Here is a 144,179-nt window from a genome sequence, read left to right as displayed (position 1 = left end):
AAAACTGCAGCCCTCCCGTTATCGGGTGAAACAGCGGTGTTTACTACCGCGCTGGACACAGTCTCTTATTAAATGCCCTTCTGCAACACATGAAAACTATATAAGCACCATTGATGACAAGAGTGATTCAATTACTCAAAACCTTTAATTTGGAAGCTGTATGTCGAGAGGTTCGGGGTTAAGTGCGCACCTGTGCTTAAAGGTTCAACAGATTAGCAAACAATATGGCAATGATAAGACGTACTTCAAAGCAACCAACCTCTTAATTTCAATCGGCAACCAAGGTGCGACTGGATCCCAACCCGTCCCTTCTGACAATTTTATTTTGACTAAAGCCTTGGTGACAGCTGGCTGTTAATATTTTCAAAGTTAAACTGTCAGTTATTAAGACCGCTCTGAAGGAATGTCTTAAAACAGTACGTGTGAACACTGGCAATATGGCAATGATAAGACGTACTTCTAAGCAACCAACCTCTTAATTTCAATCGGCAACCAAGATGCGACTGGATCCCAACCCGTCCCTTCTGACAATGTTATTTTGACTAAAGCCCTGGTGACAGCTGGCTGTTAATATTTTCAAAGTTAAACTGTCAGTTATTAAGACCGCTCTGAAGGAATGTCTTAAAACAGTACGTGTGAACACTTATTACAAGAGAACTCACTCAGCGGAATCACAAGATATAGCTAAAATACGCCAATAATGACTCAGTCTTTCAAACACAGAAACGAACAGCTTAGTACAACTGGTTATTGAAATGGTAACTAATAACCGAGAAATGCAATTACAATCAAAGAATTGAATCGGTTAACAGATAAATCTAACCACAAGGCTCCTGTTTTGTTTAACGGCAACCTGTGCCTTAGTACAATTGTTTCTGCCGTATTTACGACCAAGAACATTAATGATCGGCCACAAACCAGATAGGAAAGGCAATATAATAGCGGGACAGATTTTCAAACGATATCTAGTGTCTTAGTATAATACTACTTCCTCTATTCACGACCAAAGAGCCGACCGAGTAAAACTGTGAGGGTCGGGTATAAACCAGAAAATAATAAGGAGAGCAGGCAGACAATGAAACAAATCACCACGAGGATTCCGGAATGTTACTCCCCTTAATCAGCAAGCAGTTCCATCGATCCACGATGCGTCGCTGCCGTTACTGAGTGGATCCCGTGAAATACAGGTAGAGGAGGGCAGCCATGCCACGAGCGGTCGTCCGACACGAATGTTGTCAACCAACCGACGGGATGTCCGCCTGCTGCTTGTAGTCGACGCTGACCCCGGTGAAGTCCTACGGTACCTTCGCTCTGCGCAGGCCCTCCTTGCGCAGCTCGTGGCTTCGGCCGCTCGGACCTCGTGACCACCTCTTGTCGCGACGTTACCGTTGTACTGACCCACGTTGCTCAGAATCTGTTAAATTTGGTACAGGATGTGCATCGGTAATAGTTCTTGTGTTCAGGTATCTGTAGTCGCAAGAAAAGTTACAATTTTTTGTACAATCCAATGACTTTTTCGGAATGCCTTCAGCCAACTACTAATCGATAAATTCTACCATTATTGGTTGTAGGTACTTAGGGATTCTGTACAGCTTCTTGTATACCAGAGCGTTATTACCCATTGTATACTATGTTGCGCTACTGGTGTTGCTTGTAATGGTCCACCAGAACTGAAGATCTGTGAATTGTAGTAACAAAGCTTCCATCGGTATATTATCTCTTCACGTAATCCAGATGCACTGACAGTTTGCTTGTCGCAAAGGTCTCCACTCGATCTATCCAAATCATGTTAATCAAGGATGTCTGAGCTGGTAATCAGTAAGCCTTTTGTCGCACTCACCTCGTCTGCAACAGATTTATCTACACTTTCCAGAACTACATGATTCCCATCCATTTCTCTTGCGCACATTATACTTTTACGCACAAAACAATGTGACGTATCTAATTAATCCCTGCATTCCATTGGCTCTACAATACATAAGGTCTCACTTGGTATGTCAGTACCAACACTCACACGGGTAACTTTCTTGCAACTCTTCAACTTGTGAAGGCATTGGTAATTACGCATATAACATTTTTTTTCGTGATTTTCTTTAAATTTCTATTATTGTTCTTTTGTTCATATTGGCATTTCTAATTGTGATTGGCTGTTGATATACTTTCCGGGATGTGAGGTCGTGCTCCAAGAACTTTTCTGCTTCTTACGTTTCGTCCAGGACTGCGCTGGACTTCCTCAGAGGCGCTGCTCCGCTGAGTCTTGCCGACTGACTGGTCGGGTGTCTGAGAGCGACTTATATATTATGAGAAAGGGGGGCGTGGTTCACGTGACACGTGATGAGCAGTGATAATCCATAGCAAAGATAAGGTTGACTATCGATTACCACCTAATCAAAGATAAAAATTGTTAGCAATTTTGTAGAGCCACTGTCCATATATCGCTAAGTTTCATAGCCTCCTCTTTCCTATTAAAATTATCGTGATGTTTATAAATTTCAATAGCTTCTCTATATAGCCGTGGATAGTAACTTAACGTTGTAGATAAAACTTCGGTATCCGAAAACTTCACTTGGTGGTTGCCTGGTTGAAGAGCATGTTCCGCTACAGCTGATTTTTCTATTTTTCCAATTCTATAAAGACTTTTATGCTCTTTCAGTCGCGTGTTTACGCTTCTTTTGGTAGTACCAATATAAACTTTACCACAGGTACATGGAATTTTATACACACCACATGTCGACAGGGGAGTGCGTTTACCCTTCACAGATCGTAGTACTTGACTTATTTTCTTTGTTGGTTTAAAGACCGGTTTTATATCATGTTTTCCTAAAATCTTACCGATCCGATATGTTACTTTTTTAATAAAAGGGAGAACTACTGTATTTTTCGGTCGTTGTGGTTCATTCGCATCTTTTGGTCTTCTGTTCCTTGGACGCAAAATTCTATTTATCTCTTTTCTTGAATATTATGATTATGATTATGATTATGTAACATTCTACTGTGGTTTTTTAAATGTAAAGATGTAATTGCGATTATTTCATTTGCCAATGGATAAATATGTTTCTTGCTTTGTACCTGTGGTAAAGTTTGCAAAGTTCTCTTTTGGAATATTATTAATTGTGAAAAATGCAGTCGATAGGCCGGCCGAAGTGGCCGAGCGGTTCTAGGCGCTACAGTCTAGAACCGCGCGACCGCTACGGTCGCAGGTTCGAATCCTGCCTCGGGCATGGATGTGTGTGATGTTCTTAGGTTAGTTAGGTTGAAGTAGTTCTAAGTTCGAGAGGACTGATGAGCTCACATGTTAAGTCCCATAGTGCTCAGAGCCATTTGCAGTCGATAACATTTATAAAGATTTATGTAATTTACGATAACGATATAACATTTATAGACAGGGGACAGTGATAGTGATATCGATAGTCGAAAGGTTGTTGTGTAGTAGAGGGGATGTTGGATGGTGTGTCTGTGAATCGTGCGAGGAAAAATTTATGAAAAACGTACGTAATTGTATGGAAAGTGATACCGAACTATCATATTGTTAATTCTCTTTACCGCTGCGGTATGTAATGCCATCGCCAGCGAACTTTAAGACCAAATAAACCGGATTGTGAAAGTGCAGCTTTGTTGTGGCCGACATGAACAGTGCCTTTGTAAGTAGGCTGTTTAGGTTTTTTTATTGGTAAAGCCACCTCTGTATGAAAATCACTGGCTGTGCTGTGTGCAGTCTGTGGCTGCTTTGCATTGTTGTAATACTCGCCATTGTAGTGTTAGGCAGCTGGTTGTGAACAGTGCGTAGCGTTGCGCAGTTGGAGGTGAGCCGCCAGCAGTGGTGGATGTGGGGAGAGAGATGGCGGAGTTTTGAAATTTGTCATGAACTGCTATATATATTATGACTATTGAGGTAAAAACATTGTTTGTTCTCTATCAAAATCTTTCATTTGCTAACTATGCCTATCAGTAGTTAGTGCCTTCAGTACTTTGAATCTTTTATTTAGCTGGCAGTAGTGGCGCTCGCTGTATTGCAGTAGCTTGAGTAGCGAAGATTTTTGTGAGGTAAGTGATTTGTGAAACGTATAGTTTAATGTTAGTCAGGGCCATTCTTTTGTATGGATTTTTGAAAGTCAGATTGCGTTGCGCTAACAAAATATTGTGTGTCAGGATAAGGACAGTCGTGTATAAATTTTTCTAAGGGGACGTTTCATATGGCGACCCTGCCAGGATACATCACTGGAATCTTCTGATTTTTTCTTGTAGTTTGTGTAATTAGTGTAGCTATTGTTTATTGCTAGCGCGTAATCATAGAGAGAATTTCCTTTGTAGTTGTAGTTTTTCATTGTTGTACAGTAAAACAGTTGTGGCATGCATGTAGATTTGCACCAAGTATTTCGCAGCTGCAATTAACTAGATATTATTTTCAGTGCTATGTTAATGTGTTCTCTTGTTTTTGCTCTTCAAATTGTGTTTTTCTGTGTTATCGTGTGAAATATTGTGACAATAATGGCGTGTGAAAAACGTAACACTAGGCTACAAAGTAAACTGAGAAATAATAGTGATGACGAGCGTAGCTTATCAGCACCACTGTGTAATGAATTAACAGACATTCAAAGTAGTAATTTGGTAACTGTGCATAGGGAAATGGAGCAGGCGTCAAATAATGGTGTAGACAGTGAAACAGGTAGTGAACAGGGAAGCATTATCGATCGATCGCTCGGCAACAGCTCGCCTCAGGAATCGGGAATGACAGAACACAATATTGCAACTACTGTAGACTCAGGTTTTGGGTTCTCACAGTTTTCTCAAATAAGTCAAGACACATTTTCTGCTTGTCAAAATGTAAATGTTGCCGGTGAAACTTCACTGCCGAAAAGCACTGAGGAACATGTTTCAGACACCAGTGCATTGTTATTACAGTTAATGCAACAAATGGGACAAAGGCTACAAAAGTTAGACACAACGCTTGAACAAAATCAGAAACAAATGGGACAAAATCTTCAAAAGTTAGACACAATGGAATAAAATCAGATACAAACACAGCAAAAGCTTCAAAAGTTAGACACAATGGAACAAAATCTTCAAAAGTCAGACACAGTGGAACAAAATCTTGAAAAGTTAGACACAATGGAACAAAATCTTCAAAAGTTAGACACGACGCTTGAACAAACACGTGAAGATTTAACTACTGAGTTACATAACATCGAATCGAAATGTCAAAAAGTCTGTAATGACGTAAAAACACAAATTTGTGAGCATTTCCAACCTATTTTTTCGCGTCATGAAAATGCATTACAGACTCACGAAGCAGCCATAAAAGAACTGCAAACTATTGTTCATGAAAATCACGACACCTTGCAAGCTAAAATTGACTCAGTTGAATCTACCGATTCGGTTACGCAACTTGCAAAAACTCAAGAAAACTTAAAGGACACAGTAGATACGATTTCAACACAAATGGACACTCTGAAACTTGGTTCAGAAAAACACACTGAGGAAATAAATACACTATCGGAGAAAGTAGCCGAACTTTCGGATCAGTTCACTAACTTAACTACGAAGGTAGATGATAATCTGAATGACACAAAACCGGTAGTCTTTAATGACACAGAAGAGTGCGAACAAATTAGGAAATTCAAACAAAATCAGAATCAAATTAATACGCAGCACCAAAGAGAAATCCGCGAAGTACAAGATCAGCTGACACAGGTAATACAAGAATTACGTATTTCAGAGGACACTCGCGCTCCAATACGGGAAGAGGAACTTAGAAATACGGAAAAGCCACAAAATAATAACACAGGGCATTTCGGAAATTATGAAAGAAATTGGCAAGGTGCACCGAATTTTGAGATGGAACCGCCGACACGACGTAACAATGACCGATATGCTACTCGCCGACACGATGATTTTGACTACAAGCTGTTCATTACTACACGTAAATTCAAAACATTTAAGAATTCTGCCAACGACATTCATCCACAAGCGTGGCTCCATCAATTCTCTCATTGTTTTCCTCCCAACTGGTCATTGCAGCACAGGTTAGAATTTATGTGTGGCTACTTGGAGAATGAACCAGCTGTAAGAATGCGATTGGTCATTCACGATTGTCACAGTGAAGGAGATTTTTATCATGCCTTCCTCTCAGCATATTGGTCTCAAGCTACACAAGACCCAGTAAAACATAGCATCATAATGATGAAACATTTCGAACAATCTGAATTTTCCAGTCTTGTGAAATATTTTGAAGACATGTTGCACAAGAATCAGTACCTGTCAAACCCATACAGCCCCTCAGAACTCATTCGTATTTGCTTAATCAAACTGCCTGAACATTTACGACATATTATTTTAGCAGAACGTTGCAAAGACGACATTGAAGCTTTTCAGGGACTGTTACAAGAACTGGAAATTGACACTGACAATCGCGGAACGCGAAAACTTGAGCACAACAATTACAGATCACATCCGTCACAATTCCGCGATGACAGAAATAATACACGACAAGGCTATTCTTTCAACGTAGATCGTGACCAAAACAGACACCACCCGAATGACAAACGTTGGCAGAGTAGTAATAATTACAGGGAAAGATCACCTCTCCGCGGTAATGACTATCACAGAGACAATCAGAGAAACAGACAATATGGGAACCAAAACAATTATTATTATGGGAGACAGAATAACTTTAGACGCAACGGTCCAGCGCGCAGTTACGATTCAGGGAGAAATTCTCCACCACTTAACCGACAAGAAAGAAACTACCGGAACTACCGAAATGACGACAGACGATATGATCGTAACGACAGACCTGAATTGCATCAGAACTGGCGGGATTCAAACAGAGCAGGGCCCTCTCGACAAGGTGAATTTGTAGAAGTTAGGTCTCCAAACCCCAATAACGACGCGCGCCAACAAAGAGACAGACAATGACTCGCACAGCAGGCAGTCGCGTGCGCCGGCTGGCTCAGAGAAAAATAACATAGACGCTAACCTTAAGAAAAATTCCAGTATTCTTTATCGACGTATACTGCATGATAATTGCGTTCAGGTTGAAACTCTGCGTACTAGGAAGAGTAAAGGTTCACACCGCATTTCACATGTAAAAGCGTTTATTGGATGATAATCTGCTGTTTAACTTAGTATTTGCCATAAAACTTTTCACTTCACATTTCTAGTATGCTTTGTCAGACTTAGAAACTGTTAACATGCAACATTTTGGTTTACTTGAAAATACATTCTGGATTTAAAGTACTTTCTGTGAGATACCAGTCGACACAGTGGTTAGTTTATGTGACAACTACACGGTTTTATCACGACGCTACTAATGAGTGACAATTTGAAATGTTGCTTTTGCGGTGTTTCTGTTTTATATCTGTACAGTTTTTCTGAATTCTTCTGGAAAGTAAAACATGTTTTAGTAGCAACTTTTGTGGTATAGGTACAATGAGACAGCCTTTTCCGTAGCACAACAATACGTTATAGCACAGTAGTTTCTTCTTCACGGCAATAAGCGTAATAACTAAAGATATCTATACACAAAGCATTTCAATTTTGTTTATCATGAGGTAAGTACATTGACTTCTGCAGAACTTAGCTTTCGGAGGACGACAACTACGACACTTCCACAGAGATAATCTTACAACAAGATGCACAGTTTAGCGCTACAGTACATGTATTTGAGTGATTAATTTGATACTTAAAACATTTATTTTTAAAGGTTTTTGAATTGCAAAGAAAGTTTTCTGTGATACATTTTATTCCATTGCAATAATCTGTAACACCTGAGGGTATAATTACATTAATCCTCAGGGGGGTAGACGCCTACTTTGTGTATCATGTGTTTGGCAAGCACAAGGAGCCCTAGCTAATATGGTATTTGCTTATACAACTTTACACATCGGTACCATATTTCTCTAACACAGAATTACACAGCTATATGATTACTTGACAGAGAAACAAACATTCTTTTTACTACATCAGTGACAGATGTTTACGTAATTACACAGTTGGATAACTTCACACTTATGAAATTGTATTTTGTCTGTACTTTGTGAACTGTTCATATTTTTTCGGAACCATTGTGATGCTATGAGAGCTTTGAATGATGTATTTGGTATGGGATCGTGATTTTAAAGTACGTTTGAGGTAGATGACACTCTTGAAATGAGCAGAGAATTTTTTTTAGGTTTTGACATTATTGCAAAAAGCTACGACGTTTTTGAGATTTGACTGAGGTGTTATGATGTTATTATTATGACGATGATGTGTATTATGCTGTTGAGGTATGTTTATGATCAGTAAGCTGATGCTATATGAGTTATTTGATTATGCTACGTATGATATGATGAAATATTGGAGAAGTGTCGACGAATAAGGTAAGGAATAATGAGTAGTGGTTAGGGACTCTGGTTTGTGAAAAAGGTTGTTGGAAACCAAGAATCGTACTTTAAGAGTTATGAAATGTATGTAAATGCGTGAATGTATCACAATGCCGACGAAAATTTTTTTGGACACTGTTATATCAATAAGATTTTGTTTCTACAGATTTGTAACGCAAATTCTTGACCTGTGAAATTTTTTATATGAGACTGTCACTGTAGCGGAAACTGCTGTCATAAATTTTTCAGGAAGAAAGGTAGGTCTCTGTAAGCACCCAGCTGCGCGACAGACGCCTGAAAAAAAAAAAAAAGCCTTTAGTGTGTGCCAGAGGCGCAGGTGGAGAAGAAAAAAAAAGGGAGGCCATTATCCTCGCTATTGACATTCCTTTGTAGAAAGCATCGTAAATACGACACGCGCAAACTTGAAAACATGATTACACTGTAGAGTTCTTAATTTATGATATTTACTAAAATGCCTAATGAAACGATGAGAAACATTTCACAGCTATTGTCTTGCTAGTTGAGAGAAATGCCATATGGCTTGCTTTATGTATTTATTTACTCATTTTGTTTAATATCTAGTTTCTAGCTGCACTGCTAGTTAAAATAAAATTTAATAGATGTACTAATATAAATATTTTATGCCTACAGATCCAGTAAATAATTTTATAATCTATTCAAAAAAAACGAAGGAGCATAAAAAGACATTTCCCTTCACAGGAATTGCATACGAAATTTTCTTTTCAACTACTTGGTAATTTTTTGGTAGAATAACTTCTTGTGGTGCACCACTTTAATTACATAGACATTAAGATGTGAATAGACATTTCCCTTGTCTGCATTGTTGTCTTTAGTGTAATATTTTTTCTGCTTGAGCTATGTCATGTTTAGGTATAAGTTATTTCATTTTCTGCTGCTGCTTGCCAGGCATAGTGCTACTGAATTTTAATTTGTGTAACTCTGCTAAGCCAGTTTACTACTGATTTATTTTTCTTGTTTGCTGCACATTGCCTTATATTAGTTGTAATATTGCAATTGCTTTGCTAATTTCTATAATGCTGCTTGCTTGGCAAATTTGTATTTTTTGTCATTGCTGTTTGCGTTAATTGTTTTGTGCTGCTGCATTGCCTCGTCCTTTAGTTTAGCATCTGAGCTCAGTAGATTTAAGTTCGCTTAAGAGGGGTAGACTATATAAGAGAATGAGCTGCGATGAATTGGAAGAAATGCATTGAGAAGTTTTACAAAAAAAGTACAGCAAGCAGGTATAGATAGCACTTTTTGAAATAATGAAGAACGAAGGGAGGCCTCTAAGAAGTAAAGGAAGTTTTGTTTGCAAGATACTGCAGTAAAACAAACCCTGTCCTTTCCCTTTCTGTTATTCCGCTATGTGTTTGTGTACTCTTGTATATTTGTGTTTTTCCTGTATTTATATGTTTATCTGATAAGACTTACGTTGTAGAATTTTTCTAATACTAAGCTACATTCACTATGATGAGGAATACTGTTATCCTCAAATGTAATTGGCATTAATAATATGTTATTTACTTTGTAAATATGCTTGGACATTATTTATTCTGTTTTGCTTTAATGCACATGTGTGAAGTTGATGTTTCAAAATTTATTCTGATCTTTTATGTATCTACTTATCTCATAATTCCTGTAACATTGATGTATATGTTTATTTCTATTCTGTTGTAAAGCCTGTACTACAAATGTTATCTGTATTGTTATGTTCTTTAATGATGTATTTTGTACCTTTGTAATTGTATTCTTATGTTATAAAATTGTAATTGACACCAGTTCATCATATTATTAACTTGTAAGTCATTTCACTGCACACGTTTCTGTTGGTCATAGTATATGGACAATATGTGAGAAGTAGGGACTGTTAGTGTTTGCACGTGTGTTAATAATTCAGCAAGGGACTGGATAACAGCATTGCTGGTTCTAAGGACAATTCCAAAAACTTTGTGAGTGCACAAGTGGTGGTTATGGACTTGCTATATTATCCGCAAGACTCTTCAACGGTGATTGTGCACCTGCACAGTCACACCAGATGGCTGCTGGCCATCTCTATAAGGACTACAGTGGGTCTGCATCTTTGATGACCCACCAGTACCATTATCTCTACAAAGACTACAGTGGGTCTACATCTTTGATGATCCATCAATACCATTATTTCTACAAGGACTGCAGTGGGTCTGCACCTCTGGTGGCCCACCAATACCATAATCTCTACCAGGACTACAGTGGGTCTACTCTGTGATGACCTACCTACCAATATTCTTCAAAACTTCGACTGACTCTGCAGTGGGTTTGCTCTGTTGTGGACCAATACCTGTCTGCATATCGAGAGTCAGCACTGTCTTTCCGTTGGAAGGACAACGCTACTTCTTCAAGACTGCATGGAAATTCACTACTTCCGTGTGCATTTTCTTTTACTGCTCAGACTTTTAGAAAAACACTGATATTTTACTGTGATGAACGATCAGGACTGTCTTTATGGACTGTGAGAAAATTTTAGCTTTTGACCAACATTGTATCAAGAAGTGTGTGCATTTGATATCTTTCTTACTGTCATTATGAAAAATTTTTTCAAATCAGTATTGGCCAGTGCCCAAAACAATTTGTAACATTTTTTTGTGGGGAGCATGGGGGCTATGTAAGTGGGCTGTTTAGGTTTTTTTATTGGTAACGCCACCTCTGTATGAAAATCACTCGCTGTGCTGTATGCAGTCTGTGGCTGCTTTGCATTGTTGTAATACTCGCCATTGTAGTGTTAGGCAGCTGGCTGTGAACAGCGCGTAGCGTTGCGCAGTTGGAGGTGAGCCGCCAGCAGTGGTGGATGTGGGGAGAGAGATGGCGGAGTTTTGAAATTTGTCATGAACTGCTATATATATTGTGACTATTGAGGTAAATACATTGTTTGTTCTCTATCAAAATCTTTCATTTGCTAACTATGCCTATCAGTAGTTAGTGCCTTCAGTACTTTGAATCTTTTATTTAGCTGGCAGTAGTGGCGCTCGCTGTATTGCAGTAGCTTGAGTAGCGAAGATTTTTGTGAGGTAAGTGATTTGTGAAACGTATAGTTTAATGTTAGTCAGGGCCATTCTTTTGTATGGATTTTTGAAAGTCAGATTGCGTTGCACTAACAAAATATTGTGTGTCAGGATAAGGACAGTCGTGTATAAATTTTTCTAAGGGGACGTTTCACTTTTATGCGCATGAACTTTGCTGGTATTGATTTTGGGTGGTGGAACTATTGTCTATCACATTCTATCAAGCCGTGAAAGTGAAGACTTTAATTAACTGTGCAATATGAATAACTATCAGTGACGTTGTCGAAGATTGACATGCGAGAACAGAGTGGACATTGTTTACGGTGTGCTTCACACACAAGAACAATTCTATGAACTGGTTATTTGTGGCTAAGACTATATGAATGTGACAAACTGTGTAATTATAGACGATAGTGTCACGGACAGTGCATAAAGTGTAAAAACGAGCGATGTCTACGTAATGTACTTTGAAAGAGAGGGCATGTCAACAACGGTCGTATACTGGCGTCTTGTGGTTTGTTAATCACCACGGGGTTAATGATACAGCTGTGCCGGAACTTTATTTGCGTTTCGCCGGAGAAGATTAACCAGCGGAACTGCCTGTATCCTGCTCTCATCATCGTAACCCGCCGACATCGTGCTGCCCAACGCAACGCTTCGTATGCAACAAAAAGTTAAGAGATTTCGCCGAACGCTCATCCCCACCTAGAAACTTTCTTTCTCTATTAAAAGTATAAGAATTACAGACTCTACTCAAATAAATTCTTTGTTTAGTTTATGTTTGCTTTCTGCTAACGAAAATAAAATTACAATCAGTTGCCTGGTAGCCATTGTTGAAACACCAGTAAATATAAACTTCTTCCTCTCATTAGAACTAAATCTCCTTGCATGTCAAAATTATTATAGTTATTTTATGTAGTTTTATGTATTGTTATGAGACTAGATATATGACAGTGACTAATAAGAGTATTTTGTCGCGAAATATGGCGTCGCGCGAAAATTACGGTGACCGCCATAATTGCTTGCGTTCTGACCAATAACGTAAAAGCTGCTATTCCCGTATTGGTGCATTTCCTGACGTGAGCGTGAATTATAAATGTCTGCTGTCAAATCACGTAGGGACTGTTTATCCAGTAATAAAAGTTTTTGATATTGTATTGCTACGAGTCGTGGTATTAAGAGACACTGGTTATACTCAAAAGTGGGTAGATGTATGGTGAACCCCTCACTGTTCATGCAATTATTAACAGTATTGTGTGTGATTCACGAAATTTTGTCACTTTTTCTAATTCCTTTCAGATATTGTCTTAGATGTCTTTGAAGTTTCAGAGAATATATACACAATTTTGTCGGTTCAGGTTAATTTCAGAGCAGTTTCTCGTGAATATTAGAGTTTTCAGTTCATAAACAAAGTGGGATCGTGACCAATTGAGAAGTATAACAAAGAGCGTGGTTTTCCAACTAGAATTTTGGATGACTTCACAGTTCAGATTTTAATAATTATTTTTCCTGTGGGTTGAGGTCATCGCAAACTTCACCATATTAATTGAGCTTTATTGCACGTGATTGCAGGTTTACTTGGTACCACCTTCATTACAGGTAAACCTTGTGGCGGTGTAACACCTGCAGTGGTCGTTCCCAATTGAAATACACTCCCACTTAGTTCGATAGTATGCTGTGAAAGGTCAATGTTTGCTTGATGCTTATTCAGAAAGTCAAGTTTAATGATCGCGCAATATCCTGCATCAACATGCGGCAATACTTCCATGTGTTCCTGTAAACTTATTGCCCCAACACGGGAACTGACCCACGATGACCCCAACGACAAGCGCTTATCCCGATACTGTCCATTCCCCTTCTTATTCCAACAGTCACGATTCCAGTACCCCAGGTCTCCACTTTCATAACATTGAGATTGACTTCATTATTTTCTAATGTGACCTGTATGCCCATACCTATATAATTTCGACTCAGAGGAAAGCTCAGTTCAATTATATTTCCCCCTGGTCGCAATGTCGTCTTGTTTCAGTTGCGTAGCAACGATAATAGCGGCGGCTATGTCCCTCACTTTTCCCATTCTTACCCTTCGACATATTCACTTGAGGTCCCCTTAAAAATATACTTTATGTGATCAAAAGTATTCTGACACCACCAAAAATACACGTTCTTCGTATTAGGTGCCTTGTGCTGCCACCTACTGCCAAGTATTCCATATCAGCGACCTCAGTAGTCACTAGACATCGTGAGAGAGCAGAATGGAGAGCTCCGCGGAACTCACGGACTTCGAATGTGGTCAGGTGATTGGGTATCACTTGTGTCATACGTCTGTACACGAGATTTCCGCACTCCTAAACATCCCTAGGTCCACTGTTTCCGATGTGAGAGTGAAGTGGAAACGTGAAGGGACGCGTACAGCACAAAAGCGTAGAGGCCGACGTTGTTTGTTGACTGGCAGAGACCGTCGACAGTTGAAGAGGGTCGCAATTTGTAATAAGCAAACAACTATCCAAACCATCACACAGGAATTCCAAACTGCATCAGGACACACTGCAACTACTATGACAGTTTGGCGGGAGGTGAGAAAACTTGGATTTCATGGTCGAGCGGCTCCTCATAAGCCACAAATCACGCCGGTAAATGCCAAACGACAACTCGCTTGGTGTAAGGAGCGTAAACATTGGACGATTGAACAGTGAGAAACGTTGTGTGGAGTGACGAATCGCGGTACACAATGTGGCGATCCGATGGCAGGGTGTGGGTATGGCGAAAGCCTGGTGACGGTCATCTTCCAGCATGTGTACTGTCGACAGTAAAATTCGGAGGTGATACGGTGTGGTCGTGTTTTTTGATGGAGGGGGCTTGCACCCCTTGTTGTTTTGCGTGGCGCTATCACAGCACAGGCCTACATTGGCGTTTTAAGCACCTTCTTGCTTCCCACTGTTGAAGAGCAATTCGGGGATGGCGACTGCATCTTTCAACACCTGTTCATAATGCACGGCCTGTGGCGTAATGGTTACACGACAATAACATCCCTGTAATGGAGTGGCCTACACAGGGTCCTGACCTGAATCCTATAGAACACCTTTGGGATGTTTTGTGAACGCCGACTTCGTGCCAGGCCTCACCGACCGACATCAGTACCTCTCCTCAGTGCAGCACTCCGTGAAGCACCTGAATGAACGTATGCCTGCGAGAGTGGAAGCTGTCATCAAGGCTAAGGGTGGGCCAGCACCATATTGAATTCCAACATTACTGATGGAGGGCGCCACGATCTGTTAAGTCATTTTCAGCCAGGTGTCCGGATACTTTTGATCACATAGTGTATGTAGCGTCATGTTCTCTGCCTCCTGCAGAAGAGTTCAGTCTGCTTCTGCGTTTTGCGTTGTCTCATAAGTTTGCACATTGATTTTCTTAGTTCTGTCTAGAAATACTTCTACTGACTTATTCCATATCTTCAACAAACCATTAAGCTATTATCTAAAAAGAACCTAGCGCTATTCTTCTTGCGGTAACCCTTTTGTGAGCTCTCCAAATGTTTGCGTTTATTTAATCCGCCATAACACATGAAGTACATTTTCGCGTCTCGAACCATTCGTAACTTGGCCGAATGCAAGCACGAGCGACAGCTTTCAGATCACTAACCAACAATGACAAATACTCCTTCGATTTATTCTCAAAACGCATTACCGGAGTTGTTGTAATGTATCTATAGAAGGGATAGGGACATTAACCAAAGGTTTTGCCTTCACCTATTGTGCACGTCCATCAATAGCTTGCAGAGTGCCTATTCTTCCTTGCGACGGTCCATTGCCTTCCTGCAACCTGGCTTCTTGCCCCCTCAAAGCTTTAATCGCTTCCGGCGTCGTTGTTTCCGGAAATTTTACGATCTCCATCTAACAATAAAAAAATATGATGGGCAACCACTCTAATAAAAAAAATGGTTCAAATGGCTCTGAGCACTATGGGCCTTAACTTCTGACGTCATCGGTCCCCTAGAACTTAGAACTACTTAAACCTAACTAACCTAAGGACATCAGCCACATCCATGCTCGAGGCAGGATTCGAACCTGCGACCGTAGTGCTCGCGCGGTTCCAGACTGAAGCACCTAGAACCGCTCGGTCACACTGGCCGGCCCACTCTAATCATACAGGCAGAAAAACGATTAGACTTGTCTCGACGACGTGTCATGGTACAACGTGATTCAGAGCACTGATGTACTTTATGGCCGAACCTACACGTAAGTGGGACTGCCTTCACACATGGCAGCTCATTCCTAGCCAAGTTACAGTAATAGTACATCACTGGTCGCTAACACCACACTATACAGTTTTACCGATCGAGGTGGCGCAGTGGTTAGCACACTGGACTCGCATTCGGGAGGACGACGGTTCAATCCCGCGTCCGGCCATCCTGATTTAGGTTTTCCGTGATTTCCCTAGATCACACCAGGCAAATGCCGGGATGGTTCCTTTGAAAGGGCACGGCCGACTTCCTTTCCCATCCTTCCCTAATCCGAACTTGTGCTCCGTGTCTAATGACCTTGTTGTCGACTGGACGTTAAACACCAATATCCTCCTCCTCCTCCTCCTCCTATACTGTTACTCCTGAACTGCGAGAGAACCACAGGTTCTTTCGGCCTTGTGACACTTTTAAATTCCTTTGAACGTTTTGTTTTCTAATCACGGCCGTAACACAGAAAAAGAAACGCCGATCCTTATGGACCCGTAGTGCCGGTTTGCAAACTGTGGCTGAAGTTGCGATGCTGAACCAGGACCAGGCTTCATTTCTGATTTCAGATGTAACACCCAGAAATCGGTCGTTACGTTGGGTGCTGAGGGCAGGTCGAGGTTAGGATGCTGAGGACCACCATACTGGGACGTGGGTGAATAGCGGCTCGGTGAATGGATGCCTGTCTAATGGCCGGCGGGCATTAGTAAAACAGTATTTACTGTTCAACAATACAAAAATGTTACTATGACGTTCCAGGCTGCCCGCGGCAGCAGGGCAGAAACAGCGTGCGCCCCGCCAGGAATGCACCGACACCAGTGCGCCGTTGCAGTGATGAGAGGGACGGCACAAGGGGACTCTGGACGTCAGCTGTGCTGTCAGCAGCAGCCAGTCGGCGGCTCTGTGTGAAGTAAGAAGAGTCGTGCTGCTTCCGCAATGAAGAGCGACCAGCAGCAGCGGAGTCTGCCCACAGGAGCAGGAAGTGGGCAGCGGAAGAGCTGCTGCGCCTCTGGACCCGTGAGGTAGGCCACAAGATGGCCCGCTGGTCGAAGGTGCCTAAGTGCTTCCCTTCAGATTCGGTATGGATGGCAGTGCTGAAGCTAACAGCGATTAAGTCGCCTGGGATGGTCTTGCTGTTCCATGGATGCTCATAGACTACTAGATGACCAGATGGCCTACCAAGCTGGTGGGCTGTAGGCTGTGATATCTTCAGTGAGAAAATAAGCAATATCTATACGGGACTGGTCCGTGCTTGTTGTGGTACTATATTGGTTTCTTCGCCCCAACTCATAACGTCGCTGCCTCCTGGACATGGGGAAGTCGAGCAATGCGAGGTGCGTATGCGCTGTCTTTTTCTGCGTCCATAATTTGGCTCTCAGACTATCCCGCCTGGCAAAACTGTAAGGTAACCAGCTCGTGGTGCGCCCGCAATACTTGCAATACAATGTTCAAATTCTGCCAGGCTCTTATAGCTACATCTGCTTTTATCTGCTTCTTGCGTTGCCAGGGAATATGTCTAAATTTATACTTGGCTGCACCAAGTCTGATACTGTCTTCACGATTTCTACGTAGCAGGCTGAAATATATTTCTAGTGTCTTCCTGTAATGAGGTTTCTTGAAAGTTTCATAGGGTAATTAGTGTCTATTTTCAAAATGACTAGCAATTTAGGTTTCTCAATATTTTCGTGATGTTATCTCATAAGTAAAACAATCCTGTGTTCACGCGTATTACCCTTCTATAAAAATGTTTAATATCATATGTTAGTGCTATTTTGTACGGGTCCCGTACACGTGAGGAGTATCCTAAGATGGAGCCTCAAAGTGTCTCACAACCAGTCTAATTTATAGACTGACTGCATTTTCCCTGTATACTGCCAACGAATCGAAGTTTTCCGCCTTCTTCACCTATGACTGAGTCTATGTGATTATTTCATTTCTTATTTCCACAAAGTATTCACCCAGGTAGATGTATAACTTGCCTGGTTCCAATTAGAGTGCTAATGAAAACTACCACAGCTGTATTCGAGGTCCGTTTATCGCGCCACAAGCGATTTAGTTCAAAATGAACGTCTTCTTATGACTGGAAGTTCACTATGACACAGATTAGGCAAAAAACTACTAAAACATGTACATAATACTTGCATATGTCATGTAACTCACGTCGAAAATTCGCTAACAGTCTTCGTAATTAATTCTCACAAAGTGGCAGATATGTGTTGGGCTCATGACTCAAAATGTCTAATCGCCATGTCTAACGATAAAAGCTACATTTTGGAACACGACGAGCCGAATGAGACACTTCGCCGACAGCTTGGCGCTAGCGCAGCCAACACACTATGTCCAGGGAACGTGCCAGAGTAACGTACTATATCGGAGTGGCCAGGCAGGGCTGGTCAACAACAGAAGGAAACATGTAAACGCCGTGCTTTGCATCTTCTGACACGATATGTCGATTGCACGGTACCATAATAGTTTCAAACAAAGATAATGACATTTAGCGCAAGAGTGTATGCTAATAAATAGACATTTATTCAAGTTCAGCCCAAAAGTCTCCGCAGCTCGTGGTCGTACGGTAGCGTTCTCGCTTCCCGCGCCCGGGTTCCCGGGTTCGATTCCCGGCGGGGTCAGGCATTTTCTCTGCCTCTTGATGACTGGGTGTTGTGTGATGTCCTTAGGTTAGTTAGGTTCAAGTAGTTCTAAGTTCTAGGGGACTGATGACCATAGCTGTTAAGTCCCAGAGTGCTCAGAGCCATTTGAACCATCAGCTCAAAAGTAAACAGATATCTGGAAGACAATAAGCAAAAACCGGTCATCGTGAGTTACACAGTTACCGAATGCGATCAATACGGACGTTTATGAATAAGCTGCCAAACATGATCGCGGACTCGTTAACAGACGCAATGTCTTCAATTGATAAATATAAAATTACTTAATACGCTATTTACGCCATGAATGCGTTAACAGTGGAGTTCAAAATGGTTCAGATGGCTCTAAGCACAATGTGGCTTAACATCTGAGGTCATCAGTCCCCTAGACTTAGAACTACTTAAACCTAAGGACATCACACACATCCATGCCCGAGGCAGGATTCGAACCTACGACAGTAGCGGTCGCGCGGCTCCAGACTGTAGCGCCTAGAACCGCTCGGCCAAAACGAGAGTGGAGTGTGAAAGACACCACACAGGTATCCAAAAAATCCGGAGAAACAAATCTTTGAATTCTGTCATCTCATACTACGAGTATTACAAGCAAGAAGGATAGTTCGTTGTAGACATACCCGTTAGACGAAATGAAACAGCTATTTCAGTTCTCACTTGGTAGGCCCATCTCATTTTGGATATTTTCTGACATACTATTTCTCTCAGCTAACGGCCTTGATCATAATACTTTTGGGGAGAGTGCGGTATCAACATTTAAAGTAAAGCTTTTGCAGGACGAACTAGAATATCTGTTCTGAGGAAACCGAAGGAAAGTTGAAGGTAGATTAGATACGTTTACCTCAAATCCTGTAAATCTGCATTTTTCGGATGTCAGTTTACTTTCACAGATATGCTATGGAAAGAGCTCGATAGGCGCATTGAGATGAAAACGAAAACGTTTCAAATATTTGTTGCGCTTCCAGTTAGCCTGTATATTGCGCAAAACTTCGCCGTCTACCGTTCAAGCATGAGTAATAGTTGTTTTGTCACGAGCTGTGTATATTTATACCTTCAGAAACGATGTAGAATGTTATTAATATAGGAAACTCTCTACAGTCATAAAGACAAAGACAGGATCGAATTTATCCGGCATCGAACAGTACCGACAACACAGAAAAATATAAAATTTGGTCTGTTAGTGCGTGGAATCAATGATCTGTATGCAGTGTGATTAGTGTTGAATTATACAAGATGGTCAGAAACAGTCTGAAAATTCTTTTACAGAAAAAAATTCGATACGCTGCACCATTTGTCAGTTATTTAGCATTAAAGTTGGCCAATCAGGTCGTTGCGCTCGCAATTCTAAGCTACTGCACGCTCTAAAATGCACAGACATCTGTGCATTCGGGAGTTACCAGTCGTTCAAATGCTTATTGCCAGTTAAAACGTGCATATTCTCGGCAGTGATGAATTTAAGCTAGGTGAGCAAAAGATACATTTGCTCGGTTTGAGGAAACCAAACTAAGAAGTTTCGAGCCACTGCCTCTTGAATTTGCGCGTGCGTGACCTAACTGGCTAACTTCAATGCTGTGATTTGGAAACGACGCAAAGCTTCGAATTTTTTTTGGAACATTTATGTCTGAGCAGAGCCTCACCTGAAACACCTTTACAAGCTTTTCAGACTGCTTCTGACCATCTTGTATGTGAAAGAAACACACAATAATTAGCTAGCAGTGAGAACATGTAATTACTCAATGAAACATTCATTTCTACTGACTTGCCAGTGCATACTTCTGTTTCCTCAGTCCACATCTATTTCATATCATTTCAGATGTCAGACATAAATTCACAGTTAACATGAAATGTCACACGTTTTACACATACCTGAACGTGAAAATGGCGGCAAAATAGAAGTGCAGATCTACCTTAAATCAGTATTTATGCAGATAATTTTTTTAGAATCTGAACGTTCAGCTTCTTCAGTACATGGCTTGGAAAATAAAACTCGTCTGCTATAACAAATTGTCTAAAGGTCTCTTATTGAATCTCCCACCACATCTTCCATCTGCGAATTTACACGCTTGTCTTACTATGTGGGGCCTTGTTTTGTCTAGTAGCTGTATGTATTCGTACAATATATTGCGGTAGTTAATTGTATTACCTTCATTTGATTCTACTTTCAACTCTTAGTGTGTCGTTTTTCTTTCTTGTGTGGCCAGCTCTTGTGTAACTTCTGGTTCTTATGATAAACTTAATTTCTAAACTTTTATCTTTGTGTGAAGTCATGACGAATCATAAGAAAAAACTAAGATTTGTAGGATTTGACTCTTGTATCCCGTTTGGCCTTATTTTTTCGTATGTTAAACTATACATTTCCTACCGTACCCAGGCTTATATCTAGATTTTCATTTCCTTGTAAACCACATTGACAGCCGAGGTCTGCCTAGAAAGTAATACACCGCATTTTTTTCTGAGCTGAAAACAATGCTTACAATGCGAAACTTACGTATGAATTATTTGAAGTATCCTGAGTGCGTGCACGAAGTTTCAGTCACTTCCAACACATAGCATAGCTGCAGGACAGTTTCAAAATGGCATCTATAGGTAATGTACGTTACAAGCAACGTGGCGCCATTGAATTTCTCACTGCAGAGAAAGAAACTGTGGGGAATATTCACAAACGCTTGTGCAAAGTCTGTGGAGCATCTGCTGTCGACAGAATTAGAGTTAGTCGCTGGGCACGGAGGGTGAGGTCATCAGAAGGCGGTTCGGCGGAGCTCCACGATTTGCAGCGGTCGGGAGACCATCCACGGCTGTCACACCTGACACACCAGGCCTCACCCCCTCGGACATCCGCTTGTTGGGGCCATTTATGAAAACATTTTGAGGACGACGAGGAGGTGATTCACGCAGTGAAGCTCTAGCTCCGCCCCCAGGACAAGGATTGGTACCGACAGGGCATACACGCCCTTGTTTCGCGCTAGAGGAAGGCCATAGATCGGGATAGAACACCATTGTTTCGTGTGTGTAGTTCTCATTATGTTCAATAAAGAATTGTTGAAGAAAAACAATGCGGTGCATTACTTTCTGGGCAACCCTTGTAGTTGTTGGAGATATTTTTTCCAAAATCATTCTGTTTATTCTAATTTTAGATCGAACTGGGTCCCTGCAACAAAACAGGATTTCTTTACCCTTAAACTGGAGAGTCGTTAATAGTTAATTAATCTTTTCGTACAAATAAATTTACGCACTCTGAATAGAGTACACACTAGCTTCAACATTTATTTGTGCAATTACACAAAGATTTAATACTCGGAAAGGGAGGCATCTACAAGAGAAGTACACTCTTTTGTTTACAAAACAACAGTCGTGATGATGTAAGGAATGCTTCGTTATGCCTTTAACTACGCAGCTAGAGATTATCAGTTTCTTCAGACCGCCTGACCTGCAAAGAGGAAAATTCCGCAGCAGATAGACAGCCCGTCACGTATCCTCCTCCCAAATGAGAGCTCAGAGAGAGCTTAAATGGAATGGAGAAATATGTTTACAAAACACAGAAAAGACAGTATTGTATTGCGTTATTTATTTATGCACTAATTATCATACCTCATGACTGAACTAAAGATACGCGGCAATGAAAGAGAAAGTGAATTATACTTACGCCCGGGCTATCTCAGATGAAAAATTGTGTATGTGTCGGTTAACTTACCGGCTCTTTCTACTTGGGAGACGTAATCAGAAATTGCGAGAAATTAGGTCCCATATTGTGATACCAGTGGCAACTTTATGAATAGTCATGTATTTCGTCATTTCTTCGGTCTATGAGGTAATTCTTTTTCTGATCGTTTGCCACTGTCTTCCCGTTATCCACTGTCTTAAGCCTTATTGTTTACTATGCAAACACTTCTGAGTAATTGTAGAGCCATTTTGAAACGTTACACAAGAAATGTTTCTTGCATTTTTAAACCAGATCATCGTTTTATTCATTTCCTTATAGACAGTAGTTCCCCATTGCTTACTGTGTGGGACCCAATTAACTACACGTTGTGCCTCAGGAGGGATGTATAAAAATACGCAGACAAGTTTAAAAAAAATTATGCAGTGCGACAATCAAATGGCTGACTAAAAATATCGTTGCTTCAAGAAATTACAATAAATTAGCTTACAAAATTAATTATATCGTTTTAATGCAAGATTTATTAAGTTTGCTGTAACAGAACACTGGAATCAAAATCCTACTTGTGCAGATGTTTGGTGACATTTTCCATAGGACGCTAGGAGACATCACGCCATGTTTGGCAGAAGACAACAAGCAAGTTTCATTGATCGTCAGCTTAAGTATGCTTTTTTTTAGCTCCTCTGTCTTCGTGAAATGAAACTTAATTATCACAATTTAATTATAAATGGAGGAACATGAAGTAAGTATTGCCTTCGGCAGAACAATGGTTAATGTTCTTTTATCGCACAGGGCAAAACTAGCAGAGTTGTTGATTCCATCTTGATTCGATCGACCAGTATTTCATTTTCCTTTGAACTGGTACCTTACCACGAGAAGTGATCTTCGTTTATCCTTTGTAGACAAGCGAACCTATCTTTTGATAGATCTGTATTTCCTCCAACTGGCTGTCCATATTGTAATTTTACCTATCAGGTCACGCCAACAGTACGTCGAAAACAATTCGTGCTTGATGTTCGTCCTTCTGTTACATTGGTGTCTTAATTTCCATGTCTCCTCAGGTTTCGTTTCGAAATCACGCATTCTATATTTATGTTTCTGTTTCTCATGTTTTCCAAAGTTCCTGCAGGAGGATCTGCAACGAATTGACACATGGTGCAAAAACGGATCTGAATCTCAATGTACACAAGTGTAATGTGCTGCGAATACATAGAAAGAAAGATCCTTTATCATTTAGCTACGATATAGCAGGTCAGCAACTGGAAGCAGTTAATTCCATAAATTATCTGTGAGTAGACGTTAGGAGTGATTTAAAATGGAATGACCATATGAAATTAATCGTCGGTAAAGCAGACGCTAGAATGAGATTCATTGGAAGAATCGTAAGGAAATGCAGTCCGAAAACAAAGGAAGTAGGTTACAGTACCCTTGTTCGCCCACTGCTTGAATACTGCTCACCGGTGTGGGATCCGTACCAGATAGGGTTGATAGAAGAGCTAGAGAAGATCCAACGGAGAGCAGCGCACTTCGTTACAGGATCATTTAGTAATCGCGAAAGCGTTACGGAAATGATAAACTCCAGTGGAAGACTCTGCAAGAGAGACGCTCAATAGCTCGGTACGGGCTTTTATTGAAGATTGGAGAACATACCTTTACCGAGGAGTCAAGCAATATATTGCTCCCTCCTACGTATATCTCGCGAAGAGACCATGAGGATAAAATCAGAGAGATTAGAGCCCACACAGAGGCATACCGACAATCTTTCTTTCCACGAACAATACGAGAGTGGTATAGAAGAGAGAACCGGTAGAGGTACGCAAGGTACCCTCCGCCACACACCGTCAGGTGGCTTGCGGAGTATGGATGTGGATGTAGATCTCCGTTCAATGCGACGTCCTTAAGTCACCTTACCACCTTACCGGGAGGGCCTGTGTGCCAGCATGGTAGCACTCAACTGCACGACGCCGGAGCGAACGTCTTGCTGCATCAGTAACGTCCACATCATCCACATACTGCTTCCCGCGGGATGTATCCATCAATGGGCGAAATAGATGCAAGTCGGAACCTACGAGATTCGGGCTGTAGAGTGGGTGAGGAAGACCAGTCCAGTGAAGTTTTGTGAGCTCCTCTCGGGTGTTTGATTGTGATCCGTCGATCACCTCGAATGAGAGACGTTCCAGCATTGCAGGAGTCACAGCTGCGAGCGGCCGGCCGGCTCGCGGGAGGTCGGACAGGCTTGCGCGACCTTCTTGCGAGCACAACAGGCGTCTCACCCAACGACTCACCGTGCTGTTGGTCACTGCCAGGTCTCGGCAGACATTTTGCAAGTACCTATGAACATCTGTGATGCTCTGGTTTTCCGCCAAAAGAAAGTCAATTACAGCTCTCTTCCTAGAACGCACCTCCATTCAGACGCCAATTTAAAGGCTACATATAGCGCGCCACATATTGGAACTCCATGAAACAGTAGGGCCTGAAGCGGGTATATTCCACGACGTCTCACAACAAATTCCACGTGTTTTGTTCAAATGAAATCTGTTGAGAAAATATATATGTTGCAGTACCTACTGAACGTCCTTCATAGTTCGTTGGTTAGTTAAATGTTCCATAGATTATTTGAACGATATTTTTATCGCAATGATGTGGAACGAATCAGGCTGTGTAAATGCGATTAGTTTCAGTGGACGATTACATGCTGGCCATTTACAAGTTTCTAAATGACACACTTCGTTAAATTTAACATTAATAAACATATTTCAGTTATATTGAGGCAACTACAGTTAAGACCATTTTTTTCAGGCTACGAATTTTCAAACGCAAATTAGTCTATGGAATAGAAGAAACTGTGCAGAGGAACCACACATCTTTTACTTGGCGAACGGTTCAAGAAAACTAAACAACGTTTTCGGCAATGTTCGTAGCCAGAGGGGCAAGTTATTTTGTTTTACTCTGGACTCAACTGAATCCAATACGTTTCTTTTTTTAAATGGAAAGATACACTTTTTATTGGCATTAAAAACTATTTTAAACACGATTACAGTGATATAAAGGTCGCTGACGTTCGTGTCGAAACATTAAGCAAATATGAAACGTCCTGACAGATTAAAACTGTGTGCCGGACCAAGACTCGAACTCTGGACTTTTGCTTTCCTGGGACAAGTGCTCTACCAACTGAGATACCCAAGCACGACTCACGACCCGTCCTCACAGCTTCAATTCTGCCAGTAGCTCGTCTCCTACCTTCCAAAATTCACAGAATTTCTTCTGCGAACCTTGCAGAACTAACACCCCTGGAAATAAGGATATTGCGGAGACATGGCTTAGCCATAGCCTGAGCGATGTTTCCAGAATGAGATTTTCACTCTGCAGTGGAGAAACACGACCACACCATAACACCACCGTCTCTGAATTTTACTGTTGGCACTACACGCGCTGGCAGATAACGTTCACTGGGAATTCGCCATACCCACACACTGCCATCGGATCGCCACATTGTGTACCGTGATTCGTCACTCCACACAACGTTTTTCCACTGTTCAGTCGTCCAATGTTTACGCTCCTTACACCAAGCGAGGCGTCATTTGGCATTTACCAGCGCGATGTCTGGATTATGAGCAGCCGCTCGACAATTTTCGGCGGTCTGTCACAAAAAAAAAAAGGCTCTGAGCACTATGGGTCACAATATCTGAGGTCATCAGTCCCCTAGAACGTAGAACTACTTAAACCTAACTAACCTAAGGACATCACACACATCCATGCCCGAGGCAGGATTCGAACCTGCGACGGTAGCGGTCACGCGGTTCCAGACTGTCACATCGGGAACAGTGGGCCTAGGGATGTTTAGGAGTGTGGAAATGTCACGTTGAGGCGTATGATGCAAGTGACACCCAGTCACCTGAACTCGTTGGAAGTCCGTGAGTTCCGCGTAGCGCCCCATTCTGCTCGCTCACGATGCCTAAAGACTACTGAGGTCGCTGATACGGAGCACCTGGCACTAGGTGGCAGCACAATGCACCTAACATGAAAAACGTATGTTTTTGGGGATGTCCGGATACTTTCGATCTCATAGTGTATATGCTGTAGAATGATATAATTTTGCAGCTACGTCCTGTGGTACAAGACCCTACTGCCTGTAAAAAGTGTTGTGAATATACGTAGTAGTAGATAAGTAATAAATTAAAACGTTATGGATGATGCGGTAGTTGCGGACGCACTTTGTGTTTATGATGCCGCGCGGAGTCGCAGTGAGGTTTGAGGCGCCATGTCACGGATTGTTCGGCCCCTCCCGCCTCAGTTTCGAATTCTCCCTCTGGCGTGGGTGTGTATGTTGTTCTCAACGTAAGGTAATTTCAGTTAGTTTAAGAAGTGTTTAAGTATAGTGACCGATGACCTCAGCAATTTGGTCCCTTAGGAACTCACACACATTTGAACATTTGTGTTTATGACGTCCGTTATATCTCCTGACCTATGCGTCGTAAAATGATATGTTCTTGTAGGTACATTTAACGATAGATATGGATACTGTCTGCGAAAAGTGTTGCGAATAGAGTTAGGAGCAACGAAGTAATAAATTTAAACGTCTTGTATTAAGCGGCAGTTTTTACCGATCATAGTGTTTATGAGGTCATATGTCCTGAAATAATTAATTATTTGGTACATTCAGTGGTGTGTGAGTACTGTCTGCAAAATTGTCACGAATGTAATTAATAATAAGGAAATAATATATTAAGAATCATGCTTCATGTGGCAGTTTTACTCCATGAGGAGCGAAAAGATAATTTTGTGGGGATTGTCAGCGAGAAATCTATTGTGAAAGTTAGAAATTAATTGTAAAGTTTGTTGCGAGTCTCTAAGTACCCTCATACTCAAATACTGGATGATTAAAGTACGGATAGTCTCGAGTCGTGGGCAACAATGTTTCTGCACACCCACTCCAGCCCCTTCCATAAGTGGACGATTCTTACCCCCACAGCGATCCTTTACAGACAGTAACAATATTTGTATCAACTTTGGTTGAAGACGGTGCAGTGGCTTAGGAGAGGTGCAACATACATACATACAAATATACATAATTACATCCATTTTTATAATTCTATGAATTTAGTGTTGTTTAAATTAGTCATTGACTGTTTTTCGAAGAACTAAAGAAAACAACAATAAATGTAATACAAACGTGAACAGCGACCTGAAGATTAACCTGTCGATTCGAAACCAGTAACAGCACTATTTGTGTAAATAAATATTATTATTAACAGTGGCTGGTTGCTGTTTCCTTCTTCGCAAGTATCAGCTTGCTTTTTTTACACAGCCATAGTCTCTAAAATGTCAGTTTTCGACTCAGCGCCAGGAAGAAAGGGCCGGTAATACTGAGGCATTACATTAAGTGTGTGATATACAGCCGGCAGTTGTGACCGAGCGGTTCTAGGGGCTCAAGTCCGGAACCGCACTGCTGTTACCGTCGCAGGTTCGAATCCTGCCTCGGGCAAGGATGTGTGTGATATCCTTAGGTTAATTAGGTTTAAGTAATTGTAAGTCTAGGAGACTGATGACCTTAGATTTTTAAGTTCCATAGTGCTCAGGGCCATTTGAACCATTTGTGATAATACAGTACAAAATACGGCGTTAAGGTTTTACTTGCTCTTGATCTCCCGTCGCCGTTATCGGAAACAGGCAGTAACGCTACAGCAAACAGATACGGTGGTGAATAAAGAAAAAACGTCGACTGTCAACGTGTCATAGTCGGTTGTGCGTGTACAACTATGTGGTTCAACGTGTCCTCGTGAAATATCGTCAGCAGTGCAGTACCTTGTTATCCGTAATCATAAACACCCCTGGAAGTGGAAAACAGAGGAAGATGTAGAGAAAGTGGACAAATTGGGGTGAAAAAGAGCGCATAGTCAAAGTTATCCGAAAGAACAGGCACCACACAGAATCCGCAGCTGTGAAATTTTATACGTAAAGTGAAGAGGATCACTGCTGTAAGTTGCAGCAACACATTACGCGGCATCAGCGGCGACGAGCGAAAGAGTGTACTGGACCTGTCTTCCGGGATAGCTTGCTCAGCATGCAGGTGCGTTAACCACTACGCCATCTTGGACACAGAGCTACCGCAACTGCGCGGACTATCTCTGCACGCCTCACGGCCGATCCACATTCCTACCGAGAACCATTTTACTCACTGTTCGCTACTCTGAGATTCCCACAGGATATCGGACGTATTTGTGCATCCGCACTGAAGAAAGTGGGTCCGTTTCCCAGCTAGGCATGTCAATTACACGTGAATATGTGGTGTCTGCTCTTTAGGACATGCCCACTTTCGAATACACTTTCTTCAGTACGGATGTACAAATACGTCCGACCAGCTGTGGGAATCTCAGAGTAGCGAACAGTGAGTAAAACGGACAGGGACTGCGGGTCTGCGGGTAGGTGGCGCTCAGTGGGAATGTGGATCGGTCGTGAGGCGTGCTGAGATAGTCCGCGCAGTTGTGATAACCCTCTGTTCCGCATGTCGCAGTGGTTAACGCACCTGCCTAGTGAGCAGGACATCCCCTGTTCGAATCCCATTCCGATACACAGTTTTGCTCGTCGCCGCTGATTCCGCGTAATGCCCCGCTGTAACTGACACCAGTGATCGCCTTCAATTTACATATATTGTACATTTTGACAGGAAAAAAAGCAGAATTAGGTAACTTTACCTTCACAGAAAGCAATATTTCTGGCGGAAATAGTAGTATCATAATCAGTAAGAAGAGTAAAATACGTTTTGGAAGAATCTAAGAAAGCTGAAGAAACCGGGGACAAAATTAAAACTCCTAGAATACAAAAGCGTTCTAGGCAAGTACTTTCTTAAAGTGACTTCGACAAAACTCTTATTGGAACATAATTTTTGCAATACTATGAGCAGAAAAAGAATATCTCACCGTTGAGAAAGCTGCTTATATTTAAAAAAAACTGAGATGAATGTTCAGGGGAGAAGGGAAACATTTCATAAAATTTTGAAAGAGATGAGATTTCGTTTAAAACATGTAAAAATAAGACAGCTATCCTAACAGAACGTTCTTACATTGTTCTAAAGCGTGCCGAACACTTAAAAGCAATTACAAATAATGAAAAGGGGCCAAATAAACTAGTGGCGTTCACGGGCAAAGCGTTGGTGCATGCGCGTTATATTGGCAGCATGAAGAAGTTCCTGAAGTAATGCTGGTACTAATGCAGACGAAAGAGCTCTCATAAAGGGAACTGAGTTAGTTTGTGATTATCACGACGACACGAATGGGGATAATTATCACAAATGGTTAGAAGGGAAAGTGATTCCTAACATCCCAACTGGTAGTATTGTTTTTCTTAGTAAAACGGTTCAGACAAATAAATTTCCCATTACTGCAACTCGCAAAAAGGACATAGCTGAATGACTGATTCAGAACGAAAACAGTTTTAAACCGAACTTAACAAGAAATGAGCTGTTAAAAATTGTGCGTTGTAATAAGCCAAAACCTGTTTTCAAAGCATATACAGTTTCAAAGCGTAAGGGATAAACTGTTCAGAGGCACCCACCATACCACTGTGTCTGAAAGCAATAGAGCTAACTTGGAATACAAAAAAACAAAAAACTGCAGAAAAATATTTATTCCATTAATTTAACTTTCGTAAAACAAATAACCATGGAGTCTTTATCTAAGATTACCGAACATGAGTGGTTGGAATCTTTCGAACATGTAAAAGCAATTTGCTAATGGATATTGGCGCAGTATGCGTTAGTGGAAGAAGTAATTGGGTATGTTGATGTGGAGAGTGATGATGAATATGTAGAACATGACGATGGCATTGAAATGAAAACCGACACAGTAGATGAAACTGGAACAGATGCCTCTGCAACAAATACAGCAAACGAAGTACATGGCATCTACCCCTTGCGAGATGGGCCATGTATTTCATAACTCTTATCACCAATTGTAACGCAGTTTTCATTGCATAATTGTAGTTCTACCACCCTTCCACACCCTGAATGACACGCGGATTCCCGATAAACCGACCGAGGCACAGCCACTCACTTGCAATAAAGGTGGAGTCGACTAACAGTTAATAGAACTGTAGTCAATAAAAAACATTTCTCCCACATTTTAAATTTTGGAACTACAGAGCGAAGCTCAGCTTGACACAAAGACTATACACTTGCCTTCAACTAACACATGTTTGAAAGACTTTCTCCATGGTATGGATCAAGTCTAAGGCCATGCAACAGAGTACTTGGAACATATTAACACTAAAAAAGCATTGTATGGAAAAATAACGCCTAGAATGTTTTTCATTTTGACTCTTCATATGTTGACGTCCTGCTGACGAAATGATCATCATTGTCAGAAACATTAGATGGAACTGGGCAGTACAGCATCAAAGTCTAGGGCCGAAGAGAACGCGGGAGTACCAAAGTTGACTGCAGACAACGGGTGCCATGAATCAACATTACAGTCATGAGCTTTTTTAATAAAATGAAACTATATGGGTCCAGAGACATGTTCAAGTCTTAAAGAACTATAATGTATATATGCAGACTGAAGTGACGAATGAAAATTCGGATGCAGGCCTTGGTACAAATTTTCAATCGTCTGCATATATACATCATGACTGTTTACTTGAAATCGAAACAGGCACTATGAATTGAGAAGTCGCAGGTTTGTTGATCCTGCGTATGGAATACCCTGCTCGACAAGTTTCTACAGACAAATGGAGTCGCATTTGCGCAACTCGCCAGAATGTTATGCAGTTGTTTCATATAAGATGAATGACAGGGAAGATATTTTTTGTGTACATTTCCTAATAGAAATACGGAGTTTCATAGCACTTGGCAAAGTAGTTTTCTATATTATCAGTTTAGCGATATTTTACAGGCGCTCAGTGGTTTATCTATAATACAAATGTGGAATTTTGTATTCAATTATCATTTCAGGAGAGAAGTCTGCCCTGAAAATCTAATTTGATTGCTATTCACATTTAAGATGTTATTGAAGTTGTTGTAGTTTTTCATGTTTCGTCTAGTAAACATTAAGTATACTAAAAATACTAACATCACAGTAGACATCTTTCAGTCTGGAAAAAGTAACGTGCTGTGGCAAGCTGGAGCTTTTTAAATGCTTAAGATATTTTACAAGGTATTTCTCAGAGTAACCCGATGGTTTTTCATATTTTTCTAGCTAAAGTTCTGTAGCTAACTCCGACTTTACTGGGAAGATTATCTATTCAGAAAGGGTAATACAGAACATTAGATTTATATATATGCTCCACGCGCCACCGTACCGTGCCTTTCACATTTCTGAGTCTTCAGTCTTTTGACGGATTTGATGCATCCCCCAATAATTCCTCTTTTGTGCTAAACTTATCATCTCGGAGTTGCACTTGCGACATGTGTTCCCCTGTGTTCTCAATTATTTGCTGGATGTATTCCAATCTCTGTCTTGCTCTACAGTTTTTCCCCTTTGCATCTTCCTCAAGTAACACGGAAGTTATTACGTGATATCTTAACAGATGTCCTATCACCCTGTCCCTTCTTCTTGTCAATGTTTTCCATATATTTCTTTCCTAGCCGATTCTGTGGAGAACCTCCTTATTTTTTACGTTATCATTCCACCTAATTTTCAACATTCTTCTTTAGCATCACACCTCAATTGCTTCGATTCTCTTCTGTTCTTGTTTCTCCACAGTACAAGTTTTACTACCATGCAATGCTGAGCTCCACATGTACATCCTCAGAAATTTCTTCCCCAAATGAAGGCCTATGTTTTTTACTAGCAGACTTTTCATGGCCAGGAATGCCATTTTGCCAGCGCTAATACGCTTTTTCTGTCCTCCTTGCTCCGTCCATCATGGATCATTTTACTATCTAGGTAGCAGAATTTCTTAACTTCGTCTGCTTCTTGATCCCAAATTCTGAGGTTAAATTTCTCGCTCTTCTCATTTCTGCTACTTTTCGTTACTTTCGTCTTTCTTCGATTTACTCTCAGTTCATACTCTGCACTCGTTAGACTGTTCATTCCATTCAACACATCCAGTAATTCTTATTCACTTTCACCGTGGATAGCAATGTTATCAGCGAATCTTATCATTGATACCCCTTGAACTTGAACTTTGAAACCTCTCTTGAAGCTATATCTTTGAATTCCCACGTTTGTGTTCAGTTCTAGGCAACGCACACAATGAACGACAGTCGTTAAATCTCTATATGAGCGTCAAATTTTTCCGACTTACTTATCGTGGTCATTTTGCTAAACACATATGTAAGGAAGTAATAAGTTGTGTGACTCTACTTGGAACGTACGCTCTCTGAGTTTTAAAAATAAACCTGTTTGTGATGTACAACGCCTCTCTTGTAGCGTCTGCCACTGGAGTTTGATGTCAACACACGTGCTTATTAAGAAAACCCGTCACGAAACGCGCCTCTCTTCTCTTGCATCTTCTCTGTTTTTTCTGTTAAACCTAATTGCTAAGAATCCGAGACGACGAGGAGTGCTAAAACGAATATGGATTCTGCAAGTTACTGCCTTCGTGCATAAATTACGATTATTTTTTTTAAAAAAATTCGTCAGATGAAACTCAGTTTGACATTTATCTTTGCTACAGGTTTTAACTGACGACCAGATCATTTACATATACTCAAACAGTATAGGGAGCCCAGCAAGCAGTCTATCATTGTCTGGTGACGGAGTCTGTGTCGATAGGGTATCGGAGCTGGATTATAATCATAGCAGCACTAGACTTTCTCTACGATATCTGTGTTGAACTTTGTTTATTACGCAAGTGCTCTTGAAGTGCCGCCTCTAATTTCACATGAGATTAAGCCGCAAAAGGACTCAAAATTTCCACTAGTGACAAGGTGCTGAGCATATATGCTTTCCTTGTTTCACAATACGTATCAGAGAATTAAGAATTCTTGCCTTTGTTACGTTCCACCTGTCATGCTCCGTGTGGCAAGCGAAACATTTTTCTTGAATGACGACGCTGAATAAGTAATATTTCATTAAAATCTTTTCTTTTAATGCAAGCAGAGAACTAGCTTTTTACAATGAATACTCTCAGAAGTGTTGTATCAAATAATTTTCGGGTAAAATTTGTGAACTGTTACTAATACTTAGTTGCGAAAGACTTCTTCTTGTAAACAGCGTAATTTATTTCGTGTTTCACTCCATTTTTCAGCGTGTTATAGTAGGCCCTGTATTTCGATTTTTCTTCGATATTTCTATAGCTTTTCTGTGTATTTACCAACCAGACTTCATTTTCGAGAGAGAGACACAATGAATCAGGTGTCGGTAGAGTGCAAGCTGAATCTCGCTGCACTCTATGGATGGTAATACGTAAATGTACCGACCTCTTTAGTATGTCTTCTGCTCCGGCGTTTGATGACAAATGAAACTAAGGTTCCACCAGAGAGATAACTGTTCAAGTGAAGTTTTAATCGATCGTAAAACACGCCAAGGCAAAAAACACCAACTCTACAGTAAATCTCTAAACCAAACAGATTGATTTACGTAGCTGGCGTAGGAGGTGTAATATGTCATAGGGAATCACAAACAGTTAAAAGCAAAGTTAGTAGTAAGAGCTTCCTTACATTCTAGAGAGAAATCATGCAACAAAAGTCACTCATGGAACAAAGCCTACCTTTGATAGAACAAACTGGCACATATCGAGCAGATTTCAGAAACAACAACACTCCAGATATCGACACCGTCTCTAATGACCTCGTTGTCGACGGGACGTTAAACACTAGTTTCCTGCTCCTCCAGATATCGACAGAATTTTCAGACTCCCGGTACCTCAGTGTATACTGTCCTCCGAAACTACGCTTCAAGTGTTCTGTAGAAAACGGCTTACAGCAACAAGAACAGGACGTCCGCTCCCGGCGAAATACTTTTAATTTCTTCTAAATTGTGAAGCTACGCAGTCGAAATTTAATTTCGATGAGACTTCACAAGCCGACCCCGACTACGTCTCCACCCACAAAATAGCGAAAAAGGGGGCTCTTCCAGTTTCTATAGAACTTACCCAGTTTCATGGCCTGTGAAAAGTTCTGCATTAGTCAAAGTGGTACACTTCTCGTATTTAAGAGGTTCTGCACATACGTCGCGAGTCAGTTGTGGAGGGCGCGGTTGCTGTGCGTTACGTATGTAAGCGAGATGGTGGGGAGCTATCTCGCGCGCGACTGCTCTCAATAAGAGCACATCGCCGCTACAAGGTGGAGAGTCAAAATGGTACTCTTCGCCTTGGTGTTGGCAGCGCTGGCGCTGGGACTTTTCCTGAGCCTCTTGTGGGCCGAGTACTCCAAGCCTGCCAACTTTCCGCCAGGTGAGTGAGTGCAAGAGGAGAACGCGCCCAAGTGCAATGTGTCTCTGCAATCTCAAGGAATCTGTTGAAAAGATAACCTTTTACAATTCTCTCGCGAATTGGCTCATGTTGTCACTCGTTCAACTGTTCGCCATGCGTGAAGACCTGAAAATCGAAATAACCCGAGTATGACTGGTTCCCAAATACGTAATTGCCGACATCCTATCTCTGTTGTTCTTCATATACTATACATAAACGATTTGTCGCATAGGGTAAGAATCAATCTGCAGCTTTTTGCTAATTTCTCTTTGGTGTGATTAACGTCAGCTTCCTCTAACTCTGGAAAAATGTAGCTTAATGTAGATGAATAGGCAAAGTATTCCTGTAATGTTCGAGAGCAATGTTCGTGGTGTGCTGCTTGACACACTATCATAGATTAAATATCTAGGCGTAACGCTGAAAAGCGACATGGAATGGGATGAGCATGTAAGGGTGATAATAGGAAATGCGAAATGTCGACTTCGGTTTACTGGGAGAATTTTATGTAAGTGTAGCTGATCTAAAAGGAGACCGCCTACGGAATACTAGTGTGGTCCATTCTTCAATACCGCTAGAGTGACTGAAATCCCCACCAGGTCGGGTTAAAGAAAAACCTTGAACAAATTCAGAAGCATGTGGGCTAAATTTATTACCGATAGGTTCAATAAAGTCGTGAATATTACTGGAATACTACGGAAACTCAGATGAGAATTCCTGGAGGGAAGACGACGTTTTTTCCTCGAAATACTGCAGAGAGAGTCTACAGAACCGGTATATGCGACAGACTGGAGAACGATTCCACTGCCACGAACGTACTTTTCGATTAAGGACCGCGAAGTGAAGAGCAGGCAGGACTCGTACGGAAGCATATAGTCGTCCTTCTTCGTTCTGTTTGAGAGTGGAACAGGAATGTAAATACCTATGATTTGTACAAGGTACTCTCCGAGATGCACGGTATGGTGGCTTGTGAAGTGTGGTACAGATGCAGAAGAACATGATTCAAGAAATTTCATATAGCGAGTTTTCTACCGTTTGTGTCAGATAATTAATTAATTACAGATTCTATTGAACATGTTCGACATATATTGTTGTAGAGTGGAATTTTCGGAGAAACGACACATTTCCTTAGTGACGGTACGTTTATATGTTGACAATTATGCAAGGCGTTTGGAAATTCCCGTTACAACCAGAAATGGTTCAAATGGTTCTGAGCACTATGGGACTTAACATCTGAGGTCATCAGTCCCCTACAACATAGAACTACTTAAACCTAACTAACCTAAGGACATTACACACATCCATGCCCGAGGCAGGATTCAAACCTGCGACCGTAGCAGGAGCGCGGTTCCGGACTGAAGCGACTAGAACCGCTCGTCCCCAGTGGCCGGCCCGTTACAGTTTTTCGGGGCTCGTAGAGGGGAGTGAGAGCATGGTATTTTGAATAGGAACCCTTGTCCAGAAACGTGCCGTTTCCATTGTAACATTGTTTCAGTTCAGATGTTTAACGCGTCCACGTCTGCTGAGGGAAAGAGAAAAGTTTGAGTTGTTTATCCTGGTATGCAATAGGGTAGATAGGATGACGTTTAATACGTCCTAAGGACTACTTATTGTCGGGTTGTAGACGAAGTTTAATTTAGAGACTCCTGTGGAGACAGTGGGAGATCTGCTGGAAGTGTTCTGGCCACTGCACTAGGAACTGAAGAGGCACCAGGTGGGATGGAGAGTGCATACCAGAACATGTTTTGTAGATACAATGTAACAAGGTAGGCCGGCCGCGGTGGCCGTGCGGTTCTAGGAGCTTCAGTCCGGAACCGCGGGACTGCTACGGTCGCAGGTTCGAATCCTGCCTCGGGTATGGATGTGTGTGATGTCTTTAGGTTAGTTAGGTTTAAGTAGTTCTAAGTTCTAGGGGACTGATGCTCAGATGTTAAGTCCCAAGGTGATCGGAGCCATTTGAACCATTTGAACCTAATACAAATCTTTAGCCGCGTGGGATTAGCCGAGCGGTCTGAGGCGCTGCAGTCATGGACTGTACTTCTGGTCCCGGCGGAGGTTCGAGTCCTCCCTCGGGCATGGGTGTGTGTGTTTGTCCTTAGGATAATTTAGGTTATGTAGTGTATAAGCTTAGGGACTGATGACCATAGCAGTTAAGTCCCATAAGATTTCACACACATCTGAACAACATCTGAACAAATCTTTAAGCAGAAGCGGATGAGTTACAGATCTGAATTGAAACCGTTGTAAAACGGGAACTGTACGTTTCCGCACACGGGTTCCCATTTAAGATATTACGTCCTAGAAGTGTGCAACGGGAATTTCAAAACATCCTATACTGTTATCTTACATATACCAAGTGTCCCTGCTACGAGCAATCAGCTGCATATTATCTGATGCTTTGGCCGATATTTGCAATTTCGTTCTTGAACGAGTAGCTGGAGTCTGACCAGAGAAATACTGCTCGTCGCATAATCATGCGACTGTGCAGCGCTGCTGCAAGGCGGTAGCAGTAAGCGCGGGCCAGGGCGGTGCTGGAGTACTGGCTATGCTTCGTGTTTTACTGTCCCCGTTGACACATAACGAGAAAACGAATGGCGCACTAGACTAATTTGGAACCACTTAATGGAATGGACACGTAAAGTTCCGCTTTAAAACTGAATTTGTTTGTAACGGGATGCAGACCCACACTTTTCGTCGCCGTTAGGCGTCACATTAGCAATATTTCTACATCTACATTTACATGGATAGTCTGCAAATCACATTTAAGTGTCTGGCAGAGGGTGAATCGAACCACCTTCACAATTCTCTATTATTCCAATCTCGTATAGCGCGCAGAAAGAATGAACACCTATATCTTTCCGTACGATCCCTGATTTCCCTTATTTTATCGTGGTGACCGTTTCTCCCTATGTGCGTCGGTGTCAACAAAATATTTTCGCATTCGGAGGAGAAAGTTGGTGATTGGAATTTCGTGAGAAGATTCCGTCGCGACGATAAACGCCTTTCTTTTAATGATTTCCAGCCTAAATCCCGTATCATTTCTGTGACACTCTCTCCCATATTTCGCGATAATACAAAACGTGCTGCCTTTCTTTCAACTTTTTCGATATACGCCGTCAGTCCTATCTGGTAAGGATCCCACACCGCGCAGCAGTATTCCAAAAGAGGACGGACAAGCGTAGTGTAGGCAGTCTCCTTAGTAGGTCTGTTACATTTTCTAAGTGTCTTGCCAATAAAACGCAGTCTTTGGTTAGCCTTCCCCACAATATTTGCTTTGTGTTCCTTACAATTTAAGTTGTTCGTATTTGTAATACCTAAGCATTTACTTGAATTTACGGCTTTTAGATTAGATTGATCTATCGTGTAACCGAAGTTTAACGAGTTCCTTTTAGCAATCATGTGGATGACCTCACACTTTTCGTTGTTTAGGGTCAACTGCCACTTTTGGCATCATTCCGATATTTCTTCTAAATCGTTTTGTAGTTTGTTTTGATCTTCTGATGACTTTATTAGTCGATAAACGACAGCGTCATCTGCAAACAACTGAAGACGGCTACTCAGATTGTCTCCCAAATCGTTTATATAGATAAGGAACAGCAAAGGGCCTATAACACTACCTTGGGGAACGCCAAAAATCACTTCTGTGACAATCGATGACTTTCCGTCAATTACTACGAACTGTGACATCTCTGACAGGAAATCACAAATCCAGTCACATAACTGAGACGATATTCCATAAGCACGCAATTTCACTACGAGTCGCTTGTGTGGTACAGTGTCAAAAGCCTTCCGGAAATCCAGAAATACGGAATCGATCTGAAATCCCTTGTCAATAACACTGACTCCAGTTAAGCGTTGCAAAAATGAAATTGTAAAAAGCTGCTGAAACTGCAGAGAAAATGCGCCTAACGACTCTTAGAAGGGATGTCCTGTATATGTAACTTATATTCAGATTGAAACAATATGAACACATACATTTTGGAATTTTCCATTTTGTATGAAACCAATGAAACAGTCACTAGTGACACATACTTTGCATGTTTTCAATATTCCTGTATTGTTTGGTTCAAATGGCTCTGAGTACTATGGGACTTAACATCTATGGTCATCAGTCCCCATAGAACTTAGAACTACTTAAACCTAACTAACCTAAGGACAGCACACAACACCCAGTCATCACGAGGCAGAGAAAATCCCTCACCCCGCCGGGAATCGAACCCGGGAACCCGGGCGTGGGAAGCGAGAACGCTACCGCACGACCACGAGCTGCGGACTCCTTTATTGTTTAATAGCTTCTTTAGATTCACGGATAGGCGGAACAGATTTTTATAAAATGCGTACCTCTCTATGACACAGCAAGCTTACATTGTGGACGGTGGACAGTTTCAACCCTTGCGCTCTATTTCTGAATACTACAGCTGCTTACGTGCTGTGACTTAACAGTGATAATCTTTTTGAAAGAATAAATGCACTCTGAGCGTTAGGTACATCTCACAGCCGTTTCCTGGCTCTTTTAACCATTCTCTACACCTATCCTCCACAGTTCTAATGCTACTAACCGTTCAGGTTAGCCTGTTCTTATAACTAGTCCCCAATACTACATAGATACATTCTAAAACTGATTCAGGTTCAATGACTGTTCTTTTAATAAGCCCACATTAAAGTTAAATAAGATATTACTCACAAAGTTCTTGACACCTTATGACGTTATCCTAGACTGGGTCTCAAACTCAGAGCCGTGTCTCTCGCGGGACAGATCTGTTACCGACTGAGTCTGACTCATTGCCGGCCTACTAAGCTTCTGGTTTGCTAGAAAGTCTTCCGTAGTTTCAAAATTCCTCACAGCTTTCATGCTTACACTAACAACACTTTGAGAAAAGAAAACCGCAGTCTTTGCTATAGCCTAGGGGTTTCGGTGGTATCCTTTCTCCCATGAGCGCTTGTGCAGCAAGGCATGCAGGAGACCTGCGGTGTGGTTGGAAGGCAGTAGTAAAGTTGTGACAATGTCGTCTGGGTAGCTCAGATGATACGTGAATTTCTTACAAAAGACATGGTTCCGAAGTCTAATCACAGTCCGACTGGTACGAGGGGACTTCAGAAAGTGAATTACGGATGTCCTCCCAAACTAAGACTATCACACATCAAAAGTGGCGCGTAGTAACAAGAGAGAGTGTGTTTTGGGTTTCCTGCGGACACGGTTCTGTTAGGTTTCAGTTATAAGATGCATCACAGCGTGGGACTGAAGTCGCGTGGCAACTCTAATCATATTCCATAGTTTAAGTACGCGGTACAGTACTATTCTTGTGGGAAAAACGTCTAAATTGCATACTGAAATGCGGGGAGAAACTGGCGAGAAATAGACTAAATGCAATATCGCATTTAGTCGTAGTAAAAAGGTGTCAACAATTTGAGCGAGACGGCACACATGTGTTTGGAGCTAGGTCACAGACGACATTGACCACAGGCGACGAGGCCCAGGCAATCGAGGAACTCATTCGCAGCAGTCGCAGATTTTCCGAAGATGAGGATGTTCACAAAGTGGTTCTCGAATGGCTCCGTGATCGGGGAGTGGATTTCTGTTGTCGAGGAACTGAGTAATTGGCAGAACCTTCCGACCGTTGTCTTCAGCGACTTGGTGACTATGTTGAGTAATAGTCTCATGTACGTGTTTCACTTAGAAGTGTAGTGTAGCATTCAATAAAAGTTACGTGGCCTGACATAATAATGTTTAACTTACTGTTTGATGTTATTTCGCATCATTTGCTGACCACGCCTGAGCTAGTATTCGCGCTATTGTGCTCTCCACGGCCAGTTTCTGGTTGCAGAGGGAAGGAGGTTTTTTCCGAACTGGAGATAACGGCCTAGTCTTCGCTAATCCTCCTAACTGGGTAGTGGCCCGGGCAGCTGGGGTGATTTCAAGGGCAAGTAAGCTACTCATGGTGGCCGGTGTTTTCCAATCTCTCTGTAGAGAAAGTTCTGAAAGGCCTGGCAGGAAGCAGCACCTTACAGAAGAACTATAAGCGGCAGCAGGAAATGGTCAACAAAAAAAGCATAGATTTTTCTCCTCACTATGACTGGCTAGAAGGCCTAAATGTTAAACCATTTATTGGTGCGGTTGAGACTTCTTGCAGTCAAGGAGTCGGCTGACGTGCCTCGTGGGTGTAGCTGGTGCCGTGTGCTCTCTGGGATGAAGGAAGTGTTCTAATGTACGTTTCTGCTATCAGTAGTTGGTGGTCAAGGAACTTGATTTTTCCGGTACGGATATTCTACATTAATGAAAGTGTGTTCACATGTATCAGCATGGAATTCTGTTTAGGTATACTCCGGTTTTCTTGGTGGGTGTTGTCTTCAAGTCAGCGTGCATGTGCCAGGTAGGCAGAGCCAGCAAGCTAGCTGAATTATAGTGTTTCAGTGAATGAGCCAGACTTTGCAAGGCTTAATAAGAGTCAATCTCTATATTTAAAAATTCAGCCTGCGTATGTTTGTGGTCGCGAAACCCGAAAATCAGTCGGTCGATTGACGTGAAATTTTGATAAAACGCTGCTTTCAGATACGTGCGTGTTTTTATACACCTATTTTATAAATATATATAATACGTAAACAAACATATAGTATATAGTACGAAATCTCGAAACGTTCTTGACAGATATACATAAATTTTACACGATACCCTAACGAACTTTAAGACAGACAATAGGCTATGTATTTTATAATATATAAATATGCATGTAGTATATAAAGGGGATGATTTGTTGCCAAAAATCTCGAAAACTGCTTGACCGATTTATTAAAAATTTTCACTCGGTACTCTGATAAACGTTTTACAAAAATCATCGAAAAGTTCTTGACCGGTTTACTTCAAATTTTAAACAATACTGTATTACGCATTCGGACTCAGAAACTGAATTTGCTATAACAAAATAAACAAGGCTCAAGGTCAGAGAGAGGGGGAAGAGGGGATGGAGAGAGGGGTGGGAAGAAACTGACACAGAAAGCGGGAAGGAGGAGGTAACTGGAGGAGATGGACAGAGAGAGGGGGAAGAGAAGATGGACAGAGAGAGGGGGGAGGGAGGGGAGGAGGAGGTGAAGTACCAAAAGTACCAAGAGAGGTGAGATGGACAAAGAGAGAGGGAAGCGGAGATGAACAGAGGCTGTGGAGAGGAGATAAATTTAACCAGACTGAGCCACAGTGATTCATGGATGGCTAGGTACATCAGACGAAGCTGCAGGTAATTTCCCCATACTGGAAGTCGCCACGCTGGACCTGAAGAAGAAGATGTCAGTGAGTGTTGTTAGCCTTAATTGTCATTTCCTAACACAGGACTGAGGGAAGACAGGTGGTTGTAGGTCAGTCTGCAATTTCCGAGCGGTTAAGAGAAAATGCAGAAACACGACCTTCCAGTGAAGGTGGATTGATTGCTTGTACCAGCACCAACCTCCGTCGCAGAGCAGCTACGAGAGGCTCGGATTTTGGGATTCGTTAGGATGCTCGCAGCAGGATACTCAAGGATGTCAGAGGTCTGATTAACGCTATTAATTGCTATCAGACTAACTACTGCACTGATAGCTAATTTAAACATTAGAAAAAGCAAAAGATATAACTGATTGCACAACGAAAGTCTGTCTTTGTGGTGAGAGCTAACAGAAATAGCAGTCACTAACTGTTCTGCAAAGTACGAACTATGAGAGTGGCTATCCAAGTGAGAAAAACAGACTTATCGGGGCTTGATCGAAACTGTCGATGAGCGACACGAGTTGGCTCACCAATCCACGGGCACTTTACAGGCTTCATCCAATCTAACGACTGGCCTCTGGCCAACCATATTCAGATTCCTCCCCTTCTCCTGAACGGTAGGTAGGGATGTTTCCGCTGTTTACATTAACAAACTGCAAGTTTGGCACGTGTGACACAATGAAGCTAAACCACTGGGGAGGGGACGTCACAACAGCGTCAGCAGCGGCGCAAATGTTAAGAGGGCAGCTCGGACGTCGGAAGGGTTGGGCGTGATTGTAAAGGGAGCGAATGATATAAGAGCGCTGCAGAAATATTGAGACACGTAACACTTTTAGACAGAATAGGCTACTGAAAGCATGAAGTAGGAGTTGCTGTTAAATAAGGAAATTCTCGAACAAGTTTTGTGGTATAAAAGTGGTGCACAGAGCGAAATAATGTGGTGCATATAGTGGTACGGAGGTATGATAGCAGTTGGTGCGATAAACAACAAATTGGAGACTATAAGTGATAACCCAAAATAAATAATTATAGGCCTATTATTTCTTTTAATCACCTGCACTCGAAATAACTTCGATGAAAGGTAGATGTACTCAAACTGACCTCGCTATCATCGTAAAGGTAACACAGAGCATATTATGTGCATTTGTTGAGGAGTATACCTTTAAAATACTCGGAATCTCAGTGACGAGAATTGTGTACACGTAGCAGATTCTTTCAATAGCACTGTATAGCAAACAGGGTACGTCACATGAGCAAAACATACAAAAATCTTTTCTCAAATAAACGGTTACAATTAACATTTAAAAAGTCATAGTCAGATTAATAAAGTAACCTCACGTTGTAACTGGCACCCGATGACAGGACAAATAAATCCCAGGACATTATAAATCTTGCAGAACAAAATTTTCACTTTGCGGTGGAGTGTGCACTGTTTTGAAACTTTCCGGCAGATTGTGAAATGTTCCTTTCGTCTGCCTTCGAAGCTTCCGTGGCACCCAGGAAATCACTCTTAGGTTTGCACTCTTGGCTACGCGTGGCACGTGAGTTAAATTAGGCTATTTACTACACCACTGATTTAGTCTTAAACTTCATTGCAGACCCAGATTAGTTACGTGCTCTGGTAGACTACGAAATCAATCAAAAGAAGAGTCGCTAGCATCCATTTGACCTACGAAACAAGGTCACTCTTCTCATTACTCCAATATCCATGATCAAAGTCCTCTAGCAATGCAACTACATTGAAAGACTCCATGGTTCTACTACTGTATTGGATTATGTTCACCGATTAAAGTACCTGTATTGGCTCCAAACAACCTCCACCAATAACCTCTACATGAAAAGGCAAGAATATACTTAACGGCCAATAATGGGAAAAAACACAGATACCCTTCACTCTCAAATTTCCAGGGAAACGCTGCCCTCTACACTGCGTATAAATCAAAGTGATTCACAGAGAATACGAAACGATTACATTTATAAATTAATTTCTGCAAGACATTGACCCTAAATTAATTGTTACATCAAATCACGTGTCGGAACTTATTGGTTGCACTTGTACATCGCCACGCAGGATTAGCCGAGCGGTCTAAGGCGCTGCAGTCATGGACTGTGCGGCTGGTCCCGGCGGAGGTTCGTGTCCTCCCTCGGGCATGGGTGTGTGTGTTTGTCCTTAGGATAATTTAGCTTAAGTAGCGTGTAAGCTTAGGGACTGATGACCTTAGCAGTTAAGTCCCATAAGATTTCACACACATTTGAACATTTTTTGAACTTTTACATTTTAATTTGTACACTGATGTCAAAAAATTATAACCACGTGCTTAACAGCATTTTAGTCCATCAGCTGGCTCACCTTTGGATCAAAATACATTAGCGATTCTACGTGGCACGCATTCGACAACCCCTTGGTAGGTTCCCGAAGGTTTCGAGTGGTTGTAATTAAAGTGCAGCTACTCGGAGGGATCCAATGTGGGGTGTAATTATCGGATGGCAGACAAACTTGGTAGATATTCTAATGCATTAATGTAGAATCTATTTACTCTAATAAATAATTCCTATGTTGGCCACCAGGTGCAAATCTGGTGCTGTGAATGCAAGAAAGATGTATACCAATGTTTTCATATATAATGGATTAGGAGTAGCACATGGACAGAAAAGGTCAAACAAATGAGAAAGTCATAATGCTGATTTTCTTATTAATCGCCGCGTACACAATTTGTTCAGTAGGAGCACCAGAGAAGTAGAAGAGATGCTGTACAGCGCCAGATTGCATCTGGTGGCAAAAATTGGAACTAGTGTTTTCCACCATAGATCCGTTTTTTATTAATTTTTTCGCATTCGAAAATCTATCAATTTTCTCTACCGTACCATAATTACAGCCAAGCGTGTCAGATGTGTTATATCGGGTTCAGATCAGACAATTTTGGTGGCCAAACCTCTACGTGAGTTCCTTATCATGCTTCTGAAGTCACTGTTGCTGGGTTACGGCTTGTTATCCTGCAATAGAGTGCCACCATCGCTGAGGAAGACAAGCAGAAAGGCATAAAGGTGATCCGCAATAATTTTCTCGTAGTCCACACCTTTCATGGTGCCTTCGATTACTAGCGCAGGCGAACGTCCAGCAAAGAATACGCGTAATACTGCCCCATCTGGCCACGCCCATGAATAGGTTTATGTTTAGAACAGCCGTTCGCCTGAATGATGGCGAATCCGAACACCACTTTCGACCTGGCATGACAAGAAACGTGCCTCGTCCGGCCAGGCAGAACGTTTCCATTGATCCACTGTCCAATTTCGACGATCCCGTGTCCAATGGAACTGCAATCGACGATGTCGTTGTGTCGTTTTGGGAACACATATGAATCGTCTGATGTGGAGCTCCATGTTCAACAGTGTGCAATGAACGGTGTGAGCTGAAACTCTGGGGCGTGCGCTAGTACTGTAGTCTGCCGTCAGATTTTCCTCAGATAGCTGCCTGTCCAGCTTTACAGAGCGAGGAAGCCTCCATGCTCCACGATCTCTGATGATGTGTGGACACCCAAAATCTTGTCACTTACTCGCGGTTAGCTTCCTCGGCTGTACATCGGTAGAACAGCACGAGTCCTTCATCCACTTTCCACAGACACTCACGACAGTAGCTTGTGAACAGCCTACTATCTTTGCTGTTCCCTAGGTGCTCTTTCTCAGGGGCCGGATCATAACATACTCCCGTTTGTCAAAGTCCCTCATGTCAGTGGATTTCCCCTCCTGAGGTCCATATGGTTACTAGAATGATCCCCATTCGCCTCTGCTCCGTTAAATATATTTTCCTTGCCGCGTCACGTACCCGCGACGCCACCATGACACAGATAATGTAAAGGGCGGCCACAGTCACACAAGAGATGATCCCTGTGGTTAATGGAACCAGGAAGACAGGCTTTTAGGTTAAAACCAAAGTCCAGACAGACAACAATCAAGAAAAATGGAATAAAAGAAGCTTCATATGTACTAAACAGGGATAAAGCTAAGGGTAGTATCAATTTACTTCATCAAAATATCAGAGAGAATAAAAAAGAAAGAAGATGTGTTTCGATTACCTCAAAAATAAGAATTGAATTGACATAATTTGTCTGTCTGAACACTATGTAACTGTGGGGATGGAAAGTGACAGTATAAATGGGTATAATTTAGCATCTTACACTTGCAGATCTAGCATGGATAAAGGACGAGTTGCCATTTACACAAAACAATGGTATAAATACAAAACTGTAGAAGTAAGTAAATTTTGTGTCGATCAGCATTTTTAAGTTTGTGCATGTGGACTACAGCTGGATAATGCAGTGTTGATATTAGCAACAGTGTACAGATCCCCATTAGGAGATTTGGTGCTATCTATAAAATAGTTTGATTCCCTATTATGCTGTCTGTCAGACAAAAAGAAGAAGTTATTAATCTGTGGTGATTTCAATGTAAACTTTCTAAGCAATTCTGACAGTAAAAGTGAACTAGATGTGTTATTAATGACATGTAACTTAGAATCAGTGATCAACTTCCCTGCATGTATAGGTCAAGACAGTAGTACTCTGATAGATAATGCATTTGTACAGCAAGAGGATGTAAAGCTAACACATGCCTTCCCTGTGATAAATGGACTATCAGACCATGATGTACAATTGATTAACCTACAAAACCTAGTAGGGTGTGCAGTTCAGAAACCTTTAAGTAAACGTGTAAGGCTGATCAACCCTGTATCTACAAAGCACTTCAGAGAAAGTTCAAGGAATGTTAATTGGGGAGATGTATATAATGAGCCAAATGCTAATGATAAATGCAACACATTTCTTGATAAATTTATATCCCTTTTTGAACATTGTTACCCCAAAAAAGTTATTAAATGTAACACCAAACAGTTTTCAAAGAAACCTAGAATTACTAGAGATATTAAAACGTCTTCAGAAAGAGGAAGAAAATTGAATGAGATAGCAAGTATTAGTAAAGATCCAGAAGTAATTTTAGTTGATAAAAATTATTGTAACACACTGAGAAAAGTCAGAAAATAAAAAAAAGTATATTAGAGGTGAAATTAACAATTCAGGCAATAAAATCACATCAATATGGAATGTTGTGAGAAAAGAGATAGGAAAGGTAACAACTGGGGTAGGTAGTATTACTATTAAAGAGAATGAGACGATAATAACCAGCAGTGCACAAGTAGCTAAAGTATTTAACAACCATTTCTTAGGTGTAGGTGAAAAAAGTAGTGTAGTTCGAAAGAAAAAGCCAAGCAGTACATCGGAGCGTCAGTTTTAAGAAATCCTTGTCAGATTAATTTTCATCTAACAACCTCTCGTGAAGTGAGGAAACTCATTAAATCTTTGAAAAATAAATGTTCTGTTGAAGTAGATGACATCTCTAACAGGATATTAAAACAAGGTGGAGGAGTTATAGCTGAATTTCTGAGTCACATCTGTAATGCGTCACTAACTCAAGGTATTTTCTCAGACATGTTAAAATATGCCATTGTTAAGCCTCTCTACAAAAAAGGAGACACCATGGATGTCAATAATTACTGACAGTATCCTTGCCTACAGCATTTTCAAAAATCCTTGGGAAAGTAATGAACTCAAGAGTGGTTAGCCATCTCAACAGTAATGGGATACTTAGTAAATCACAGTTTGTATTTCAAAGTGCTGTTCTACTGAAATAGCAACATGCAATTTCACTGCCCACATAACAGAGTCCTTAAACAGTAAAATGTCACCAATACGAATTTTCTTTGACTTATCCAAAGCTTTTGACTGTGTGAACCCTGACATTATGTTACAGAAATTACAATTCTATGGTATAAATGGAACAGCATATGAGTGGTTTAAGTCATATCTACAGAACAGGAAGGGAAAAGTTCCCTTATACGGATTAAGTGATTTAAGGAAGTTTCCCACTTCATATAACTGGGGTGACATTACATTAGGTGTTCCACAGGATTCAGTCATGGGTCTCCTTCTATTCTTGATATATGTGAATGACCTCCCTTCTTATCCGAAACAAGGAGCTAAAGTGACGCTGTTTGCTCATGATACAAGCATCATTATTAATCCAGTAAAAGAAACTCCAATAGAAAATGATACTAATAATGTCTTTGGAAAAACTATTGATTGTTTTTCTGCGAATCGACTTGCTCCAAACTTTGAAGAAACACCGTACATACAATTTTCAACTGCAGGGAGTATTGTTCCTTCAATAAATCTAACACTTCAGCAGAAGTCAGTAGCCAGGATAGAGCACACTAAGTTTTTGGGTGTACATATAGATGAGAATCTTAATCGGAAAATTCATATTTTGGATATCCTAAAGCGACTAGGTTCAGTAACTTTTGCAATCAGAATAATTTCTAATTTTGAGGATATAGAAATTAGCAAGGTAACATACTTCGCATAGTTTCACTCTCTGATGTCATGCAGAATAATGTTTTGGTTTAACTCAACGCTTAGGCACAAAGTATTCACTGCTCAAAAGACAGTGATCTGAATAATGTGTGGGCCTCATAGTCACACATCTTGTAGGCATCTGCTGTATTGGTTAGGATTTCTTACAACAACCTCACAGTACATTTCCTCAGCAATGTAATTTATTCTCAACGACAGTTTAAAAACAACAGTGACATTCATGGTTATAATGCCAGAAGAAAGAAAGACGTACACTATCCTCTACTTAACCTATCTTTATGCTGCTGCTGTAAAACTTTTCGATAAATTACCAGATGAAATAAAATGTCTGATAGACAGCAATAATAGTTTCAAAAATAAATTGAAATCATATCTCCTTGACAACTCCTTCTATACCATAGATGAAATCTTGAATAAGAATAAATAAATCTGTAGGTATAATATAGACATTTTGTGCCATTTAAGGGAATGGGGTAGGTAAAAAAAATGCACCTGATACGTCCCGCATCATAACGGTTTCCGTGAGACTGATGAATGAAACACGTAACTAGCTAACTAACAGACATTCAGTTTCGCGGTGGACTGTGGTCATAATGTTTTGGTTGTTAACGTAGTTACAAAAAAGTGTGAAAATAGTCTCGTCTGTACTTTTACAGGAGTGTTCTTCGTAGATGGAGAACTGTGGAAGGAACAACGCCGCTTTAGCCTTCGGCATCTGCGCGATTTCGGCTTTGGACGTCGTTCTAAACAACTGGAAGCTGAAATAGAAGCTGAAGTGAAGGATTTGCTTGAAATGATCCGCGGTGAACGAGAGGGGGAGGTAAGATTTCGAGGACAAATAAATTCTGTAAACAGACTTAATGTCTCCGATTTATAATTTGTTGAATGACAGTTAATGAGAGATTTGTGTGATAACCGGGAGATAAATTGCTAATCCTTATTACTTAGGTAATCAGGAAGAGGAAACACAGTTGGCTTTGGCACTGCGCGGGATTAGCCGAGCGGTCTCAGGCGCTGCAGTCATGGACTGTGCGGCTGGTCCCGGCGGAGGTTCGAGTCCTCCCTCGGGCATGGGTGTGTGTGTTTGTCCTTAGGATAATTTAGGTGAAGTAGTGTGTAAGCTTAGGGACTGATGACTTTAGCAGTTAAGTCCCATAAGATTTCACACACATTGGAACATTTGGCTTCGACACTGGATGTGAAGAGACTGTTTACTGATGGACGCTATGGAAGGAAGGGTGAATGGAGGAAGAAGAAGAGATTGCAGAAGATACCAATTGATGGACAGCATAATGATGGAAACAAAATTATGACAAAACGAAGAGGGTAGCAAATGATGGGTCTGCATTGACAGCTGCAAGTGAAGACCTACTTTAGGGCAGAGCTATGATAATAACGATGAAGATGATAACGATGAGTACTAAGGAGCGCAGCAGTTCGGTCGTTTCACTGTTGTAACGTATGTGTGAGCACTGACTGCTGGCCGTGGTACGCGTCGTTGTGTCCGCATGTACAGACAGATTCCTTGAGGTCGGTGGTCAGCATCCTCATATTTTGACTGAGTGATGTATCTGCCGCTCTCCACCCATCCCGTCGCTCCGTCTTATTCTCTGCCCTCCAGGGCTTGGCGGATAATGCAACAACTGTTATGGATCAGAAGTCGGCCAAGTAACAGTTTGCGAGATTTAATTACAAAAAAGGAGAAGAGCCTGTAATGAAGATTTTTATTGTTAAGTCCCACGTTTTGATGAGCTTATGCAAATGGTGATGGACCTGACGGGATACCAATTCGATTCTACACAGAGTACGCGAAAGAACTTGTCCCCCTTCTAACAGCCGTGTACCGCAAGTCTCTAGAGGAACGGAAGGTTGCAAATGATTGGAAAAGACCACAGGTAGTACCAGTCTTCAAGAAGGGTCGTCGAGCAGATGCGCAAAACTGTAGACCTATATCTCCGACGTCGATATGTTGTAGAATTTTAGAACATGTTTTTGCTCGCGTATCATGTCGTTTCTGGAAACCCAGAATCTACTCTGTAAGAATCAACATGGATTCCGGAAACAGCGATTGTGTGAAACCCAACTCGCTTTATTTGTTCATGAGACCCAGAAAATATTAGATACAGGCTCCCAGGTAGATGCCATTTTCCTTGACTTCCGGAAGGCGTTCGATACAGTTCCGCACTGTCGCCTGATAAACAAAGTAAGAGCCTACGGAATATGAGACCAGCTGTGTGGCTGGATTGAAGAGTTTTTAGCAAACAGAACACAGCATGTTGTTCTCAATGGAGAGACGTCTACAAACGTTAAAGTAACCTCTGGCGTGCCACAGGGGAGTGTTATGGGACCATTGCTTTTCACAATATATATAAATGACCTAGTAGATAGTGTCGGAAGTTCCATGCGGCTTTTCTCGGATGAAGCTGTAGTATACAGAGAAGTAGCAGCATTAGAAAATTGTAGCGAAATGCAGGAAGGTCTGCAGCGGATAGGCACTTGGTGCAGGGAGTGGCAACTGACCCTTAACATAGACAAATGTAATGTATTGCGAATACTTAGAAAGAAGGATCCTTTATTGTATGATTATGTGATAGCGGAAGAAACACTGGTAGCAGTTACTTCTGTAAAATATCTGGGAGTGTGCGTGCGGAACTATTTGAAGTGGAATGATCATATAAAATTAATTGTTGGTAAGGCGGGTACCAGGTTAAGATTCATTGGGAGAGTCCTTAGAAAATGTAGTCCTTAGAAAATGTAGTCCATCAACAAAGGAGGTTGCTTAAAAAACACTCGTTTGACCTATACTTGAGTATTGCTCATCAGTGTGGGATCCGTACTGGGTTGGGTTGATGGAGGAGACAGAGAAGATCCAAAGAAGAGCAGCGCGTTTCGTCACAGGGTTATTTGGTAAGCGTAATAGCGTTACGGAGATGTTTAGCAAACTCAAGTGGCAGACTCTGCAAGAGAGGCGCTCTGCATCGCGGTGTAGCTTGCTGTCCAGGTTTCGAGAGGGTGCGATTCTGGATGAGGTATCGAATATATTGCTTCCCCCTACTTATACCTCCCGAGGAGATCACGAATGTAAAATTAGAGAGATTCGAGAGCGCACGGAGGCTTTCCGGCAGTCGTTCTTCCCGCGAACCATATGGGACTGGAACAGGAAAGGGAGGTAATGACAATGGCACGTAAAGTGCCCTCCGCCACACACCGTTGGGTGGCTTGCGGAGTATAGATGTAGATTTAGATGTAGACTCCAACTGAAAAAATATTAATTACATGTGTTAACTATGTGTTATGACCTTCTCGTATAGCGTAACACGCAGCGTGTTAGCTTGCAAGACAGAGAGATGCGCCAGATCCGAATCGAATGCGTGCAGCGGATTAACGACCATGGGCTGGTACACCGGCCAGCATGAGTGTGGTTTTTAGATGGTTTCCTGCGCGCGTTTAGGCAAATTTTGGGCTAGTTCCAAGATTCCACCTCAGTTAAAATGCACACGACTAGATAAAAAACCATGCACTATCTGATGTCAGAAAATATTATTAGACAATTGTTATTAAATAGTGATGATTGATTGCAATTTGGTGTTGTAATGCAGATTGTTTAAAAGTCAGATGTGGTTGGCTCACGACGTGCGCTCTTGCACACATAAAAATTATTAAGCATCAGATTGGTAAGGGGAACCAACATTTACTTGCGTGGCTCCCTTTCCCGTTTAGAAAGTGCCGCGTACCATTGCGGAACAACGAAGCTATGTGCGAGCGATGTATGATTCGAGAGGTGAAGTTTGCTAAGAAATTTCCGGACGTCAATCGCACTGAAAATGTACCAATGGCTAGTTTAAAACTGAGTTTGAATATTACAAGGGGGGAATATAGCTAATTTGTTAACGTAGGCCTCGACTGTTCTGTCCACACAATGACACATCGGAGACTGAGGTGGTCCAACTACCAAAGCAAACACAAATTTAGAGTAATTGGCACTATAATTACGAGCCTGGATTTAAAACGCATATAACACGTTAACACTTGCGTCAGTAACAATGACAGAGCCTGAGTGGTTTGTTATATCCACGTTGTTGTTGTGGTCTTCAGCCCTGAGACTGGTTTGATGCAGCACTCCATGCTACTCTATCCTGTGCAAGCTTCTTCATCTCCCAGTAACTACTGCAACCTACATCCTTCTGAATCTGCTTAGTGTATTCATCTCTTGGTATCTCTCTACGATTTTTACCCTCCACGCTGCCCTCCAATACTAAATTGGTGATCCCTTGATGCCTCAGAACATGTCCTACCAAAAGATCCCTTCTTCTTGACAAGTTGTGCCACAAACATCTCTTCTCCCCAATTCTATTCAATACCTCCTCATTAGTTATGTGATCTACCCATCTAATCTTCAGCATTCTTCTGTAGCACCACATTTCGAAAGCTTCTATTCTCTTCTTGTCCAAACTATTTATCGTCCATGTTTCACTTCCATACATGGCTACACTCCATACAAATACTTTCAGAAACGACTTCCTGACATTTAAATCTATACTCGATGTTAACAAATTTCTCTTCTTCAGAAACGTTTTCCTTGCCATTGCCAGTACACATTTTACATCCTCTCTACTTCGACCATCATCAGTTATTTTGCTCCCCAAATAGCAAAACTCCTTTACTACTTTAAGTGTCTCATTTCCTAATCTAATTCCCTCAGCATCACCCGACTTAATTCGACTACATTCCATTATCCTCGTTTTGATTTCGTTGATGTTCATCTTATATCCTACTTTCAAGAATCCATCCATTCCGTTCAACTGCTCTTCCAAGTCCTTTGCTGTCTCTGACAGAATTACAATGTCATCGGCGAACCTCAAAGTTTTTATTTCTTCTCCATGCATTTTAATAGCTACTCCGAATTTTTCTTTTGTTTTCTTCACTGCTTGCTCAGTATACAGATTGAATAACATCGGGGAGAGGCTACAGCCCTGTGTCACTCCCTTCCCAACCACTGTTTCCCTCTCGCGTCCCTCGACTCTTATAACTGCCATCTGGTTTCTGTACAAATTGTAAATAGCCTTTCGCTCCCTGTATTTTACCCCTGCCGCCTCCAGAATTTGAAAGAGAGTATTCCAGTCAACGTTTTCAAAAGCCTTCTCTAAGTCTACAACTGCTACAAACGTAGGTTTGCCTTTCCTTAATCTAGATTCTAAGATAAGTCGTAGGCTCTGAGCACCATGGGACTGAACATCTATGGTCATCAGTCCCCTAGAACTTAGAACTACTTAAACCTAACTAACCTAAGGACAGCACACAACACCCAGTCATCACGAGGCAGAGAAAATCCCTGACCCTAAGTCGTAGGGTCAGTATTACCTCACGTGTTCCAATATTTCTACGGAATCCAAACTGATCTTCCCCGAGGTTGGTTTCTACTAGTTTTTCCATTCGTCTGTAACGAATTCGCGTTAGTATTTTGCAGCCGTGACTTATTAAACTGATAGTTCGGTAATTTTCGCATCTGTCAACACCTGCTTTCTTTGGGATTGGAATTATTATATTCTTCTTGAAGTCTGAGGGTATTCCGCCTCTCTTATATACCTTGCTCACCAGATAGTAGAGTTTTGTCAGGACTGATTTTCCAAGGCTGTCAGTAGTTCTTATGGAATGTTGTCTACTCCCGGGGCCTTGTTTCGACTCAGGTCTTTCAGTGCTCTTCTAAACTCTTCACGCAGTATCATATCTTGCATTTCCTCTTCATCTACATCCTCTACCATTTCCATAATATTGTCCTCAAGTACATCGCCCTTGTATAGACCCTCTATACACTCCTTCCACCTTTCTGCTTTCCCTTCTTTGCTTAGAACTGGGTTTCCATCTGGACTCTAGATATTCATACAAGTGGTTCTCTTTTCTCCAAAGGTCTCTTTAATTTTCCTGTAGGCAGTATCTATCTTACCCGTAGTGAGATAAGCCTCTAGATCCTTACATTTGTCATCTAGCCATCCCTGCTTAGCCATTTTGCACTTCCTGTCGATCTCATTTCGAGACGTTTGTATTCCTTTTTGCCTGCTTCATTTACTGCATTTTTATATTTTCTCCTTTCATCAATTAAGTTCAATATTTCCTCTGTTACCCAAGGATTTCTAGTAGCCCTCTTCTTTTTACCTACTTTCTCCTCTACTGCCTTCACTACTTCATCCCTCAAAGCTACCCTTTCTTCTTCTACTGTATTTCTCTGCACCATTCCTGTCAATTGTTCCCTTATGCTCTCCCTGAAACTCTGTACAACCTCTGGTTTAGTGAGTTTATCCAGGTCCTATCTCCTTAAATTCCCACCTTTTTGCAGTTTCTTCAGTTTTAATCTACAGTTCATAACTAATAGATTATGGTCAGAGTCCACATCTGCCCCTGGAAATGTCTTACAATTTAAAATCTGGTTCCTAAATCTCTGACTTACCATTGTATAATCTCTCTGAAACCTGTCATTATGCATAAAAGTTTATAATTCACGCGGAAATGTCCATTCTTTAACCACTCCGTGTTTTTCACACATACGAGTCTCACATACAACAAAATGACAGTATTTCACAATAGATTCAAACAAATTACAAATCTTATAATGACGCCTATGTAATGGTGCGTCTATATTACACAGAAGATACCGTCCGGCAGTGGACGATGGGTTGCGCGCTTGTTTTTTGTAATATTCAAATGTCTTCAGAGTCTGTCTTTAATATCGATGTATTTACATGCGCGCTGAATTAGTCTATAGTTTCTTTGGCGCGTCAGTAGCGCTGGATTCATTTCTCCCTGTAAATCGACAAACTACTTCATTACAATGCGTGGTTAAATGTTATAAATTGGCAAATAAATGGTTCTTGGCCTCTTTCATTACTCAAATCAGTGTTTTATGTGACGAGACGTGGCGATGTGAAAATACAACATCTCAACTACGAAGAAGTTATGCAAATTGGTCATAAAATGATGCCCAAACAGGTATCGACGGAAAATGCGAAATCGTTAACTTTGGCGGCCGTTGGATGAGTGTTTGATGCTGCAGCGCAATTTCACAGCGCAGCTAACAGGGACAGTAAACAGAGGGCATGTCGATACCAGAACATGAAGTTTTTACGAGATTCATTCCGTGTCCTGAGTAGGAGAGTAACTAAGCCTCGCAGACAGCCGCGTGAACAATATATGCAGATGTCAGCACTTGAGAGAAAACGTGCAGTTGGGCTGAAAGAAGCCGGTTGAAGTAATTGGCGAATCGCTCGACGGTTGAATGGGAACAATGCCATTACAGACGATGGGAATGGGTTCAAATGGTTCAAATGGCTCTGAGCACTATGGGACTTAACATCTGAGGTCATCAGTCCGCTAGACTTAGAACTACTTAAACCTAACTAACCTAAGGACATCACACACATCCATGCCCGAGGCAGGATTCGAACCTGCGACCGTAGCAGCAGCGCGGTTCCGGACTGAAACGCCTAGAACCGCTCGTTCACAGCGGCCGGCTTGCTGGATCTCTACCAAACTGAGAATATTTGGAACATTATATGCAGGAACCTCGGGAATTTGACGATCTAACGCTCTGATTGGACAGAATTTGGGACGATGTCCCTCAGAGGGACATCCAACAACTCTATCAATCAATGCAAAGCCGAGTAACTGCAGGCATAACGGCCAGAGGGAGACCAACGCATGATTTACTTGTACATTTTGTGAAGCTTTTTCATATGGTGAAATCGTCCAAATTTCTGAAATTGTACTTATTTGTTTTTCGGTAAAAGTACATCAAAATTATCGATTTCCATTCCATTCGGATAATTTCTTTGTGGCGCGTGGTTTTTTTGTTGTCTTAGAGAGTACTTCCATCATATATTACAACTAAAAAGCATTACTATATGAATTAAATTAATAAAAATCTCATAGTCGCGTTCCTAAGTTCTGCCGATGGCGTTGACACAAACGAATCACTGGTAGGCAGAATTTCATCGAACTGCTTCAGTATAAGTCATTAGCAGAAAGTACTTTGCCTTTAACTGGCAGTGTACAGGTGCCGAGTGGTTGTGCCTGAGTAGTAGGTAGGCACACCTAGAGTAGTAGTTAATGTATCAAGGAAGGTAGCCCGAGCTAGACGTGGGCCGACATGTACTGAAGCTACCAGCCGAAAGTTGTGTTCTGGGCCGGAGTGTTGATCTGCCTGTGGGCAGTACTTCACCTTAATTCTCATCACTAGAGGCATTACCTTCCACTAGCGTTACACAATATTTACTACGAGTGTATACATATGTCGGATAATTCACTCTTTATCTTGACAGTTGGGTTGTTTGTTGGCAGTTTTCGTTTCCTTTGCATAATATGCTCTTTTCTACTACACTGAAAGAAACACACTCTTCTCAAGAATGTTCCTTTCCAAAAGCATTCCCGTGTAATCTTAAGTAACGTTTAGTTTCGCTTAGAACTGCACATTTCTTCTCTGTTGAGTCATAAATTTTCTTGTTATCAAGCTGATCTATTAAAAATTGCTGACCATGTACTGCACATATCGTATAATGTGGGGTATAGAGCAATAACAAGCCTTGAGTCGGCTTCCTCAGCCCTGAATTTGCAATGGATTTCCGGAAGGTGCCTGTCCGAATCAGCACCACTCTCCACTTTTCCTGGCTGAGATTCAATGTGGCTTGTGGACCCCTCCGACAGAAACATCACACGCTTTTAGTAACATTTCCAGATTACTGAGTTTCAAAAATGTTCAAAATGTTCAAAGAGACCAAACTGCTGAGGTCATCGGTCCCTAGACTTAAACGTACTTAAACTAACATATGCTAAGAACAACACACACACACCCATGTCCGAGGGAGGACTCGAACCTCCGACGGGAGCGGCCCCGCAGTTCATGACATGGCGCCTCAAAACCGCGCGGCCACTACTCGCGGCTCAAAAATACAACAATAATCATCTTGATTTCACTTAGCTACTATGTGCTGCTGCAGCCGTCACGTCCCACCCTGAGCGCCTTACAAACACTGTCAAAAAAACATGATTGATCTTATAATCGCGCGGGTGATGGTGTATTTGAAAATAAAATTGAAACGGGTCATTTGTGGGATATGAGAAGTTTTTACAATGAAAACATCGTTGGAAGAACAAATATTTCATTTAATAGTCTCATAATGACTGAGAACTTATGCACAAAGAACGATATTAAAACATTAGCTGTACAATTCAAATTATACGTAACAATACATCCGGAAGTTAATATGAAAATATTACAACAAACCATATCATTATCTTAAGTGAGATATCAACAGATTCCCGAATTTCTTTTTCCATATATCTATAGTGAACTGAAATTGCTGAATTTAAATTGTTCCTATGCACTATTAACCTGGGTTCGTAGTACATGGAAAGTCATCACAGATATAAGTAGAGGTAAACCTGTGAGGGATTATAAGTCGTGCTCAGATATCTCAGTAGGCAGCACACTTGCTCACGAAAGGTGTAGGTCGCTGGTTCGAGTCCCGATCCGGCACAAAGTTTTAATCTGGGCAGGAAGTTTCACTTTCAAACTAACCGAAGAAACTCAAAGCTAAGCTATTCGGTGTTCAGTATTTTATCCATCTGTAACAACTTTACTTGAATATATCAAAATCAGCAACCAGCTGTATAAAAGAAATTCACTATCCTTAACCTGTTTCTGGCACTTCAGCTGTCAACTGTCAACAATAAGATGCATGCAGCATATTGCTATGCTCATGTGGTTCATAGAGGCTCTACAAAAATGGTAAAATGCATACCTTAACAGTTATGAGCACTTCCTCATTTTCGCCGGCCGGAGTGGCCGTGCGGTTCTAGGCGCTACACTTTTGGAACCGAGCGATCGATACGGTCGCAGGTTCGAATCCTGCCTCGGGCATGGATGTGTGTGATGTCCTTAGGTTAGTTAGGTTTAATTTGTTCTAAGTTCTAGGCGACTGATGACCTCAGAAGTTAAGTCGTATAGTGCTCAGAGCCATTTGAACTTCCTCATTTTTCACACTTCTACATAAATACCTACTGCTGCATCCTCTTTGCTTTCCTTACTATGGGAGGAGACAGCAATGACCAAGACAAGAAAAAATGTATAACAAAAATGGACTCTAAAATGATACCTTAGGAGCCACGGGCATTTGTTCAGCAGAAGAGATGTGTTTACCGTAGCGAAGATGAGCAAGTGCTCACAGCTCTTAAAATATGCGCATTACAACCCATGTTTAGTGAACTTTTTTCCTTGTTTTGGCCAATACTACCACCTCTTAAAATATTGAAAGCAAAGATTTTGCACTGGAAGAAATTTACTTCACAGTATTGAAGATGAAGTAGTGATGATAGCTCTTCAGATATGTATTTCAGAGTACGTGTTTACTAAACTTCTTTGCTTCAGGCAATCGTTACTGTCGTATCCGTGCATACTGAGCGTTCCTCGTGCGACACCACGTACAACACAAAATTCACACAGCCAAATTAGCCGATGACGTCCCTCATGACAGCGTCCTTGCGCGGGATGCTCACGTAGGGAAGTGGCGGCAAGAAGCGTGATAGCTATTTACATCTACATCTATGCCTCGCAAATCATTATATGGTGTGCGGTGGAGGTTACTTAGTGTACCGCTGATACTTCTCCTCTTTCTTCCTGTTCCAGCAGCGAATCAGGTGCGGGGAGAATGAGTGTTGACAAGCCTCCGTACGAGTTCGAATCTTACTTTTACATTCACAGTCTTTTCACGAGTTGTGTGTAGAAGGATGTGGCATGTTGATTTTTCTACGAATGTTACAGGAATGCTGAATGTTCCTCTTGTAGCGTTTGCCACTGGAGTTACATTAGCACTTCCGTGGCGCTTTCCTTCAAAAAGGCACCAATGAAGAAACGCAGATCTGTTCTTTCAATCTTTCAGTTTCCTTCGTCAACACTACATGGTAAGGAAAGTAACGAGTAGTAATAGTCAAATATGTGTCAAACAGTGGTTCTGTAAGGTACGTCCTTCGCTGGTGAAATGTGGTTTGTGCGATTTTCTAACAATGAATTTAAGTTTGGCATAATCCTTTCCTAGGGTTAGGTTCACTTAAAGTCGTTGCGTTTGCTCTCTCCCAGATATTTAACGGATACGACTATTTCCAGTAATTTTTCTCCAATCGCGTAATGAAACAATAATCGTTCTCTCTGTCTATTTGTATGTAATAAGTTACATTTGTTTATGTTAAGAGTCAAATATTAAGCCGTTCACCAAGCGTAGAACCTCTGTAAGTCTTTCTGGAGAAGATTTTTTCGTTAGAGTCATCTAGCGTTGCGACTTCTCTTTACATAACAACTTGATCCGTGGACAGCCTCAAGAAGCTTGCGACGTTATTCACCAGATCAGTTCTACATACTGGGAACAGTAATGAGCCTATATCACTCCCATGGATTGCGCTCAATAATATTTTGAAGTTCTCTGTTAGGACATGCCCCGTGCTGTTTGCCAGGAGTACCTCAATCCAATCACATATTCGGTCATATTCTGTTCATTTCTTGACAATTTTTAGGTATGTCGAACGCTTTCCAGCAGTCAGAGAATGAGACGTCAATCTGAGCGCCGGTAAATACTTTCTTCTTGGTCTCATCTGCATCTATTTCCGCACGTCCCTTACGTTGTATGGTGGAAGGTACTTCGGGTAACAGTTTCCCTTACCTGTGCCATTCACGAATGATGGTTGGGAAGAAGGACAGTCGATAAACCTTCGTATGAACTCTAATTTATCTGATTATGTCGTCTTGGCCATTTCACAAGACATAAACGGGAGAAAGTCATTAGACGCCCAACTCCTCTTCGATGTGCGCTCTAGGAATTTTTCCCGTTATGTTTCCCGTGATGCAATACGCCACTTTTGCATCGTATGACACTAGAGTTAATCGACTATATCTTCGTTTACTAAACAAACCTGCAGTCAAGCTTACCACTCTTCGTTGAATTTTCTGTATCTCTTACGCTAATAGAACCTGGTAAGATCCCATACAGATTAGCCATGCTCCACAATCGGCCTCACGAGTGTTTTGTAAGCCAGTCCTGAATCTTAGGCTGGGATCTGCCTTTCCTACATTTAATTTGATGTGGACATGTCATGTTATACCATGTACTCTCATGGAGCGTACTATTGTATCATGTTTATGGAATCCATGTTGATTCCTATTGAGAAATGACCACGAGAAATTGTCGGTACGCACGACCCGCCACGCCTCGTCTTTCCATTCCTGATCCTATAATCGATGGCCGGCCTGGGTGGCCGAGCGGTCGCAGTTTCGAATCCTGCCTCGGGCATGGGTGTGTGTGATGTCCTTAAGTGAGTTAGGTTTAAGTAGTTCTGTCCTAGGGGAATAATGACCTCAGAAGTTAAGTCCCATAGTGCTCAGAGCCATTTGAACTTAAAATCGTTGACCCCATGCCGGGAGAAGTATCAGCAACTACTTTGTATGTCATTTGGTGCCGACTGTACAGCCTGAACTATCGCTATTTGACATTTTATTAATTTACTGACGTAGTGCTACTTATCGTCTGACACTCTGACTGCCAACATTTGCCGCTAAGACTTGGATACTCATATTTCGTATGCACACATGGCAGTTTCCCTATGTTCCTCGCACTTGACAGAAGACAACTCATGGAACAGTCTGTAGTCGCGACAATCTTACTCATTATTGTTATACACATGGACAGCAACAAGCCAAGACGCAAGCAAGATACACTATGTGATCAAAAGTATCCGGATACCTGGCTAAAAATGACTTACAAGTTCGTGGCGCCTTCCATCAGTAATGCTGGACTTCGGTATAATGTTGGCCCACCCTTAGCTTTGATGACAGCTTCCACTCTCGCAGACATACCTTCAATCCCGTGCTGGAAGGTTTCTTGGGGAATGGCAGCCCATTCTTTTACGGAGGCTGCACTGAGGGGAGGAATCGATGTCGGTCGACGAGGTCTGGCACGAAGTCGGCGTTCCAAATCATCCCAAAGGTGTTCTGTAGGATTCAGGTCAGGACTCTGTGCAGCCCAGTCTATTACAGGGATGTTATTGTCGTATAATCACTTCTACACAGGCGGTGTATTATGAACAGGTGCTCGATCGTATTGAAAGATACAATCGCCATCCCCGAATTGCTCTTCAACAGTGGGAAGCAAGACGGTGCTTAAAACATCAATGTAGGTCTGTGCTGTGATAGTGTCACGCAAAACAACAAGGGGTGCAAGCCCTCCCCATGAAAAGCACGATCACACCACAACTCCACCGCCTCAGAATTTTACTGGGCACTACACACGCTGGTAGATGATGTTCACTGTGAATTCGCCATACCCACACCCTGCTATCGTATCGCCACATTGTGTACCGTGATTCGTCACTCCATATAACGTTTTCCCACTGTTAAATCATCCAATGTTTACGCTGATTACACAAAGCGAGGCGTCGTTTGGCATTTACAGGCGTGGTGCGTGGCTTATGAGCAGCCGCTCGATCACGAAATCCAATTTTTCTGACCTCCCAGCTGTCATAGTACTTGCAGTGGAGACTGATGCGGTTTGGAATTCCTTGTGATGGTCTTGGTAGTTGTCTGCCTATTACACATTACGACCCTCTTCAACTGTTGGCGTTATCTGTCAGTCAACAGACGAGGTCGGCCTGTACGCTTTTGTGCTGTACGTGTCCCTTCACATTTCCGTTTGACTATTACGTTGGAAACAGTGGACCTAGTGATGTTTAGGAGTGTGGAAATATCGCTTACAGATGCGTGACACAAGTGACATCCCCGGCACTTGACCACGTTCGAAGTCCATGAGTTCCGCGGAGCGCCCCATTCTGCTCACTCACGATGTCTAAATAATGACTACTGAGGTCGTTGATATGGAATACCTGGAAGTAGATGGCAGCACAATGAACGTAATATGAAGAACGTATGTTTTTACGGGTGTCGGGATACTTTTGGTCACATAGTGTACACTGTTGAATACGGTGCCCGATTAATGCGATTAGCTGAAACGTTTTTTTTTCGTCCGTACATCGGAGCTTCCATTGTGCTTTTCGAACTCGCAGCAGCGGCCAGAAGGTACGCACTCTTGGCGGTGCGCGGCGCGCTCGACAGATGGCGCGACTTAATGCTCCCAGGATTTTATTGGAAGGGGTCGTTGATAGACGAGAATAATTTTCTGCTCCGTTACTTTATCAAACCATTTCGAAGTTAATTCGCCAGCTTTGAATTCCATGACCTCAGCTGTGTTAGGTATAGATAGATCTACTACTCAATAGTGACATACGGATGTTTTTGCCGCACCGGGACTCGAAAGCGAATTTCCCGCTTGTTGCGAGCGGTCAACTTAACCACTTCGGCTATCCGTGCACTCTCTCCGGATCGACCCAAACCTCCATATGTCATACTCTTTAATAAAGTATGATATAAGGATGAGCTGGCCGGAGTGGCCGTGCGGTTCTAGGCGCTGCAGTCTGGAACCGAGCGCCCGCTACGGTCGCAGGTTCGAATCCTGCCTCGGGCATGGATGTGTGTGATGTCCTTAGGTTAGTTAGGTTTAATTAGTTCTAAGTTCTAGGCGACTGATGACCTCAGAAGTTATGTCGCATAGTGCTCAGTGCCGAGCCGATATAAGGATGAAGGCTGATTTGTTCAATAAATAGTTCTATACTCAAACTGGCCGCATACACGGCAAGCCGGCGTCAGCTATTTCTAGGGTTGCAAACAAATGTGCACTATCCAATTCTTGCCGAACAACAGTTGCTTCACGGTGATGGACGAAATTACTGTGAAGCAGTAGTGGTTGGTGAGCATATAATACTGTCTCGTCATGAGTTGCCAGCTTAACTGCCACAGTGTGTGTCGCTCTAATGTTTCACGTTTACTGGTAAAACGTGTAAGGAAATGACGCTGGGAACTCAAGATAATAAGCTGCTCGTATGCATCGATGGCCCGCCGATGGTGAAACAAGCCCACTCAGTCTTAGCGCAACACGCTCGCTGCGATTCTCCCCACACGTGGAATTCAACTGATTCGTGTTAGGAGAAGTGACCATCGCCGTCGACCCTGAAACTTGTGCCATGATTGGCTGCTTCTGGGCAACTCTAGCTGGCCCATTGCTTAGAGGGCTGTTCTTTGTTGCGCAATTTCTCGTACACCGTAGATCTTCTGCTACATTTCCATCTTCTTCCATGTTCTGCAAACTATTGTGAATAGCAATGCATTCCATTTTACTACAGATTACGTTTTCATCCTGTTCCATTGGCATAATGAGAGTGGGAAAGTGACTTCTTAAAACCTCTGTGCAAACTTTAATTACACTGCTGGCCATTACAATTGCTACACCACGGAGATGACGCGCTACTGACGCGAAATTTATCCGACACGAAGAAGTTGCTGTGATATGCAAATGATTAGCTTTTCAGAGCATTCACACAAGGTTGGCCCCGGTGGAGACACCTACAACGTGCTGACATGAGGAAAGTTTCCAACGGATTTATCATACACAAACAGCAGTTGACCGGCATTGCCTGGTGAAACGTTGTTGTGATGCCTCGTGTGAGGAGTAGAAATGCGTACCATCATGTTTCCGACTTTGATAAAGGTCGGATTGTAGCCTATCGCGATTGCAGTTTATCGTATCGCGACATTGATGCTCGCGTTGGTCGAGATCCAATAACTGTTAGCAGAATATGGAATCGGTGGGTTCAGGAGGGCAATACGGAACGCCGTGCTGGGTCCCAACGGCCTCGTATCACTAGCAGTCGAAATGACAGGCGTCTTATCTGCATTACTATAGCGGATCGTGCAGCCAGGTCTCGATCCCTGAGTCAACAGATGGGGACGTTTGCAATACAACAACCATCTGAACGAACAGTTTGACGACGTTTGCAGCAGCATGGACTATCAACACGGAGACCATGACTGGGGTTACCCTTGACGCTGCATCACAGACTGGAGCACCTGCGATGGTGTACCCAACGACGAACCTGGGTGCACGAATGGCAAAACGTCATTTTTTCGGATGAATCCAGGTCCTGTTTATAGCATCATGACGGTCGCATCCGTGTTTGGCGGCATCGTGGTGAATGCACATTGGATGCGTGTATTTTTCATCGCCATACTGGCTTATCACCCGGCGTGATGGTATGGGTTGCCATTGGATACACGTCTCGGTCACCTCTTGTTCGCATTGACGTCACTTTGAACAGTGGACGCTACATTTCAGATGCGTTACGACCCGTGGCTCTACCCTTCATTCGATCCCTACGAATCCCTACATTTCAGCACGATAACTCACGACCACATGTTGCAGGTCCTGTATGGCCTTTCTGGATAAATTGACTGCTGCCCTCGCCGGCATATTCTCCAGATCTCTCACAAAACGAAAACGTCTGATCAATGGTGGCCGAGCAGCTGGCTCGTCAGAATACGCCAGTCACTACTCTTCATGAACTGTGGTATCGTGTTGAAGCTACATGGGCAGCTGTACCTGTACACGCCACCCACGCTCTGTTTGACTCAATGCCCAGGCGTATCAAGGCCGTTATTACGGCGAGAGGTGGTTGTTCTGGGTACTGATTTCTCAGGATCTATGGACCCAAATTGCGTGAAAATGTAATCACATGTCATTTCTAGTATAATATATTTGTCCAATGAATACCCGTTTATCATCTGCATTTCTTCTTGGTGTAGCAATTTTAATGGCTTGTAGTGTAGACTGATCTTATCTTCCCAATCTCTACAAGAACGATACGTATGGAGCAGCAGTATGTTCCTACGTTACACAGTACTGATACTTGAAGATTTCTAAGAAGTCTTTCGACAGATAGATCACGTCTAACTTCAAGAACCTGCCATGTCAGATTTCTCTGCATTTCCGTCACGCTCTAACATGGACCGAACAAACATGTGACCACTGACAATGCCCATGTTTGTTTACTTTCATTGTCTGCTGATAGTTGTATTTTATATGGCTGCCACAGAGTTGAGCAATGTACTAGGATTTATGCACAAGTTGTTTTTAAGCAATTTCCTTTGTAGATTGATTACGTTTTCTCAGTATGCCACCACTGAAAACCACAATAAGCGGACTGTGTTGACAAAACTGCAAGTCACAGGTTTAAAAAGTTTCTTATTTCAGCCGTTTTTGGGTGCAAAGCTATCTGGCACCAGAGGCATACAGATCATCACAATAGGTTCATGGAGGATATGATATTAGATGAATAATTTTGGAAATTAGTTACTCTGTTTCACCTAATTAATTGTTTTCTTCTTTATCACTACAATATCAGCATGAAAATCTGTAAGTGGCAAAATTAGTATATGAAGTAAATGTAGATAACAACTGACGAGATATTGCCTCAGAGTGAGTAGGCTTATGGAGTGATCTACAAAATAAATTACGTTAATAATTGTGGATCGAACATATTTTGAACTATTGTGGTTCGATAATATTTAGAATCAACTGGGAAGTATGTTGCGTCAGTTGTAAGTGTCTGAAAAAATGGTCTCGATATTTTCTAGCAGCCTCAAGAACTGGTGACACAACGTGCAGCAAGGAAAGTGTAGATTCAAAGTATGTACACTATGTGATAAAAGTAACCGGACACCTGGCCGAAAATGACTTACACGTTCGTGGCGCCCACCATCTGTAATGCTGGAATTCAGTATAGTGTTGGCCCACCCTTAGCCTTATTGACAGCTTCCACTCTCGCAGGTATACCTTCAATCAGATGCTGGAAGGTTTCTTGGGGAGTGGCGGCCCATTCTTCGCGGAGTGCTGTACTGAGGAGAGGCCTGGCACGAAGTCGGCGTTCCAAAACATCCCAAAGGCGTTCTGTAGGATTCAGGTCAGGGATCTGTGCAGGACAGTCCATTACAGGGACGTTATTGTCGTGTAACCACTCTGCCACAGGTCTTGCATTATGAACATGTGCTCGATCGTGTTGAAAGATTGAATGGCTATCCCCGAATTGCTGTTCAACAGTGGGAAGCAAGAATGTACTTTAAACATCAGTGTAGGCCTGTGCTGTGATAGTGCCACGCAAAACAACAAGGGGTGCAAGCCCCGTCTACGAGAAAGACGACCACATCATAACACCACGGCCTCCGAATTTTACTGTTGGCACTACACACGCTGGCAGATGACGTTCACCGGGCATTCGCATACCCACACCCGCCCATCGGATGGCTACAGTGTGTACCGTGATTTGTCGCACCACACAACGTCTTTCCCCTGTTCAATCGTCCAATGTTAACGCTCCTTACACCAAGCGAGGCGTCGTTTGGCATTTATCGGCGTGGTGTGTGGCTTATGAACAGCCGCTCGACCACGAAATCCAAGTTGTCTCATCTACCGCCTAACTGTCATAGTACTTGCAGTGGATCCCGATGCAGTTTGGAATTTCTTGTGATGGTCTGGATAGAAGTCTACCTATTACACATTACAACTCTCTCTAACGGCCGGCGGTCTTTGTCAGTCAACAGACGAGGTCGGCCTGTACGCTTTAGTGCTGTACGTGACCCTTCGCGTTTCCACTTGACTATCACGTTGGAAACAGTGGACCTAGGGATGTTTAGGAGTTTGGAAGTCTTGCGTACAGACGTATGGCCAATATTATTACCGTTATACGAAGCATACAACATGGTTTTTGTTTGACACGCCACTAGTAATCGTTTCAGTTAGTAATATGAACAGATGCGGGGTAAAGGTTCCCGGGGAGAAGCAAGATGCCTGAGAGACCAGTGAGCAGTGGTGTGCTACCATTGAGGCTGCAGCGTTAGTGTAACAAGGCTCCCAGCAAGCAGCGAGATGCGATGTGCCAATGAAGGTACGTCCTCTAGGGCATTTACGCTGCCACCTCACCACTCGCTGTTCAACAGCATGGCCCAGGGATGATATGTCAAATGCAGTGAGTCTCACTGGGCTATTTGACATGCTCCACCAGTGTGCGCCCCGCTGCTCGCTTCAGTCCTGCGATGACATCACTTTGGTTTGTGTTTCGTGCCGTGACTGTCGCCGCATGTCCTGAAACATCAGCCTTGATTGGCTGATTCGTGGTCATTCCAGCTGTTCTGAGTTTGACTGTGCGAGCCCCTGCTTGGTACATGAACAGTTGAGTGAGCACATTAATGTAACGAGGCTCCCGGCGAGCAGCGAGATGCGATTTGCCAGCAGCGACCTGTGAAGTGCCAGCAGTGAGGCTACAGCTTAAACGTACGCTTCGACCATGGCTTCCCACACTGTGTTCTCCAGAACACTGGTATTCTGTGGGAAATGAGTAAGTGCTCTGCGAAAAATTGTAAACAACGTGGGGGCTGTTTTCCAAACTTTTTCTTGTTTTTTATTATTTGTTCTGATTTCTGTATTATTACTTATAATTTAAAATTGAAGTAATCACAGTATAAAACAAGTTTTTCTCATTAAAAAAAATATTATTAATTTTATTAACCTTCAGAAATACAAGGTGCTTAAGAAGTCTTTCCAAGAACACAAACACACATGAGGCAGAAAATGAGACATACACACATATCGTTTATCTTCAAGTGTGGCTAACAATATTTTTGTACACACACACGCACACATAAACACATCACACACGCACACACACGCACACACACACACACACACACACACACACACACACACAATTAATAGAGGTCAACCCATACTTCTTTCATTGTCTGAAGGATTGTTGTTGTTGTGGTCTTCAGTCCTGAGACTGGTTTGATGCAGCTCTCCATGCTACTCTATCCTGTGCAAGCTTCTTCATCTCCCAGTACCTACTGCAACCTACATCCTTCTGAATCTGCTTAGTGTATTGATCTCTTGGTCTCCCTCTACGATTTTTACCCTCCACGCTGCCCTCCAATGCTAAATTTGTGATCCCTTGATGCCTCAAAACATGTCCTACCAACCGATCCCTTCTTCTAGTCAAGTTGTGCCACAAACTTCTCTTCTCTCCAATCCTATTCAATACCTCCTCATTAGTTACCTTATCTTCAGCATTCTTCTGTATTACCACATTTCGAAAGCTTCTATTCTCTTCTTGTCCAAACTAGTTATCGTCCATGTCTCACTTCCATACATGGCTACACTCCATACAAATACTTTCAGAAACGACTTCCTGACACCTAAATCTATACTCGATGTTAACAAATTTCTCTTCTTGAGAAACGCTTTCCTTGCCATTGCCAGTCTACATTTTATATCCTCTCTACTTCGACCAACATCGGTTATTTTACTCCCTAAATAGCAAAACTCCTTTACTACTTTAAGTGTCTCATTTCCTAATCTAATTCCCTCAGCATCACCCGACTTAATTTGACTACATTCCATTATCCTCGTTTTGCTTTTGTTGATGTTCATCTTATATCCTCCTTTCAAGACACTGTCCATTCCGTTCAACTGCTCTTCCAAGTCCTTTGCTGTCTCTGACAGAATTACAATGTCATCGGCGAACCTCAAAGTTTTTACTTCTTCTCCATGAATTTTAATACCTACTCCGAATTTTTCTTTTGTTTCCTTTACTGCTTGCTCAATATACAGATTGAATAACATCGGGGAGAGGCTACAACCCTGTCTCACTCCCTTCCCGACCACTGCTTCCCTTTCGTGGCCCTAGACTCTTATAACTGCCATCTGGTTTCTGTACAAATTGTAAATAGCCTTTCGCTCCCTGTATTTTACCCCTGCCACCTTCAGCATTTGAAAGAGAGTATTCCAGTCAACATTGTCAAAAGCTTTCTCTAAGTCTACAAATGCTAGAAACGTAGGTTTGCCTTTTCTTAATCTTTCTTCCAAGATAAGTCGTAAGGTCAGTATTGCCTCACGTGTTCCAACATTCCTACGGAATCCAAACTGATCTTCCCCGAGGTCAGCTTCTACCAGTTTTTCCATTCGTCTGTAAAGAATTCGCGTTAGTATTTTGCAGCTGTGACTTATTAAACTGATAGTTCGGTAATTTTCACATCTGTCAACACCTGCTTTCTTTGGGATTGGAATTATTATATTCTTCTTGAAGTCTGAGGGTATTTCGCCTGTCTCATACATCGTGCTCACCAGATGGTAGAGTTTTGTCATGACTGGCTCTCCCGAGGCCATCAGTAGTTCTAGTGGAATGTTGTCTACTCCCGGGGCCTTGTTTCGACTCAGGTCTTTCAGTGCTCTGTCAAACTCTTCACGCAGTATCTTATCTCCCATTTCGTCTTCATCTACATCCTCTTCCATTTCCATAATATTGTCCTCAAGTACATCTCCCTTGTATAAACCCTCTATATACTCCTTCCACCTTTCTACCTTCCCTTCTTTGCTTAGAACTGGGTTTCCATCTGAGCTCTTGATATTCATACAAGTGGTTCTCTTCTCTCCAAAGGTCTCTTTAATTTTCCTGTATGCAGTATCTATCTTACCCCTAGTGAGACAAGCCTCTACATCCTTACATTTGTCCTCTAGCCATCCCTGCTTAGCCATTTTGCACTTCCTGTCGATCTCATTTTTGAGACGTTTGTATTCCTTTTTGCCTGCTTCATTTACTGCATTTTTATATTTTCTCCTTTCATCAATTAAATTCAATATTTCTTCTGTTACCCAAGGATTTCTATTAGCCCTCGTCTTTTTACCTACTTGATCGTCTGCTGCCTTCACCACTTCATCCCTCAGAGCTACCCATTCTTCTTCTACTGTATTTCTTTCCCCCATTCCTGTCAATTGTTCCCTTATGCTCTCCCTGAAACTCTCTACAACCTCTGGTTCTTTCAGTTTATCCAGGTCCCATCTCCTTAAATTCCCACCTTTTTGCAGTTTCTTCAGTTTCAATCTGCAGTTTATAACCAATAGATTGTGGTCAGAATCCACATCTGCCCCAGGAAATGTCTTACAATTTAAAACCTGGTTCCTAAATCTCTGTCTTACCATTATATAATCTATCTGAAACCTGTCAGTATCTCCTGGCTTCTTCCATGTATACAGCCTCCTTTCATGATTCTTGAACCAAGTGTTAGCTATGATTAAGTTATGCTCTGTGCAAAATTCTACAAGGCGGCTTCCTCTTTCATTCCTTCCCCCCAATCCATATTCACCTACTATGTTTCCTTCTCTCCCTTTTCCTACTGACGAATTCCAGTCACCCATGACTATTAAATTTTCGTCTCCCTTCACTACCTGAATAGTTTCTTTTATCTCGTCATACATTTCATCTATTTCTTCATCATCTGCAGAGCTAGTTGGCATATAAACTTGTACTACTGTAGTAGGCATGGGCTTTGTGTCTATCTTGGCCACAATAATGCGTTCACTATGCTGTTTGTAGTAACTAACCCGCACTCCTATTTTTTTATTCATTATTAAACCTACTCCTGCATTACCCCTATTTGATTTTGTATTTATAACCCTGTAATCACCTGACCAAAAGTCTTGTTCCTCCTGCCACCGAACTTCACTAATTCCCACTATATCTAACTTTAACCTATCCATTTCCCTTTTTAAATTTTCTAACCTACCTGCCCGATTAAGTGATCTGACATTCCACGCTCCGATCCGTAGAACGCCAGTTTTCTTTCTCCTGATAACGACGTCCTCTTGAGTAGTCCCCGCCCGGAGATCCGAATGGGGGACTATTTTACCTCCGGAATATTTTACCCAAGAGGACGCCATCATCATTTAATCATACAGTAGAGCTGCATGTCCTCGGGAAAAATTACGGCTGTAGTTTCCCCTTGCTTTCAGCCGTTCGCAGTACCAGCACAGCAAGGCCGTTTTGGTTAATGTTACAAGGCCAGATCAGTCAATCATCCAGACTGTTGCCCCTGCAACTACTGAAAAGGCTGCTGCCCCTCTTCAGGAACCACATGTTTGTCTGGCCTCTCAACAGATACCCCTCCGTTGTGGTTGCACCTACGGTACGGCCATCTGTATCGCTGAGGCACGCAAGCCTCCCCACCAACGGCAAGGTCCATGGTTCATGGGGAAGGATATCCGGACGATATTCCAATTCCACCTATATCATGGTCAACATTTTTCGAGCGATGGGTGTTATGACATCAGCAATTCTACACTGTAATGCTGCGATGTCGTTCACTGGTGTTTCGTAAAGCTGGTCCTTGACATAACCCCAAACGAAGAAATCGAGGGGCGTTAAGTCCAGTGATCGTGGAGGCCAGTTGATGGGGCCACTTCACCTGATCCGTCTTCCTAGAAATGTTCTGTCCAAGCAGGCATGAACATCTAACCCGCAATGAGATGCACAACATCTAGTTGGAAAATTAAGACTGACATATCCTGAATATGCAGCACAACAAATAACTGCAGCATACCAAAACAGGCATTGGCTATGATTGTCGTTTCCAGGCCTGCCTGTTGTAGGGAAATTACAGACGCTCTCTGATTCCTTAAACTTCGCATACTACATGTATATGCTTTTAAAATCAGGTGGCTCTCTATAGTATGTCGTCTGGAATTTTCTCTGGACTGTGTCTAGTGACTGTGTCTCGTGATACCAGAAGACACAACGAGCTTCCTCCTAGTTTGAATACCTTTATGCTGATCCATTAGCTCCATACTTAACAATCACGTACAACCGTCCGCTCGACGAAAGATCCGCACCCAAAGAGTGAAAAGTTGCACAGGTCACACCAATATTCAAGAAAGGTAGTAGGGGTAATCCACTTAATTACAGGCCCATATCATTAACGTCGATATGCAGCACGATTTTGTAACACATGTTGTGTTCGAATATTATGAATTACCTCGAAGAAAACGGCCTATTGGCACACAGTCAACATGGGATTAGAAAACATCTTTCTCGTGAAACACAACTAGCTCTTTACTCGAATGAATTGTTGAGTGTTATTGACAAGGGATTTCAGATCGATTCCGTATTTCTGGATTTCCGGCAGTCTTCTGACACTGTACCACACAAGCGGCTTGTAGTGAAATTGCGTGCTTATGGAATATCGTCTCAGTTACATGACTGGATTTGTGATTTCGTGTCAGTGAGGTCACAGTTCGTAGTAACTGATTGAAATTCATCGAGTAAAACAAAAGTGATTTCTGGCGTTCCGCAAGGTAGTGTTATAGGCCCTTTGCTGTTCCTTATCTATATAAATGATTTTGGAGACAGTCTGAGCAGCCGTCCTCGGTTCTTTGCAGATGACGCTGTCGTTTATCGACTAATAAAGTCATCAGAAGATCAAAACAAACTGCAAAACGATTTACAAAAGATATCTGAATGGTGCAAAAAGCGGCAGTTGACCCTAAATAACGAAAAGTGTGAGGTCATCCACATGAGTGCTAAAAGGAACTTGTTAAACTTCGGTTACATGATAAATCAATCTAATCTAAAAACCGTAAATTCACCTAAATACCTTGGTATTACAATTACGAACAACTTAAATTGGAAGGAACACACAGAAAATGTTGTGGGTAAGGCTAACCAAAGACTGCGTTTTATTGGCAGGACACTTAGAAAATGTAACAGATCCACTAAGGAGACTGCCTACAGTGTGCTTATCCGTCCTCTTTTAGAATACTGCTGCGCGGTGAGGGATCCATACCAGATAGGACTGACGGAGTACATCGAAAAAGTTCAACGAAGGGCAGCACGTTTTGTATTACCGCGAAATATGGGGGAGAGTCTCACTGAAATGATACAGGATTTCGGCTGGACATCATTAAAATAAACGCGTTTTTCGTTGCTAATCTTCCACGAAATTCAAATCATAAACTTTCTCCTCCGAACGCGAAAATATTTTGATGACACCGACCTACATAGGGAGAAGCGATAACCACCATAAAATAAGGGAAATTAGAGCTAGTACGGAGAGATATAGGTGTTCGTTCTTTCAGCGCGCCATACGAGACTGGAATAATAAAGAATTGTGAAGGTGGTTCGATGAACCCTCTGCCAGACACTTAAATGTCATCGGCAGAGTATCCATGTAGATATAGATGTAGAATTTGTTTCCACATCGTACCCGAAGCCGCTGTTGTTACGCTACTGGGCCCAGTGGCAAACAAAATAACAGTAATTACACTACTGGCCATTAAAATTTCTGCACCATGAAGATGATGTGCTACAGACGCGAAATTTAACCGACAGGAAGAGGATGCTATGATATGCAAATGATTAGCTTTTCAGAGAATTCACACAAGGTTGGCTTCGGTGGCGACACCTACAAGATGTTGACATGAGGAAAGTTTCCAACCGATTTCTCATACACAAGGAACGTTTCCGACCGATTTCTCATACACAAACAGCAGTTGACCGGCGTTGCGTGGTGAAACGTTGTTGTGATTCCTCGTGTAAGGAGGAGAAATGCGTACCATCACGCTTCCGACTTTGATAAAGGTCGAATTGTAGCCTATCGCGATTGCGGTTTATCGTATCGCTACATTGCTGCTCGCGTTGGTCAAGATCCAATGACTGTTAGCAGAATATGGAATCGGTGGGTTCAGGAGGGTAATGCGGAACGCCGTGCTGGGTCGCAACGGCTTCGTATCACTAGCACTCAAGATGACATGCATCTTATCTGCATGGCTGTAACGGATCGGGCAGCTACGTCTCGATCCGTGAGCTATCAGATGGGGACATTTGCAAGACAAGAACCATGTGCACGAACAGTTCGACGACATTTGTAGCAGCATGGGCTATCAGCTTGGAGACCATGGCTGCGGTTACCCTTGACACTGCATCACAGACAGGAGCGCCTCCGATGGTGTACGCAACGACGATCCTGGGTGCACGAATGGCAAAACGTCATTTTTTCGTATGCATCCAGGCTCTGTTTACAGCATCATGATGGTGGCATCCGTGTTTGGCGACATCGTGATGAACGCACATTGGAAGCGGGTATTCGTCATCGCCATACTGGCGTATCACCCGGCGTGATGGTATGGGGTGCCATTGTTTACACGTCTCGGCCACCTCTTGTTCGCATTGAAGGCACTTGGAACGGCGGACAATAGATTTCAGATGTGTTATGACCCGTGGCGCTACCCTTCATTCGATCCCTGCGAAACCCTACATTTCAGCAGGATAATGCACGACCGCATGTTGCAGATCCTGTACGGGTGTTTCTGGGTACAGAAAATGTTCGACTGCTGCCCTGGCCAGCACATTTTCCAGATCACTCACCAACTGAAAACGTGTGGTGAGTGGTGGGCGAGCAACTGGCTCGTCACAATACACCTTGATGAACTGTGGTATCGTGTTGAAGCTGCACGGGCAGCTGTAACTGTACACGCCATCCAAGCTCTGTTTGACTCAATGCCCAGGCGTATCAAGGCCATTATTACGGCCAGAGGTGGTTGTTCTGGGTACTGATTTCTCAGGATCTATGCACCCATATTGCATGAAAATGTAATCACATGTCAGTTCTAGTATAATATATTTGTCCAATGAATACCCGTTTATCATCTGCATTTCTTCTTGGTGTAGCAATTTAAATTGCCGGTAGTCTATTTATGCACACAAAAAGTTGAATATGTCACATTCAATTCAAAATAAAAGTGTTTGGGTATGTGTCATATTTCATGCCTTATGAGCCGGCCGCGGTGGCCGAGCGGTTCTAGGCGCTTCAGTGCGGAACCGCGCTGCTGCTACGGTCGCAGGTTCGAATCCTGCCTCGGGCATGGATGTGTATGATATCCTTACGTTAAGTTAGGTTTAAGTAGTTCTAAGTCTAGGGGAGTGATGACCTCAGAAGTTAAGTCCCATAGTGGTTAGAGCCATTTTTTTGAATCATGCCTTATGAATGTGTGTAATCAGGGTAAGACTTCTGGGACACTCGGTAAGGTGTCCCGTCAGAGTACCAGGATTCCCAGGGGGTCCCTCAGAAGAAAAGCCTGGGGACTCCGTTCCTCAGACTGGGCTAACAGTGCGCCGTGTGCCGGCAGGGCGTGGTGCGCGAGTGCCCGTCGTCGGCCGGCCGGCGGCTGCTGCTGCCCGAGGCTCTCTTCCCGGCGACCAGCAACTGCCTGCTGCCCGCGCTGTACGGCGGCCGCGCGCCGAGGGAGGCTGACGCGGCGACGCGCGCCCTGGGCCGCGCCGGGCTGGGCTTCCTGCGCTCCACCGACGCCACGGGCGGCTTCGTCACGCTGCACCCCTGGCTGGCCGCGCTCTGCCCGCGGCTCTCCGGCTACCTCGACACCGTGCACAACAGCGACCACTTCCGCTTCCGCTGCGAGGTGAGCTGCGCAGGGCATTGCGCCTGACCTACGCAGAGTGTTACTAAAAGGTACGGCCAAACTTTCAGGAAACATTCCTCACACACAAATAAAGAAAATATGTTATGTTGACATGTGTCCGGAAACGCTTAATTTCCATGTTGGAGCTCATCTTAGTTTCGTCTGTATGTACTGTACTTCCTCGATTCACCGCCAGTTGGCCCAATTGAAGGAAGGTAATGTTGACTTCAGTGCTTGTGTTGACATGCGACTCATTGATCTACGGTACTAGCATCAAGCACATCAGTACGTAGCATCAACAGGTTAGTGTTCATCACGAACGTGGTTTTGCAGTCAGTGCAATGTTTACAAATGCGGAGTTGGCAGATGCCCATTTGATGTATGGATTAGCACGGGGCAATAGCCGCGGCGCGGTAGGTTTGTATCGAGACAGATTTCCAGAACGAAGGTGTCCCGACAGGACGTCTTAGGGATCACGGAACATTCCAGCGTATGACTCGCGACTGGGGAAGACCTAGAACGACGAGGACACCTGCAATGGACGAAGCAATTCTTCGTGCAGTTGACGATAACCCTAATGTCAGCGTCAGAGAAGTTGCTGCTGTGCAAGGTAACGTTGACCACGTCACTGTATGGAGAGTGCTACGGGAGAACCCGTTGTTTCCGTACCATGTACAGCGTGTGCAGGCACTATCAGCAGCTGATTGGCCTCCACGGGTACACTTCTGCGAATGGTTCATTCAACAATGTGTCAATCCTCATTTCAGTGCAGATGTTCTCTTTACGGATGAGGCTTCATTCCAACGTGATCAAATTGTAAATTTTCACAATCAACATGTGTGGGCTGACGAGAATCCGCACGCAATTGTGCAATCACGTCATCAACACAGATTTTCTGTCAACGTTTGGAGAGGCATTGTTGGTGATGTCTTGATTGGGCCCAATGTTCTTCAACCTACGCTCAATGGAGCACGTTATCATGATTTCATACGGGATACTCTACCTGTGCTGCTACAACATGTGGCTTTACAAGTACGACACAACATGTGGTTGATGCACGATGGAGCTCCTGCACATTTCAGTCGAAGTGTTCGTACGCTTCTCAACAACAGATTCGGTGACCGATGGATTCGTAGAAGCGGACCAATTCCATGGCCCCCACGCTCTCCTAACCTCAACCCTCTTGACTTTCATTTATGGGGGCATTTGAAAGCTCTTGTCTACGCAACACCGGTACCAAATGTAGAGACTCTTCGTGCTCGTATTGTGGACGGCTGTGATACAATACGCCATTCTCCAGGGCTGCATTAGCGCATCAGGGATTCCGTGCGACGGAGGGTGGATGCATGTATCCTCGCTAACGGAGGACATTTTGAACATTTCCTGTAACAAAGTGTTTGAAGTCACGCTGGTACGTTCTGTTGCTGTGTGTTTCCATTCCACGATTAACGTGATTTGAAGAGAAGTAATAAATTGGGCTCTAACATGGAAAGTAAGCGTTTCCGGACACATGTCCACATAACATATTTTCTTTCTTTGTGCGTGAGGAATGTTTCCTCAAAGTTTGGCCGTACCTTTTTGTAACACCCTGTATATTACGAAATCCCTCAATTACATTGTCATTAAAATTGCACATGCTTGGATTAGTGAAGGATGGAGAAGGAAATCGGTCTTGCCCTTTCAAAGGACCCATCCCAGCATTTGCATGAAGCAATTTAGGGCAATCACGGAAAACGTAAACCGGGATTGCTGGACACGGGTTTGAACTGTCGTGCTCCCTAATGCGAGTTCCGTGTTAAATGCGCAGGAATGCCTCATACTAATGTTCCTATATTCACACATATGTAATTGCTTTAAATAGCACAGCACTTTTCATCAAAATTAAAGTAATAAACTTTTAATGAGTAACCTGATAAGCATTGTAGATCATTATCTGAATATTTAACATTTAAATTATAAAAATATCTCAGACAAGATATGAAATAGTTTAAACACTTAGCAATATGTAACCAGAAAATACGTAATGGTTCCCTATTACTACCTATACGTACCTTAATTAACACAAGCTCGTTTTGATCACGCGCCACTACTTTCCATTTGCGAAGTACACCAGTCGTCAGAGTTTTCTGAAGAAAAGACGTAAAAGTTCACTTTACCTTGCTGTGTCATGTTCTCAACAGTAACACCGACAAACAGCATCCATTAATTAGTATATGAAATTTCAGTGTGAGTCGGCGAACGATTTTTTATTCAAATAAATACCAGTTTTTATCACTGAAAAGAATCTTTGGTTTAAAACATTGAAACTATAAGGATGTTGATTTCTTAAATACATAAATAAACACACGAAATAAGCATTTGATTTATAAATAACTAGTATATTATCACTCAACTTACAGTTCTTATTAGGTCATGGCTTATACACGTTTTGCTAATATGGCTTCCCTGCTTGAAAACTACTTTACGTTGTAGCACAGACAAAATAACATTGTTATAAGTACAAATAAAACTGTCGAATTTCAGCTATTTCCAAGCTTCTTTAAAAAATGCTACTGAAATGTGAAGTGGCAGGTTACTGTCTGTGGCTCAGAATGCTACAGGATCTTCAGTTGTACCTGTAGCTAGCAATATGTCTCTCGCAGCTTGCAGATCCCCACGATCCACAATACAACTGGCTTTTTATTCCACAATAAGCCGGAGCAAACTTCTTCTCTCTTAACACACAGTTTAGCTGCACTTTTTATAAAATAGTAGCTATATTCAACAGACATCCGAGGCTGATTTTACCAGTACTCGAATTTCATCACGCAAACACCATATAAGCGCACTGTGCTCACACTACTTCTAACTACTTAGACAATCTTTGGTCGAGGGCTATCTCTTCTCAAAAATGGCCGTCTACCACCGCTCAGATTAATATGCAGGAATTCGCTTAACAATTTTTTTTTCTAAAGGCATGACTCTTTGTAATACACAACACATAAGTTTACAGTCGTTGTAACACTCTAAGATTTTTAATAAAATAAACAGACCCTAATATATTTAGTTATTTCTTAATATACTTTAGTAAATCTATAACTTAGGTTATTTGCCATTTCTATTATACCGTTGCAGCACGTTACGGTGATTCGTAACCCACCCATTTTTTCAGCAGTGTCAAACGTTACTTTTCAGAGTTATCATGAATATACATGAACAGTTTACCTGATCAAAATTTGGTAATTCTGTTATCTAAGGTATTATTTAGTGTTTTGATGACACGTGTATCGTTACACGTTCTTGCAGACAGTCTAAGCGCTGTTTAGCCGGTACGCCAGAAATGCACAACGAAGTTCCTGCCAGACATCACAGAGAGAACATCTCAAAGATCGTAACTCACTGCAGTCTATACGTATTACAGAATCATTTATGCAAAGCATATGAAATGACTAGCTCGTGAGATAAAGTAAGAAAAAAACGGAAAAATTAACTAATTATTTCACAGACGCCGTCAAAGCTACTATTTGTATTTCTCTCCATCATTTGCAAATGCAACGTGTGTTTCTTCCGAGCTGCCTCCTAAAATCTATATTTTTTAACATTCTGTTCTTTCTCTTACAGCAAATGGTTGATGAACATAAAAATACATTGTGTGACGATGATATGAGAGATTTCATTGATGTATATCTGAAAGAGATGATGAAAAAACAAAAGACTGAGGAACCAACATTCTTTTCAAGTAAGTACGCGTTTCTCTCACATCTATGAAGAAATGAATTGCATAAAGTTAATTTAAAAGTAATCAATTACAGGAACGTCTATTTCCCGAGCAGTCTCTCTCTCTATGTAGTTATCTTCGTAGCTATCCCTCACTATCCTGAGATACGAATGAACAGCATGTTCGAAAAGGACCGAGTGTATAAACTTTCGTATCTGTTACTGTAGCCCCTAATTACATTATTTTCCTTACATTATAAGTGAAAGAAGATGTCATGCTAGTTGTCAGAGTGAAATATTGAAGTCTATCTGTTGCTACGCTGTAGTTTTTAGGAATTGTAACAACAATAGGAATACACGTGACAGAAATGAACTTCATGCCATACAGAAGTGACATGGTAACACACAAATCATTAACACTGGAGACAAATTGAAGCATCAGTTTCGGTTTTATTTTTTAACACCACAACCCCTTTGGGCAATTAAGGCCATTTTGATAAAGCTACACAACCCACATGAACCATGGACCTTGCCGTTGGTGGGGAGACTTGCGTGCCTCAACGATACAGCTAGCCGTACCGTAGGTGCAACCACAACGGAGGGGTATCTGCTGAGAGGCCAGACAAACGTGTGGTTCCTGAAGAGGGGTAGCAGCCTTTTCAGTAGTTGCAGGGGCAACAGTCTGAATGATTGACTGATCTGGCCCTGTAACACTAACCAAAACGGCCTTGCTGTTTTGGTACTGCGAACGGCTGAAAACAAGGGGAAACTACAGCCGTAATTTTTCCCGAGGGCATGCAGCTTTACTGTATGATTAAATGATGATGGCGTCCTTTTGGGTAAAATATTCCGGAGGTAAAATAGTCCCCCATTCGGATCTCCTGGCGGGGACTACTCAGGAGGAAGAAATAAAAACTTTGAGGTTCGCCGATGACATCGTAATTCTGTCAGAGTCAGTGAAGGACTTGGAAGAGCAGTTGAACGGAATGGATAGTGTCTTGAAAGGAGGGTATAAGAAGAACATCAACAAGAGCAAAACGAGGATAATGGAATGTAGTCGAATTAAGTCGGGTGATGCTGCGGGAATTAGATTAGGAAATGAGACACTTAAAGTAGTAAAGGAGGTTTGCTATTTGGGGAGCAAAATAACTGATGATGGTCGAAGTAGAGAGGATAATAAATGTAGACTGGCAATGGCAAAATGGCAAGGAAAGCGTTTCTGAAGAAGAGAAATTTGTTAACATCGAGTATTGATTTAAGTGTCAGGAAGTCGTTTCTGAAAGTATTTGTATGGAGTGTAGCCATGTATGGAAGTGAAACATGGACGATAAATAGTTTAGACAAGAAGAGGATAGAAGCTTTCGAAATGTGGTGCTACAGAAGAATGCTGAAGATTAAATGGGTAGATCACATGACTAATGAGGAGGTATTGAATAGAATTGGGGAGAAGAGTAGTTTGTGGCACAACTTGACTAGAGGAAGGGATCGGTTGGTAGGACATGTTCTGAGGCATCAAGGGATCACTAATTTAGTACTGGAGGGCAGCATGGAGGGTAAAAATCGTAGAGGGAGACCAAGATGAATACACTTAGCAGATTCAGAAGGATGTAAGTTGCAGTAGGTACTGGGAGATGAAGAGGCTTACACAGGATAGAGTAGCATGGAGAGCTGCATCAAACCAGTCTCAGGACTGAAGACCACAACAACAACATAAATATGTTATTCACATAACTATCTGAAAATGGCCTTGGAGGCTGAGACCGCTCGCGATGTTAAAAAATAGAATTGCAGCTGGTTCTGCAATTTGTTTACAGATAATTACTACCATTCCGAATATAATGAATCATCATGTTCAACATGCTTGACAAGAAATTAGAGAATGGCCAATGATTCTAAGAATTCATTTTAGTGTAAATTCCACCCCTGATGCAATCTAAAATCGGACCATGGTTTCAAAGGGAACATGGATATATTTCTGCTGAGCCTCAGTTTACATAGGAGTCTACAAAAAAATCATCAGTCATAGCTGGAGGACCCTTACGAAAAAGCAGTCGCTCAAACATATCTTAGTAGTGTTTTATGAGCGACATCGGGTAGGAAAGATTACTGTATAGCCTTCCTCTGACGGTGCTGTTGTTAGAGACGGAACACAGCCTCAGAATGGTGAGTTTATGGTTGGTTGGTTGGATGGTTAGGAGTTAAGGGAATAAACAGCGAAATTATCAGTCCCTTGGTCAAGAGCTCATTTATCTGGAGTTAGTATAGTCTTCCAGGAATGCGATCAGATGAAGAAAGACGTAGGAGTGGAAAAATCGAGGCACTGAAGGCAATATTGTTTCCAGAACTGCTAAACGATTTATGGAGAAGTAAAAGTAGATGAATCAGGACGATACGGAGGTCAGACAAGACGAGTGGTCACCGGGGCTCACCCATGGCGAGAGAAACCTCATCTGCACAGAGTGAAGAATGCCTTGTGGTCGAGAGATGCAGAATACTAAAAGGGAAAAGATTAAAAATATGATGGAAATCAGTTGGACCGTCAATTGAAGGGCAGCAGGTCCCTCAAGGCTCTACGTAAGAAGGCAGTAGACCCTCCCACAGCCGTCCCACCCCTGATCCGCTATAGTCAAACGGAGAAGAGAATGCGCTAGAAAAAGATGGAAACCGCATCAAAAAGCATTTAAAACAGAGGTGAGGAGGGACGACAGATACAGGTAGCAGAGGAAGCAAAGTCGAGAGTCCCCCAGACCCAGCATGTGGCAGAAGACGCCTCCAACGCCAACCAACTTGTCCCCGTCCTCGTGAAACTAACAGAGAAGCAGTGAATAGGTCAGTGGTACGGTTGTTCTCATCAGCTTCGTCAGCAAAGTGACGCTCCCAACTTGAGGTATACAAGCCGATGTCGCAAGCAGAATGTAAAACAATAGAGAAACTCTATGAGGATACTGAACGGGTAATTCAGTATGTAAAGGGAGATGAAAATCTAATGGAGGTCTGGAACGATGAAGGAATAGAAGAGAGAATTACGGGAGAATATGGTTTCAGTTGCACGAATGAGAGAGGAGAAAGACAAAGAGTTCTGCAGTTTATCTGAATTAGTAATAGCAAATACACTATTCAAAATGGAAAAGACAGGAATACAGCAATATAAGTCCTTTACGAATGAAATAAATAGGAAACTTGGAGAAGCCGATGCGAATGGCTCCAGCAAAGACGTGAAGAAATCGAAAAAGGAATGATCGTGGAGAAGACTGACTTATCTTATGGAAAAGTAAAAACAACCTTCAGTGGAATGAAAAGCAAGGGTGGTAAAATTAAGAGTGCAATGAGAGTTCCAATGTTAAATGCAGAGGAGAGAGCGAGTTGGTGGAAAGAGTACACTGAAGGGCTCTATGAGGGGGATGGCTTGCCTGATGATTTGATAGAAGGTGAAACAGGAGTCGAGATGGAAGAGGTAAGGGGTCCAGTATTAGTCAGAATTTCAGAGAACTTTGGAAGACTTAAGATCAAATAAGGTCGAAAGGATAGATAACATTTCATCAGAGTTTCTGAAATCATTGGGGGAAATGGCAACAAAACGACTATTCACGTTTGTGTGTAGACTGTCTGAGGCTAGCGATTTACCATATGACTTTCGGAAAAATTCCGAATATAGTAGGGTAAGATAAGTCTCAGAACTATTTTACAATCAATTTAACAGCTCTTGCATCCAAGCTGGTGTCAAGAATAACATGCAGGAGAGTAGCAAAGAAAATTGAGGAACTATTAGACGACGGTCAGTTTGGCTTTAGGAAAGTTAAAGGCACCATTAAGGCAGTTATGACTTTGCTCCTGATAATGGAAGCAGGACTCAAGAAAAGTCAGGACACTTTAACCTTTTCGATCACGAATTATTTTTTTCCTGAAAAAAAAATCATGCCTTTGCTATCCAGTTCTTCGAATTAAATTATGCTTTTTCAGATGTATAAAATATTCCGAGGTGCCCCCCAAGGGGGGATACAACGCGCCCCCAGATGAGGATATTGTGTTCAAGTGGGTGCAGTATATGTCGAAAAGTCTAAGTATTTTATTTGATTGTATTTCACCAAAATACATAAATTACACAAAGCTTACTTAATGATTATATACATAAACTATGGTTTTACACTCATAAACAATGATAAAGAAACAATTTTTTCTACCCAGACGTAAGTGAATAATACATTTAACACAATAAAATTTGGTTTTGCTTTTGCAACCCGGTTTCTTGCACCTGTCAAATGATTTTTTGTGACTGACGCCTGGAAGATGCCCAACGGTGTCAAACTGAACTTCAGCTTCTGGACGAACTTCCGCAATGGCTCGTTTTGAAGTACTTGGACTCTCACTAGTGGGACGCCCCTTTTTCCAGGCAGCTGGTTTATCTATTTTTGTCAGTACTTTGGCCACACTTGCCCTGAAGTGAAGCAAAACAAGGCTCTTATTTTTAGGAACACCTAATTCTGATGCGTTTTTCTTATACTCAATCCATGCGTTTACACATGCATATCAATTGCATGAGCAAACGTGCGTCCACTTTCAGGTTCCAAAACCGACTATAAACCATCGAAAATGGCAGTCGAAAATCGTGTTCAGTCTCAAAAGCAGCTAACTGCATGTTGTCTTCAGGTGCAAAGCCTGGTAAATGCCCAATAGGCGTGTCTGTCGCCCTGACATGTTCGGATAAAAAGCACGTGAACAGATATCAGACTTAACAATCTGGACATTTAAAGCTACCTTTCAGTCTATTACGATTAGAATGGGTATTTTTCTTATTCAGCTTTAGGTTGGCTGCGCTGTAACAAATTCGTACGCAACAATAACATTCTTGCTGCCAGTGCATTGTCGTTTGGATGGGACGGGTGTTTCGTGATTATCTCAGTGTCACTCATCATGCAATTAGCGTGCTTTGCGTCTAGGCTACTCAGCTTACAATATACCGCTTGATATAAAACGTCTAACATTACCTCCACCAGTGTCTTCTTGTTCAAAATTATCACCAGGATCATCGGATAGATCGTCAATTTCAGGAGCTCTATAATGTCTTCTTCTGTAAGTGGCCTTCGTCTATCTTGGACACGGGGCATTGTGAAATCACTGTAAGATGACTAAAAAGACAGCGAAATAATGTCCTAAATTTCTATACTATTACAACTTTTCAGTCACAATGTCCTCATTTGGAGACATGTATAAAGTCATAAATATGTCACCTTTTGCTCTGAAAGACACCTTTAGTTTTCACCTTCAAGAATGCACCTTTCTGTACGCACAAATAAAAATTTTTACTTAAACTCAGAAGACATTAACCGGCTGATGGGAGGTACAAAGGTTACTGCGAAGCCTCCATATGACTATGCACGTTCAGTTTTGTTTTGTGGTTCCACAGATTGACAGGAGACGTCGACACTGTTCTCAAATAAGCTCTCTGCTTGTGACAATATGAGGACAGCAATTACAAATGGTTAAATTTAAAGAATTTTAATATACTAAGCATTTATTTAGTATGTCCTTATATGAGGACACCATGAGCGAAAGGGTTAATTGGATTTGTCAACTTGGAAAAAGCGTTAGAGAATGTAAAATGGTGCCAAATGTTCGAATTTCTGAGAAAAATAGGAATAAGCTGTAGGGAAAGATGACTAACATAAAATGTGTACAAGAACCTAGAAGGAACAATAAGACTGGAAGACCAAGACGGAAGTACTCGGATTAAAAAGGGATTAATACAGGGATGCAGTGTTCCGCCCCTACTGTTTAATCTGTACATCGAAGAAGCAATGACTGGAATAAAGGCCAGATGCAAGAGTGGGATTAATATTCAGAGCGAAAGGATATCGATGATAAGACTTACTATCTTCAGTGAAGACGATGAAGAATAACAGGATCTGTTGAGTGGAATGAACAGTCTAATGAGCATCGAATATATGCTGAGGATAAACCGAAGAAAGGTAAAAGTAATGAGAAGTAACAAGGAGGACACAAAATCAGACTAGCACTGGCAACGAGAGCATTCATAGCCAAAAAAGTCTACCATTATGAAACATAACTCTCAATTTGAGTAATTAATTTGCGATTATGTACGTTCGGAGCACGGTAGTGCACGGTAGCAAATCATGGACTACAGGAAAACTGGAACAGAAGAGAATCGAAGGATCTGAGATGCGGTACTACAGAAGAATTCTGAAAGCTAGGTGGACGTGTAAGGTAAGAAATGAGGAGATTCTCCGTAAAATCGGCGAAGGAAGGAATATTTGGAAATTACTGAGTAGAGAAAAGAACAGGATGATAGGGCATATGTTGAGACATCAGGAAATAACCTTAGTGGTACTAGCGGGAGGAGTACTGTTAGAGGAAGAAAGAGATTGAAATATATCCAACAAACAATTGAGGACTTAAGGTACAAGGATAAAAACCACTTTCCAGCAGTTCAGCTGTCCATGAGTCATCTGCCAGAACGAGAGACAACGAATTTAGAAGACCAAGTTTAGCACGAAATCCAGAAGGAGGGGGCTAGAGACAGTTTAGAGCACAAATGGCCCAAGCCACCTCTTGCGGCGCCGAAGTGAGAGAGGCACAATAGGCGCTGTAACTATGACAACTCCACTCGAAAAATGTTAGATGTTTCCAGCAACGGATGATGTTCCTGAACAGTAAAAGATGTCAGAGTAAAAGATGGTAGCACCCTGACATTCCTCAAGAAGTGAAACGAGAGGACGCCGAAGGCCCATGGGGACGACTGACACTTTACGACCTTCAAAACAGAGTGGTCCTGGTTCGTGTCCTGGGTACCAACCAGTGTTCACTGCTCACTAGGCAGATGCGCTGACCACTACGTCACAGTGGCTTTGCACAGCTGCATGGACTACCTTGGCATGACTCCCTCCTCAATACAAATACTCATTCACACCTCACACCCTGGTATTCCACTTAAACTCGAACAGCATTGCAGAGGCTCTCCAAATGTATTGAAATGGCATCTCAGCATTGAAAAAAATGGGGAAGCCTGCCTGAAACCCAGGCATAGATGTTCAAATATATGCAGATTGTGCCCGCATCTCGTGGTCGTGCGGTAGCGTTCTCACTTCCCACGCCCCGGGTTCCCGGGTTCGATTCCCGGCGGGGTCAGGGATTTTCTCTGCCTCGTGACGGCTGGGTGTTGTGTGCTGTCCTTAGGTTAGTTAGGTTTAAGTAGTTCTAAGTTCTAGGGGACTGATGACCATAGATGTTAAGTCCCATAGCGCTCAGAGCCATTTGAACCATTTTTTTTTTAATGCAGATTGTAGTGGAAGTCGCAAATGAGAATTTGTACCAAGGACAGGATGACAGAATTTGAACCCAGGTCTCCTGCTCAATAGGCAGGTAAGTTAATCACTACACTAACCTGGCACAGTGACTTTGCACAACTGCAAAGACTTCCGTAGCATGCCTACCTCCTCAGTCCTAATTATACGCTGAAATAATGTATGGTAAAGGTGTATCCCAGTTATTAGGATGCCTGTTTACATAATGACTCAATATCTTCCCTGTTATCCAGTGATCTCTCTCTGTTCAACCACTCACTTGCAGAAGTAATACACTTGCTCTCAATTTGCAAATTCATAATAAGTGACAAAGCCGGTGGTTGTGCAGAAGGACCTAAGATATCCACACCAATCGTTTGAAATCGCTTACTGACCTCCAATAACCTTTGCAGTGGAATATGCTGATGGCTAAATTTAGCCTGCTATGCACATGGTACACAGTTGTTCATATATTGTTCCACATACTGTTTATGTTTTCACCACCAGTAATGCTTGGCAATGAGCTATTTCTGGTTCTTTGACCATCATGCACGATGAACTGTGGCTGCATTGTAAATAGTTAACAGTCCTCAGCAGTTTCTTGTGCTTTATCCACTTCAGAATGATGTGACCCATTCCTTGTAACACACCAAGCTTTCTACTGAGGCCATCTTGCATTTCCAAGGTTCATGCAAGGTTGATGAATTCCCACAAAAAATAATTAAGTAAACTTCAATGACCAGCACATTAATCTACTTGATGGATCCTTCAATCATTGTAGCCTCTTTAATGCTGTGTATTAAGCTATTACTTTAAATTTTCTACAGTGTAAATAATATTGGAAGTATGTTGCGCATATATGAAGCTCATCATTTCCTTCTCCATTGTAGAGTAATTCATTTCTGCTTTAATTAACTTACCAGCTGCTCCACTTCATTTACTTCTTGACTTAATACACAGTCAATTGCATGATTACTTGCATCACATGACAATGTGAACTCCAACTCATAATTTGAAAAATTCAATACCAGCCCATTTGTCAGTAATTCTTTTAGTCTTCGGAACACATCTTCACACTCTGATGTCCAAATTGAATTTCACTCCTTTCTTGAATAATTGAGTGAGAGATCATACTATTTCTGCAAAATTGAGGACAAACTTTCTATAATAATTTGCTAAACCCATGACAGAATGAAACCGTTCTCCATATGAGGTCTTAGGAAATATTTTGTAACATTTACTAAACTAGGATCAGTTGAAACTCCATCGTAACTTTTCACATGGCCCAACTATTATTCTTCCTGTACTGTCAAGTGACACCTCTCTGTACCAACTGTTAAATGTGCCACATGTTACCTGTTAAACAACTCCTTTAGTTACAGTGCATGTTCTTATATATTCTCCACAAAGGCGATTATGTTGTCCAAATATACCATACAGTGCCTCAGTTCTAAACCTAGCAGTACTCCACTTAACAAAACTGAAACTTGGCTAGTACCCAAATGGGGTACTATGATACTGATAGTGCTCCAGATGAGCCACAAATGCCATTTTCTGTCGGTCCTCTGATAGAAATCAGATGATTTCCACTCCTCAGGTCAATGGTGCAGAAATATCTTCGCTGTCTGCAGTGGTAACATCTTGTTCATCTTGTTTGCTCAATATGAAGTCTGTGACTGTAACAATAGGTCAAAAGTACAATTGGAAATATAGCAGAGGAAATAATTTAATAGTAATATCACTGTCACACTCCCAAACATGAACACTCTTGGTCCTTACACTCGTGTGCTAACTGTGTGTGTACTCTGCATTCCCTGGTATAATGCCCAGGCCTTCTACATGAAACAGATCACTGCTAAAGGTAGGGTGCATGAAGTACTGCACCCCATTAAATTAGACTGCCAACACCGAAATTTTTGGAAATCTGACAATGGTTTTCTTTAGTGCATACCCTAAAATCGTTCAAATCACTACCTGATTCCACCTTCATGAACCCAACTTTCCAGAAGAACCTTCAGTCCAACAAAACAGCCATCATCAACCACTCAAAGGAAAGCAATCATTCACTACATTAAGGTGACAATGCCGAACACTATCCCATGATGTGGCTTATTGTCACTGACCATCTTCTGACACCAGTGTAATCTTGCCAAGATGTTTGTCTGTAGATCACAAAGGCGTATGCAGGTCGATGGATTGGGTAGTACCGGCAGCACAGTAGTTGTAGCATCAGAAGAGCGCAGTTATCAAATACATTCTTTGTTCAGTAACACGCTTATACAGTGGTTCATGGTGGTGACTTGATAGCGTGTTGCCTTCCAGGCAGCTGTGACTGCCTCAGTATTGTACTAGTACAATGCGTCTTGTTTTGCTGTTGCTGCAGGTGAATGCCTGCCAGGTGAGGTGCCTCAATGAATTGGCGGCAAAAGTGTGTTGCCTCGCGGATGTGATATTGACATAAGGCATTTTGGAGGCGTTGGCACATGTGTCCTGGACAAGTGGCTGCTCCAGCAGTTGGTCAGGCATGTGGTGTGCTGATGCACAGGCCCGAAAAACAAAAACTATTGAAGACTCCTAGAGACTGTATGAAGTGACTCTGGAGGTGGCCCTCTTGGTTGTTCCAGATGAAGCCCTGGCATCATCAGGTCCAGCCACAGCTAGTAGACCGGCAGCTAGTGGATGAAGTGGCTAGATGTAGGGTACCAAGGCAATGCAGTGCTGGGCCACACAAGTGGTAATTTAGCTCATCATTGTGATGGGCCATATTATACGAGCAATATTCGAGACCTGGCGGCCGGATCTCAATGTCTCTGGTAGCCTTCCTTGCCAAAGTTGTGAAGACTGCACGGAGGGTTGTTGTCGCAACAACAGTTTCTACACGCTACTAATACATCGAAATAACAGGAAAAGTATCAAGAAATTATATTAAAAAAAGAACAGTTATTTTACGAGAAAATACCTACATACCAACCAAAAATCAATGTTTAGCAGACAATAAATAACCCCATTTTACATTATCCTAAGCAGATTGTTCTTTTTTCTGTCAAATAATGACAAAGAACTGTACTTTTGTCCATCAATGCTGATGGTTCAAATGGCTCTGAGCACTATTCGACTTAACTTCGGAGGTCATCAGTCGCCTAGAACTTAGAACTAATTTAACCTAACTAACCTAAAGACATCACACACATCCATGCCCGAGGCAGGATTGGAACCTGCGACCGTAGCAGTAGCTCGGCTCCAGACTGTAGCGCCTAGAACCGCACGGCCACTCCGGCCGGTATCAATGCTGATGGATGTTTCACTGTTTTTGTGAAAATCAATTTCTGTTCTTGTTTATGGTTAGTGTATGCTTTTCTTTGTTCAGATGTTATGAAACCAACATATTTTTCGCTCTTAGATACTGGATCTCTTTTGTGGCAGAACAATCGAATGAAAAATGTAGTCGCCATGCAGCCTTTGCAACACGTAGCACATACAAACCAAGCAATAACGATAATGACGTCATAACAGTATGAGATATTGTACCGATACTATAAGCGCGGAAATAATGGCTTAGATTTCGATGATAACAGACGACGTCAAAATTTACTTTCCGAGAAAACTTGATGTTAACGTTCAGTTCCATTTCATCCCACTGGCGATCTAATATCGTCATTAGAAATACTTTATGGAATGTTTTTATGTTCCATTCCGTGGTATCCAGCGTGAATGGACGTTTACAAGTCATTTAGTACTCTTCAGCCTACCATGGTATTTGGAGCCATTTAGTTCTCTTTGCCCAACATCTTCCACGCATGTAGCACTGCATTTACAGTAGCCTAACTCACTGCGTGTGCTCAATTGCGGGTCTTTGTGCCTACAGCAGTATATTCCAAAGTCAGCTGGTCCAATGTAAAGCACAGTACATAGAGTGTAAACGATAACTGTCTGCAACGGACCGCAGCGTCGTAAGGGAACTCAAACGAACAATTTGATATAAGACACTTGTGGCGCCGGGAATAACGCAAATTGGCCTACAAAAACCATCTAAGCTACCGTGGACCGTACGAGATTTTCAGTGTTCGCTCGCTCTATTCGCGCAAACTACACACATCAAAAATCGTTTTCCATAACCTTGGTTCCGAGAGTTCCGGAACCTGTACAGAAAATGGGAACAGAGGTCAACATAAACATCATTTCCGCCCTTTTAATTGCTCATGGAAAACACACATTGCACGCTGTACTACCATACTGCGAGACCTTCAGAGGTGGTGGTCCAGATTTCTGTACAGACCGGTACCTCTAAAATCCAGTAGCACATCCCGATGCATGTTCGATAGGGTTCATGTCTGGAGAACATGCTGGCCACTCTAGTCGAGCGATGTCGTTATCCTGAAGGAAGTTATTCACAAGATGTGCACGATGGGGGCGCGAATTGTCGTCCATGAAGACGAATGCCTCGCCAATATGCTGCCGATATGGTTGCACTATCGGTCGGAGGATGTCATTCACGTATCGTACAGCCGTTACGGCACCGTCCATGACCACCAGAGGCGTATGTGGCCCCACATAATGTGACCCCAAAACAGCAGGGAACCTCCACCTTGCTGCACATGCTGGACAGTGTGTCTAAGGCGTTCAGTCTGACTCGGTTGCCTCCAAACACGTATCTGATGATTGTCTGGTTGAAGGCATATGCGACACTCATCGTTGAAGAGAACGTGATGCCAATCCTGAGCTGTTCCATTCGGTATGTTGTTGGGACCATCTGTACCACGCTGCATGGTGCGGTTGCAAAGATGGACCTCGCCTTGGACGTCGGAAGTGAAGTTGCGCATCGTGCAGCTATTGCGCACAATTTGAGTCATAACACGACGTCCTGTGGCTGAGCGAAAAGCATTATTTAACAAGGTGGCGTTGCTGTCATGGTTCCTCCGAGCCATAATGCGTAAGTAGCGGTCATCCCCTGCAGTAGTATCCCTTGGGTGGTCTGAGAGAGGCATATCATCGACAGTTCCTGTCTCTCTGTACCTTCTCCATTTCCGAACAACATCGGTTTGGTTCACTCCGAGACGTCTGGACACTTTCCTTGTTAAGAGCCCTTCCTGACACAAAATAACAATGCGGACGCCATCGATCTGCGGTATTGACCGTCTAGGCAAGGTTGAACTACAGACAACACGAGCCGTGCACCTCCTTCCTAGTGGAATGTCTGGAACAGACCGGCTGTTGAACCCCCTCAGTCTAATAGGCGCAGCTCATGCATGGTTGTTTACGTATTTGGGCGGGTTTAGTGACACCTCTGAACAGTCAAAGGGACTGCGTCTGTGATACAATATCCAGAGTCAACGTCTGTCTTCAGGAGTTGTGGGAACCGAGGTGATGCAAAACTTTTTGATGTGTTTATTAGCTGCAGTTACGTTTTCGCTAGAGACCGCAGTTTCCGAGTCATTCAATAAAAACGTAGAAAATTGACCTCCAAATGCACTCCAACATCCACACTCAACGCATACCGGTCAGAATTTTTTGTATGTTCTTCATGACACTCCCTGCTACCACTGTACAAAAATGTGCAACTACACAGACTATTTCCCATATTCGATCTTTCTTGGTTTTCATCGATTTGGCTATTATGCCACTGGCTTAGTCGGTTATTTGATATATATCGTTATTTTAAACTTTCCTGTGAGGATAATAAATGGAAAAAAGACATTTTTAAACATTATGCAAAAATTAATTACCCTTACAAATCGATCTGTACTTAACCCTTAAAAGACATTAGTTTCGTAGTTAGGTCAGACAAACAAAACGATGTAATTTTTAATTTCATGCAGTCAAAATTCACAAAACGGTGATGTAAACTTTACACAAACTTAAGTTTTACAATGTGTAAGTTCACTGCGAAGCCAGTGGTGTGATATCGCAGATAAGGAATATCAAAAAGGTCGGATATGGAAAATGATTCGCGTACCCGCAAATTTTTGTACATTGGCAGGATGGAGTGTTACAAACACTATATAGCCTGAGCGGTGGGGGGAGAGGGCGAGTGTGGAAGTGAGGGTGAGTCTGAAAATCACTTTTGTACTGATTTCTTGAATAACGATAAAAGCACGTTCTCTTGGGGATACGTATTCCATTAAAAAATCTAAGTGTAGTGTATTTCCTACAAATAATGTCCTATTCATTTATTCTCTGGGACTAACAGTTTGCGTGAAGAGAGCGAGAAAGGCATGCACGTGTACGGCAGCTTAGGTGATTTTCGTGGGCCGATTTGAGGTATTTTCCCGACTTTACAGACCGCGAATGTCCTGCATCAAATTATTCTTCTGGGCTTCCTCTGCAGCTTTGTGGTTGCCGCGCGGGATTAGCCGAGCGGTCTGAGGCGCTGCAGTCATGGACCGTGTGGCTGGTCTCGGCGGAGGGTCGAGTCCTCCCTCGGGCATGGGTGTGTGTGTTTGTCCTTAGGATAATTTAGGTTAAGTAGTGTGTAAGCTTAGGGACTGATGACCTTAGCAGTTAAGTCCCGTAAGATTTCACACACATTTGAACATTCTTTTTTTTTGCTTTGTGATACATGTCTTTTACACCTTACGTAACAAATAGGTGGTCATGTCTAATTTTTTTGCTTAAAAACACGGAATGGTTATGTTTTATCGCTAATTGATGCATCGTGAATCGCTGATGGTAATTTGAAAGACACAGCATAACTGAGGTAATTTTTTGCTGGCGGACTGAATAGCAAATAAAAGCAGGTCCTATCTACAAGTACAGACAAGTATTAATCGATTTTGAAAAACTGAGCCCAAACCCAAATCTGAACTGAAAGGCCATATTAACGAATGAAATGTTAGCAAGCACTCTACTGTTTGGCAGATGAGCAGCTGGTGGTGACGATGCTGGACTACATCATCCCCAGCACGACGTCGCTGGCAGTGGCCCTGACCTGGTACCTGATGTGCATAGTGCACCACCCGCGCGTCCTGCGGCGCATACACCAGGAGCTGGACTCCGTCATCGGTCGCGGCCGCCTGCCCTCTCTCGATGACAGACCGAGGTGAGTGCTAATTCTCGTGTCCGTCGGTGTAGCGATGAGGATGAACACTCTAGAACGCATCAAATACTATGGAATAACTAAACCATAAATGTATTTATTTACAATACACGCAGTATTAAATACACATAACTCTGTATTCTTGAATCTCTCTGCAGTCACTCTCCGTTCACTAGTAGTGGATTATAATATACACTATATATCAAAAAGAATCATCCGATTTAAGAAAATCATAACTATTATGTTATTTGAGATATGAGCATGAACAACGTACTGTTAGAAAGAGCAAACTCTCGAGCTTCACATGGTTCCCCTCTATATCGCAGAGTGTACGCCCACTTGAGTTCTAGTAAAAATAGCGTCTGGACAACAGAGTGCGTTCTGTGTTCTACGTTTTGTGCAGTGCAGGGCAGTATTAACAGTTCAGCGTGACTTTCGTGCTAGGTATGGTGTGGATCCTCCTACAGCACAGAGCATTAGACGATGGCATGAACCATTCCGAGAAATTTGTTGTTTGTGTAAAGGCAAATCGCCGGGCCATTCCTGAGTGTCTGACACAGACGTCGAACGGATCCGCCGCAGTTTCACAAGGAATCCGCAGAAATCCGTTCGCCATGCAGCTCGACAGCTCAACATGCCCCTGCTGTCCGCCTGGCGTGTGTTGCGTCGACGTTTACACAAGAAACCAAACAAAATTCAGCTACTACAGGGTCTTCGTGAAGGTGACAAACAACAATGTGTGGAGTACTGTAATTTCGTTCCTGACAAGATGGAGGATGACAGTTTTCTTCGACGCTTAGTGTTTAGTGACGAAGTAACATTCCATTTAAATGGAAAAGTGAACCGTCATAATGTGATAATATGGGGTACAGAAAAACCACATGAAGTTGCACTACACGAGAGGGACTCTCCAGAATTTAATGTGTTTTGCGCAGTTTCTTTGCCGGGACCACTGCTACAGGAAGCACATGTCCCGATATACTTGAGAACTTTCTTTTCCCTCTGCTGGAGACTGATTCGTACAGTTTCATTTACCAACAGGATAGGGCACTGCCACACTTTTATCTCGAAGTGCGGAAATTTTTGAATCAAAAGATTACTGAACGATGGATCGGTCGCGCTGGACCAAATGATTCAGCCTTACATTACTGGCCTCCAAGGTTACTGCACCTGACTGTATGTGATTACTTCTTGTGGTAGTTTATAAAAGCAGCTGCGGAAGCTGTAACTCAAGACATGCTCTCTGAAGTGTGGGAACAATCTGAATACCACACTGACATATGCCGTGCATCTCAAGGGAGGCATATTGAACGTCTATGAAAAGTTATGAAAAAAAAAAAAATATTTTTGAGTTTCCCGTTCATCAAAAACAAAATTGATTGTATATGTTTATTAGTTTCAGAAATATAGACGTGCTAAATGGGATGATTCTTTTTGATACTATATATATATATATATATATATATATATATATATATATATATTAACCACTCCAGAGCAACAGTCTCTCTCTCTCTCTCTCTCTCTCTCTCTATATATATATATATATATATATATATATATATATATATATATATATATACTCCTGGAAATTGAAATAAGAACACCGTGAATTCATTGTCCCAGGAAGGGGAAAGTTTATTGACACATTCCTGGGGTCAGATACATCACATGATCACACTGACAGAACCACAGGCACATAGACACAGGCAACAGAGCATGCACAATGTCGGCACTAGTACAGTGTATATCCACCTTTCGCAGCAATGCAGGCTGCTATTCTCCCATGGAGACGATCGTAGAGATGCGGGATGTAGTCCTGTGGAACGGCGTGCCATGCCATTTCCACCTGGCGCCTCAGTTGGACCAGCGTTCGTGCTGGACGTGCAGACCGCGTGAGACGACGCTTCATCCAGTCCCAAACATGCTCAATGGGGGACAGATCCGGAGATCTTGCTGGCCAGGGTAGTTGACTTACACCTTCTAGAGCACGTTGGGTGGCACGGGATACATGCGGACGTGCATTGTCCTGTTGGAACAGCAAGTTCCCTTGCCGGTCTAGGAATGGTAGAACGATGGGTTCGATGACGGTTTGGATGTACCGTGCACTATTCAGTGTCCCCTCGACGATCACCAGTGGTGTAAGGCCAGTGTAGGAGATCGCTCCCCACACCATGATGCCGGGTGTTGGCCCTGTGTGCCTCGGTCGTATGCAGTCCTGATTGTGGCGCTCACCTGCACGGCGCCAAACACGCATACGACCATCATTGGCACCAAGGCAGAAGCGACTCTCATCGCTGAAGACGACACGTCTCCATTCGTCCCTCCATTCACGCCTGTCGCGACACCACTGGAGGCGGGCTGCACGATGTTGGGGCGTGAGCGGAAAACGGCCTAACGGTGTGCGGGACCGTAGCCCAGCTTCATGGAGACGGTTGCGAATGGTCCTCGCCGATACCCCAGGAGCAACAGTGTCCCTAATTTGCTGGGAAGTGGCGGTGCGGTCCCCTACGGCACTGCGTAGGATCCTACGGTCTTGGCGTGCATCCGTGCGTCGCTGCGGTCCGGTCCCAGGTCGACGGGCACGTGCACCTTCCGCCGAGCACTGGCGACAACATCGATGTACTGTGGAGACCTCACGCCCCACGTGTTGAGCAATTCGGCGGTACGTCCACCCGGCCTCCCGCATGCCCACTATACGCCCTCGCTCAAAGTCCGTCAACTGCACATACGGTTCACGTCCACGCTGTCGCGGCATGCTACCAGTGTTAAAGACTGCGATGGAGCTCCGTATGCCACGGCAAACTGGCTGACACTGACGGCGGCGGTGCACAAATGCTGCGCAGCTAGCGCCATTCGACGGCCAACACCGCGGTTCCTGGAGTGTCCGCTGTGCCGTGTGTGTGATCATTGCTTGTACAGCCCTCTCGCAGTGTCCGGAGCAAGTATGGTGGGTCTGACACACCGGTGTCAATGTGTTCTTTTTTCCATTTCCAGGAGTGTATATATATATATATATAGCGTCTGATATTCAGTTATTATCATCACAGTGATTGGTCTACAGTGCTTTATAGATAAGCTTCACACGAAATGAATGAGGCCAAACTTTTTGAAGGCAGCTTATCGGCATTGGAACTCGTCTTACAGAAGCATAAATAGAACTCCAGCTATTGCAGTGGTTCTGTAGCGCAGTTGTTAACGTGCAATCCCCATATGCAGAAGGTGCGGGTCAGAAACTAATCAAGTGACGTCTATTCTTTTTCATTTCATGTGTAGAACTTGAGCAAGTTTGCATGTCGCGTTTAAATCAGCGGCAGACGATGTGGCAACATTGTAACGGCAAGTGACAAACGTCAACTCTCAAGTAATTTTAATCGGACTATAGTCGCTATGCCGTGTCGTAGCGGCCATATAGCAAGCGCTGAGAGCTACGTCTGCGATTACAGAGAGGCATTCATCTGATCCACGTTTTCTTATATAAGTAGTAATAGAGTTGTATGAAAGTTACAAGTGTATCACAGAATAATGCTTCATAACCATTTTTCTATGAGATAATTAATCTGTCATAATGTGTAACTGGACATTCGGCTATATTTTGGGGCTGTCAGACATAGGCGTGGGTTTGTTAATACAGCCAACGTGCTTCGTTCCTAAATCAACTTGACCATATTGCTCAATACGAATACAAGTCTCTTTACTGCACGAATGTTAAAGTTCTTCATATTTAAGTAGAAATATATTGTTTTCAAAGGATAACAATCCAACTTCATTTTACTTAATTTATTGTCTTTGCCGAGACCCACACGTGATGTTATTAGCATTTTACTGTATTGCACTTTCACACCGAAGTTTGCTCTTTCTGCATTGCTCTTCCGAATTAATCTTTCAGATTATAAATGTCTACGGTAGAATTTCAATACTATTCAAATAGTAACGTGTTCCGCCAGCGGAACCTATCTACTACGAGTAACAGTGGCCGTTTGACACGCAAGTCGCCGAAGTGGCGTCAAACTTGCACCCTGCGAACGATCTACCTGACGGGAGGCCGTAGTGCCACGACAACTACTACAACACGGGTGGTACTGTTTCCTCTACTGGCCTCACATATAATTACGCGCACCTTCCGCGAATAAACGGTAACAATGGACATAATAGTTCAAAACTTTTAACTCTTTACTGTAGCAATTATTTGAATAATTTTGGTGCAACCCATCTGTAGAAGTCCATTCTACCGGCATCACGAACAATGATCCCCTTCTGGCATACTGACAGAGGACCGGTAACGCTTTGGCGTTATTGAACATTACTAGGAAGACAGTGGCCATACTGGAAATAGGCTCGCTCAGCTCCAACAGTTCCAGAGAACCAGCAGCGTGTACGGGGTACGATTTACTAAGTGACATATCAATAGTAAGTAGTACCCGTTGCAAGTGTTCAATCTTGCGACAGCTTAAATATAAGCTGCAAACTTCCGAGCAGATTGGATACTGTCATGAATTATATTTCGTTCAAGTCGAGTATTACTTGAAACATGGAGAGAGCTACGCCAATGAAATAGTGAACTGTGCAGGGTGAAAGCGAACTGCGCCGACAAAATGTATTAGGCTGTTCAGGGATATTTTCTATGTACTTTAGTGTAAGGGATCCATGGCCTCTGACGGCTTGCTACAGAGTAATTGCATTTAGTTTGCTTTCTTACCCCATTTATCTTTGTGTCTGTATTCCACTAGAAATATCTGCACAACAGTGAAATTGCCTTGTTTGGAGACATTCCATTCACTCACAATACATCAGTTGACAAGAGATGCTCTCAGCCATGTATTGAGTACTGCTCGGTTCTGTCTCAAGTTCTGTCAGAGATGGATTTACAGATAAAGAGTTGGACCATACGCTCCCAGTGTATCGTTCACTGAATGCAGTGGTCCCATAACACTCCCCTGTGGCACGCCAGAGGTTACTTTAACGTCTGTAGACGTCTCTCCATTGAGAACAACATGCTGTGTTCTGTTTGCTAAAAACTCTTCAATCCAACCACAAAACTGGTCTGATATATAGCACAACAACGCTATGCTGAGCTGTTACCGCAGTGACAGCAGCCGAATCACAGCACTTTTGGGCCACGCGGGGTACCCGCGCGATCTCAGGCGTCTTGTCACGGTCCGCGCGGCTCCCCCCGTCGGAAGTTTGAGTCCTCCCTCGGGCATGGGTGTGTGTGTTGTCCATAGCGTAAGTTACAGCGGGATACCAATTCGATTCTACACAGAGTACGCGAAAGTACTTGCCCCCGTTCTAACAGCCGTGTACCGCAAGTCTCTAGAGGAACGGAAGGTTCCAAATGATTGGAAAAGAGCACAGATAGTTCCAGTTTTCAAGAAGGGTCATTCAGCAGATGCGCAAAACTATAGACCTATATCTCTGACATCGATCTGTTGTAGAATTTTAGAACATGTTTTTTGCTCGCATATCATGTCATTTCTGGAAACCCAGAATCTACTGTGTAGGATTCAACATGGATTCCGGAAACAGCGATCGTGTGAGAACCAACTTGCTTTATTTGTTCATGAGACCCAGAAAATATTAGATACAGGCTCCTAGTTAGATGCCATTTTCCTTGACTTCCGGAAGGCGTTCGATACAGTTCCGCACTGTCGCCTGATAAACAAAGTAAGAGCCTACGGAATATCAGACCAGTTGTGTGGTTGGATTGAAGAGTCTTTAGCAAACAGAACACAGCATGTTGTTCTCAATGGAGAGACGTCTACAGACGTTAAAATAACCTCTGGCGTGCCACAGGGGAGTGTTATGGGACCACTGCTTTTCACAATATATATAAATGACCTAGTAAATAGTGTCGGAAGTTCCATGCGGCTTTTAACGGATGATGCTGTAGTATACAGAGATGTTGCAGCATTAGAAAATTGTAGCGAAATGCAGGAAGAGGTGCAGCGGATAGGCACTCGGTGCAGGGAGTGGCAACTGACCCTTAACATAGACAAATGTAATGTATTGCGAATACATAGAAAGAATACATAGAAAGAAGGATCCTTTATTGTATGATTATATGATAGCGGAACAAACACTAGTAGCAGTTACTTCTGTAAAATATCTGGGAGTATGCGTACTGAACGATTTGAAGTGGAATGATCATATAAAATTAATTGTTGGTAAGGCGGGTGCCAGGTTGAGATTCATTGGGATAGTCCTTAGAAAATGTAGTCCATCAACAAAGGAGGTGGCTTACAAAACACTCGTTCGACCTATCCTTGAGTATTGCTCATAAGTGTGGGATCCGTACCAGGTCGGGTTGACAGAGGAGATACAGAAGATCCAAAGAAAAGCGGCGCGTTTCGTCACAGGGTTATTTGGTAAGCGTGATAGCGTTGCGGAGATGTTTAGCAAACTCAAGTGGCAGACTCTGCAAGAGAGGCGCTCTGCATCGCGGTGTAGCTTGCTGTCCAGATTTCGAGAGAGTGCGTTTCTGGATGAGGTATCGAATATATTGCTTCTCCCTATTTATACCTCCCGAGGAGATCACGAATGTAAAATTAGAGAGATCCGAGTGCGTACGGAGGCTTTCCGGCAGTCGTTCTTCCCGCGAACCATGCGCGACTGGAAAAGGAAAGGGAGGTAATGACAGTGGCACGTAAAGTGCCCTCCGCCACACACCGGTGGGTGGCTTGCGGAGTATAAATGTAGATGTAGATGTAGTTTTAGTCAGGTTACGTAGTGTGTAAGCTAAGGGACCGATGACTTAAGCAGTTTGGTACCATAAGATCTTACCACAAATTTTGCACTTTTGAATCTGTGCATAGGCGTCGGCAAGAAAATGGTAATGGTACATTGCAGCCTTTTTCACTGTCATGATGGCTCAAAAACTAGAATATCCCTGAACGACCTCCGAAATTTTCTCAGTGGATATCGCGTTCACTCTGTACGCTGGAACGACCATGTAATGACTGAGGGTGGACGACCACTACAGAGGATGGTGGAATTGGGTTGTTAGCGACAGGAAGCCAGTAGCACACCACACTGCACGAGGCAGCCGTGGAGTGGTGCGTGGAGGCCTGGTGGTCATCCGACGTACCAACAAGAAAACATCATTGTTAGAACATTCATTACCCAACTGATTACAGCAGTAGTTACGACACTCGGTAAAGGAAACGTCCCCTGGATGTGAGCGGTGGGCGGCCTCTGAAGACGTGTGGCCGTCAGCAGACGGCCTGGCGACGTCCACTGTCTGTCGAACAGACGATGAAGTGTTGACGGCAGCGACCCTGCAAGGCGGCAGCCCACAACGCAGACTGACGGCACTCCCGAGTGCACAGGACTCAGCGCGCTGAGTCGTGCAGAATCGCTCCGCGGACCCAGCGTGGGTGAGATTATTCACAGCTACAGCAGTGTCTGCCCATATGAGTAGAGGGAGGCAGCGACCAATTTATTCGCACAGGCGATGGCGGCTGAGTGACTGCACGACCCCGGGCTCAACTGTAGGCCTCCAAGGTAACAGGCTGACAGCAGAAGAGAGAGGCTTGTAGATGGTCCACTAGTAGGAGAGAGCTAAGTCCACAACTTTGGCCTGAGCGTGACCAGTAGTGCTGAGGTAGCAGAAGCTTAGTCCGCTGGTGGTGACTTCTTAATCTATGTAGACTCATAGACTCGCAGGATATCGTAGGTCCTCCTTTCGGACTGGTGGCTGTCAGACTGCGATACCTTTAACTAAATTTACATTGACTTGGCCTGTCCTTGTCGTGCTAGAGCATCGGCTTCTGCCGAGTAAGCTAGTGCAGAATCGTTGCTTGGACACGTAGCGACGCGAGCTCCATGGCACAGCGGCTCTGCCCTTCTGCTGTTGGCGAAGAGGGCGGAGGAGCGGACAGAGGTTCAGGGCACTCTCTTGTCTTAGGGGTGGGAAACTGCCCCTAATGGTGGAAGAATCAGCAATAATCAACGGTATGAGGATGCAGAAGGCAATAAACACACATAACGTGTGTCGACGGGATATGCGGCCTGTAATTGAAAAAGTGTCATGATGATCTCGCCATTGGAAAAAGATTTCAGAAAAGTCCTCTTTTCGGATCTCCAGGAGGGGACTGCCAAGGGGAAGGAAATGCAAAGGCTCAATTTAGATACAGTAGGGATTAGTGAAGTGAAATGGAAAGAAGACAAGGATTTGTGGTCAGATGAGTGTAAGGTAATAAGGGAATGACTTCCATGGTACTAGATGGAGCTGTAGAGGGAAAAAACTGTAGAGGCAGACAGAGATTGGAATATATCCTGCAAATAGTTGCAATTGCTACTACTCTGAGATGAAGAGGTTGGCACAGGAGAGCAGTTCGTGAATTCGTGGCGGGCCGCCGCATCAAACCAAATCTATTTTTTCAGGAGTGACAATTGATGTCTCGTGTACACACCGCTTCAGGTTTCATGCCCGTCTGCTCTGCTATATCATATGTAAATAACTTAGCGATAACCACACGCGATTTGTTTATTCTATCCAGATATGTTTTGGGTGGCCTGTCTTATCTGATTCTGATTTGTCTTACTTTGCCTGACAAAAAAGTGAGGCACCCTTGTCGGATGGAAAAGTAACATCGTACAGGTACACACCGTGGGCGGGTGTGCAATAGTGGTATAGTCTGTGACAGGAAGAACGACCACCAGCCTGCATTGCTGTCGTTCATGAATAGTGTCGTCACCAGGCCTAGTAGAGTATGTAAAAGACGCGATCAGCGTCAGCTGTTGAGTCATAATTGTGAAGGACTCGGAGATGCCACATACTCGTTTGAAACTACATTATGCGCAGCCGCCAGAGTTTGAATGTGGCCTAGCTGTGGGTCTCCAATGACTGGATGGTCGAATTGTGCATTAATCAGATATGTATGGCGTTTGGATGTGAAAATGGTCCACTGCTGGACTGCATAGGAACGTGAGGTCATATGTAACTGTCGTCAAGGCGGTCTGACCGCTACAAGGGAGGATCGCCATGTTGTGCGACAAGCACGTCGTATCCCCTTCACACGTGCACCTGCCGTCTGAGAACAGGTGTTGGATGACTTGTAACATTCCGCGTCATCTCGCAGCGTTGGTCAGAAACTAGCAGCAGTCGCATTACGGGATTATCGCCCCTTGCGCAGGCTACCGTCAAGACCATAACACAAACGACTGTTTCTGGAGTGGTGCCGGGTCCGAGAAGTATGGAATGACGTCGCACTGTGCTCAGTCATGAATCATGGTGCTGCACTGCGACGGATGACCATCGTCGGAGGCAAGGGGTCCAATTCACCCACCAATCTTTTATAGAGCTGCAGCGTTTTTAAACTGGGGTACTCAATGACCAGTGAGATACCCACACCAGTCCCCGCTAGAACGTTTGTGGGACAAGCTCGGGCGCCTTCGTCTCAGTGCAAGTATGCATAATGAAAAGCACCACTTCCAATAGCTGTTTGTCAGCTTAGCTCAGGAACGGGTGCGACAGCTTTGACACCCTTCCAAACCGAATCAGTGCCTGCATCCACGGCATAGCTCATAGTGCCAGGTTCTTCGTAAATTTCATTCAACTGACATACCCTCTCGACAGGTGATGTTCATTTTCTGCTCCCATTTTGTGTGCATGACTATTTTTTATAAGGCAGTTTATTTGACAATAAAGGTAACCAGTTACGAGGGGAAGTCAATTATTATCCGCAAAGTAGTTATAAAATTTTATTGTAATGAAATAGGAAACTTACAAGAACATCATTTTTCCACATAGTCTTGATCCATCGTTGTACAAGCTTCCTGATGCCCTCATAAAAGCAGGTTCTCGACTGAGCTGCGAGCCAGGAATGTACGGCTTCTTGCACTGCTCTGTCCGAGGCAAATCGACGCCCCTTAATGCCTGTTTGAGTGGATCAAACAAGTGATAGTCAGAAGGGGCAAGATCGAAACTATACGGAGGATGATCCACCACCTCAAATTTGAGTTTCTGGAGCGTTTCAGCAGTGTGGGCAACACTGTGAGGACGGCCATTGTCGTGCAACACCTTTTCACAGCAGTCCTCGGCGTTTGCTTTCAATTGCAGGCTTTAGCCTGGCAGTAAGCATCTCACTGTAACGTACACGGTTTATTGTTGTGCCCCTTTCCCCATAATATTCCAGTACTGGACCTTGTGCGTCGCAAAAAACCGTAAGCATCAGTTTTCCTGCGGACGGTTGGGTCTTGAACTTTTTCTTGCACGGTAATTTGGATGTTTCCATTCCATACTCTGCCGTTTACTCTCCGGCTTGTAATTGTGGATTAATGTTTCGTCACCAGTAATGACCCTGTCTAAGAAGTTGTCCTCTTCATTACCGTAGCAAGCCAAATGTTCTATTTATTTATTTATTAATTAATTTTTTTTGCTGATGTCCAAGCGCGTTTGTTTATGCAACCGCCGGCCGGGGTGGCCAAGCGGTTAAAGGCGCTACAGTCTGGAACCGCGCGACCGCTACGGTCGCAGGTTCGAATCCTGCCTCGGGCATGGATGTGTGTGATGTCCTTAGGTTAGTTAGGTTTAAGTAGTTCTAAGTTCTAGGGGACTGATGACCTTAGAAGTTAAGTCCCATAGTGCTCAGAGCCATTTGAACCATTTTTATGCAACTGTGTGAGTTGTTTTGGGATCCATCTTGCACAAACTTTATGAAACCCAAGTTTGTTGTAGATGATTTCGTAGGCAGAACCATGACTAATTTGCAGACGATGTACCTCTTCGTCAATAGTTAATCGTCTGTCTAACATAATCATTTCAAGTGAACGCTCAATGGTTTCTTCATTTGTGGCGGTAAGCAGTCGTCCGGCTCCTTCATCGTTCGTAACACTTGTGCGGCCATTTAGGAACTTTTCAATCCATTCGTAGACACTCCGTTGGGACAAAACACTGTTCCTCTACTGTACCGAAAGCCTTCGATGAATTTAGTTCCCTGATACGCCTTCCGATCACAAAAATTGGATCACTGAACGTTGCTCTTCTTTGGTGCAAATAGACAGCGGAGCAGCCGTGCTTAACAGCACAGCAGCAATAATGAAACTAACCTAGCAGCTTGAAAACTGCAAAGGTATAACAACAAATAAACAAAGCATGCGTCATCAATGTAAAACGACAGTACCACCAAAATAAACAAAAATATAATTAAATTGCAGATAATAATTGACTCACCCTCGTATAATCAAAAACAAGTTTAAGTAAAAATTATGGAAGATAATCTGAGGAACGGGAAGGGGTACCAAACCACAGCTGCTGGAGATTGATGCCACGGAACTATATCAAGTCTTGCACTGGACTGGTTGTGCACTACTTAGATGCGACATAATACCTACTACATTTATTACCAACACACAGCTATCTCCCAACCTACGAAATCCTATCCTTGGTTTCCCTGGTGGAGCCATCGCTACTAAATGATCATGCATACAGCTAATGTTAGTGTACATTCTAATGATTTATTCTTATAGCTAGCTTTTACGAAAGATGGAGAAATCTGTAGGATTAATACTTACTTAGCATGTGGGTGATATTATTAATTTGGTTTGACTGTAGTCTTACTGTACGTTTGGTGAACGTCCGGAGAGGTTTCAACGTTGCGTACAACTGCACAATCCTCTTTCGCTCGGCGTGAGGATATATATAATTTTATAAATTGTTTGCCAGTCAAGATTTATATATAATTTTATAAATTGTTTGCCAATCAAGATTTACACGTTTACAATCTCCATTATAGAAACATCTTAACTATCACTAGGTTCTGTAACCATGACCTATGATTTTCTAGGTACTGTTATGTAACGTATCTAGAAATAATTAATTTTTAATGTTGTTTTCTCCACAGGACGCCGTACTTTGAGGCCAGCATACGAGAGTCGCTTAGGCTTTGTACTCTCACCCCAATCTCAATTCCTCATAGAGCGACGCAGGATACTACATTGAAAGGGTACTTTATTCCTGCGGTGAGTTATAGCATTTTATCTTATAATTGCTTATAAAATGCATAATATTTCATCCAGAATATTATGATTAGGTATCTCTGCCCATTTCTGAGGCGCTGAAGAGCTATAATTGGGCATGATTTAGGTCCACCAATGCCCTGTATGGGAATGGGGCACTTAGTACTGGATTTTAAGAGAGGATAGTTCGTGTGCTCCTTGCCTCAACACCAGTCGAGATATGTGCAAAAGTACTGACATACTAGGGAAAATTTTGTGGACCATGATATCAAGTTGAATTTATCATTATCATTATCAAATTATGTAAAAAATACAAATTCTTTGTAAAATTTTGATGTTCAACAGCTAGTAAACAGTCAGCAAACAGTCAGCAGAGCTTAGATTCTCGCAAAAGCCGGCCACGGTGGTCTCGCGGTTCTAGGCGCGCAGTCCGGAACCGTGCGACTGCTACGGTCGCAGGTTCGAATCCTGCCTCGGGCATGGATGAGTGTGATGTCCTTAGGTTAGTTAGGTTTAAGTAGTTCTAAGTTCTAGGGGACTGATAACCACAGCAGTGGAGTCCCATAGTGCTCAGAGCCATTTGAACCATTTTCTCGCAAAACAACAATAGAGTCTCAGACCAGCTGTGTGGCTGGATTGAAGATTTTTTAGCAAACAGAACACAGCATGTTGTTATCAATGGAGAGACGTCTACAGACGTTAAGGTAACCTCTGGCGTGCCACAGGGAAGTGTTATGGGACCATTGCTTTTCACAATATATATAAATGACCTAGTAGATAGTGTCGGAAGTTCCATGCGGCTTTTCGCGGATGATGCTGTAGTATACAGAGAAGTTGCAGCATTAGAAAATTGTAGCGAAATGCAGGAAGATCTGCAGCGGATAGGCACTTGGTGCAGGGAGTGGCAACTGCCCCTTAACATAGACAAATGTAATGTATTGCGAATACATAGAAAGAAGGATCCTTTATTGTATGATTATATGATAGCGGAACAAACACTGGTAGCAGTTACTTCTGTAAAATATCTGGGAGTATGCGTGCGGAACGATTTGAAGTGGAATGATCATATAAAATTAATTGTTGGTAAGGCGGGTACCAGGTTGAGATTCATTGGGAGAGTGCTTAGAAAATGTAGTCCAGCAACAAAGGAGGTGGCTTACAAAACACTCGTTCGACCTATCCTTGAGTATTGCTCATCAGTGTGGGATCCGTACCAGATCGGGTTGACGGAGGAGATAGAGAAGATCCAAAGAAGAGCGGCGCGTTTCGTCACAGGGTTATTTGGTAACCGTGATAGCGTTACGGAAATGTTTAATAAACTCAAGTGGCAGACTCTGCAAGAGAGGCGCTCTGCATCGCGGTGTAGCTTGCTCGCCAGGTTTCGAGAGGGTGCGTTTCTGGATGAGGTATCGAGTATATTGCTTCCCCCTACTTATACCTTCCGAGGAGATCACGAATGTAAAATTAGAGAGATTAGAGCGCGCACGGAGGCTTTCAGACAGTCGTTCTTCCCGCGAACCATACGCGACTGGAACAGGAAAGGGAGGTAATGACAGTGGCACGTAAAGTGCCCTCCGCCACACACCGTTGGGTGGCTTGCGGAGTATGAATGTAGATGTAGATGTAGATGTAGAAACACAGATGAATCTCATCGTAGCGCAATAACGTTACCATCGGAATGTGTAGGTCTCTTGATGCATGTATGATTCACTTGCTCCCCTGTAAGAATTTAAATCCTGACAAGACCTTCGACGTAATGCGACAAGAAACTCTATACGAAATTAGCACATTGTGATTCACCACACAGAAACCAGATTTCGGTGCACAATCACGATGTTCGCGGGCCTACTGCAATCACCACTGGTAAGCGACTATGACGTTGGGTCAACAAATCAAGTTAGCTACAAGAAGTTTAAGTGATCGACAGAAATAAAAGAATTAAGAAACTGCTTAGATGGTTCAGATGGCTCTAAGCACTATGGGACTTAATATCTGAGGTCATCAGTGCCCTAGACTTAGAACTACTTCAACCTAACTAACCTAAGGACATCAGACACATTCATGCCCGAGGCAGGATTCGAACCTGCGACCGTAGCAGCAGCGTGGTTCCGGACTGATGCGTCTAGAGCAGCTCGGCCACAACGGCCGGAAATCTGCTAAGACTAGGTGGGACATTCAGTAAATGATTCAACACTTTTTCTTCTGAAAGCAGGTTGGTTTTATTCTGGATTCCAGTAGACCATATTATTTCCCACTCATTTGGAGAAAGTTTGCAGCTCGTGGTCGTGCGGTAGCGTTCTCGCTTCCCGCGCCCGGGTTCCCGGGTTCGATTCCCGACAGGGTCAGGGATATTCTCTGCCTCGTGATGACTGGGTGTTGTGTGATGTCCTTAGGTTAGTTAGGTTTAAGTAGTTTTAAGTTCTAGGGGACTGATGACCATAGATGTTAAGTCCCATAGTGCTCAGAGCCATTTTCATTTGGAGAAAACACTATTTTTCAATATAATATCCGTTTAATGCGACGCCGTTACGCCATCCTCATGCCGCCACTCTGCTGGTTGACGTCGGAGTCAACGTCTTGCTGCATCACTTATCTCTCAGTCATCCATGTACTGCTGCCCGCGGAGTGCATCCTTCATTGGGCCAAATAGGTGGACGTCGAAAGGTGTGAGATCCGGGCTGCAAGGTGGCTGAGGAGGAACAATCCAAAGAAGTTTGTGAGCTGCTCTCGGGTGCGAAGACTTGTGTGAGGCCTTGCGTTGTTATGAAAAATGAGAAGATTTTTTTATATGTGGTAAGTTCCTATGGAACCAAGCTGCTGAGGTCATCGGTCGCTAGGCTTACATACTACTTAATTTAAATTAAACTAACTTACGCTAAGGACAACACAGACACCCATGGCCGAGAGAGGACTGGAACCTCCGGCGGTTGGAGCCACGCGAACCGTGCCAAGATGCCTCAGACCGCGGCCAAGGAGAAGTTCATTTGCATTATTGTGGCGACGAGGTGTAGCACAATACGTTTCACTGTTGATCGTTGCACCATGAGGAGGGACATAAAACAGAATAACCGCTTCAGAGTCCCAGAAAACTGTCACCATGACTTCACCGGGTGAGGATGCAGCTTTGAACATTTCCTTCGGAGGAGACGTGACGTTTCGCCACTCCATGGATTGTCTTTTTATTCTCGGTTCGAAGCTATGAACCCATTTTTCGTCATCTGTGTTGTTAGACAAACGATTGTCACTATCAGTCTTGTAATGCGGAAGCAGTTCCGCACAGATGCTCCTCTGTTGCTCTTTATGGTCTTCTGTTAGGCGGCAAGGAACCCAACGATCATGCCCCTTTGTGTACCGCAACAGGTGGACGAGTGTATCAGCAATAGTAAAAGAAACGTCCAGGTGAGTAGCGAGGTGTTTCTTTGAGATGCATCGATCAACTCGAATGAGAGTGTCCGCACGTTCTAACATTGCAAAAGTCACAACTGGTGTGCGGCCGGCTGACACACGGGAGACCCGAGAGGTTTGCGCGACCTCGTTGCGACTCACCGCGATTTTGTTCGTTGTCAGGTCTACGTAGCCACGATGCGAGAGCCTATGAATATCAGCGACGCTCTGGTTTTCCACCAAAAGAAACTCGGTGAGAGCTCTCTGTATCTCGCCTCTGTCAGACGTCATTTTGAAGGCTACGAATAGCGTCGCCAACTATAGGAGCTGAAGCGGGAGCATTCCACGATATCCCACAAAAGATTTCACATTTTTTCAATCGAAACTGGCAGAGAAAAAATGTGTTGCGTTAGTTATTGAACGACCCTCGCATTTAATTACAAAACAGAACCAAGCCTTATATGGAAAGGTTATCGAAGTCGACAATACACGATCAGATGTGGTATTAGAGAAATTGTTGCAAAGGTAACTATAAATAATCAGACTTCATATGTCTGTGAATAAACAACTGTCCTTTTATTGAGAATATTCTTTCAAGCGAAACTTTAATTTTGCAAGGAACACTGCTCAGTCAAAGAACTATTCGTGAAATTCCTGCATGTAACAGGAACTATCCCTCCAGTTGTCTGACGTAGTATAGGGAAACCGCGGAAAACCTCTATTAGGATGGCCTAATGAAGATCGAAGCCTCCACAGTACCGAATGCAATGACAGTCTGTTTAAAACAGTGCTGCCTCATTTGGTTTATCCCTAGCGCACAATACTGTTTTACAAAGAAGTTATTTAATAATGTACAAAGCTAGCGCTATACTGTTCACTCATTTCACACTCCCAGTCTCTGTACACACTACACACACCATACGCTGCTTCAAAATGTGACTGCCAAGGACGGGCTGATACCAGGAGGATCGCGACGATGTTTGGTTTCCATTTTGTGTAGTGCAGCTTCCAATTTACTAGCCTGAAAAACTGCCTCAGCGTATCTCTATAACGAGCGTGATACTGAGTTCAGAAAGAGGTCTTTTTTATTTTTATTAATTTATTATTTATGGTTTTGGGTCATCAGTCTTGTGATTGGAATGACCCGCCAGGATAGCCGAGAGCGCTAACGCGCTGCTTCCTGGACTCGGGTAGGCGCGCTGGCCCCGGATCGAAGCCGCTCGGCGGATTAACGACGGCGGCCGGTGTACCGGCCAGCCTGGACGTGGTTTTTAGGCGGTTTTCCACATCCTGATAGATGAATACTGGGCTGGTCACCACGTCCCGCCTCAGTTACACGACTCACAGACATTTGAAACACATTCACACTATTTCACGATTTACACTAGACGTCCTGGGGGTTACGGGGTGTCGGCAGGAAGGGCATCCGGCCACCCCTTACAATTAACATGCCAAATCCGGTTAACCATGGCCGACCCTGCGTAACTACAGGACAAGATGCAAGCGATAGCTAGTCTTGAAATTGGAATGATGCAGCCTACCACGAATTCCTATCCTGTGTCAACCTTTTCATCTCAGAGGTAGCACTTACAACCTATGTCCTCAATTAGTTGCTATATTTATACCAATATCTGTCTTCATCTACAGCTTTCACCCTCTACAGCTTCCTCTAGTACCATGGAAGTTGTTCCATCATGTCCTAGCATTCTCATTCTAGTTATTGTTTTCCACGTGTTCCTCTCCTCGCCGATTCTACAGAGAACCTCCTCATCAGTCCACCTAATTTTCAACATTCCTCTGTAGCGACCACATCCCACATGCTTCGATTCTTTTACGTTTCGGTTTTCTCACAGTCCATGTTGCACTACCATACAATACTGTGCACCAAATGTACATTCAGACTCAAGTTAAGTCCTATGTTTGATACTGGCAGACTTATCTTGGCCAGAAATGCCCTTTTTGCCAGTGCTGGTCTGCTTTTTTACACCCTCATTGCTCCCTCCGGCATGGGTTATTTGACTGTCTAGGTAGCAGAAGTCTTTAACTAGGTCTGCCTCGTCATCCCCAATTCTGATGGTAAGTTTCGCGCTGTTCTCGTATCTGATACCTATCGTTACTTTCGTCTTTCTTCGATTTACTCGAAATCCATATTGTGTATTCATTAGAATACTGATTCCTTACGAGTGATCCTCTAATTTTTCTTCACTTTCACTGAGGATAGCATTGTCATCTGCGAATCGTATCATTGATATCATTTCACTCTAGACTTTAATCTCACTCTTAACTCTTTCTTTTATTTCCCTCATTGCTTCTTCGATGTGTAGACTGACATTAGAGGCGAAAGACTGCACCCTTGCCTTACATCCTACTTAATTCGAGCACTTGTTTCTTGGTCTTGCAATCTTATTGTTCCCTCTTGATTCCTGTCCGTATTTTATATTGCTCGTCTTTACCTATAGCTTACTCTTATTTTTCTCAGAATTTCGATCGTTTTGCACCATTTTACGTTGCCGAACACAATTCCTATGAACGTGTCGTGATTTTTCTCTCCAACCTCTGTGACTGACCTTATGTCGATGTCGATTTCTCCTCAACTGAACTGCCTACTGAGCTATTCATTATCGCAGCACCTGCAGCTTCAGGGAATTTCAAACGAATCTATTCATTTCTCAGTTCTTCTGTATCCCACTTCTTTGAGCATTGATTCTTCCTGAGAAGTCTCTTAAATTTCAACCTACTCTTCATCATCACCAAATTGTCATCTGAGTTTATAACTACCCCTGGGTACGCCTTACAATCCAGCAACTGATTTCGGAATCCCTGCCGGACCATGAAGTAATCTAACCGAAATTTTCCTGTATCGCCCGGCCTTTTCCAAATATACCGCCTTTTCTTGTGATTAATAAAGAGAGTATTGCTATTTCCATGTGAAAATTATTGCAGGACACAGTTAGCCTTTCTCCTCTCTCTTTCCTACTCTCAAACGCATATTATCCCTTACACCTTTTTTTCTATTGCTTCCCCTACAACCGCTGTTCAATGCCACATGACTATTAGATTTCCATCTGCCTTCACGTACTGAATTTCCCCTTCAATAATCGTATATACTTTCCTTATCTTTCCCTCCTCTGCTTGCGACGTCGATATGTACGCCTGAATTATTGTTGTCGGTGTCAGTTTGCAGTCGATTCTGACGAGAACAACCCTATCACTCAACTGTTAACAGTAACTCACTCTCTGCCCTACCTTCATATTCATAACGTATCCTACTCCTGTAATACCATTTTACGCATCTGTTGATATTATCCTAGTGTCATCTGACCATAAATCCTTCTGACTACCCTGACTCCCACTCTATCTGGACTGGACATTTTCAGATTCTCTAGCTTCCCTACCACTTTCAAACTTCTGACACTCCATGCTCCGACTCGTGGAACATTATCCTTTCCTTGGTTTTTTACTCATTTTCTCATGGTTATATCCCACTTGGCAGTCCAAAAAAATGGTTCAAATGGCTCTGAGCACTGTGGGACTTAACATATGAAGTCATCAGTCCCCTACAACTTAAACCTAACTAACCTAAGGACATCAGACACATCCATGCCCGAGGCAGGATTCGAACCTGTGACTGAAGCAGCAGCGCGGTTCCGGACTGAAGCGCCTAGAACCGCTCGGCCACAGCGGCCGGCTCTATTAGGCGATCACATTGGCGTGTACACTGTACAGTGCACATGCCGGCATCTCTGCTGTTTTACACTAAACGAGTAGTGAGATGACGTTAAATTTATCTGTAGTATTCAGCCATGTGGCATGATTTTAGATCCAGAAACATGCTGACAAAATCGTTGGCTATCTGCAACGCTGATTTTCGCGACCTAGTTGACACAAGGAACAACACATATAAGAGACAAATTGCACTTTATACTTTTAAAATATTCCAAGTCAGCTAAATACAGCAAATAAATACCAACAGATCGCTTTAGAACATTTTTAAGTATAAACCCCATTTCATCCCCTTCACTATCCTAGAGGTATTATGGATACCTTAGACCCAATGTAATTTTATGCAAAAACTGGATCAGATAATGAGCAAATTTGATTGAGTTACAAAGATGAGCTGATATGTCATTGTCTTTGAGGGCCACACTCCCTCCCGTCCCACCTCTCCGCACCCACACATACACACCTAGCCTGCACTTTGTCGTAGGTGGTATGTGGTCGATGTCGATGAACTTCCTTCCCGATCAGCATCATTCACGCATGTGGGGCGTTGGTCAAATTGTTTGATACACATACTCCAGAATTTACGGTGAATACTTGTGCAATTTAAACGTTTCGCCCACAAGAATTGCACTGTGCTAGGTACTTCAACTACGGAGCACGTTTCCCGTTGCCAGGCCATTTCACTACCAGTCTGTATTGCATCTGCTATCCGTATCGCAGTGGAATCGTATCTGCAGGAAATCCAGAACACGTATTCTCTGCCGACAACACGCCACTCCTGTTATGATGGTCTTGGCGTGGGATGATATAATTACTTCCTTTATGAATTTTGCAACTTCTCTTTGTATTACTTAGCCACCAAGTTTAATCATTTCTATTGAAACACCATCTTCAGGCACATTTTCTTACTTCACTCTTGAAATGACTGTATACATTTCATTTCGCTTAATAGAGTAATGTCATTAATTATGCTATTAACTAGCAGTTTTTCCAACTCGTCTCTTGCACTATAAAATATTAAAAGAAACTTTGAACTGTTAGAAGGCAAATTGCTTACTCTCAGTGATTAGTGTGCCCTCTGGCACCTTAACAGATGAAATGTGGCATCTACCTAACGTAAGTTTCTATGTAGTCATCTCCTTACTCTTACTTTTTTACATAATCAGAAATGATGACAAAATAAAGATTATTTGAAGCACAAGAAATTTTTATTAATTTCTCCATGTTTTGGAGAACGCTACTGCTCCGCAATTGCGTACTGAACTAGTTAATTAAAAAGTTGTTTATTTTAGCCCATGACCGGTTTCGACATTTTTACTGAAGTCATTTCCTAATTGAAGCTGAAACTGACATTGTAAATGCAAACAAAAGGAGACGAATATTTGAATACTTTAAATAACAGGAATGAGGGAGTTTCGACATGAAAAAAACTAGATGTTTACAAATAAATAGTATAAGAACCTAAAAAATGAGGAATACGTCTTACATTGTGCTATACTGAAGCAAAGTCAGGTAATTACGAAAGTTACCATCCAGTAGAGCTAAACGTTATTTTCCTAACAGTACAATAGGAAAAATCATTATAAAAGCTTCACAGTTTGATACGTTGAAGGTACTGGCGTGCTTTAGCATTCAAAGGAACTATATTTTCATATGTTCTAAATTTTAAATTACAGTGAAAAGCTGAAGATAGTTGTTAAGATTTAATTAAATTCTACATAATTGTAGTTTTCCAAGTCCAGTACAAGAGTAATGTTTAGGAATTACAATTGTAGAATATATTGTAATGATATTTTCTTTCTGTGCTTTCCAGAATACCATTGTTATAACAAATCTGTGGAGCGTACATATGGATGAAAATCTGTGGCGTGATCCGAGTAATTACCGACCAGAAAGATTTCTGGAGAGCGACGGCACGCTTACTAAGAAGGACTACACTCTGCCCTTTGGTGCAGGTAAGTTAGTGATAACGTTATACTACTTATTCACTCATCATTTTTTTAAAATATGTCCATTGTAATAAAGTTGTGTCTGTTATTATTAGATAAGATAATGTACATCAACCAGCACTTTATCCATCTCATACACACATAATTTTCATTTGTTTACAGTAGCAATTCGCTTATTGCCTTGTGCATACAAGTTATTAGTTTTTAGCAATTTTTTTTTATTTTACCAGCGGTGTATCAAACTGAAAAAACTAAGAAATATAAAATCAAGCAAATTTTACAATTTTCATTGTTAAGTTGAAAGTTGACAAAAATATCGAATTTAGTCACGAGGTGGCAGAGAGGTGCTCCTATTTGAGAAGAGTTGGATGAAAATCGCTGCAGAACCAGTCATCTTGAATTACTTTTCCCCTCAGATAACTGTTTGGAAATCCTAAAATGCTTCTCTTACTGAACAGCTTAAACATTATAATTAGCATAAACGATTTATAAATTTTAGCCATTAATTTGTCCCTCTACAGTTTCGAGCATCGCAAAAAAATGGCTCTGAGCACTACGGGACTCAACATCTTAGGCCATAAGTCCCCTAGAACTTAGAACAACTTAAACCTAACTAACCTAAGGACATCACACACACCCATGCCCGAGGCAGGATTCGAACCTGCGACCGTAGCAGTCGCGCGGTTCCGGACTGCGCGCCTAGAACCGCGAGACCACCGTCGAGCATCGCAAATGAAAGGTTTTAGAATTTAGTGTTCTAAACGCTGACAGTCAAATTATATTTATATAGGTGTAGTGTAACGACGTAAGTTTTGTATAAATGATTTTCTTTTGACATATGACCATGTGCAGACTTCGTCACCTACGTCAGTTACAAAATACTTCAAAATTATTTAAATTCTTTTTAAAATTGTCTCTGAATGGTTCTTGAACGAAACTGTAATTAAAACATCATCATTTGAGTCGTATGCGCAGAATTACGTCACTCAGTCCAATTGGTTTGCGCAAACTTTTTTCGGTTTAGATGCCATTTGTTTCTTCTCAGAAATTATATTAATGCAAGTTATCTGCTTTAATAAATATTAGAACCACATTGAATAAACTTTCAAGACCCAAACTCGCGATGAACGTTGTCAAAAATTAATAATCTTGTCAAATAAATTAGTAATACTTCTTCCTTAACATAATTCTTCATAAATAAATTCTCGGAACACGTATTTAAACTTTTGTAGTATACACTAGTTTATTATCTTCCTATATACTACATATAGACGTGAACCTGAGCCTTGACAAGATAGGCCTGAACATTTACAACATGATTAAACTTTCTATGACGTCATTGTTGTAGAAACATTACAAATTCTTATTTTTTCAGTTTTTAGAAGCACGACGCTACAACTCGGTTTCAGGATCTTCTGTTGCTCTTTGGCTGTCGACCCGCGACGTATAGTGGACAGCAATTTTCTCTCTGGTCCCGGCAGTGAAGATGCTGTCTCCGTTCGTTGCGCCGCCCTCTCCGTACATGAAACATAAAAATAAATACAAAACTTTAGATAATTCACAACAATTACAAATATTACAAAATACGTAAACAAAACACTAAATTAAACTTATATTCACCTGCAAACTGGGCTGACACTGGTGGATGGGTGACGCTTCAATTTCACGTCCCACTACATAGGCTGCCCTGTGAGATATACTTTTTGTGCCTCAGATTATGTACAATTAATAATGACAAACTTGAGTGCATTTGGGGATACCAGTTTAGGGAAAACGTCATATATGGTTGTGAAGCAGTTTTTAAAACTGTGAAGTAGGTGAGACTGCACTATCATTTATTTTTGTGTCAACTCGCATTTGTTACTGCCTTTGTCACCCAATGACAAATTTACTGTTATACCTAAGGAAAACTAACTGTATAAAGTGCAAAGGAAGAACATTGCTGCGGAAAGAAATACGTTAAAATCGGCGCGGGTCAAGCATGTACGTAAAAGTTACAAGCAATAGCTATTTGTTGTGCGAATTCCGTGACACTACAAAAGTAATTATGGCGAACGTTTCTTTCAGAGAAATCACATTCCGTCCTTGGAGAAGACTGTCATACTATCCCATTCTTTTAATTATTAGTATCAAACACATCAGCAATATGCTAAAAAATATTATCAGTTTCGGCCATGCACTTGCCATCTTCAGTTTCTGTACATCATAGACGGCAGCTGGAAAACAATTGACAGCGACGACGAATTGTGACCTATGGCATGTACAATCTGTAGATGCTACTGTATGGCCGAAACCGATAATGATTGCTGCCCCAATTATAAATGTGATTGTGTCTGAAACAAAGAGAGTGGCTTTAATAACTGCACAATAGCTTCCTGAATAACAGATTTTATAAGCATTGCTAGCGGTATTATCTTATTTACCAACACCATAGAATTAAATCCCATACTGCTCTCAAACATTTTCAGTTACTGGTTCATAGTCATTTCATTCAGAAATGTATGCTAGAGAAAATGGAGAAACACGTTTATTAGTTTCAGAAAAATTCCAATGTAATGGAAGCCCTGTCAGGTGAGTTTCAGTAAGCCCTAACTAACAATGTTTCAGTGGTACCGTGTCACAAGAGAGGATCTTTTTTAATTCCTTTTTGGAGACATATTTTTTTTAAGCTGTCTCGTACAAATTGTGCAGTTGATACATCAGGAATTACCTGTGGAGAAATATGTTACATTTCGTTTTTGGCAGGTGTTCAGTAGGCGTTCAGGCAGTCTTCCCTGAGCTTAAATGCGTGCTTAATACCTTGGGGTCATTTTATCGATCTAGTGATCGATTTGTAATCACATGAAGGAGAGTGCACTAAAGACCGCAATAAGCATTTTCCGGGAATCTGTATTGTTCCTGTTGTTGTGAGCCTTGAGGTTGTGCTATGTGAAGAGTTTGTGAATATTACGAATTCTACATATCTGAGTACTGTGTACTATATTAAAGCTATTTACAAGATACTGTTAACCCCTCCGAGTTTTATGGTGACTAAAATGCTACATATTTTTAGAACTAGATACATAACATAGCGACGATTACGCCATACTTCGTCAGTCGTACACCATCTTGTTCCACGAAATGAAAAGGCTTTTACCATGGAACACGTGATATTTGCAAATGAACTGAGTTTCTTCAATAAAGAGTTAACTTATAACTTGTTTTTCGTCATACTTCTTAAATTGACTTCCCTTTCTGATTACTGGTGTGTAGTAGAGTAATAATGTAATACATTGATTATTAAATACAGTCTTGGCAAGATTTTCTCGGTTGCAAAGATTTTAAATTTGAACAAAATACTTTTTCCTAGGTACATGACCGTATTGTACCCTGAAACAGTTTTTCACATGGATAAACCTTACTTTTTTGGAGTAATCTTTATAATTTATGAAAAAAGACTGAAGCACACATACACTGAGGTAAAAAACTCTTGGGATAATGTGGGTCGCACCTTCTTTTTCCCGCCGTAGGGCAGCAAATCGACGTGGCATGGATTCAAATAGTCGTTGGGTGTTTACTGCAGAAATAACTAGCCGTGCTGCCCCTTAGCTGTTCATAATAATGAATTTGTTGCTGGTGCAGGATTTTGCACACTAACTGACCTCTCTGTTACGCCCCATAAATGTTCCGTGGGATTCAGGTCGACTGATCTGGATGGCCAGATCATTCGCTCGAATCGTTCAGAATGTTCTTCAAACCAATCGTGAACAACGGTGGCTCGGTGACATGGTGCACTATCATCCATAAAAACTCCATCGTTGTTTGGAAACATTAAGTCCATGAACGGCTGCTAATGGTCTTCAGCTAGTCGAACATAAGAGATCGGCTCAGTTGGACCAGCGAACATAAGAGATCGGCTCAGTTGGACCAGCGAACCCATACCATTCCACGTAAACACAGCCCACACCATTACTGAGCCACAATCTGCTTGCACAGTTGTTGACAACTTGGCTCGACAGTTTCGTCGGGTCAGTGCCACCCTCGAATCCTACCATCAGCTGGTACGAACGCAAATCTGGATTCATCTGACCATGCCACGGTTTTCCATTCGTCTACGGTCTAACCGATATGGTCACGAACTCTGGAGAAGCGTTGTTGGCGATGTAGCCTTGTTAGCAAAGGCACTCTCGTCGGTCGTCTGTTGCCATATTCCATTAACGCCACATTTCGCCACACGCCACACTATCCTAATGGATACGTTCATCATACGTCCCATTTGTCTGTCAGCACTGTTCGCGGTCATGAAATGAATGACTTCGGCCAGTACGTTGACCGTGGTGAGATGTGGTATTCTCGGCACTGTCTTGACACTATGGATATCGGAATATCGAATACCCTACCGATTTCCGAAATTGAATATCACATGCGACTAGCTCCAACTACCATTCCGCGTTCAAAGTCTCCTAATTCCAGTCGTACGGCCATAATCATGTTGGACACCTCTTCACATAAATCACTTGAGTAGAAATGACAGCTCCCCCAAGGCAGTGCTCTTTTATACCGTGTGTATATGATTACTTTCATCTGTATATGTGCATTTCGCTATCCCATGACTTTCCTGTCACCTTACTGTAAAGTGTGTGTTATGATTTGAAAATGGGAAAAAATATTAAACTTCTATTACAAGGCTGGCTAGAGACGAATGTTTGAAAAGTGTTCCAAGGTAAAACACTCTTACCTACGTTTAGTGTTGTGAAATGAATAATTGAATCAGGTCATCATCTCAGCCCTAGTGATAATTGGAATAATTTGCACCACACTCTTGACATGCCTCCAAATAAATACTCAAACAGTAAAATCAGGAGAACACGCTAGACACAGTACAGCTCCTGTTTGACTAACCCAACGTCGCCCAAAGACGCCAGTTAGGTGTGTTCGCGCATCAGCAATGTAATACTTGGGGCTCCATTGTGCCTCGCAGCTGTCAGCTCAGTGCCCAGCAACTTCCCCCTTGTGGTACACAGAAACCGATGGTAAGCTGGCTCAATTGGTTGGTAGTAAAAGTACGGGAGATTCTTATAACCATGGGAACCTTACTGCAAATAAGCCCATTTCCTGAGGCAATGTGCGTCACGTGGCTGTGTGATCGTACACAGCCAGTCAGACAATGTCCTTTGTCCTCCAGGGCACTCATCACGGACGGCTGTTGAGGTCTAGCGCGTCAGTGAGTGTGGTCCTGCTGAACTCTATATAACTTACATAGGTCATTGGGGTGATCTCTGTTCATACACACACACACAAAATGGCTCTGAGCACTATGGGACTCAACTGCTGAGGTCATTAGTCCCCTAGAACTTAGAACTAGTTAAACCTAACTAACCTAAGGACATCACAAACATCCATGCCCGAGGCAGGATTCGAACCTGCGACCGTAGCGGTCTTGCGGTTCCAGACTGCAGCGCCTTTAACCGCACGGCCACTTCGGCCGGCACACACACACACACACACACACACACACATACACACACACACACACACACACACACACACACACACACACACACACACACATATATATATATATATATATATATATATATATATGAATTACATAGGTCACTGGGGTGATCTCTGTTCATACACACACACACACACACACACACATATATATATATATATATATATATATATATATATATTATGTGACACTAAGATCTTTATTCCAATTACTAGTTTCGACAGAATTGTGCTGTCATCTTCAGACTGGTACCACATTCTGTGAAAATAAAATAAATAACTGGTTATCTGCACAACATACAACCATTTTTTGGAATGGCCCAAATTTTACCAAAAACTTTTACATACCTTTGCGTATAAGTACGCACACATGTGTCGTCGACATTTTGAGAACAAAAGTGTAAATATATTAAAAAATTCCCCGTGGTTTGTCATTTGTAAAACAGAATGCTCCCAGATGGGTTGTTAAATGAATAAAAGGTAAGAATATAACATCTTTGGCACCAATACAGTTAAAACTACACGCTATGTCGACGATCTCGTGTGGACTGAACTGAGACGTCACAGAGCCCCTGTCACTTGCCATGTAAATGTCAGGTGACGCCATCATATTGGAAATTGGAAATTTGTGGTAAGGTGTTATGGGACCAAAGTGTTGAGGTCATCTGTCCCTAAGCCTACACACTACTTAATCTAACTTAATCAACTTACGCTATGCACAACACATACCAATGCCTGAAGGAGGAGTCGAACCGCCGACGAGGGTAGCCACACAAACCATAAAAAGGCACTTCAGACCGTGCGGCTATCCTGCGTGGCGCGATGAATTAACCGGCGATATTATTATGTTAGGTCATGTACACTATGACATTAGCATATTATTATTTCCTTTTAAGCACCATATTTTAACTATCGATCTTTAGACATACTGTAGATTCAATGTGACAAGCAAATGTTTTTATTCTTATCATGAAAAATAACTTTTAACCATTCCTTACCTTCCCTGCCCCCCTTCCCTCGTTACCTTGCTTGCCCCCATTCCCCATCCACTTCCCCGTATCCTTCCCTCCCCCGTAACCCCTCCTCCCCCCCTTCCTTCTATCCTCTCATCCTTCCACTCCCTCCCATTGGTTTTTGGATTTATTGTTCTTTGGTGCGTACATTAACTTTTATTATGACTAGACTCGGATGTATTAGTCAATGGTAATTATAGCACTCTGTATTCAAGCTACAAGTGCCCCATCGGGACCATCCGACCACCATGTCATCCTCAGCTGAGGATGCAGATAGGTGGGGTGAGTTGTTTGGGGAAAGAGACCAAACTTCGAGGTCACAGTCTCATTGGATTGGGGAAGGACTAGGAAGGAAGTCAGTTGTGCCCTTTCAAAGGGAGCATTCTGCCATTTGCCAGGGGCGATTTAGGGAGATCATGGAAAACCTAAATCAGGATGGCTGGAAGCGGGATTGAACCGTCGTCCTCTCGAGCGCGACTCCAGTGTGCTAACAACTGCGCCACCTCGCTCGGTGGATAGGAGGAGCATGTGGTCAGCATACCGCTCTCTCGGTCGTTATGATGGTATTCTTTGACCGGAGCAGCTATTATTCAGTCGAGTAGTTCCTCAATTGCCATCACGAAGGTGAGTGCATCCCGAAAAATGACAATAGCGCATGGCGGCCCAAATGGCCACCCGTCCAAGTGCCGGGCACGCCCGACAGCACTTAACTGCGATAATCTGGCAGGAACCGGTGTATCCACTGCGGCACAGCCGTTGCCAATGGTAAGTATACGGTGTAAATAAAAAGATCGTCATATGCAGTGGGCAAGCTTATTGGATATTGTGGTGTACCTCAGTGTATTGTAGCACATAATGATAATCTAGGAGGATTACAAACGTTCGTTACCATTATGTTTTTCCATATGTGTAATTTATGTTGGTGAAATGCGCCATATCTGTATATGTGAATCAGGTGTAAAGATTTACCTTTGTCATTTGTGTAGTAAATAATATGCTTTTTACATTGAGTAAAATTTTCATGATTTCAATATATCGTCGGTCAATACGATGGCGCCACCTGACGTCTACATGGCAAGTTACAAGGGCTCTGCGGCATCTCAGTTCAGCCCATGTGAGGTCGTCGACATAGAGTGTAGTTTTACCTCTGCTGGTGCTAAGGATGTTGTACTCTTACCTTTTATTCATTTGACAACCCATCTGGGAGCATTCTGTTTTACAAATGTGGGATTTGTAAATGTATTTACACTTCATACATGAACGTATACTCAGAGCTATGTAAAAAATTTGTAAAATTTAGGTCATCCCAGAAAAATGGTTGTACAGCAGACTCCACCTCCTGACACTCCTGCCCTGCTGGACATGGGGTCTGCATCCTTCCACCATACTTCACACCTACAAACCCTTGATCCGCCCCATCCTCTGTTATGCCAGCATAGCCTGGATTTCCGCCCCTCCCAGGTTATATGAATCCCTCCAAATCCTAGAACGCCATGCGCTCCACCTCACCTTCCGTATCCGCCTTCCATCCCCATGTGCATCCTCTACGACTTCATCCCCTTCCCCCACCTTCTCCTTTTCCTTGAACACATCTACACACTATATATTGTCCGCCGCACTGATCCCCCTCACCCCCTGGTGTATCCCATCCTCTCCACCCCTAGCCTGTTGCCGCATCTTTACCGTTGTGTCCCACCCTCTCTCCATCTCCACACCCTCCGCCTCCTTTCCCAACGCAACTTCCACCATCTATGTCTCCCGGATGATGAGCTTCACCCTGACATCTACTCTTCCTACCAACTCTAACCCCATCTCCTCCTGCCTCCTCCTCAGGGCTTCCTCTCCTCCCCCTCCATTCTCCTGAGCAGCTTTCCCCTCCTACTCCCCCTTCCTCACTTGTGCCCCCCTTCAGTGTCTCTGCAGTCCCTCCTACTTTTTCATCCCTCTCCATCTCCTTCCCCACCAGTCTCCTGCCTCTTAGTGTACCCGCTGACACCCCTACTCTTTTCCTCCCGCTGCCTCCCCTGCTGCCCCTTGCTCTACCCTCGTTTTCCATCCTCTCCGGCCTCTCCCTCGGCAGGTCCCACCTGGCAGTTTTATTATTCATCGTGTGTGCTCCAAGTGGGTTTTATGTGTGTTGTTCTGGAATATTTTTAATACTGTGACCGACTTTTAACCTGAGTCCTCGTCCTCTGTAGGTTCCTTTCCCCCTCCCCCCACTTCATTTTCCCTCTCCTTCCCCCCTTTTCTTTCCCATCATCTGTCCTGGTTCGCCCTGTCTGCCCTTGGCTGTGGTGTGTCATATTTGTGCCAACTTTTTAGTGCAGTGTTCAAGTGAGTATTCAGTGTTGTGCGTCTTTCCTAAGTGTTGCGAACAGAAATCATGTTGTCGCTGGGTGTGAATTTTATCTCTCTTGCGAACAGAAAGCAGACCGTCGCCGTATTTTTTAATTGCCTGTCTATTATTTTACTTGGCTGCTTCCTGTGTTTTTTTAGCATCATCAACCCTTTGTTTTATGTTTTAGATTCCACAATTTTCCGCCATTTTATCATTTAAGTCACCGATTTTATCGCCTGCTTTTATTATTTACTATCTTCATCTTTTTAAAACAAATTCTGTAGGCTGAAGAGCGGCGTACTAAGCTGCTGCCAGCCCGTCCCCTTCGAGGGGAATCGAAACTCAATAAAGCAAAAAATAAATAAATAAATAAATAAATAAAAGTTTTGTAAAATTTGGGCCATCCCAAAAAAATGGTTGTATCTTGTGCAGAATATCATTTACCTATTTCCTTTTCATACAGTGTAGTGGCAATCTGAAGACGACAGCACGATTCTGTCGAAACCAGTAATTTGAGGAAAGGTATTAAAATCAAGCAATCTTGGCTTTCACAAAAATATGTATCTGCTGAACTCGTCGATTCGATAGCCGCATGACAGTTTTGATGTTCTGACAATCGCAAGCTTATCGTTGAACGATAAGCCACACTCTCTGCATCCAAAATGGTGTCACTGTGTTCCTCCTTCATACTTGAGACATAAAATAATCTCTCTCCCAGCGCAAAGTATCAAGGGATTGGAAAAAAAGCGTAACTGACTCCCTTATACAGCAAGGGGAAAATAAGGGACCCATAAAATTGCAGACTAATATCCTGAACGTCTGATTGCTGCGGTATTCTTGAACATATTCTCAGTTCGAATATACGAGGAACTTTTCTATCCACAAATCAGTGCGGATTTAGAAATCATCTTGCATGTGAAACTCAGATTGTCCTTTTCTCGCGTGATTTCCTATTCCATATTGGACACGGTGCTCCACTGCAGACTATTACAGAAGGTACGAGATATGTGGGTGGCTTGAAGACTTCTTAAGTGATAAAACCCATTACGTTGTCCTCGAGGGCGGGTGTTCATCAGAGACAAGGCTGTCATCAAGAGTGGGCTAGGAAAGTGTGATAGAACCGCTGCTGTTTTCCGCGTACATAAATGGTCTGCCGGACAGGATGGACAGCAATCTGCGGCTATTTGTTAATGATGCATACAAAAGAAGGTGTTGTCGTTGACTGACAGTAGGGAGACACAATATGACTTACAGTTTCTAGTTCGTGTAATGGATGTCGGCTTGGTCTAAATGTAGAAAAATGTAAATGCATGTACGTCAGTAGGAAAAAAAAATACCGCAATGCTTGAATATAGCATTAATAGTGTTCAGCTTGACAATCTCAATTCGATTAAATACCTTGGTGTAACACGGCAAATCGATACCAATGCAACTAACGCGTAAATATATTGGTAGTGAAGGTGGATAATATGGTTGACTTCCTTTAAATGCAAACATTTTATGTTAGGCTTTACCGTGACTGTTATTGACATTAAATGAAACAACAAGTTTACTGTTACCAGTTAAATGAAACAAGTTTACTGTTACCAGTCACTGTTACCAGTGACTAGTAACAGTAAACTTGTTGTTTCATTTAATAGTTGACTTCCATTTATTGGGAGAATTTTAGGAAGGTGTGTTTCATCTATAAAGGACACCGCATACACAACACTCGTTCTTGGGTACTGCTCAAATGTCTCGGATCCACACCATATCGGATTAAAGGAAGATATCGAAGCATTTCAGAGGGGGCCTCCTAATTTTGTTACCGGTAGAGTAGATCAGTATGCGATTAACACAGAGATGTATCGTGAACTCAGGAGGGAATACTTACTCAGAAGACGACTTTCTTTCCGCGGAACAGTACTGAGAAAATTCAGATAACCAGCATTTGAAGCTGACTGCTGAACGATTCTACTGCCGCCAATGTACACTATGTGATGAAAAGTATCCGGACAACTGTCTGAAAAGCGGGCCGCGGTGGAGAGCGGTTCTAGGCGCTTCAGTCTGGAACCGCGCTGCTGCTACGGCCGCAGGCTGGAATCCTGCCTCTCGCATGGATGTGTGTGATGTCCAAAAGGCTAGTTAGATTTAAGTAGTTCTAAGTTCTAGGGGACTGATGACCTCAGTCCCATAGTGCTCACAGCCATTTTTGAATCTGTCTGAAAATGACTTAGAAGTTCATGGCACATGCTGGAATTCAATATGGTGTTGGCCCACACTTAGCCTTGATGATAGCTTCCACTCTCGCAGGCATACGTTCAATCAGGTGCTGGAAGGTTTCTTGAGGAATGGCAGCCCATTCTTCACTGAGTGCTACTCTGAGGAAAGGTATCGATGTCGATCGGTGAGGCCTGGCACGAAGTCGGCGTTCCAAAACATCCCAAAGGTGTTCAGGGCAGAACTCTGTGCAGGACAATCCGTTACAGGGATGGTATTGTCGTGTAACCACTTCGCCACAGGCCGTACATTATGAACAGGTGGTCGATCGTGTTGAAAAATGCGGTCGCCATCCCCGAATTGCTCTTCAACAGTGGGAAGCAAAAAGGTGCTTAAGACATCAATGTAGGCCTCTGCTGTGACAGCGCCACGCAAAAAACGACCACACCACAACGCCACCGCGTCTGAATTTTACTGTTGGCACTACACACGGTGGCAGATGATGTTCACCGGGCACACCCACACCCTGCCATCGGATCGCCAAATTGTGTACCGTGATTTGTCACTGCACACAACGTTTTTCCTCTGTTCAATCGTCCAATGTTTACGCTCCTTACACCAAGCGAGCCGTCATTTAGCATTTGCAGGCGTAATGTGTGGCTTATGAGCAGCCGCTCGACCATGAAATCCAAGTTTTCTCACTTCCCGCCCAAATGTCATAGTACTTGCAGTGGATCTTGATTCAGTTTCGGATTCCTGTGTGATGGTCTGGATAGATGTCTGCCTATTACACATTACGACCCTCCTCAACTTTCGGCATCTCTGTTAGTCAACAGACGAGGTGGGCCTGTATGCTTTTGTGCTGTACGTGTCCCTTCACGTTTCCATCTCACTATCACATCGGAAGCAGTACATCCAGGGATGTTTAGGGGTATGGAAATCTGGAACTCGAGAGTTCCGCGGAGCGCCCCATTCTGCTCTCTCGCGATGTCTAATGACTACTGAGATCGCTGATATGGAGAACCTGGCAGCAGGTGGCAGCACAATGCACTTAATATGAAAAATGTGTGTTTTTGGGGGTGTCCCGATACTTTTGATCAAATACTGTACATATCGATACCTGGCTTGTGGAGTATGTATGTTGATGTAGATGTTCACATACATCAGTGAAAAAAAAAAAGAATATATGGTCTACGAATTAGCTACCTTTTCTCGAAACTGATTGAATCTGCTCATAAGAAGAAGTCTAAGAGGAACCAACAATATAGTGTCACGCATCATTGTTTGAATTCGGGGATCAGGTGTGCGATAAACACCTTGCACACACTTTTCTCTTCCTCAAAACATTCTGGAGAACATGTTTCACTTGATTTAAAGATGTTCTTCCATTGCGATTTGTGGCAAAACAACACTAACACACTACGGTCGCACGTCCATTGCTTAACCATGCCCGCTCACATCTGACTGGTCTAATGCGGCAGTCAGCTGTTTACTAATAACTGTTACTTCAAGCTCCCACCGCCATTAGTTCGCTGAAGTTGTTTATACGCCAGGAATATAATCAGTCTCGAGACTTTGGATGGACTGTACAGTTTTAGTAGTAGATAAACAGCTAGAAGACGGGTTGATTGACACGAAAATGAAATCAGCCTACAAAGGAGACTGGTTATTAAACACTCGTGCGTCCCATCTTGGAATACTGCTCAAGTCTGTGGGACCCATGCCAGATAGTACTAACAGGAAATATTGAACGTATACATGCAACGGCAGCACAAGTAGTCACAGGTTTGTTTGAGCCACAGGAGAGTGTCACACATATGCTGAGAAAGCTGGCCTGGCAGACGGTAAATTATAAACGTCAATTGTCATGCAAAGGTCTATTTACAATATTTCACGAATCGGTATTGAGTATCTTTGGATACGTTACACCCCTTACGTATTGTACGTTGTATGGACCGCAGAAACATGATTAGATTCATTAAACTATTGACATATTTGTCGTGAGAAAATTCAGAACTGCATTTCAATTACATGCTCTACAGATACATTCAAGCAGTCACTCTTCTTGCTCTCTATACGGAAATGTAAGAGAACGGAATCCTAGCATGTGGTACAACGATTTTATTGCTGGTATATAAACGACGTCAAGTGCAGTAACTGCGGTGGCAGCTTGCGCAAACAATTGCTAGTAAGTAATCTCTGTGAAGCACTTCACATTGGTTTGCAGTTATGATACTTTCAGTTTGAGTTCGGTTCAGGACATGTCCGAAAGAACAGACACCATATCCATATAAGTACATAGTTCTGGCAATACCGGCCATGACCTTCTTCTTCTGTACGGATGCACACATATTCCCCGAACTCTTACGGGACTTGGTAAGAATGTCTTCCACGAGTAATGAGTGTGCTGAGGTGAAAGGAGTGCGTGAATATACAAGGTGAGAATGTAGGTCTCGCGGGAGGCGTGCGCGAGATAGTCCCTGCAGTCGCATTATCCTCTGTGCCCTCGGTGGCTCAGATGGATTGCCGGCACGGTAACTGAGCGTGTTCGGTCAGAGGGTTAGCTGCTATCTGTAATAAAAAAACTGAGTTAATGGATCCACGACGAACTGAAACGGGTGTCTTGCGACGTCTGCCCCGAGCAGATAAAATGAACAAAATGAGATTTTTTTTTTTTTAAGTATGGGTAGAGGGTCTGCCAGGTAAACGGGAGATCCTGGGTTCGAGTCCCGGTCGGGGCACACATTTTCACCTGTGTCCGTTGATATATATCAACGACCGTCAGTAGCTGAAGGTGTTAAATTAATTCAAATTTTGATCCTGCACTCATCGGCGAAGACAGGACTGGGCGCTGTCGAGCACGACACCGCTCTCCCAGCGTCCTCCAAAACCAAAGCGTGCGTTTGTGTTGCAGTGTCCTCGGAGTACATACGAGTGGTATTTTATAGGCAGCGATCATCTGCTGGTGCTAGTCGCCGTGGGCGATCATTACGAGGTTTTGTATCTCACGATATCATGTTCCCATAACCCTTTCCAGTTTGGATTGTGTCATACGGGGCGATCAAAAAAATTCCGTTTGAGGTCGTTGCTGCAGCGTGTATGCGACCCAGCATGATTCCGATGCGGGTATGTAAGCACCCACATGGACTTAACAGATCAGTGTGGCCTCCGAACCGAAACTTTTTGATTGTCCCTTATGAATCTTTCCTGTCTTTTAAAATGTATATAAAAGCGAAACGTCTGCCTAGATGGCTATCGGAATTATCAGACATATTTATAAAAGCGTTACCTACCTCACATATACGCATGAACATTGGGTTACAGTGATTAATACATAATAGTTGGAGTTGGGGGACACCATACTACACTGCGTAACACAATTAAAGCATGACTTTTTCGAAACTCCGTAAATTTCTCTCATTCAAACACAGAAGTTTGAAATTTTGCTCAAATGCGTGTACAACCTTCCTCTGTCTTGGTGCAAAGGCGTGGAGCCCTGTAACGTCACTGTCGGCCTCGAGGACGCTTCAGACAGCAAGGTGTCGACACATCCGAGAAAAGGCCACCGCTCAGAAGTTTGCGTGATGTGTAACATGGGTTTATGATATTGCCCTCAAATTTCTCTGCAGTTCTTGGCGAGCGCCAACGTGGAGATGTCACGCCGTGGATAGGTCGTCAGACCCCCTTTTACCCACATTTAACCCACTGTTTTGACTCCTCTGCCATGGATGTCAGGACAACGACGTGAAATCACGAGGAAAACATTTCAGACAAACCGCCGCTCAGTATTGACGCGAAAACATCCCTGGGGTTGGCATAAAGGGCTTCAATGGAAACCCCTTTCTTTGGGGCGTTGAATCTCACACAATACCTTGACAGCCCGCCAATTCCAGATGTCTACCTGCAGGCGTCTAGGACTTCTTCGAGGTTGTTTTTGTAAAGGCACAATTTTAAAATTGTAAATAAATGTGGACGGGTGCCGAAGTGGGCGTCTTAGAGGGGAACTCTCTGCTGCTTTACCACGCGTGTGTCAGTCACCCCTCCCCCCTCCCCTACCGTCCGTGATTAAGCCTCGATGAAGATCAAGCACCGCAGGGGGGGGGGGGGGGCGACAAACAGGAAGGCTGAAAATTCGTAAGCACCCTTTGCTGCTTCGGATAACGTTGAAAATTCGGTCATTGGTTTTGAACGGCCGTTGGTGGCTCTACAATTTACGCGAGAGGAAAAATTGCGGTCATTTTGCACTCCAAATGCGTACCGTCACGTTCACTAGGGACGTACGCCCACTGTGTCCTTAGAAAAGATAGAAACGTTTGGGCGTATCAGCAGTTTCTAAGGTTGTGAAGAACGTTCTCCTATCGCTCGTCGCGTTGAGCACTGCCTTTTCCGTTCTTGAAATGTTTGGGACTCAGCGGAAGGGGTGTGTTCATTGACAGCCTTTAGGCCATCCCCTGAGGATTATTTTTAGTGACGATTCTAAGTGGCGGTGAGTTTAAAATTTTATCCTTGCCTACCCACAAGAAATGGCGTGATTTTAACGCTAGCCGTAGCCGATGACGTCCACCGCACAGGAGACGAGTTTGTGGCTGGCCACTTCAAACCAGTCAGAATAGTAACAACTCCCACTGTGTCACTCAAGCTCAGTGCAACTAAGGGCCCAGCCGGATTAGAGCCAGTTTGATTGCTAGAGGCTGCATTTCATACCAAGTATACTCCACTACCCCCCCCCCCCCCCAAAAAAAAGAAAAAGAACACCACTTAAACACAAAATCATGTATTCTTCATACTACAAGCAAAATAAGTAAAACTTCCTTATTTGCCATATTTTGTTTTGTTTTGTAGTCTTAAATGACCAGTCGTGTAGATGAAGGTGAACAAGTAGAGTCCACCTTCCTATATTTCTGAAAGGCATTGAGGTCTGTACCATTTCATTGACAAGGTCTGATTGTAAATAATATTTATATAAATATTTGCCAAGCGAGAACAAGTTTTAACTACAGAACCTTGTGTACTATAAGGGAAGAGCAGACAGTGAAGAGAAGAAAAACTAATATTCGATGTTCCCCAAGTCTAATAGAATAGCCAGTGTTATCCACATAGATTAAATAAGCATTTAACATGTCTCTCGAACAGTTTGCCATCGATATTAATGTCTACAGGAATGAATAGTCACTTGCATGTTGCAAGAAAATGCAGGATGACTTAGACAGGATGCTCATTTAGTGTTCTGGGAGGCAGATCTAATTAAATGTGAATAAAAGCATCATAATTCCTGTCAAAATGAGAAAGAAGTCAACAGTAAGTGGTAGTTTTCTGGAGTCACTTACAGAACTTGAATATCTCGGGGTAATATTAGAAAGAAACATAAAATAGAAGAAAAATGTGAAATCAGTAGTAGAGAGGTCAAAGTCAAGTCTTAAGCGAGACGGAAAGATTCTAGAAGAGTATAGTGCCTGTATGTGAGGGCACATTTACCCTGCAGCCTCACTGCTGGCGGCTCGCTACTAGCTGCTGGCACATCCCACACGACTGCTCGCAGGGGGCCTTATTACATTTACGCTGCAGCCCTTTTGTTCTCTTCTCACCGGGAGTCAACCACGCTACACTTGTTCACGCAGCTAGCCCAGCCAAGCACGGCACTTATCAGCGTGACCTTGAAGCAGCCAACCACGGTTGAAATTTGAGTACATGCGGCGATTGTCGCGCGAGCAAACCACAAAATTGTTTATCGTCACCTGGCGAGAATCTTAGAGAGCTGAGCGGCGAGCAGTAATGGTGCTGGTTAAATGGACCAGTAGGCTTGATTCACTATCACCGGGCCATGTCGGCGAACATAGAGGTGGCAGCGTAAACGCTCTCTAATAGAAGACGCCTACAGAATGCAAGTGTGACCTGTTCTTCAACGGTGCTCCGGATTATGGAATCATTATCAAGCAGGTCTAACAACGGATATTGATGAAATTCAAAGATGTGCAGCTAAGATTATAATTGGTCAGAATTGCCCATGTGAAAGTCTAATAGAAGTGCTTAGGAAGTTTTGATGGAAGTCACTGGAAGAACAGTGACTTCCTTGTCAATATACCCTTTTGGGTTATTTTAAACAATTTGCCTTTGAAAATTGGTGTAGAACTGTTCTCCTGATTCTGTGGTATATTCATATAGTAACCGTGAGAATAAGATAAGGACGAGGGCATTAAATGAGGTATATAGCCTCGCTCCTTTCACACATGAAACACGGCGCGGAATGGTTAAACCTTGGAGGAAGCTACCTACCCCAGCCACTATACGATGGCTTGCGTAGAACATGTATAAATATAGCTGGAAAGACAAAAACTCTACAAAGTTAACTTCTCATGGTTGGGATTCACAGTCATATAATATTTCTTAAAAGACATCATAATCGCCGTTAACTGTATAAAATATTTATTGTTACTATTGCAATTTCGGCCTTATGGCCATTTTCAAGTAACACTGCAAGGTTACCTAAACACAAAAATACAAAAGTGAAGTACGGGGTGTATATACATAATTAAGCAAACATTTCATTTAGAAAGTAGCTCAATTATAAAAATTGGAGATGAATGTACATTACTTACATTCTGTCAGAATATAAGACTATTTGACGACGATATCCACTCATGTCAAATAGTTTTATATTCTGACAGAATGTAAGTAATGCACATTCATCTCGAATTTTTATAATTGAGCTACTTTCTAAATGAAATGTTTGCTTAATTATGTATATACACCCTCTGCTTCACTTTGGTATTTTTGTGTTTAGGTAACTTTGCAGTGTTACTTGAAAATGGCCATAGGACCGAAATTGCAATAGTAACAATAAGTATTGTATAAAGTCAACGGCGACTATGATGTCTTTTAAGAAATTCTACAATGTGATAATTAACAGAAATAAAACGATAATTGATTGTTTGTTTATGTGTCAGTAAATTCGTTATTTAGAAGTGTAAGTTGCCACAGAAGCATGAAAGCCTCATAGTCATTTATTATTTCAATAGTAAAATTAATAAGTTCTAAGATAAATATGCAAATATTAATATTGTTGAAAAAGCACATACAGCACGCTCTTAAGCTATTTTAAGCCAGTTTTGCAAGGTACCAATTGCGACAGGTTGCCCTGTGTGGTGTGATTGGCGTAAAAAAAAAGTGAAAGGAATCTGTAATCTGTCATATTGAAGGTTGAAGGAAAATATTCAAGGAGGTTCTGAGACAGAATGCGAGTAAGTGTTATGTAGCTCAAAGTCTTGGGATACTTCACTTTTTACTAAGAAAATTTATCCACAGTGGATCAATAATATCTGCGAATAATCATTGTCTGTGGACAGTGGAGAGACAACACAATGGCCAAAAGTGAAGAACAGAATTTTTTCGAACGACTACTTACATGAGTTCTCTCGCCTAATGTCAGGCGTTTGTATTGAGATATTCAGTTATCGAAGAATTAAACATTCATTAAATTTTACATGTAATGGTAAACTAAATTAAACTGATTGAGTGTTATCATAACGTTGATGAAGAATCAAACGTGATCCAAGCCATAATATTCATCTAAGATAATAACTGCACCAATTTATAGGTCATTTATAGAAACTCTTTCCCCCCTCATCTCAGATCGTCCCATTTAAAAAAATAATAATGACTACAACAGCCAACAATTATGTGCAAATTGTTACATATTAAATGAGTTTTCTATAAAAGTTCCCTTGGTCTCCATACAGACACGAAGCAAGAAAAACACTAGTAGCCGAAGCAAAAAACTTTGACTTAATTTGCATGTATTTGTCATTCTGCTCGCTTGGAGATTATTTTTCTTTAGTACATTGCTACTACTTTTGTAAGATCAAGTTCTCCGTATACTTACAATATTCAGACATTTAAGTACAAAACGTAATTTACCTGTGTGTTATGACTAATGTCTGACACATATTACATGTAGTAAAGTGATAATCAAAATAAAATATTATTATATATTGCAGGCAAACGGCTGTGCCCTGGAGAGACATTTTCCCGCCAGAACTTCTACCTTTTGTGTGGAGCTCTTCTGCAGAACTTCACAATCGAGCCAGATGGCGTACCGCCACTGGATTCCAACATACCTGGCTTAGTTGAAACTCAGCCGTCCTTCTGGGCCACGTTCACTCCTCGTTGACTGAGGGGCGTAAGTTCCATTGTTCAGGATGTGAAATGGAAAATAATGATTGCTGACAATCAAACTATATTTGCTTACCTGATGTACCTTTCAAGTCTCATACTGAAAGATTATCGAGGTACTTCTTTGCATATATAGACAATTGTTTGTATAATCGGGATTCTTGTCATATGATGAAATAAAACCCATTCATCCTAACCATAAAGTGTGCCATTTGATTGTATCACAAACTGCATTGTAAGGCGTAACTGAACTGAATTGTGTATGTTTAAGCTAATGCAATAAATGACTCTTTTGATAAACTCTGTCAGTTTTAGCTCAGGATCTTTGCCTTTCCAAATCAGTTCTTTACAAAACAGGTCAAATAACATTCAACAGACAAACTCACACCTCTAGCCTTCCAGCACCTCTATCCAGTGAGTTTTTTTCTATGTAAAAAGAGCTCTGTGTGTTTACATTTCACTTGAGTATGAGTTCTCTGAAATTCGCCTGCAGAATACCCACTAATGTCACACAAGTTACTAGCTTATGAGAGTAGTCAGTATTCTTTCAGGCTTAAGCATAACATCCACTACTATCACAGGTAGTACAGACCTGCACCTATACACACAGTCTACCACTTAAGGGAAAGCCAGGGTCCTTAGTTTGAAAAACCCATAGCAGTTTCCTGGCTTGTTCTTGTGCTATCCGAACTCATATTCCTGACTGCATGGCCTCATCATCAATAGAATGTTTAACTCCTTCCTTACCTTTAATTTAATGTGAACAACGTTGTCTTTGTAAATATGGGTGATCCAAAAGATGAAAATATAATACTTCACAGAATAATATAGGTAGAGAACTTAAAATTGACACATATGCTAGAAATGATATGAGGTTTTATTGAAACCAAAAAAGTGCATACAATGACAAAAAGGTATTGCTAAGTTTGATACAAAAGCAATAATTAGCGTAACAATTGATTTTTAGCAAAGATAATGTCCTTATAACAAATGCTCAATGTGTTGGCCATCATTCATGAAGAATAAATTGAGTCGAGGGACAATGCTGTGAACAGCACTGTATGGCATATCAGGATGTATGGTGAGGAACTGCTGTGAGATGATCGCAGTAGACTTGCGACCTCAGGCAACCTCGCAACCAGTAATCATTCGGATTAAAGTCTGGAAAGCTAGGAGGCCAAGCATGGTGGAAGTGGTGGCTCAGCACACGATCGTCACCAAACGATGTGTTCAAGAGATCTTTCACACGTGTACCAATATGGGGTGGAGCGCCATCCTGCATAAAAGTCATACCTTGGAATGATGCGATTCTGTAACATATCGGCGTACCTCACACCTGTCTCGCTGACAGTTTGAAAAACAGCATCCAACATTTCCTCGAAGAAAAAAGGGTTCGATCACAATTGATGTGGCAAATCCACACCACGCCATAATCTCGTCATGCAATAGGGATATCACGACAGCTCTACGATTTTCGGTAGTCCAGATTCTGCAGTTGTGTGTGTTCTCATTCGCCGTCACTGACGTGTTACTGTCCAGTGGAATCTGTTGGCCGTTTTTGCACTCCTTTTTGGTTTCGATAAAACCTAATATGATTTAAGGCATGTGTGTCAAATTTTACTCTCTACCTCCATTATTCCGTGAAATTGTGCATTTTCAAATGTTAAGGACTTTTCTGTCATCCTGTACTTAGAATTTAGATGTAATATGATTTTCAAAATAAGTAACAACGAAAATGCAATCAACATATATTTGTGACTGACCTTCCAAAAAGACAAGTTTTAGGAAGCTCTACAGTAGAAAACGCTTTTCTTATTGCAAGGTAAGTCATGTTTCAAAGCATTGTAAAACTGGTTCGTTTTGAAATTGAACAGGTCATCGGTCAAATGAATCTTCTAACATACACAAAAGAGAAGGATGCGCAATGTTGTCAAATTGTGAGAAATACATGGAATGTTCACGAAATGATAAACAAATATGTATAAGTGGAACGAAGGTTGAGAGAGATCTGCAGACCCCTCTCATATCTTCTTGCTTTTGCGAGTTGTTCATTGGCTCTTTCCACTTGATAAATGTTCGCAAAAGCCACCAACCTTTTGGTAAGAAATGTGCCATTGTTTTCTTTGTGTTTGCAAGTCTAATAAATCACGATCTGGGTTCAAACTCCTGACTTCCTTCGTAATCCAGCTAATGTGAAAATCCAGTTTGACAGCAAATGACAAAGATGAACATGCAAAGATGCTGACGTTTGTCTCAATACTTGCATTTTGACCGAGATATCTGCCTGCTGTCGGTTAAGATTGATTTCTACCAGAAATTTGTGTGGATAGAGCAGAAACAATTGCAATGAACCTTATAATTAGATCCTTTAATAGAATCTAGAAAGACGAGTTGACAGTCCTCTTAATAGGTCAAGGAACGAGCAAGTCAGATGTCACTGAAATAACAGTTTTTCGTTTGCGTGAGATAGTGTTGGGATGGCCGAGCTTCACACTCCTTTCCGGCAAAGTAGTCTTCCTTGTGTGGTCAAACAATGTAGAACCTTCGCGTAACACATTCAGATGAGGCGCTGCCCGAAGCGGTCTCTTTAAATGCACGGTATAGGTTCGTCATGGTCCTTCCTAGAGGTACGTACCGAGGTGGACGTTTCACTGATTGATGGCTCCAGCGCCGAAAAGACAACTCATAAACTGATGACTGTATACCTCCAGGCGACAGCCTGCAGATTAACTAGGAAGTTACTTCCACAGTAGACGTACCGATGCCAACAGTGTTCACCAAAAGTGTGGGAAGAGTAAAGACGCTTTCGAAAAAATTCAGGATGGTAGGGGAGAAACGAGAATTAGGTCATGTCTCATAGCTTAATGCCAAGACTGGAGCTCTCATTGGCGTCTAATATGATGCATAGTTTTTATGGAGCTCTTAATATGAGAGGAAGGGTCTCGAGTGGAAAGTTTTCTGTTTCGATAGGTCGAACAAATTGTCACGAGCCCTGGTTGGCCGAAGCGAGTTTTTGGCAGGATTATTTTTGTTGAGACACCAGAGTTAGAAACACGAAAAGTACGAAGAACATTCTATTTCAGAGAGCTGTGGAGAGAAGATTCTGTTTAGGAGTGTTGTGGAGAACAGCGGATGATGGTAACGTAGATTGACGGAGAGCAGGTGGCTTAATTCGACACCCAAGGCGGCAGCCAGAGTACTGAGTATTCTCGCTGCGAAGAACGGATTTAAGTAAAATTAGTGTGAAGTTTAGAAATCATGCGACCAATTTAGAGTCGGTTCACAGCCGTAGTCATAATTTTTAACTTTCCACTTCGTTCTTTCGCGTTTTGGTAGCAACGTTTGTTATAGTGAATCTTGAGTTACCATTGACTTGCACGTGAACTCGCATGTTGCATGTATTACTTTTGGTCCATGTCTTTCTTTTTTTTCCTTCTACACCTCCCTCTAGTATTATGGAAGTCAGTCCCTGACGTCTTAACAGATGTCTCTTTTTCTTGTTAGTGTTCTCCATATATTCCTTTCCTCACCGATGCTGCGGAGAATCTCCTAATTCCCTAACTTATCAGGGCAACTAATTTTCAATAGTCTTCTGTAGCACCACGTCTCAAAAGCTTAGTTTGTCTTGTGTTTCGGTTTACCCACAGTCCATACGATGCTGTGCTCAAAACACACGTTATCAGAAATTTCATCCCCAAATTAAGACCTATGTTTGATACCAGCAGACTTCTCTCGGCCAGGAATGTCCTTTTTGCCAGTGCTAGTCTATTTTTTATGTCCTCCTTGCTCGGTCCGTCATGGGTTATTTTGCTACTTAGGTAGCAGAAATCCTGAACTTCATTTACTTCATGATCACCAAGTCTGATATTAAGTTTCTCGCTGTTCTCATTTCTGCTACTTCCCATTACCTTCGTCTTTCTTCGATTTACTGTTAATCTATACTCTACACTCATTAGACTGTTCATTCCTCTCAAAAGATCCCGTAAATCTTCTTCACATTCACTGAGGATAGAAATGTCATCAGCGAATCTTGTTACTGGTATCCTTCACTCTGAATTTTGATCCCACTCTTGAACCTTTCCTTTATTTCCGTTACTGCTTCTTCCAAGTATAGATCAAATAGGAGCTGCGAAACACATCATCCCCGTGTTACACCCTATTTAATCTGTGCACTTCGTTCTTGGTCTTCCAGTATTATTGTGCCCTCTTAGTTCTTGTACATATTGTGCGTTACCAGTCTTTACCTCTGGCTTACCACAATTTTCTCAAGATTTCGGAAATCTTGCACCGTTTGACACTGTCGAACACTTTTTCCAGGTCGAAAAATTCTATGAACGTGTTTTGATTTTTCTTCAGTCTTAATTCCATTATCAACCGCAACGTCAGAACTGCCTCTCTGGAGCACGTCTAACCTCACTTCAATACCACGGGTAACACAGCTATTTCTGCCACATAATTTAAAGTCTATTCAGTCGCGATTGTGGAAATAACGTTTGTTTTACAGTATGTTTCTCAACACTCTGTGGTCCCACCAGATGTACATTTCTTATGACTGATACAGTTTAATACTTCATGTATTCCTAGTAGTTTTTAAGAAAGACGTCCGCAGTGTTCAGCTTTTCATATGTGTGTCGATCTTTGTTAAATAAATATGTGGAACTTGAATTCTTTTTGAATTATTTCGATAGTGAATAGATTCTATGTCATTTGGATATACATTTACAAAACTATGCTTATATTTGAGGGTTATTGTTTCCTATGACAATTCCATGATGCAAATCTTCTTTTAAGTGACTGAAAGCTTATGATCAATCTACAGGAAATGTGATATACTCCTTCATTTCGAATTAATGTTTGATGCTCAGGCATTCGATGACCCTTGTATTACTCGTTAGTAGTATGTAACACAACAGGATACTTAGTACCGCCTCTTTCATTTAGCTCACGCTGCCAGAATATCTACATATTCACTGATAATAGAGATCTTTCAAGATGAGGGACTATGACTACAATTATTTTATAAATGTAAACAAAATACAGAGTGGTATATTGCTAGTGGTACAACACATCACACTATAAATTGACGAAATTGGTACACTACTTACAACCATCTGAAGCTCAGTGAAACTGAATAGTGCCAAACCTAGTATACAAACTGAAGCATTTGGCAGTTTCGGATAGGTCTAGTCGATGTGCCGTTATTTGACATATACAAAGATATTTCGAAGACATTCAGTTTTGTCTTGATGGGACATGCAACTTATTACCTATGAAGAAAGCTGGACAAAATTGAATTGGGAGCAAATAACTGATTGAAGCTGATGTGAAGGTGAGCTTCATCGTCTAACTGTGAAAGCGGTTCGTCAATAATAGTCCTGTATTGTTGCTGAAACCTGTGGTAGGCTATGAAGATGGCATAAAAAATTGGCCATCAAGTAAATTTTGTGTGCAACAGTTCTTAAAAGTCTGTGGTGTGGAAACAATGACTGACAGCAGCCTCTGTTAAGAGTGTTTAAGTGGCAAACAATGTAAGCCGCTGTTTGTTCAGGAAGTAGACAAACCTGAGGAAGTGATCTATGCAGATCTATGCAGACTGATGGTGAAAGTGATTTTCAAGGCCATCAGTACTTTACTGTAGGTAAAATTGATATTTCCCAGTTACATGGTCACTTATCTCTTGCAGTTCAACGATGAAAATAAATAAAAATTACCACTGTTTACTAAAATGATAAAGATACTAGCCGATATTACTGTGAAAGAAATATGCACAGATGACTGCAATGGTTTTTTTTATGAAACCTGTACATCAGTTTGCTGACTCGACTGGACTAAAACATTCTGTCACAGCATCATATACTTTCCAGTATGATGCAGTAGCCAAGAATCCCCTTGTGTGATGGTATGTTCTTGCCACTGCTTTTCTGAACATCTACCATAAGCATTATGAGTTGAAGCAAATTTGCTGCAACCTATATTCTGAATCAGTCTGGGTCTATGAAAACAGAAGGTGAAAGTACAGTTGAAATATTCTTAAAGAAAGAAGGTTGTTCCTATAATTTGGCAATATTTAAAACACAGTTTAATGCTTGGTTCCAACTCGAAACTGTAATTGGTTATAACGATTGTGGATATAATGTTTATTTTCCCGAAAAATGGCGTGTCTGTGAATGTAGAAATATAAAATTTAAGTCCAAACGATTACAGTTGCCACGTAATATTGCTATTAAAAATGTTGTTGCTACCTCAGATACAGAAGGTGGGAAGCGAAATTGTCGATTTTGAAGAAACTAGTCAACAGGGTTGTATTATCCAAGATATTGTCAATGAAGTGTTAGCAACCACTTGCATGATACTGTAGTACACATTGAAAGGACTTAAGCAGCAAGAAATTAAAGAATGGAACCTATAATTTACATGACTGATGAAGCTTGAAGAAATCATTATGTTATTGTTACAGTGCAGTGAAGATTCAGCTCATCAACAAAAGAATTATATCCTCACATGAAGCAGCAAGGAGTTATGTAGCAGAAATACAGTCAATATAATAAAAATTGAGAAAGGGCGACAGAGGAAGAAGTGAATTCTCAACAATATAATAAACTATAAGAATTAGTTAATAACCTATAAGAATTGAGACAGTAGATAGGTGAGTTCTTGCTGTGATATTAAATATCGATAGTCAAGTGGTTTGACAGAAGTCTCAGTTGTTGGCAGAACAATATACACAATGATAATTTAAATCATGTACTTGTAGCAAGATGTAAGACAATGAGGACTGTTTTGAATGTTTCAGTTCCGTGTGATAGGTGTGTGAAATAGTTTCATGTAAACACTGCTTTTCTCAGTGTTATTTTGAAGAAGAAAATTTACATCAACAATCAGAGTGCTACGAAGAAGCTACTGGACATGGGTTGAAGTATGCATCATGATGATGGCATAAATGTCTTGTTAAATTTTTCTGTAAATACAATTTATGGGATAGTTATGGTGATGCAAGAATGTTCTACAGTGAGAACATGGCACTGCTTTTTCATGTTGATGGTCAACTGATGATGAACTCTACTGAATCTGTGAGTAAACTAACTTAACAGGTGGCTAATAGTTTACAAATCATGTAGATGATGTTGATTACTACCTGCAATTACAAATTAACAAATTCAGGTACAGTATTGAAATAAATAACTATCAGAAAGACATTTTACATTAATGTGTCATATCAGATGCCAAAGCATTTTCTTTACCAACTGAGTCAGAATGGATAGCAAGTGAATCACATGCTTGTCATATTATTGAATGGTATTAAGAAACAGTTATATTTTTGCACAATTTTGCCAGTCTTAAGTGTACCAACTATCTCAACACCAACAAGAAAACTATAACTTGCAAACCACCATGAATGGTAGCATTGGGCCTTTTGTATAACTTTGCTGTCATCTTCACCATGCTTTGGGTAAACACTCAGGAAGTCTTTTTAAACTGAAGGTAGTTGTCTAACTAAGAAGAGGTAATAAGAAATATAGACACTCGTTGAAAAATATATTGACTTCAATCAATCAGTGTTTGGCTGTGGTGCCTGGTTTGAAGAACACATTGATAAATAGTCAGGATTTCATGTAAACACTGCCTTTCTCAGTGTTATTTTGAAGAAGAAAATTTACATCAACAATCAGAGTGCTACGAAGAAGCTACTGGACATGGGTTGAAGTATAAACAAAAAAATAATTATTTTGCCACCCTGGACTTTCTTAGTCCTCAGCATTATCAGCATCACTAAAAGCTACAATAGTTCAATATTTTCTCTTCTCAAACTTAATCACATCTGTGGTTGTTAGTGTCCCCAGCAATATCAGCATCACTAAAAGCTACAAAAGTTCAATCTTCTCTCTTTTCAAACTTAATTCCATCTGTGATTTTTAATGTCATATATGTATGTATTCATTTTAGCAATGTAAAATGTTTCGCTGATGCAGCTACATTTTACATTGCTAAAATAAATACCTACATATATGACATTAAAAATCACAGATGGAATTAAGTTTGAAAAGAGAGAAGATTGAACTTTTGTAGATTTTAGTGATGCTGATATTGCTGGGGACACTAACAACCACAGATGTGATTAAGTTTGAGAAGAGGAAATATTGAACTATTGTAGCTTTTAGTGATGCTGATAATGCTGAGGACTAAGAAAGTCCAGGGTGGCAAAATAATTATTTTTTGTTTATACTTATTTGGAGCTATATACTTCCATTAAAGATGATAATTCACTTTGTTACAGACTGACTTACATAGAACTGAATTGAGTGGACCTTAAATTCTCACATTCGGTTAAACAAAATTCTTCAATAGCAAAGTTTATCCACTATTAATTTGGGTCTTGGTTGGTGACTCTTGTCCTATAATATCCTGAGATTGCCCTAAATGGTTGACGTGGTGTTGGTAGCTCTATGCCGCAATTGCTGTGATGTAAGGATGCTGAGGCACTCCAGCCACTCCACGCTGCCCAAGAAGAACCTTGAACAAATGATACAGTACAAAACAAATATTCCCACTTATACAGAATATCCTATATACTGAAATGACATCTGAACATATTCCTTAAACCTCACCACCATTGTAACAATATTAATTGTAGATATGCTTGCTCATTGATTGATGATCCAGATACAGAAAATTTTGCACCTCTAACACTTATGGGAATTTAATTCTGCAAAACTTCTGTACTCTTGCAGACACCACCCCATATAAATGAGTAATTGTGTTATTATTTTCAAGTAATTTGAGTCAAATATTAAACATCACAACTATACTCATTTTTTATTAATATGCAACAGTCATAAGTCATTTTTGACTTATTTTAATTACTTAATTGTTATTTTACTTCACACATTCGTACCATTCTTGGTTATACCTTAGAATACATGAAGCAACTACAAGTGCTTACATTTTTCAGGAGTATTATTATTCTTATTTTTCTTTCAAACTCAGATACTTGTATAGTCTTTCATAAGACAACTTCAATTAATTCTTATTATTTCATTATACATTCCATATATTGGAATCATTTCTGGTAATACCATAGACTAGCCTTGGCTTAATATTGAATCTTAAAGCATATTAACGTAACTACATTCTATTTTAATGCACTTGTTATTTCTGATCCATTACAATCTTCAATTTATAATAACAGTAACTACTAATAGCGTTTTAATGACTACTATAGACCATTTATGTCATTTCTTTCACTTACATTTTTGCATTACATATTTAGTCCACATTTGGTATTCAACGATCATTAAGTTCAATTAAAAAAAACACAAGAATAATTTATCTAGAAGCTACATAGACATTCTTCCAAAGTACCTCTCATATAAACAACTCTTAATTTCATTAAGTGTGAACAAGATCTAATACACTTCACTATCCATTCTATAGTTAAGCTATTTATTTTTATATAAATTCCTAAACTCATCTATATTATCATTCAGTAAATTTAGAACGGTGCAAATACCTTTGTACGAAACCAACATCGATTAATATTACTACCCTGTAGAAACAAGTGCAAACCCTCACCAGATCTTCTCATATAATAACTTAAACCTACAAAACCTCTTATAGAATACCCTAAATTATATTCCAAGATCCTGATACAGAAATTACCATTAGATTGAAACACTCTTTACTTTAGAACACTAATCTTAAACTAAGAACTTGTCAGCGGACTGATACCTTCATTTAATTAGAGCATGTCTCTTATGTTGGGAGATTCTAGGAGGGTGTTCTGTTTCCTCCAACACTGCAAATATGGGCATTTCTATTTCTGGAGGAGTCTCCAATCTGAGCAAAATGCCAACTAGAAAACTGGTACTTCCCTTCAGCAAGGAAAAAGTTAATGCTTCTCCATACAGAGGACAAAAGAAACAAATACCACATTAATTACTATTAAACTGATGCTTCCCTATGGCAAGGAAAGGAAAGGTATTTCCTTGCACAGAGGATTGAGGGTGCTAAAACAATGGTCACTGTTGGTAGGCGCACCAAGACTCCCCACTCCTTCACAGTACAATATGCAACACAAAGGAGCCTACTGATTAAAGGGAAAAGAAATGGTTCCTTGACCACAATATTAATTAATACTACAACTCTTCATGGGCTTTTATGTAACATAATCTATCACAACACACCAGAATAGCTGTCAACTCACGTCAAAGGCAAAAAGTGTCCTTATACCAAAAATGGCATATTCATAACTATACACACAATGCTTGCATGTAAAAAAATCAGCCTCTAATTCATTTTCTACTAATCAGACTCCCTGCTCTTCACACTGTGATTATGCAGACAGTTCTTTATTCCATAGTAATCCTCTACAGTTAACAGAAAAAATGTTATCTCTGATACTTTCTGAGGAGTACCTTCTTAAATCATTAGATTGCCAAATTTTTATTCCCCCCTGAGTGATGAACCATATTTTGAAGAAAATGTAGATACTACAATACTCAAAATTTTGAAACTAAATACAAGGGCCTCTTGATAAGCCTTTCTTCTTATTAGTGACCCTTTCTATATTACATTTATTGTCATTATTAGCATGTCACATATTTTAATAGTTCTTGTCGCTGACTGTGTATACATTACACAAACGCACACCAGTGGAATTGCTTGCCATTCACCATGGACATGAGGCAGCAAACTAGTGTGGTCCACAGCCAGAGAAATGACCAAAGAGCTTCTGGTATTAC

At 42.1% G+C, this 144,179-nt stretch overlaps 1 protein-coding gene across 1 annotated transcript; it reads left to right on the top strand.

Moving 5' to 3' along the window:
• The first annotated feature begins 34,098 nt into the window (after positions 1-34,098).
• Positions 34,099-133,740, top strand: LOC126262382 (probable cytochrome P450 304a1). Its single transcript, XM_049958979.1, has 8 exons — positions 34,099-34,298; positions 48,626-48,789; positions 74,894-75,184; positions 78,785-78,902; positions 93,034-93,214; positions 105,055-105,172; positions 114,090-114,231; positions 133,266-133,740. Exons 1-8 carry the CDS (start codon positions 34,202-34,204, stop codon positions 133,436-133,438), a joined length of 1,284 nt encoding a protein of 427 aa, XP_049814936.1. The 5' UTR covers positions 34,099-34,201; the 3' UTR covers positions 133,439-133,740.
• The last annotated feature ends 10,439 nt before the right edge of the window (positions 133,741-144,179 follow it).

Source organism: Schistocerca nitens, chromosome 6 (genome assembly GCF_023898315.1).
Source record: "Schistocerca nitens isolate TAMUIC-IGC-003100 chromosome 6, iqSchNite1.1, whole genome shotgun sequence".
In the NCBI taxonomy this organism is placed as follows: domain Eukaryota; kingdom Metazoa; phylum Arthropoda; class Insecta; order Orthoptera; family Acrididae; genus Schistocerca; species Schistocerca nitens.
Note: the sequence above shows the minus strand (reverse complement) of the source record. Positions and strands in the feature narration are given on the sequence as shown.

Bases quoted from the DNA above. Each gene is read 5' to 3' on its own strand.
- LOC126262382 (XM_049958979.1), top strand. From the start codon at position 34,202: ATGGTACTCTTCGCCTTGGTGTTGGCAGCGCTGGCGCTGGGACTTTTC. The intron at 34,299-48,625 runs GTGAGTGAGTGC...GTACTTTTACAG, and splicing joins GCCTGCCAACTTTCCGCCAG to GAGTGTTCTTCGTAGATGGA. The intron at 114,232-133,265 runs GTAAGTTAGTGA...TATATATTGCAG, and splicing joins CACTCTGCCCTTTGGTGCAG to GCAAACGGCTGTGCCCTGGA.